Source organism: Oryza sativa, chromosome 2 (assembly GCF_034140825.1).
Source record: "Oryza sativa Japonica Group chromosome 2, ASM3414082v1".
NCBI lineage: Eukaryota > Viridiplantae > Streptophyta > Magnoliopsida > Poales > Poaceae > Oryza > Oryza sativa.
Genome location: NC_089036.1, coordinates 30,296,273 through 30,418,149, shown reverse-complemented (window position 1 = coordinate 30,418,149; position 121,877 = coordinate 30,296,273). Strand labels below are relative to the sequence as shown.

Sequence of the window (121,877 nt, the reverse complement as noted above, 5' to 3'; positions counted from 1 at the left end):
AAAAGAAAAAAGGCAAGGAACCTGCTATTGGCAAGGAGCCAGTAATGTTCTTCCAAGGAGACTCTGATACTGAGGACCTATATGGTACTAGCCAGATAGATGCAGAGGTTAACCAAGCAGAACCACATCCGGGAAAAACTACACAGGAAAAAGAACTAGTAGGGAAAAAAACTAACAAGAGAAAAGTGAAGGATATAGGCCAATCAGCTGAGGTGGATTATTTGTCAGATGAGCCCAATGATGACACAATAGATTTCAATGACGAAGCACCTATCTATGTGCACAGATCAAGAGGAATTGAAGATATCATTTTTTATGAGTCCACCCTACGGCGTCCACACATGCAAGTTGGCATGTTGTTCAGTAATGTTGATCTTTTCAGAGCTGCTTTGAAGAATATGATCATCAACGAGGGGAGGGAGGTGTTCAAGGGCAAGAATGATAGGAATCAAGTTTCTGTCAAGTGTAAGGCAGATAATTGTCCTTGGTACATATATGCTTCAAAATTGCCTGGTGAAGACACCTTTAAAATAAAAAAGTATGTTTCAAAACATAACTGTGGGAAATCACACAATATAGCACAGCTTTACTGGAGATGGCTTACTAATGAATACATGGAATTCTTTAGATCTGACAAGAAATGGGATGCACATGCCTTTCAAGATTGTGTCAGGCGAGATACCAATGTAGAAGTCAGCATAAGTAAGGCATATAGGGCAAGGAGGGAGGCCTACAAGAAAGTTATGGGCGATCATGATTTGCAGTTTAAAAGAATTCAAGATTATGCTCATGCTGTGCTATCTGCTAATCCGGGAAGTAAAGTTTTTGTTAAGTGCGAAGTATCACCTGAGCCAGAAATAAGGCCTAGGTTTCAAAGGCTGTTCTTGTCATTTCATGCTTAAATTACTGGCTTCTTAGGTGGTTGTAGACCCTTCATCGGTATAGATGGATGTCACATCAAACCCAACAATGGTTCTCAAATACTAACAGCACAAGGCAGGGATGCCAACAATAATCTTTTCCCTATTGCCTTTGCAGTAGTGGAGTCTGAGTGCACAGAATCTTGGACATGGTTCTTACTATGTTTGGAGAAGGCCATTGGAAAAGGAGAAGAGTTTGGGGGCTGGGTATTCATGTCAGATAGACAAAAGGTAATGGCTATCATATATGTCTACTTTGCATTAATACATGTCAACTGTTTTTTTAACATTTTGCTGCCATATATAGGGACTACTCAAGGCAGTGGCTGAAGTTTTCCCAGGAGCTGAGCACCGTTACTGCCTTAGGCACCTACATGCCAATTTTTCCCAAGCAGGATTTAGAGGGGAATATCTGAAGGGTTTGATGGAACGAGCAGCATATGCATATAGACAATCTGAGTTCAATGCTGCTATGCAAGAACTAAAGGTTAACAATTTGAGTGCATGGGAGTGGCTAAGCAAGGTTCCAACCAAGCATTGGTGTAGATATATGTTCAGTTCTAGAGCAAAGACAGATCTTCTTCTTAACAACATAAGTGAAACATACAATTCAAAGATACTGGGAGCTAGAGATGAACCCATAATTACCATGGTTGAGCACATAAGGATAAAAATGATGGGTGATTTCAATAATAAGAGGGAAGGTGCAAAAAGGGACAATTGGCAAATCCCACCAAATATATTAAAGAAGCTTGAGGCAGAGAAGAGCGAGGCAAGATATTGCAAATCTGTGTGTGCTGGTAGGGGCATTTGGCAAGTGTCCGCATTTGGTAATCAATATGTAGTGGATTTGAACAAGCACACTTGTGGGTGTAGAAAATGGGATTTAACTGGAATCCCATGTTTGCATGCTGTTTCAGCTATTCAAGGTTTCAAGCAAAGGCCAGAGAGCTATGTTGATGACATATTGACAAAGGATGCATATGCGAGGACATATTGTGGGATGATTTATCCCGTTCCTGATGAGACACAATGGGAAAAAACTCCATTTCCAGATGTAGACCCACCTGTGGCTAGGACACAACCAGGGAGGCCAAAAACAAAGAGAACTAGAGCATCTGATGAACCTAGGGTTCAAGGAAGGTCGGTTGCAAAGACAACAATTAGATGTAGCGTCTGCAAAGAGTTTGGTCATAACAGCAGAAAGCATGGAAAAGACAACCATAGTTCTTCATCTCAAAATGTGAGTACACTACTAATTTATCATATAAAGACATTGTACTTTGCTACTTCTCACAATTTGTTGTCTGTTTCTCTCGGTGTAAAACACAAATAACTAGGAGGAAGAAGAGGAGCAATTCCCAGCCTATTAGTTCTAGTTCAAGAGATGATATTCCAACAACATCCACACAGCCACCAGTATATATGGACAATGCATTTGGTGTTGGTCTCTACCATCATGTGCCAGATGGGGCTTATATCGGTCCTACTGGAAGAAAGCTGCAAATTAGAAGAAAATGATCTCCTATTTTTATGCAGTGGTATTATTTACATCAAAATTCTTAGCTACAATTAGTGGGGGATGTTGATCCCTTCTTAATCTCAGTACTATCTTTTTTACGACAAATAATTTTCTGTACTTCTAACTATCAGATTTGAATTGTGATTTTTAAGGGGATTCTACTTCAATAAGCATGTCTTAAATATTCTGGAATGTGTTTTTGACTTGGTGTTTCCATTCTTCATATTGATGTGGAATCACGAATCATGAGGCAGACACTGTTGTTTTGCACTGGTGGACTAGAAATTGTTTTCCTGTTTTATATTAGCGTCATGTCGTCCTACCCGTATGGCTCGCGGAATTAAGAGTGGATGGAGATGCGCGCGGTTTTGCCGCCAAGGTGGCACAAGGAAACTTCGCTCATGGGCTGAGCTAAAGGCCCACGATAACGAGAAATTGAGCGCATCAGAGAAAGCGTGAAAACCGAATAGGGTGGGAAATTGGAAGAGAAATTAACTTATGTGTAGTGTTTTGAACAATATTGAGTTGTAGGGGGGAGAGTAGAAAGAGCAGTGACTTGTAGGGGGGTATTTGGATTTTCCCCTTGATTCATCGATGACCCTGGCTGCTGGCTGCTTTGCCTCTTTTCTAGTCTCCTTCTCCCTAGCCGAATGGGCCCAAAGCTAGCCCACTTGTCTAGCCTTCTGGAAGGACATCACAGCAGCCCATGTACATGACATCCACCCAGGACCAGGTGCGTGCATGCCCAGCCCAATATATGCCTCGAGCCACACAAGTCTATCGTACCAGCCTTCCTATTTATCTTGCACGAGGCGGCAGGGAGGTTAGGGCTTTTTCTACTTCTATACATGACAGTGATCATCGACGAGCCGCCGCCGGCCCCGGCGCCGCCGCAGCCGAAGCAATCCACCACGGCGCGCAGATGGTGGATGAAGGCGGATCCACGGAAGGCCGCGCAGCGCCGTATCTCCCGCGAGCTGGAGGATCTCTGGCTCGACCCGCCGGCGTACTGCCGCCCCGGCCCTGAACCCGTGACGGACCTCTTGCACTGGGAGGTGATCATCGACGGCCCGCCCGGCACCCCCTACGCCGGCGGCACGTTCCCCGTCGACGTCTGGTACCCCAACGAGTACCCCTTCCAACCCCCGAAGCTCACCTTCAAGACCAAGGTAAAATCACTCGCCCAATCTCTGAGTAGATCACTAGCTTGTGTTCATCGCCAGATATCCCAATTGATGCTTCAATCTCGTACGTACGAATGCAATTCGATCGCTGCAGGTGTACCATCCGAACATAGACGACGAGGGGCAGATGGTGGTGGACGTGCTTCACGGCTCCTGGGCTTCGTCTCCATCCTCTACGACCCGCTGCTCGACTACCCGATCAACGACGACATCGCGGAGCAGTACGAGAACGAGTACGAGCTGTACGAGAAGGAGGCGAGGGAATGGACGCGCAGGTACTCCTCCACGCCCATCGCCTCGCACTGGCTACCCAAGGCTATGAGGACGCCGCCGGCCGTTCCTCACATTCCGGCAACCGCAGAGAGAAGAGAAGAAAGCAGGTCGCTGCATCTAAGGCTTCTTCTTCTTCGCTAAATCAACTGCGGCGGCGGAAGAAGAAATCCATCGAGGATGAGAGTTTGTGGAAGAGGATGGTAGGGAGGATAGTAGGGTTTCTTCAGGGCTGGTGGTCTCCTAATTACCGTCTACTGTGTTGGTGATAGTACAAGTATTGGGAGGCATGTAAACTAGTAGTGTCAATTATGAGTTACTTCATCCGTTTCATAATTTAAGTTTTTCTAGCATTTCTCATATTCATATATATGTTAATAAATCTAGATATATATGTGTCTATAGATTCATTAACATCTATATAAATATAAGCAATGATAGAAAGTCTTACATTGTGAAACGGATGTATATATACCTCGAATGTGCTGGTATATACGCAAGTTACCTCACCTAGCTAGACGGCTCGTCGATTAGATTCATGGTTATATATAGCTGATTCCATTAATTGTTCGGGTGTGTCACTTACAGATAAGTGTTAGTGTGTGTGACATTATGTTGAAATCATTCAGCATGACGCCTTCGATCATCATGGCATTGCAGTCATTTTTTTTAAATAATTAATATACAATATTTTTAGTAGAAATTTAAATAGCACCCCAACCAGCAATCTAAAGACTACCTTCGTTTTTTTATTAAATGACGCATTTCACTTTTTCATAATGTTGGGTCATTCACTCTACTTAAAAAAATAGTGTAAATATGCTAAAATATATATCATACTTAAAATTTATTTAATAGTAAAACATGTACAACAAAATAAATGATATTTGCATAATTTTTTAATAGGACAAATGGTTAAACGTCATGTTAAAAATCAATGACATCATCTACTAAAAACATAGTTGTATTGTTGACAAAATATTGCCCACAGGATGCAATTGTCACAACCAATTGAAATCCGATAATACATTTTTAGTGTTCTATTAAATAACATTATTTCTTCCCCAAAAAAATAACATTATTTCAAATAATTTTGTTGCAATCAACATATCAAAAATTCAAAACTACATATTCAGCCCTAATTAAGCTCCCAACCTATGAAAATGAGTTAACAATAATATAAATATTACAATCATGCATAGAATGGTATTATTTTATTCTGTAAATAACTATGAGATGGGCATTGGGGTTGATTTTTGCGGGTAATGTTTTTTTCGCGGGTAATATTTGACTCGCTCTTTTTCTTAGATAATAGAAATGTATTATACCCTCGGTTTCTATTATATAGCACACAGCTAGCTAACAAGCTTTTTAACTCATGAACTGAATAAAAAAAACAAATAGATGATAAAACAAATCCCTAATTACCATAAAAAGATAACCTTGATAGACTTAAGGTAAATTTTGCTATATGACATCGCGACTTCGTGGTTTTAATACCATATAGATTACAACAAGTAAGCCTATATATATCATATCACTCATAGTGGAATAAGATATACTCCCTCCGTCCTAAAATATAAATATTTTTAGCATAGTGACAAGTCAAACATTTTCAATTTTGACTATATATTAATAGCAAAAAAATAAAAAAGATCACTCATGTAAAATTGATGTTACTAGATATATCATTAAACAAACTATCATAATATATAACCATTTTTATTTAAAACATATTACTTTTATAGCTATTGTTGGTCAAAGTAGCATATCAGAGACGGTACCATAATCTAAAAATGTTTATATTTTAGTACTATGGGAGTTTTTGGTTATCAACTTTACAAGTGTAGCATCATTACACAATAATATTAATTGAACTAACACGGGTCAACGATTACGAGAGAAGTCCACTCATGTTCATCCCTAAAGAATAGCCAATATAAGTGACCTGGCGCCGTGTGGTCTACTGCTTTATTGACGTGCTGCATTTTCCATTTTAACAAGATCGGCGGCCGTTACACGGAGCCAAAATTGTTCATGGGGAGCATAGAAACGAAGTGATGCAAAACACACCGCTAAGCCCAACAATAAACCGGAATATCCGCTCCAAACTCTCCTAAACCTCCCCGCGGTACTTATCAACCCCAAGATCGCCTCTCTCTCTCTCTCTCTCTCTCTCTCTCTCTCTCTCACCACACCGAGTTTCCATCCTGCCCGTCAGGCGCTAGGCCGCTAGGGCCGGCGTGCAATACATACGTGGTAGTAGTAGTAACAATGGGCAGCGAGCTGCCGGCCGCGGCGCCGCCGCAGCCGAAGCGATCCACCGCGGCGGCGGCGGTCGCGCGCAGACGGATAGGGCGCGAGCTGTGGCAGTTCTGGCTCGATCCGCCGCCGTACTGCCGGCCCGGGCCATCCCCCGTGAAGGACCACTTCCACTGGGAGGTGGTCATCGATGGCCCCGCCGCCACCCCCTACGCCGGCGGCGTGTTCCCCGTCGACGTCTGGTTCCCCTACGATTACCCCTTCCGTCCCCCCAAGCTCTTCTTCAAGACCAAGGTAATCGCTTGCGTAATCTACGCGTTCCTCGATCTGTCGCGTGATCCAAGATTGCTCATGTTCATCGCCAGTTCTCGCTAATTTGTTTTGCTACCTTTCAATCTCATGAACAGGTGTACCATCCGAACATTGACGGGAAGGGGAGGATGGCGCTGGACATCTTCCAGGACAACTGGTCACCGGCCTTGACGATCAACAAACTCCTCTTGTGCTTCGTCTCCGTCCTCTTCGACCCCCTGCTCGACCGCCCGACCAACCGCTGCATCGCCAAGCAGTACAAGCACGAGTACGAGGCGTACGAGGAGAAGGCCAGGGCTTGGACGCAGAAGCACTCCTCGACGCCGATCGTCTCGCACTACCCACCGTACGCTGTCATCGGCAGCACGCCGCCGGCTGTTCCTCACTTCCCAGCGACTGCAGCCAGGAGAAAGGCTGCTGCATCTTCAGCTTCAGGTTCAGTAAGCAGCAGCCGCATTCCGTTGCTTATGAAGGATGAGAGTATCTGGAGAAGGACAATGAAGTTTTTTCAGGGTTAGTCTTCTTAATTATCGTCTACGTACTGCACAGACACTGAAAACAGATAAGGGAAATTAGAGTTCTTTCTTCCTCACAGATGAAATATGTTATATCTAGAATTTTATTTTACTGTATTGTGAATTGTTGAGAGGTATGCATACTTGTATCAAATCTTCAGGTTATGATCTGTCACCACACGGTAATGACATGGAGCTGCTGACTATGAGGAGTGATAAACAAAGTCCTTATTTATCTTTTTAGTCTGATGTGCAGCACTTAACTTTCCACTCTGTTTCTGATGTGCAATCTTTTTGCTTGTTCGCGAAACTTTTCATTCTGTTTTGTAAATAAGTGTTGATATATATGTGAGCACTGGAGCCAGTGTGATCTGTGAGACTGTGACGCATTATGTCGAAACCATTCAGTATGCCGTTGTTTTGGTGGTGCGCCTCGAGCCATATATATCCCACAAGGAATGAATCAAAATTTTAGAAAATATGTTAGTTCCAGGAAAAGCTTTGCTTTGCTTTTGAGATAACCAAGTGAAATGGCTATCCAAATTACTTCAGTAATGTGTACATTGTACTGTTGGAGGTTACCTCATCAGCCATTTAGATGCTATCAGCTTTCCGACTTTAGATGACCATGTGTACGAGCACTTCCTAAACTAAGAGAGATTGAGCCGACAATAATTAAGTTAATTGTCAGCATGAGTTGGTGGTGACTAAGTTATGAGAAGAAAGTTATAAAAGGGACGAGGAAAGATACAAAACGTCAAGCGAACTACTAGATATAGTCATATCAATCTACGAGATATACAGTCATATACCAGCTCAATTACTAGGAATCTAATGGCGCAGCATCACAAACAAACAATCCTGAAAAGTATCGTGAACCACTTTGGGATCCACTAGCGGACCGAGAGACACCGAGTGTTTTTGGCACGCTTCTTCATGCTAGCATACACTTATCGAGCTGTTGCTAAACTTTTCTTGCTCGGAGTGGTAGCAATGTATTGTAGCATAACACTAACACGTGTTGTAGACATCTGTTTGTACCGTGTTTTCTTATTTAAAAAAAGTTGCAGCGCGTAGTGTATGTTAGTATGTACTACATCCGTCCCAAAATAAGTGTAGCCGTGGGAATCCGTGTCTAACGTTTGACTGTCCGTCTTATTTAAAAAAGTTATAAAAAAATTTAAAAAAAGTTAGTCGCGCATAAAGTTCTATTTATGTTTTATTATCTAATAATAATAAAAATATTAATTATTAAAAATTTTCAAATAAGACGAACGATCAAATATTGAACGTGAATAGTGTAAAACTTATTTTGGGATGGAGAGAGCAGTGCTATGAGTTCATGCAAAGGCGCAGCACGGGCGCACGGCCCTGTACTCCAGGCCTCCGGGGCATGGCAGCCGGGGTAACCGGCCCACCTGCGGTTGCAACGTCAAACGGCCCACGCGACGCGAGCGATGCGCCGCACCCACCGCCGCGACACAAACACTCGTGGGCTACGCACGCGTGGCCGCGCGAGCGAAAGAGCTATATAGCCCACGGGCTCTACGCCCGCGCAGCCACCCACCCGGCCGAGGCCGTCGTTGGCTCGTTGCCGCGTAGCGAGCGGCAGCGACGCCGTGAGACCCGTAGTCCCCACCACACAGCCCCAATCCGGCGAGGAAAGGAAAACCACATGTGTGTCGTGCCACCGCGCCAAGCAAAACGGTAAGCGCGCGGTCCGATTCGGGCGCGCGTATGTCGCCCACGCGTGTGCTCCTGTGCTACTGCAAGCAAAACCGCCAAATAAATGCATGCCCATGTAAACGAAACGTACAAACAGTCACGCGAAGGAAATTGACACACACATACGCACACCTCACACGTCCATGTCGAGGAAACGTGTCACGCCAGAACACGTCGACGTCGATACGCTATAGCGCAGAGGGCACAGTGCGCACATCACCCGACCGGGCCCCCAAAATCACATCAAAGCCCAATCCTCCGAAAGTCTAACCTCCACACGCAACAATGAAGCTTCTTGTCAACAAGCGCGTCCGCGTCTGCGTCTCCCTCTTTGGCGCTTCGATAGGACACGCAGCACGGCGCACCCCCACCCTCCTTGTACGCGCGATCGAATTCGATTGGCGCCTCTCGGCTTTTTTTTTCCCAGATAGCCCGCACACACACACACCTGGTTGGATGGAGGCTGGCACGACGGCCACTCGCACCGGAAAATGTATGCATATGCATGCGTGCCATGGCGTGCCGCGTCGGGTGGATGGCGACGTGTTACCGGTGGACGACGACGACGACTCGGGTGATGGATACGTAGCCGGAAAAGGATCAGATTATCAATCGATCCAACATGCTCGGATCGATGCAGAGTACCAGCCGGTGTACGTGCTTTAATGAAGTCCAAGTTATTAGCCGTCGCCCGGCCGGCGGTCGATCAGCACCAGGTTTGTTTCTTTTAGCCAACGTTCAAAAACTGTTGCTGAGTAACTGACCATTAGAGCAGATACAATAGCAGACTATAAGCCAGTTATAAATATATTTTAAAGAGATAAAAGAAAAGAGAGAATAGCAGCAGGCTATAGATTTGTAGCCAGCTGCAGCATGGACTTCAAGATATAACGTGTGTATGATAAGTGGGACCAGATATTAATAGTGTAGTAAACAACTATTATATGAATTGGCTATTACATTGGTTATACATAATTTAAAGTTAGTAGTTGGCTATACTATTAAAGTTGCTCTTACAACTCCGAGTATACCGATGAATGTCTTGCAGTACTTGCCTGCTTTCAGAACGTGTCAAAATACTCCATTTGGCATCCATTCGTGTTCGTCAAAAAGTAGAAATTAATGTAGAGAGAATCAGACCAGCTAGGGAGGAGTAGAACCATGCTTCGACGTAAGAACAAAATGGTTTGCATTGGCATGCATGCCTCGCCATCGTCGCCGGGCGTCTTAGCCCATCCCGTATCTTTTCGCCCATCGTCATAACGCGCGGTATACGTACTTGACTATACTTGTGCCGTTGTGCGGTTGCGCTTTCTGTGTTGCCATTATTGAAGACTGAAGAGAGTGCAACACTCCAGCGACTAAAGCCTCTCTCACTCTCTTTATTCTCGTCGTAACAACCAGTGCAACTTGTTCGGCTTATGGATGTCCAATCATACATTTGCAAAAGTATCTGAAAATTCAGATAGCAGGAATATATATATTTCTTTGGAGTATATAAACCAACTTGATTTCATTGTCCAAAGTACTCACACACGAATACAGGCTTACAGTTTTGGAGCTCTTGTACTTACTAAAGAAGAAGCTACAAACGCAGCACACACACACCCATTAATTTACATTTACAGAGTAAACATTTCGGCCAGTACTTGCCAAAGAATTACTACATGACAAGCTATATATGTCACCTCTACTGGATTTGTGTAGTGTATCATATTTGGAGTTCTGCTGTTCCACTTTCAAATACTCTGTACCCCCTGGCCTCGACAACATAAATTAATTAACATTACGCTAATATTGTTTTTGAGTTGTGTTTTCTTATCTAAGCGCTAGAGCAAACACCTTTACCAATTCGTTTTTATCTACCTTGTGATATGTTCATCCCCATGCTTATGTAACAGCTTGTGTGGTTGAATTGATGAATGGCGTGCTAGCTAGTATAGCCAATAGCAAATGGATTGCCCATTAATTTACCCAAGTATCCATGCGGACCATGCCTGGGTGCGCGTTCGGCGGCGCTCTCGGCGTTCTCAGCTGCAGCCGCCGGCGGCGAACCCGATCCTGCTGCTCTTGACGTCGTAGACGACGCTGAACGTCTGCTGCTGCGTGTTCCCGATGATGGCGGCGCTCCTGGCCGGCGCGAACGCCAGGCACGTGGTGGAGTCGTCGACGTCGACGAGGAGGTTCTGCGCCGACAGCTTGAGCGCCGCGCCGCCGGCGAAGGACATGGTGACCGCCGGCGCGCTCACCCGCGAGGCCTGGCCCTTGAAGCACGTGTCGAGGATGGAGTACGCCGACGCGCGGGACGTCCCCTTCATGGCCGCCGCCACCGCCTTGCTCAGCGCCGAGTACACGCTCGTCGGCAGGCGCGTGATCACCGTGCCGGAGTCGATGATCGTCGGCAGGCTGGAGTACGCCGACGACGACACGGACAGCGGATTCCCGGCGACCGTCATCCCGGACAGCTTGATGAAGTAGAGCGAGTCGTCGAGCGAGCTGGACACCATCGGCGTGTACGAGTATTGCCCCGGGTTGTACGACCCGAGCGACAGGTACCCCGATGACGACGACGACGGGAGGCAGTAGGTGAAGGAGTAGCCAAGGCTTGGCGCGAGCTGGTACAGGAGCGAGAGCTTGTTGCGGGCGAGGCCGATGAGCCCGGCGGATCGGCCGAACAACCCCTCGTTGTCCTGGCCACAGCCGTAGTAGAAGTTTGGCAGCGACGTCGAGCCGAACGAGACGGTGTCCTTGCTGAGGTAGCCGACGGAGAAGGAGCTGTCGCCGTAGCTGGCCTGGTAGATGCAGACGTTGGAGGAGGAGCAAGCCGACGGGTTGAGCGTGGCGGAGGGGAGGTCGCTGCACTGCTGCGCGGAGCACCCCACGGAGGCGTAGGTGCTCGACGACTTGGGGTTGAACACCGGGCCGGACTGCCGGTGGCACGACACGAGGCACGGCGAGCACTGCAGCCAGGTGAGCGAGGAGCCCGTGTCCACGACCATCACGTACTGCGTCGCCGGCGTGCCGAGGCCCATGCGCGTCACGTAGTTGCCCACGCCCACGGACGCGCCGGGGCTGAGCGGCACGGACGCGAGGGAGCCGGCGAGGCCGGCGTCGGCGTCGGCGTCCAGGGAGGTGGCGCGCGCCGACGGCGTCTTGGCGAGGCGCGCCGCCAGCGACGAGATGCGCGCATCGTCGTGGGTGAGCACCGCCGTGAACGGGAGGTCGGCCGGGACCGGCGCCGGCGAGCAGGGGCTCCGCGGGTGGTGCAGCTCAAGGTGCAGGCCCGTGCTGTTCAGGTACTGGAAATCTGCACAAAATTCACCGGCACGTCCTTAATTCGCCCGCGTCAATTCATCCAATTTTTACCGCAACCATGACAAAAAAAAACTACTTTAAAATTAGAGATTCTAAACAAATTCTGCCGCGGCTATAAGGCCATTTGCAATTAATGGGAGGTGTCATTTTTATGTTTTCAAATAAGCCACATAAACAACAATGCATTTAATTGATGATTGAAAATACACTATACTCCCTCCGGTTTCATTTTATTTGACGGTTTGGACAATGACACGGTTTACAAAATATATATTTGACCTTATATTTTCTATTATAATATACACAATAAATAAATGCATGTTTACTTTTATTATAGTGTTTTGAAAGACAAATCTACGTATGTTCTTTAAACTAAATATTTTTAAAGTTGTTGATAGTCAAAGTTATAAAAGTTTGACATCAATCTTATCCAAAACATTAATTATTATATAGAACCGGAGGGAGTAGCTCGTTAAACATGGCCATCAGTTCCGTTGCGCCATCTTGTCGTCAATTTTTTACAGTAGTAGCCGTCTTGTGACTGGACAGTGACGTATAACGAGACGTACGGACATTATACAACTAGGGAGAAGTACTGGGCATCAGATTGTATAAATGTCCCAGCTCATATGATTTCCGTTCCCAATCGAGTGTGGATATGTCATCACATGATCCAATTGTCCAAACAATCATGCAACAATAATTCATTTATTTATGTTACAGATAAGGAGTGTCGATCATATATATGACTTGCAGCTGTGTTGCGTGCTACTGGGGAATATATAAATGTACGAACAGCGTACAACCCGGGCACGTACCCAAGATTGCGGTCACGTATCGATCAAGCATTCAAGCTCTTATTGATGGTAGGATTTGCAGTTGGCATTATCTGGTCATAACCATATTAAATCCCAAGACAACGCTGGATCGCTGTAGGTGGTAGATAGGCTAGCTAGTTAACCAGCATAGTCATTGTGAAATTGAGTGAAATATTCTCGGTAGAAGGCCCACGCATGGAATAGTAGTCTCAGTTAATTTCCAGTGTTTGTGAACTAGTGCAAAATGGAAGATTCTACTTTGGCATTGCTTAGACAATCTAAGAGCTTGGACGTGCTAACATTAGTCCAACAAGAGAGGAAACACGTCAAAAAGGGACTGAAGTTGATGCATTTGGTTGGTAGTTAACATGATACACAAGATAATGGAGTGATTGTCTGATGTCTATAACGAGGACCACAAATTAACACAACACCCAGTCTTGGTGCCTAAGTACAGAACACCTACAAAGCATATGGTACCTTGCCTTCCCCCCTCTATTATGACGAGCAACCAAAGATATTTTTTCTCAAGTGGGAACAACCAGGATTGTACTGCTGCTTTGGATGACTGGAGAACTAACCACTTCTGAAGAAGCCAGGGGGCGTTGGACTGGACCATCACGTACAACAGTAGTACTACTTCCATATCAAAATATAGCAATGTAACGTATCCTAGTGTCTCATCATATATTAAGCTGTTATACTTATTTTGATACGGTGAGAGTACAATCCAGAGGTGGCCCAGCTAACTAGGCAAACTATTTACAGCAGCACCGAGTTTCTGTTGAGCGTGCCTACATGCAGCCGTAATATCATCGATCGGTGCTGGATGATTCAAGTCATGGCAAAAGAAAAAGTTGCCAAAAAGGAAGCCATTTGCAATGGCATTGAAAAACCCCACGTATCGGTGACGTTTTCTAGCCGATCGATCCGGTGCCCATCTCGGCGGCCATCCTGTCCGGCGCATTTGTGGTCGCGCGCGGCGCATGATAGGCTGATAGATATGGTGGTTTGGCATCGGTGGTTTCACGGGGGAGAGGCGAAGTATGGCTACCGTTAGAGCTTCACATCATGGCCTTCCATGACAGCAGTCAATCGAACCACTAACCGGCCATCAATTTCGACTGAGACCATATATAAATTGCGATGGCTCAGTGAACAGTGTACCGTGTACGGCCTTCGATTGAAGGCTGGCTTTGGTCGTATTGGAAAGAGACAAGTCTCTCCAAAGTATTGTTCTCTGGTATTGGTCATCACTGACATATAAACTCGCTGAATGTGAAGTCCACATATTATATCTACTTAAAGTCAGAACAGGATGCTATCGAGAGGACTCAATAGGAAGAGTTTTTTTTTTCTTAGGAAAATATGCCATCTTGGACGGAGTTTTTGCCGCTAATAATGGATTTGTACAAAAAAAATTGTCGGTCAGGACAAAGCATTGGAAAAACGCTTGTGTGGTGATAAGATCGATCGCTGCACCTGCGTGCCGCCCGGCAACAATTAGCCGTCGACAAAAGTGTGTACCTAACAAAACTCTTTTCTTCTGGTGGCGACGGATCATTGACTGTCCTGTATATTTTAATTCAAGGCGGCGAAAAGAGTTGGAAAAGAAGAGAAATGATCGAGCCGAAAAGATTCGATTTTGGTTGTCATTTGGCTCCCACCCTCGCTGTCATTTCTTCATTTTTTTCTTAAGTTAGTTATAGTATCGACAAAGAAAATTCAGACTTCCCCTGAAAATGTTTTCAGGGGAAGGATACTACATGACCAATACAAATTTGTGGTTACACTACCACCATATTTACGTCCATTCACCATGTTGATTCTAGTTGTACTAGTTTAACCGAGGTGCTAAAACAAGCAAAGACTCCAGGCTAGAAAAAAGGAAGTGGTGCCTCAAGCTGATGTGATGCTATTTTGACTGCAAACTGAAATTGGTTCTTCAAATCCTACTTATAGGTGCTTTAATTGGTACTCTTGCTCTTTCAGTCTTTCTACTCAATTGGCTAGCGCTATGTAAACTCAGTAGTAAGCTGTACTGTTATGGATATGTCAACAAAGCACATATCTTTCATCTACTTGCAGAAACCAGACATAATTAACAGCATGAATCAAGAGAAAGCTAACTAATTAAGACAAGGAGGATTATTGATACCCTTGATCTGTGACGAGCACACATCGGTGATGTCCCTGATAGGGGTCGCCACTGCGAAGAGCAGGGAGAAGGCAAGCAGGTGAAGAAGATGCAGCGCCATCTTATCTCTAAACTCTGAAACCACCTCCGTCTTGCAGGTGGTTCAGTGGTGCGTATGAGTTTATGACTACAAGCTCAGCCTTTTTATAGAGATTCCGAGTGAGCTATAGCGCGCGCTAGCTCTTCGGGCTTCGTGGGAATCTCACGAGTAGCTTTCAGTTCAGTTGCTGAAGTAATCTTTTTATCCATGGCGTTCCAAGCTAGCTTCCAACCACCTGGTTACTGAAATAACTAACGTACGTTTCAGTACTACGACTAGTACCTCCGTGATCAAAATCATCAAAGATCTTTTTTGACGTGGATGATCACCGTAGATATATATATATATATATATATATATATATATATATTTCAATTGAAAGTCCTCGTTATCGACATAATTATGATGGCATAAATCAACAGTTCAAGTAGTATAGTCTTTCTCAGTTTATTTCCTGTTTCATATTTTTGCCTTCTTTTGGTTCTAATTCGGAAGCTTCTGATGTCGCTTGTGCTGCTACTGTATCGTTGCCCTCAATAACAAGAATCTTTAGTTAATCATGCTGTAATGGGACGGTGATGCAAAAGCTGCTTAGCTGCTTTTGTTCCTACGGCTCAAAGTAAGTAAGGTTAGGTGCACACAATTATGGATTCGGCTAATCAGGCTCAATTAAGCTGGCAGTTAAGCGCACCTATCTAGCAAAAATGCAGTATGAGCCCTCTACTGATGAACACATCTGTCCATCAAGCAACATCGATCAGTATTAGCGTCGACACTAAGGTAGTTTTCAGGGCACCACATTGACTCCGGTATTAGACACAACTACAAAAGTGTGAGAAAGATGACGAGCTTTTAAAGGCTGCATGCCATATTCTTGAGACAGGTTATCCAACTTTTTGTCAATTTTGGACAGAGGTTCACAAACAGAATTCAATAATTTTGTACTCTTTATCTTAGGTTAGCAGTCTTTAGTTTGTTTGTTTTTGATGATTGGTTTCGTCTTTTTAAGTTTCTTTGAACTTCACTCATTTTGAGTGTGAGGTTATAATAATTGGCTGTAGCTCTTTGAGCAAAGGCTGGGATGCTCTATTCCATTATCTAAAAAAAATTAGCATCCACACCTATAGACATAGTAGCTAGTGCCTGGCTTTTTCATCTAAGTCCTTTTAAAAAACTTATTTATTTTATAAATAAATCCAAAAAAATAGACCTTTTTCTTGGCGCCAGTAATCCTACACCGAGGTCCAACATCTCTGTTAACGACCAAATTTGGTAATATCAGCATCGGAAAAGGAGATTAGATCAAGGTGGAGTTGAAGGCGGAGATTGATCCGAGAACAGAGCAAGAATCGGCTGAAGTCCAGATCGGCTACGATTAGGATCAGCTGGGTCTGAGTCGGACAAGGTGAGCCGATGCAGCCGATTTTAACATTATAATTTGGTGTGTGATATCGGGTTGAATTGAGGTGCTTCAAGATTATTGCCGCACATGGATAGAGTCCTGAGAAGACAATTGTATCTATTAATTAGGATTTTTTATGTAACTTTATTAGAGATATGTTTGGGCAAAAGTCTGCCGCAAAGACTTATGGTATCTTAGAGTTTGTTAGAGATAGTGGTCGTGTCCGGTATGGACATATCTTGTAATTCTCGGGTATAAATAGACCCCGAGCCCTATGTAATTTTTAACACACACGTTCAATACAATTTCGGCGCATCGCCACCTTTTTGCTTTAGTTTTGTTTCGACGAGTTCTTGCTTTCGGGTTGAGCTGCATCGGTTTCAATCTTCAACAAGAGGTAAAACTTGTTATGACGACTTGTGTTCTCGAGATTAGTGCTTCCATCTTTATGACACTCTAATCTTGTCTATATAATTCGTCGAGTTATCATATATCTTACATAATCTTTGGCAATATCGTCATCTAACCTACAATCGGCTAACATCTGTTAATAGAAGGCAGCCGATTAGGTTAAATAGCGACGTTGTCCTAGATTATGTAAGATATCTACCACTTTATGAAACACCCAGCGGCTTGATTGTCTAGATATTGTTCTTCTTTTCATACTTAATGCTACATCAGTTGAGTTTGATCTATTAAGTCGTGCTTAGAATATCAATCTCTAGCATGTCCTCTGGTTGCCGATTAGGGTAGTATCGGAGTTTCAACCGATCTTATATGATTTAACCATATTCGATCTATATGCTTCAATGACATGTTAAATCCGCCCTTTATGTCAGGATCTTATTGCATTTAAGTATATTAAGCTTTTGTTTGGTATATTATATTTGTTTTGATATCTTTATATAAAGTAGTATCAGAGTATTAGCCGATACATGTTAGATCTATCTGATCGGCTATGCTATAAACATATATAATCCTGTTATTAATATATATTTCGATCTAAGTGATTTATACTGTCTCGGCATGGTGACCGATCTATCCCAATCACTTGATTTAAGTATATATTAATATAAGAACTATATATCGTTAATATCTACAGCCGATCGAATAGATTTAGTTCCTCACTATCTATTTATAACCGCCAATCGATTCATATATGACATCGGCTCAAAGATAAATGATATGTCATCGGCACCTAGCCGATCGGCTATCATTTATAGATTTAACCACGAATTCTTTGTCTCTATTTCTTGTTGATTACAGGATCAAATCAATTGGCACGCTCATACATTCGAAGACGAGCTTTGGACCTGCATTGGAGCTTTGGACAAAGGTGCTACCGACGGTTCTCTAGGAAGTCAAGGTTACAACTCTCAAGGGGTCCATGGAGTTCAAGGCGATGGAGCGCATGGAGTTCAAGGTGATGGTGCTCAGGAGTTGCAAGGGGGAAATCTTAATCAGAATAGTGATGCGGCACAAGATTTTAGCCGATTGTAGGTTAGATGACGATATTACCAAAGATTATGTAAGATATATGATAACTCGACGAATTATATAGACAAGATTAGAGTGTCATAAAGATGGAAGCACTAATCTCGAGAACACAAGTCGTCATAACAAGTTTTACCTCTTGTTGAAGATCAAAACCGATGCAGCTCAACCCGAAAGCAAGAACTCGTCGAAACAAAATTAAAACAAAAAGGTGGCGATACGCCGAAATTGTATTGAACGTGTGTGTTCAAAATTACATAGGGCTCGGGGTCTATTTATACCCGAGAATTACAAGATATGTCCATACCGGACACGATCACTATCTCTAACAAACTCTAAGATACCATAAGTCTTTGCGGCAGACTTTTGCCCAAACATAACTCTAAGGAAGTTACATAAAACATCCTAATTAATAGATACAATTGCCTTCTCAGGACTCTATCCATGTGCGGCAATCATCTTGAAGCACCTCAATTCAACCCGATGTCATACGACAAATTATACTGTCAGAATCGGCTGCATCGGCTCACCTAGTCCGACTCAGATCCAGCCGATCCTAATCGTAGCCGATCTGGACTTCAGCCGATTCTTGCTCTGTTCTCGGATCAATCTCCGCCTTCGACTCCACCTTGATCTAATCTCCTTTTCCAATGCTGATATTACCAAATTTGGTCGTTAACAATCTCGACACCAATGATATTAGTGCCAACACCCTTACACCCCTATGGAAGCTAACTCACTAATATGAAGGGGAATGACGCAAATGACATTGGCATTGAGGACCTATCTACACTACTTAAAATGACATCAAGACCTATTTATAAGAAAAAAAATATTTACATTGTATCCCTTTCCAATAAAAGAAAAAACAACAGGTCCTTGGTGTTGTCATTGTCGTCGTCCCCCTTCGTATTGGTGACTTAGCTTCGACGGGGTGAAGCGTCAATGCTAACGTTGGCACCACCGAGATGTTGGACCTCGGTGCCAACAACCATGGCACCGAGAAAAGGATCCGTTTTGAAAATAAGTTTTTTTACGGGTCTATTTATAAAATAAGCTTTTAAAAATGACTAAAAGTTGAAAAATAGTAGTACCGCTTTCACAATCTGTAGACTGCAGTGGTTAGTGACTGCTAATAGTAAGCTAGCTTGAGCAACCATCCAAAATAATCAAGTTAGAACAGGCCCGACCAAAATAACAGAATTTTTAATCTGAACTAGTACGTACTAACTACTACTCATACATAGTCTCAGTCCAAATCATAGAGAAAGAAGAAAGGGAACCTACCCATCGATATAGTACTCATCAAGGAAAGCATAATGCTATCATGTTCGTTGGTGGAAATTCAGTTATCAGAGAGAGTGATTGATCAGATTGAGAGAGAGAAAGAGATTCCCATGCGTGATTTAGTCGATCGATCGATGAATATACCATCTTTTTCTCCGAAGCTTCAGCACTAAGCCTCCTCCGGCGATGGGGGCAAATTATAAAGACAATGGCCTTATGCACATATCCTAGCTGAAAACCATGAGAGACTGTCTAAGAATATAATCTCTCGTCGATCAGGCTCGTAGTACCAACCGGCGAGACGACCGTCACCAGCAAAGGAAATGACCATCTTACCAACCACGTGAGATGTCCCGAAGCTAAAGCGCGCTCGGGCACCAAGAAATCATGCCCACATTATCGAAGTAGTTAGTTAGTTACCACCAGAAAGAATCATCCATGGCGTCCATTGGCAGCAGGTACGTATACTCGTACAAGTAGTATAGTATTAGGTGTAGCTGGTATAGTGCGTGTATACGCCGCTAATATGATGGCGCGGCTACTTATTGTGTTAGGGTCTGTTCACTTTGATGCCATTTTCAACCATACTAAATTTTAGTAAAGTTGTCAGAAAAAAATGGCTATATTTAGTTTACTGTCAAAATTTGGTAACTATAAAAGAAATTTGGTAAGGTTTTTTTTTCATCAAAGTGAACAGTCCTAATTAACCCCTTGTCGCGAGTTGAGAGCTTGACATAGCTTAGGCTTCGTCCCGCAACGGGCGGCGGCACGCCACCACATGCAGCGTCTTTGCGTTGGTTTGGTGCCGCGAAGAGGAGGAGGAGGAGGAGGAGACGACGGGGCGACGTCAGAAAATTATTAGATGGGCTACAATGCATATCCGGCTAGCCCACAGGTTTATAGCCCATTAGTTGCACTTAAAGAGACACAATTGTTTGTTGGGCTGTTTCCCTTGCCAGTTGCCTAAATGCAAGCATATCAGAGCCCAAGTTTATCTGGTCCAAGGCTTGTATAGTATTTCCCTCTACTTCTATAACTAATATAAATATTCGTATTTTTCCGGTCGTCACATCTAATTTTCGTCCGTTTTTCGTCCATACACAATCCGATTCAGTTAGCAATAGCCATGAAAAAAATTGTAAAAAAAAAAAATCGGCGGCTGCCGACGCCACCACCGCCACCGGAGGGAGAAGAGAGGCGGCGGAGGGAGCTACCAAGCTATATATCCCACCAAAGCAAGGCTGCTCGTTCAGGAGCTTGATGATGGATATCCAATTTAACTCTCCTAGATGGATAAGGATTTTCTAGCCAAAGTAGACTAGTTTGATAAGCAAAGCTAATTTTAAAAGTAATTTACCAAATACCTAACCTAGCTTAACAAGGAAAGAATGTTGCTAGTCTAGGATCCAAACACACCCATATCTCTTTGATTAACTTTAAGCTTAGCAACGATGATTTGTGTCTAAGAGTAGGCAGAAAAAGACCGAACTAAAAGACCGAGACCGAGACCGAGAAATTCGTTCCTAGGCAGTGAAAGACCGAATTTTGTTCGGTCAATTCGGTTAGTTTCCTCGGTTAACCGAATAGACCGAAAAGACTGAATTAACAAAAAAAAAGTCTAAATATAACCTACAATTTACTAAATTCAATAGAATTAAACTATAGTTTTCACATCCCTACTTTTTCTAGGCATGCAACCTAATAAGAGACGTGCTTACGGAATTTTTTTTTGTGATTTTTGTGTTGAAAATTTCTATTATTTCTTTGCATATATAAAAATGTTGTTGAATTTCGGTCAGGACCGAGACCAAGTCCGAATTTGTCAGTCCTGATATTTTTGCGTTGAAATTCGGTCTTCACTTTTCAAAAACCGAAATGACCGAAAACCGAGACCGAAATTTTCGGTCAGACCGAATGCCCACCCCTACTTCTGACTGCTCTCTTTAGTTATAGGTCATTAGGTTATGTTGTACTACTCCGTCCCAGAGAAAAACGAATTTCTAGCTACGAAACAGACATATATGTGTCCAAGTTCGTATGTAGGATTGGTCTTTTTTTTTTTTTAGGATGGAGGGGGTATTGTCTAATGCAATTTTTGTTGTGTTCTCTATGGAGGCGTTTTAGTCAATTTTGCTCCAATTAATTATGCAGTTATAAAGTTCTAGGGATTTTTAATAAACAAGTTAACTCTTTTCTTTTATAATGAAAAGAAAAATCCATCTCTTTTCAGAGGTTTTCTTTGGGGAAAAATATCTATGAGGATTTGAATTTAAACACTAAAGGGACCTGCACTCCTGGTTCGATTACTGGGTCGAACAAAAGTTTAGTTTGTTAGCTGCAACATTTGAAATCGATCATGAGACCCACTTAGAAAATGAATCTCTAATCAGATGCATCCATCGTCCCTTGCACCGTCAGTCACAACGGCTGCATACCACCTTTTTCGTCGCTGAGTTCTATTCTTTCTTTGTGATCGATTTTTATCTGACGAGTAACAATCGGTTGTTACAGTGTGGTTTTCTCCATTTTTTTTTCATGTATACTCCCTCCGTCTAAAAAAAGACAAACTCTGAGTTTCCGTGTCCAACTTTGATTGTCCGTCTTATATGAAATTTTTTTATAATTTATATTTTCATTATTGTTAGATGATAAAACATGATTAATATTTTATGTGTGACTTGTCTTTTTAATTTTTTTTCATAATTTTTTTAAATAAGACGGATGGTTAGACGTTGGACACGAAAACCAATATTTGTCTTTTTTTTTGGGATGAAGGGAGTAATTAGTTCTATTTTACTCCTACACACAGGAGATGCTCTAATGGGTGAAGTCATGGTCCCTTCCGTTTTAAGAACACAATAGCTGGCTTGTTAGCATGTGGCACCGGCACGTGCACTACTCGCCCCCAGGCCCCAGGGCGGAAGATCCGGGTCTCACTGCACGAATCTGGCACCACCACCACCGGCACCGCCACGCACCGCACAAGATTCACCCAGCCGTTTGCACTGCTTTGCTCGCCATCGATCTCGCGCGGCCGCGACGACTGTCTCGCACTGTCGGCTCTCTCGTCTCTCCCCCTTCCTCCTCTTCCTCTCGGTCCCGCGCGCGTCAACTTCTCCGCTTTGCCGCATTCCTCCGCGCCCCTCAGATCTCCGCTGACTCCGCCGCCGCCCGCCGACATGTCGTCCCGCGGCGGCGAGGACGACGACCACGCCTCGCTCCTCAGATCCCACCCCGCGGCCGGCGCCGGCGCCGGGTCCGGCTCATCGTCGCCGTGCCCATCTCCGCGGGCTGTCGGTGGCCACCACCACAACCAGCACGCGGACGTCGAGGCGGTGGGGGAGGCCACCGTCACCGCCTCCCCGAGGCGGAGCGGCGGCGTGCGTGGCCTCCTGCGGCACCTCGACCGCCGCCTCTCCGCGCGCGGATCCGGGGGGCGTCGAAGCCAGCAGCCGCCGCAGCAGCTCGATCGCCCCGAGCCGTCCCCGACGTCGTCGCCGCAGCAGAGGGAGAGGGTCGGGGAGGAGCTCGGGGATGGGGCGCCGCCGGAGTGGGCGCTGCTGCTCATCGGCTGCCTCCTCGGGCTCGCCACCGGCATTTGCGTCGCCGCGTTTAACCGTGGGGTGAGCATTTCACTGGTTCTGCTCACAGACTGGAAACTTGACTATCCTCTGCAAGTAGAAAGCACCGGAGTGAGGCTCATCATTTATAGGATCTAAACGTAGTTCATGGATGCTAGCAAATGTGAACCCAAGGGACTTTGCAAATGTGATTTTGATCCGTTTATTTGTGCAAACTAAACTAGTGCAAATAAATTCACCCAAATGATGCAAAATCAGTTTCATTTAAGTGCGCAAATTCAAAGCAACTTAACAGAGCACTGAAAGCAGTAAATGAAAAGCCTTATGTCACATCATATCTGCGGTTGCCCAAAACGCGATAAATTTTGTTAAAATTTAAAACCTTCCAAGTGATTCCAATGTAAGTTAAGGTTGAGATTTTTCAGTTCTGCCTTGCATGACTGATTCTATAGACAGCTCCTGTTATGGTATTTTTAGGTTCATGTCATCCATGAATGGGCTTGGGCAGGTACCCCAAATGAAGGTGCAGCTTGGCTCCGCCTTCAGAGGCTAGCTGATACTTGGCACAGAATACTGCTGATCCCTGTGACAGGAGGCGTTGTTGTAGGAATGATGCATGGGTTGCTTGAGATATTTGATCAGCTCAAACTCGTGAAACCGCCTCAGAAACAAGGAATCAATTTCCTTGCGGCAATCTTTCCAACTGTAAATGCTGTCCAGGCTGCTGTAACTCTAGGTACTGGTTGCTCACTGGGGCCTGAAGGTCCTAGTGTGGATATTGGCAAATCATGTGCAAATGGGTGCTCGGAAATGATGGAGAATAACAGGGAGAGGCGGATTGCTCTTGTAGCTGCTGGTGCTGCTGCTGGAATTGCTTCAGGTATGTCATTGATGATTACGTACCTGTTTCCTTAGTAGAATATCATGACTTCGATAGCTAGCACCTTACAATTATTATTTAAGGATGTATTACGTAATGGCAATTCCATGTAAATTGGATAGCATTTATAGTTAACATGTATTGTTTCGGATATCTTTGTAAAATAACTTGAAATATTGTATTTCACGACTCCCATGTAACTCTAAAATTTAACATTTTGATTTTGTTCCTACCCTTTTGGCCTTTTTGTTGTTAGCGCTTGCTAATATACTGTTTCTTGTGTTGTGTGTTTTCAGGCTTCAATGCAGCAGTTGCTGGGTGTTTCTTTGCCATTGAAACTGTACTGAGGCCACTGAAAGCAGAAAATTCACCTCCTTTTACAACTGCAATGATAATATTGGCTTCTGTTATATCATCTACTGTGTCAAATGTTCTGCTTGGAGAAAGGCCAGCTTTTATAGTGCCAGCGTATGAGCTAAAATCTGCTGCCGGTATCTCCCCTGATTCTTTTTACCTTTATCTTTAAGATTGAAGATTCATCTATTAACTACAGTAACAAACACTACCAATTTTTATCATGTTATGATACACCACTTGCACCACTACCAATTCTTGGTTCATCAAGCCCTAATATGCTATCTCCATTTTGTTGAGGCCTATAGTAATATGTTTCAGAGATGATGTTATCATAAAGTTTAGCAGCACTTGCCCTACTTTTATAAGTTATTCACACAAACCCAACTTTTCTATTATCTTGACATGGCTTCTTGGTTGAATAATTCTCTCCTTTTGTATTGTTGTATATGAACAGCATAGGTTCTAAAGGATATTCTGTCGTCTCATTTTCTGTTCTGCAGAGCTACCTTTATATCTCATCTTAGGAATGCTTTGTGGAGCGGTCAGTGTGGTATTTGGCCGGTTGGTTGTATGGTTTTCGAATTTTTTTGGATACTTAAAAGAAAGATACGATTTTCCTATTGTAGTATACCCTGCTTTGGGTGGACTGGGAGCTGGCCTCATAGCTCTCAAATATCCTGGCATTCTATACTGGGGTTTCACAAATGTTGAAGAAATACTACATACTGGGAAAAGTGCTTCTGCTCCTGGTATATGGTTGTTAACTCAGCTTGCAGCTGCAAAGGTAGTTGCAACTGCCCTTTGCAAGGGATCTGGCCTTGTGGGTGGGCTATATGCACCAAGCCTAATGATTGGGGCTGCTGTTGGAGCTGTTTTTGGAGGGTCAGCTGGATATTTGATAAATTCTGCTGTACCTGGTAATGCTGCTGTTGCACAGCCACAAGCTTATGCTCTAGTAAGTTGCTCTGTTTTCCTTTTTTTTTTTCATATTGCTTGAAGCAATACTGTTATTTCTACATCCTTGTATATACAAAAACTAATTGTCAGAACTCCAGGTTGGAATGGCTGCTACACTAGCTTCAGTCTGTTCAGTCCCACTGACCTCAGTGCTGCTTCTCTTTGAACTGACAAAGGACTACAGGATTTTGCTTCCTCTCATGGTAAGTATGACTGTTTATGTAGTGTGCCCATTGTTTTGTTTTGATATAGTCTTTCTCTTTTGTCACATCATGATGTCTAGAAGAGGACATAAATGTTGTGATTTTATGTTTCACTATTGCATTATCAAAACTAATGCACTTATTTTTTATTGTCCAACAGGGAGCAGTTGGGTTAGCAATCTGGGTTCCTTCTGTAGTAAACCAATCAAAGGATGGTGAACCATCTAGGTTTAGAACACCCAGGCGTGGTTATTCTTCACTTTCTTCAGAAGATAGAAATAGTAAAAGCTGGAGGCGAGGTGACAGTGTAAATGATCTTGAGCTCACTAGCTTACGGACTGATAACTATGACACCTATAATGAGGAAATGCTTCTAGATGATTTGAAGGTTTGTAGGCCTCTAATTCTTATTGTTAACGGTCTAGCTGATGCAATGGTGCGTTCAATTTTCAATAGAAGTACATGTTATTATGTTAATTCTATCCTAATTTGTCATTTGAACTCTTTTACCAGGTCTCCCAGGCCATGTCAAAGAGCTATGTTAAAATTCCAACATCTGCCATGGTGACAGAAGCTCTCAAGCTTTTGCATGATAAGCAGCAAAATTGCGGCCTTGTTGTGGATTGTGAAGATTTTCTCGAAGGAATTGTTACATTAGGGGATATTCGCCGTATGGGATTTGAATTACATGGGGACAGTTTCACAAGTGGAGACCAGCTCAAGCCCGCTGTACGTTTGAATGGTGAAAATATGTATTTCCATTAGAATAGTTCTACGTAAATAAGTAATGAATTGGTGTGCATCATTTCACTTGGTCTGGTCTAGGCTGGACACTGATTTTGTTTAAACCATTGCCATTTAATGCGATAGCTTAAAATGAATTCTAAATTGAATGTACATGCTTTCTATCTCTGAAAGGTAAAAACAAAACAATTTACACAGGCTGGCAAGGAATGTGTACTAATTAATGGAGATGTTGCAGGAAAATTCTTCAACCATATCATTGTGTCTTACTCGAGGATTCCAGTACGAGGGGAATGAACGTGGATTGCTAACCTGCTTTCCTGATACTGATTTGACCACTGCAAAAAACCTTATGGAGGCCAGAGGAATAAAGCAGCTGCCTGTCGTGAAGCGTGGTGTCGGCCATAGAACTGAAGGAAAACGCAAGCTTATTGCTCTTCTACATTATGATTCTATTGGTCACTGCTTACGGTTAGTCATAAGCTTATATGTGTTCTTTCAAACTTTATATTTTTTTGGGTTTATTCAGCTTTAACTCAAGATAATTGAATTTTTTTTCCGCTTGTTTAATTCATTTGAATTATACTGAAATGTCAATTCATTTGGTTATGAAGGGAGGAAATTGAGAACTGGAAGGCCATATATCAAATAAAAGAGGACTTCCATCTCATAGCAAATGGGCATTGAACAGCATTACATTGACCAATATTACACCACATCAATCGCATGCAATTTGATATCCTTAAGGCATTTTTGCCAAATGGGGATACAGGAGGTATACACGAAGTTCAACTTGTACAGATTTGAGGCTCCTCTACAAAGAATTAAATTGCCATCTGAGGAAATTATTCAGGCTAGCTAGCCAATTTTGCAATAGAGGTTATGGTCCATTCTTGTTGCGAAGCAACTTCTACTTCACACGGGAGGAGATGGGTATGTATGAATTCAGTTATTCAGAATTGGAAAGTGGCATTGTAATGTATATCTTGTACCTGTACTATTTGTAACTGTGTAACATCCTGTTGCTGGGAAGCATCATATGCGCCAGCTTGTAGAGGTGCAGTCACACGAGAAACTAGTGTAATAAAGTGTGCAGCAGAAAATTTTGTCAAGAAGCCGATGTTGTAGGTTGTAGCGTCACATTGTATGTAACACTTTATATCAGCACTTGAACTGAATTTCTCCCTTTCCGTGCAGTTACATAAAGCTTGCAGAGCAAAGTTGCTTTATCACCATCGCTGTCCTGAGTCGGAGTCATGTTTACAGCGACCGCCGTCGTGGCATGTTTTTTTTACGGAGGCTGCTTTCTCTTCCTGTAAACTTTTCAATAGAATTTTTTTTTAAAAAAAATCACACTGGTTAGCAATTTAAAAAATATGCGCTCGGAAAATAAGGGTATAAGTTAATAAGGATAGAAGTTGGGAAAAGGAAAGAACACATCATCCTTATATGTTACTCCTGCCGTCTTAAATACAGCTTAGCACTAAATTATACACAACTTAATTATACAATATAGGTAGAAGTCCATTTCCACTTAAATCCGTAATAGTTTGCTACTACCTTCGTTTTCAAAGTACTCCGTATAAGTTATTTTGATATGATGTTATACATTTCAATACTATGAACAGATTTTCTGTTCAAATTTATAATCCTAAAATATATTATATCCGATCAAAATTAAGATAGTATATGTATATTTTAAGATGAAGACAGTAGCGATGAACAACATGCTCATGACTCAGGAGTCAGGAGTCAGGACAGGAGTCGCAGCTTCTTCCGGGGTGCCCCGAAACGGAGTAACCTGGGCACTCTTTTCCTCATCTTCTCTACAGCAACCGCACCGTGCCACGTAAATCTATCGGTGACCGTCTCGACCTCCATGGACCGCACTGGTCGGTCGGGAATGGCACGGCCCCAAGCTAGCCTCAGGCCTCAGCCGTGCTCCGGCAAGGCGGCACCCGGCACCGGTCTAGCATACTAGTCTGTCCCAAAAAAAGCTAAACCCTGGCTATGAACGTGGACACGCATGTGTCCAGATTCGTAGGTAGAATTGGACTTTTTTTTTAGGATGGAGGGTACGTCTTTTGACGATGCGCTGAAACACTGCAGTTCTCTGAGCCAAGCCACACGTAGCCTATTGCGCATGCATGCTATGCAGACGACCTTACAAAATTTCTACTCCTCTCCGCCCAAAAAAAAAATAAAAAGTTTTATCCCTTCAATACTTTTTACCTGCCTATCACTATCACTATTTTTTTAAATGATTAAGGTTATTATAGTCACTCTCTATTTCCTCTATTTTTATCTTGAGATGTTAGAATTGTTTTTTTTTTTTTTTATGGAGGGAGTAAGGTCCAAGGCTAGCATCTCATCTCACGCAACGTCACAGTCTTCGCAGAAACGCCGCAAGCGACAACGCGATACGCTGCTGCGTAGAAGCATCCGGCTTTGGCCTTTCACATCAGGCAACAGCATCGCTATTGTATGGTACTGTACTGTGTCACATACCGGTGGTCCATCTCACTAGCTACCGTTGTCCCCGCCCAGCCCGGGTGCAAAAGACCAAACTATCGAACCGAACACCTCAAGCCAAGGAGCCAGACGGAGCCGGGCAAGGTGAAAGCTCAGTCAGTGCACGTGTATTTTACTACTCCCAACTTTTCCACGGATTAGCAACGCGTTTTCTCGAACCGAACAGGGGACAGGGGATGCAAAAAGAGACTACCTGCGAATCTACTTATATGTCAAATAAGTAATAATCTATGGATTTCTACGTTGTGGCTCGATTTAATTACCGTAACTAAAAAATGCAAGTGGGTTGATTAATAAATCTATTTATATATCAAATTTAGTAAGTAACCCGCAAGTTAATCTACGAGTTATTAGATTATCCATTAATTTTGTATATAAATAAGTTCGCGGGTTTGTCGGTTACATCCCCCAGGCAGGAGGAATCCCGAACGAACCCGTTTCATGCCACTGTGCGTAGCAACAGAACGGCGCGGCGCGCTGATTCGTTGACGAGTGGGAGATAATTAAGCCGGGGTTTTGTATCCGCGCCTGCTCCCCTTTGGCGGCTTCTGCGACGGGGAAGGTGTCGCCGAGCGCACAACAGACGGGGCTAGTGGCACAAAACGGCAAAACTAGAAAAAAGAATTGGATTTTTCTTTTCCATTTACGTGCGTATATATTATGCCTTGTCATTGGCTCGTCGCTGTCAAATATTTACTATCTTTTTTTTTTACTGTCAAATGTATATAGATTAGTGCGCATATTAAAAATTCAAGCCGAACAAGACATGTTCATTATTGCCCAAAAATTAAAGCACTTTCGATGTTTTGCACATGCATGTACTCATCATTATTACTTCCTCTATCTTCAAATATATGGTCTTTTGTCGGATGTGACACATCTTAATAGTATATTTACGAATCTAGATAAGATGTGTCACATCCAATCAAAGTACCCTATATTTGGAATAGATGTAGTAATATATATTCAAAATGCATTCTCAACTGTGTGTCTATATATATATATATATATATATATATAAATTCATAACTAGCATTAGATAAATAGCTATAGTACATTTTAGGATGGAGGAGGACTGTATTAGAAAGAGATAACTATCGGGATCATGTCATCTAGTCTCTCTTTTTCTAAAACAACCTCGTTCTTTTTAAGCTAACGAAGGTATGAACTATCCGTGTGACGCTTAATAAAGTACAATTTCTTTAAAAACATGTTGTCTAGTAGATATATATTTTCTTTTGTCTAAACTAGTACAGTATTTATTAACTTTAGAATCTACAATGATTAATTTAATTAATTTATCGGCTAATGACCTGGAACCGGGCTGTCAGCTACAGCTGTGGTCTTCGGATGTGGTTGTTGCGTCAGCGTGGAGGTTACTTGGGGTCTTCAGAGACTTGCAATGGGCTATATAATGTACGTACGGCATTCTAGCTACTATGGCATATTGGCAGTTGATGTGATGTTTGGCCAAACATCTACAGTACAGCCTGCATGCCATTCCACGAAGTGCGACTAGAAGTAAACGGCGCCAGTATGCCATGCCACAAATTGGGCAGAGAGAAAAATGTGCCATATGGTCCGTGGTCTTCCATCAACAAAATATTGGTCGTAGCTACACTAACTGACGAACTTGAATTCACGATCGAGCCGTCCATGCGCATGCACGCAAATGTGAACGTACCTTGATTATTCTCACTGATTAGTTATCAGAAATTTAGTCCTGCAGAGAGATGATCATAAGCTGCCAGCCCTGAGACTGTCGATCGTATCATGATTCACAAGTGGCATACTGGCATTTTCTGCGGTGATCACGGATTAACGGCAGCAACACCACATCTGAAAATGACGGGATACCATATTAAAAAATATATATGCATGGTCATAGTTTTAAGATGCTGAATTTCACTTGAGCAGTACGTTCAATTCTCTCGTACGAACTTGAAAATTCTCTGTTTCAGTTAAGCCCTATGTTTACGCGGACAACTACGACCGCACGTTATACCGTCATAGAGCGGTATACCGTCATAGGCCTCGTTACTGGGTGAGCTATGGTCCACTGGACTGGAAGGCAAATCGAGGAAGGAAAGTGCTAGCTACTCCGTATATGATACCTCGGCAATATTATGATCGAGATCCCCCGAGATATTAGGATTTATTAATCCTAAGGTGTTATGAAACTTTGAAAAGAATCAATATTGTCATAACAATACTAGCATATTGTAGTTTCTTGAAACTCCATAAACATCATTATCATTGAATATCACTATCATGGAGGATGGGCAAAGGATTTTTAGAGGATTAAATTTCCTAAGGAATTTTTATTATTGAAGCCTTTTTCGCGAACACATTATTGAAGCCTTTCATTCATATGAAAAGATAGGAAATATCCATATGAATACATTCTTACGGTCCAGTCCAATCAATACCATAGGAAATTAAAGCAAGAAGTTAGAGTTATTTAAATTTTTTATTTAACTAGAAAAGATGTCTGTACGTTGCAGTGGGTGAATGCTATTTTAATCTTGTTATTGTTATACGGTTTGGCTAGGGTGAAATTCGCTATGAGAATTCGCTTGGATATTTTTTTTCTAGAAAATCTTGAGCTGCAATTAAGAGTCTGAAATTCATAAGTTAGCATGCAAGTGTTTTTAAAGAGATTTCTTATACGACTCCTTTTGTATTTTCAAAAGCAAACGAACTTAAAATCTGACTTAAACACGGATCTGTATTTTTAAAAGTGAATGAACTTAAAAACCGACTCAAACGCGGATGACGTACCAAAATACCGGTAAAAACATCTTCAATTTTTATAATAGTAAAGATTTGTTCAATTTTTCCTGTGATGTAATGAAATGGCTTGTCTTCTAGTTTCTTATGCTTTCAATTCAGATAGAATTTGTAAAAACATACCACTTCAAATTTTTGTTCTTTTTCTTGTTTCTGTATTTTTCTTATCATGCGTTCTAAAGGGGGTCTTATTATGTATCAATTAGCATCGGTTAGTATCAAGTATCAAAAAGTGTGGTTTCATCATGTAAGGGATATCCCCTCGTTTCTTGCAGTTTTATAATAATGAAAATGATTTATATTTCTGGCTTCTGTGCTAAGGCACACAAATAAAAAAGAGACGATAGGTGATGGGACAAACCCTCAAGGGCCTCAACTCCACATTATTATTAACTAGCGTTATATCAAATAGATTCCGCCAACAATTCTAATAGAAACTATTTAGATGATATGTAAAAAAGTGAGAATATATTCTCAAGGATGAGAATCCATCTTCTCAAGCAATTCAGATCTACTGTAGTAGTATTGCAGATACATTACTACTCACTGACATTTGGGCTGTATGTCCAGTGCTACAGAGGACCTCACTCCTTCTCAAGTATCATCATGTATCAAAGAGTATTTCAACGAATATCATTGCGTATCAACGAGTACCATCGAATATCAAACTATTCGTCGTGGTGTATCAACAAGTATCATCTAAGCTTTGTTTACTGAGTCAACTGCGAGTCTCCGTCAATTAGTAGGTAGTAACATGGTTTGCGTGCTATGGCATTTCGTGCGTTTGCATGCACGCATGAAAGTCTATCCTCTCTCTATATATAAGTTGATAGGAATTTAAAGCTGCAATTATCTAGCTGATCAGCTTGCCTAGGAAGCAAGGAATTAGCCATGGCTTCTGTTTCGCCGCTACTGCTTCTCCTCTTGTGCAGCTACCACTCTGTAGTTGCTCATGCAGGAGATGGACAGAGTTACAAGGTTCTTGAGCTGAATTCTGAGGCCGTCTGCTCCGAGCGAAATGGTGACTGTCCATGCAAGCGCATAGTTTTTCTGCAATTTTCGTGTGGTTTTTCAGTGAAATTGTAATCGTTTTGGTGCGTCAAATTTTGCAGCGATTTCGTCGTCGTTGAGTGGAACCACGGTGGCGTTGAACCACCGGCACGGGCCATGCTCGCCGGTGCCGTCGTCCAAGAAGAGGCCGACCGAAGAGGAGCTGCTCAAACGCGACCAGCTCCGAGCCGAGCACATCCAGCGGAAGTTCGCCATGAACGCCGCCGTCGATGGCGCCGGCGATCTCCAGCAGTCGAAGGTGTCGTCGTCCGTGCCGACCAAGCTGGGCTCCTCCCTGGACACGCTGGAGTACGTCATCTCCGTCGGGCTCGGCACGCCGGCCGTGACGCAGACGGTGACCATCGACACCGGCAGCGACGTGTCGTGGGTGCAGTGCAACCCGTGCCCCAACCCGCCGTGCTACGCGCAGACGGGCGCGCTGTTCGACCCCGCCAAGTCGAGCACCTACAGGGCGGTCTCCTGCGCCGCCGCCGAGTGCGCGCAGCTCGAGCAGCAAGGCAACGGCTGCGGCGCCACCAACTACGAGTGCCAGTACGGCGTCCAGTACGGCGACGGCTCGACCACCAACGGCACGTACAGCCGCGACACGCTGACGCTGTCCGGCGCCTCCGACGCCGTGAAGGGATTCCAGTTCGGGTGCAGCCACGTCGAGTCGGGATTCAGCGACCAGACCGACGGGCTCATGGGCCTCGGCGGCGGCGCGCAGTCGCTCGTGTCGCAGACGGCGGCGGCGTACGGGAATTCCTTCTCGTACTGCCTCCCGCCGACATCGGGCTCGTCCGGGTTCCTCACGCTCGGCGGCGGCGGCGGCGTGTCGGGGTTCGTGACGACGCGGATGCTCAGGAGCAGGCAAATCCCGACGTTCTACGGCGCGAGGCTGCAGGACATCGCCGTGGGCGGGAAGCAGCTCGGGCTGTCGCCGTCGGTGTTCGCCGCCGGGTCCGTGGTGGACTCCGGCACGATCATCACGCGGCTGCCGCCGACGGCGTACTCGGCGCTGTCGTCGGCGTTCAAGGCCGGCATGAAGCAGTACCGGTCGGCGCCGGCCAGGAGCATCCTCGACACGTGCTTCGACTTCGCCGGCCAGACCCAGATCTCCATACCGACCGTCGCGCTGGTGTTCTCCGGCGGCGCCGCCATCGACCTCGACCCGAACGGGATCATGTACGGCAACTGCCTCGCGTTCGCCGCCACCGGCGACGACGGGACCACCGGCATCATCGGGAACGTGCAGCAGCGGACGTTCGAGGTCCTGTACGACGTCGGCAGCAGCACGCTCGGCTTCCGGTCCGGCGCGTGTTGACCGGGGCGGGCGGCGCGACGCCGGCGCCTGGCGGGCCGGGCAACACGACACACGTAGAGGCCAAGAGGGTAGCAGTAGGTTGCTCTCATGTGGTCGTCTACTTGTTTGTGGTTGCGAGGTAAGAGTCGTGACGTGTGATGATGACAAGATATAATGATATATATTGCAATTGTAATCCAACAACCAAAATATTATATTAGTCCCTAGCTCTAAAAAAATATTATATTAGGAGTGAACTTTTCATGATTTTTTATGAATAATAAAGACTTTATACTGATTAATTCGATCGTTTGATTCCCAATCGACGGATGCATCATTAGTGATCCAAGTGTCTGGCCAATAATTAGTGTGTGAGAATGGTCTTGGTGATTCCCAATGGACTACAGTTTGCCCTACTGATTTACCAACAGAATGTTAGATTGCACGTAACTGCGTATGGTGGCACTTGTGCAATTTTTATTTTGTTTTTCTGTACTATTCTTTGTTTTGGTTTGATTCTTTCGAATGGATTTAAGAGAACTGATCCATATGCTCCTCCGTTTTTTTTGAGATGCTACCATTCATCATATTCAAAAAATTAATATAAATATTATTTTATTTTGTTATGGCATGTTTTATTATTAAAGGAATTTTAAGTATGACTTATACTTTACATATTTACACTAATTTTTTAAGGAGATAAATGATCAAACATTATTAAAAAAAATTAACGGCATTATCTATTAAAAGGGATGTACTATATTAATTTTGTGGTGGAGATTTCGATATCGTCCACTCTGTTCACCAGAACATATGTACCCCATCTCTCTATTTCTTACTCTTGAGGGCCAATAGTCTTGGATAATAATGGGATTTTGGTATGAAACATCAATTCTATTTTCTTTTCCTTTGGAGCACCGGAAAGCAGCTGTCAAACTGATACAGAATTGTGCCACCAAAGAATCCCTAGTAGAGTACACATGGCATTTCAAAGAGAAAATCATGTTATTCTCCTAGAAAACATCTAATGGATTCTTCTTCTGCTATCTCATAGTCTACTTGTTGCCTTATAGGTTAATGTTTTGTTCTTATTTTTTTATGTCTACAAAACGAAAATGTTAATTCAAAAGTTAATTTTGAGGTTTTAATTTTTTTAAGCATTGACTTTAAACCGTTACAACACATGCATGAAAGTATTTCTTTTTTTTTGTAAAATTTATTTTATCATGGCTTGTCAGCCGTATATCAAACAGAGTTTATAGGCTGGTCCACGTGTATCCCTACTAATTTTTTTTTGTGTATTTGCTATGACCCTAGTATTCTTGTGCTTTATCATCATGTGAGTTCATAATTTGTGATGTTTTGTTCTTAGTTTTTTATGCCTGCATATATTAAGAGTTATGCATTCCAAAGAGGAATATCTTCGGTATAAACATATTTGAAATTGTATATGCTCTAAATTGTTCAAACTATAACTCTATGGCCCTTGACTTTCACACAAATATCAGGTGAATGTTCGGCTAACAACCATCAACAATACAGATCCAGCATTATCTACGAGATTAAAAAAAAAGATAACGTTTTCTCTCTGGGCCTTGGGCCACAGCAGCCACAATGCACAACAGAACGAGGTGGCCCCACAGTCCCACACGTCCCCCTAACTGTCCACTAGTTTTAGACTTTTAGTCGTAGCACATCAGTTGAGCACCGTGCCACTGACCACGACGCACCAAATCAAACCAAGCGTGTCAAGCGCCTAACACGTGCACATGGTTAGCCCGTTTAACTAATTTATTATTATTACTCTCAAAAATCGTATATCCACTAACGAAAGTACTATGCCTTACAACCTTTGTGTATTTGTGTACTATGTACTCTCCTACTACTAGTGTTATGTTATGTATATGCGCCTATCATCCTCGTGTACGTACGTACATTGTACGCGTATATCTATACACCTATACGCCATGTACGTACTAAAGAAGAATACTGTCGTGGGTGAGTTGTTAGGATGGATCGATCAGCAGGAGGCGGGCATGAAGCCGACGGTGCTGCCGTCGAAGCGCACCTCGAACGAGCGCTGCTGCACGTTCCCGAGGATGGACGCCTGGCTGTCGCCGCCGGTGGGCGCGAACGCCAGGCACCCGCTGGTGAGGATCCCCGACGTGCCGAGGTCCATGGCCGCGCCGCCGCCGAACGCGATCGAGATCGTCGGCAGCGTCACGGTGCCGTACCGGGTGAAGTCGTAGCAGGTGTCCAGGATCCCCGTCGCCGGCGCCGACGGGTAGCCGTAGGGGGCCATGGCGGCGCGGAACGCGGACCGCAGCGCCGAGTACGCCGTGGGCGGCAGCCGCGTGACCACCGTGCCCGTGTCGACCACCGCGCCCGACGCGAACACGGACGCGTCGATGCTCAGCGGCTGCCCGCCGACGCTGATGCCGGCGAGCATCACGATGTAGTATGTCGGGTCGTTCGACGCCGTCAGCAGCGGCGTCGTGGAGAAGCCGGCGGTGCTGCTCGGCCCGCCCAGCGATATGTAACCCACGGAGTTCTGCGTCGGCGGTAGGCAGTAGGAGAAGACGCCGCCGTAGGTGCTCGACGCCTGCGACACCAGGGACTGGCCCTGCCGGCCGAGGCCGAGGAGCCCGTCGACGCCGGCGAAGAGGCCCTGCTGCGCGTGGCCGCAGCCGAAGAGGAACCCCTTGAGCGCGTTCGACCCGGTCAGCGTCAGCGTGTCGGAGCTGTACACGCCGGTGGTCGTGGACCCGTCGCCGTAGCTGACCACGTAGCCGCACTGCCCGCCGGAGCAGCCGTTGGAGTACAACGCCAGCTGCGAGCACGACGCCGCGGCGCACGGCACGGCGGAGTAGGACGACGACCGCGTCGGGTCGAAGAGCGGGTCCCTCTGGCTGTAGCACGGCGGCGAGGGGCACGGCTTGCACTGCACCCACGACACGTCGCTGCCGGTGTCCACCTCCAACGTCTGCGCCACCGCCGGCGTGCCGAGGCTCACCGTCACCACGTACTGCAGCGTGCCGATGGAGAACCCCAGGTTAGCCGGCACCGTCGCCGCCTTGGATCCCGCCAGCTGCATCCCCGGCGCGGCGGCGGCGGCCCCCGACACCCTCCTCTGTATGTACTCCGCCCGCCGCTGGTCCGCGCGCAGCGTGTCGAGGAACGACGGCGGCGATCCCAGCGCCGACGCCTTCCCCGCCGGGGCGCACGGCCCGTGCCGGTGCGTCAGCCGCAGCACCGCCGACGTGCCGTTCCGCGGCGAGGCAGCTGAAACTCGCAACGAATCCCAATCTTTCATCACAATCCGGCCCCAAAAACCAGAAGCAACAGTTCGATCTCCCCGCTCGCTCGCTGTCTACTACTACTAACTACGTACCTCGTCCAGGGAGTTCGTCGGCGCAGGTGGAGCTCACCGCGAAGCTGGATGTGGAGACGGTGACGTAGCCCCTCGCGGCGTCGGCATGGCGGGGCAAGAATCCGAGGCCGGAGAGGAGGATCAGCGTCAAGAGGAGAGCCATATGCTTCGCTTCGCTTCGCCGCGCGCGCGCGCGTTGGCACCGAGCGGGAAGGGGACGGTGTGGCTAAATAAGGCGTGGTAGCACCACCAGTTGGCGCGTCGGCGGCGGCGGCGGCGGTGCGGTGCGAGCCCAACCCATGACGATGACCATATGATGCGGTTGCGCTGTGCGATTGGAATTCTTCGTTCGTGTTGGGTTGGGGGGGGGGGGGGGTCCCGTCTCCCACCGAACCGAAGCGAAGCGAAACGCGACGCGACGCGATGCGACTTTGCGAGTCTCGTTTTGGTGCGGCGCCAACGAAGGTGGGCTTTCTGCGCGCGTCAGATGCGAACGTATTATTGCGTTGATGGACGATGGATGATTGGAGAATGGCACGTCTTTTTTGTAGTCGTACGGTTTAGCGTATCGGCGCCGGCAAGCTTGAGGCTCAAGCTTAGTATAGTTCTGGTACTAGGAACTAATCCCAATCCTAAAACTTTTTTTTCCTGATGATATAATTCTCATAACCTGTCAAATTGGTGTCTGAAATTTGAAATCTGAAAATGAACTCTACTAAAGTTTGCATATGGTTCTTTCAGTGCCTTTACAGTTTCTCAATCGATTCCTTTTAGAAGTAGTACCTTTTACATGAAATGAAAAGGATGCTCAAAGTCCCAAAGTTGTGTCACACAACTGTTACGCTAACTGTTCGTCTCCCTGACGGAGACCTTTATCTACCGCTATTTTCATCGGTGGCGTAAGGGATCTATGGCCGTGAGCGCGACACGACTGATGTGCCAGCAAAATACCCAAGTTTTCTTCTCCCGTCCCTGCCACTGTTTGCACCCTGCGTCTCCCCAAAATTCTCTTCTCCTTCGCCGACATGCTGCGAGCCTGCACACTGATGCTGGTGTATCGCAAGGCTGACGACTTCGCGTTGCTTATCGCAGCGTGGCTCTCTTGAGATTACTGGTCTAACCGCCCGGATTATCCGCCGGGTCAGTCCTGTCCTGCAATTCGTGTACAGTGGATGGCCGGTCTGCATATGTATATGTAGTGGTGCATTGCCGAACATTGGACGAGTGGTTTGACATGGATTGGGTGGGTCCTGAACGATGAGCAACTGAGCATGCATACTTAGGTAGTTGGTACTCCTACTTGGTAGTGCCTTGGTCACATGCAGAGCACTTCTCTTCATTCTGGTCTACTGGGAATTTGGATAGATAATGTTGGTTCGTAGTGGAGCAGGCAATACCCGGGTTTGGTGCTTCTTGAGTCCCTGATGACTGAAAAATCACAGGAGTCGCACTGCATGACTAACCGGCAGTTTCATGGTCGACCGGTAAAACAGGCTTTCAGGCGGAAGTGCGTGTGCCAGAATTTGAGTGGTACAGTCTTTTTCACAAGTGAGGAGTAGCAACACGCTTTCACAGGAGGTTGGCAGCCATGCATCACGATCCAGTGCAGTTGCAAGCATGAGCCTGTTTGGTATAGCTTCAGCTTCAGTTCCAGCTCTCCCTTGAAATTGGAACTTAGCCAAATAGTTCTAGCTCCACGTAAAATAGGAGCGGAGTTGAATGAAGCTTTTTCACAAAATGAACTGGAGAGGTGGAGCTAGATTTAGGCAGCTCCACAACTCCACTCTATATCTAACTCCTGAAGTTAAAACTCTACCAGACAGACCCTATAATTGCAACTTAAGCAGTTGTTCGGGAGTTCTTAAAAAAAAAGCCAGTTGCTTCGGCGGCACATGATAGAGAAGTTAAAACTCTACCAGACAGACCCTATAATTGCAACTTAAGCAGTTGTTCGGGAGTTCTTAAAAAAAAAGCCAGTTGCTTCGGCGGCACATGATAGAGAAAGTAAGGGCCTGGATCATTGTGTGACTGTAGCAAAAATATATATTTTATACATTTTGTAGCAATGAATGTGAATCGTTAAATCAAAATATGAACGGTTGATTACTTACAGTCCTTTTTAGTACCAACTGTATTTGATCTCAATCCGGTAGGCATAGGTATCTGAATTTACAATTTTCAGATAACCCACTCTTGTTTTATCCGCCAAATAAGCCATCCAAAATATACAAATTGTACAGACACTAAAAAAAAAACTCACTACAGAAAGCAAAGAAGAGTGACGGTTCACAGTGATGATTGTGATGCAACCACTCTGCATCACAACTCACAACTCATAACCCTCTGAAAAATGGTACCAATCTCTCCTTTCCGATGGCCATCTCCCTGCGCCCAATCTCCATTCCGCAACGCTTCCGGCCGCCGGACGGCGCCGTCCTAGCTCCCTCCGGCGGTGCCGCCGCCGCCACTCGCTCGTACGGTGCGGACCACTTGGCCTGCACGTACCGCGCCCGCCTCCACGGCGGCAGGTGCATGCCCGCGCCGCGGATGGACTCCGCCGCCGCGGCGCACATTGCCGCGGCGACCCCCCTGAAGGCCTCGGGAGTCGCGACGAGCACCGGCGGGAGCGAGAGGAGGAGGTCCTGGTACTCGGCGCTCGGCCTCGCGATCTCGAACTCGCCGGCGACGTTGACCTCGACGATGTAGCGAGCGCGACGCCCCGTCGCCGACGCCGCCGCCGTCACGTCCACGTACTCGTGGCTGCCCGCCGGCACGCTGCCGGTTCTTTCCCACGACGACCTGCACACGCCGGCGTCGAACCCTCGGGCGCGGAGCCGCTCGACGACTCGCTTCCGGATCACGTCGCCGCCGTTGCGAACGGCATCCCGGACGGCGCGCTCGGCCTCGGCGCGGATGCGGGCGGCCGCCGCGTCGGACGTCGCGTCCGCTAGCGCCTCGCGCAGCGCGTCCTTCCACTCGGTAGGCTCCGGCTCCGGCGACGACGACACGCCGCCCCTCGCCGTGGCGTCCGCGCCGCGCTCGCCGTCGTCGTAGAACTCGTGCACCAGATCCACCAGGAGGTCGTCGTCGTCGTCGTCTTGATCACGCCGGAGGGACGCGGCACCGCTGGCGAACGGGCCACGCAGCCGTGCCCTGGCCGCCTCGTCCAGCACCGCCGTCGCCTTCTTGTACGCCATCGGCGACGGCCGCGTCGCTCCCATCCAACACGCCAATCGGGCGGCGCGCGATCGCCGGGTTGCCTCGATCGAAACGAGCACTGCACGCGGCGGCGCGAACAAGATTTGTTGCCGTGTGCCGGCAAAGCCGTTTCCTTTTCCGTTGCAGGTTCGGGTGGATTGGCGTCTTGTACGATACGAGGCGGTTTTATATATGTTTCGGTGTGTGGACGCCGGGGCGTTTGCGCGGCTAGGTTCGTTGGTTTTTACAACGTCCAGGTGCAATGAACCTTGTACGTCCAGGTGCAATGAACCTTTGTACGTTCTGTATGTCCAGATGCATCTCGCTATAAGGTTTCAGAATCAGAATTGGTTGAGGCGTACGGAAGCATGTGAGAAACTAAGGCCCCGTTGGTTTTTCAGTTGGACGGATATTTTCATAGAACGCGAAACGAGAATACATATACTAGCATATGATTAACTCCCTCTAGGTTTTTTATATGACATTGGCTAGTTTAACATACATATATATATGGAGGTAACTAACTATCAAAATTAATAAATAATTTTACTTGGTTTTTTAAACAACTTCTACATAAAATCTTTTTATATGAAAAGCATGTGCTAACGAAAAACGATAAAGTTAAAGTTTAGAGTTGAGAAAAAGAACTAGCCTAAGAATAAACTATTGGTCATATCTTTTCGCTTATGCTTAGCAACCAAAATTTAAATTTGTAATCTTAAATTTAAAACTGATTTTGAGGTTTTTTTTTCATCAAAGTTTATATTAAACATTTGCTTTTATATCGTTAAGAACGAGTACATATAAATTATATTCACAAATTACTTTATGTTTGCAAATATAAGAGTTTCATTAATAAGCCAAACGATGGGCCGATGCTGGTGTTAACACTATGGTTTGTTTGAAGGTGCCCTGATGTTAACGCTATTGGCCGATGCTGCGTCCAGATACACTATGCATGACATGCGTACGTAATAGAAGTTTCAAGGTTATTCATGGGACTGAAAAAGCGTGCCATCATGATTAACTTAGTCTATTGCATATAAACCCACAGGTCCATTTGCCATGATTGGCAGTCAGTGCATATAACCCTGATCAATTGCCATCATTTGCCAGAACCATTCATCAATTCTAGAGACCATCTAAATAACATCCCATTTTGCATATCAGATATGCCTGGCAGTAATATCCATTCACTAATCACTACAGAGGAGATTGAACATGTCAGGTCCTCTTATGAGTTATGACTTGTTATGAGCTGTCCATCGGGTTATCACCTGAAGTTGGTGCGGGCGCGCCATTGTCGTCCATAGGAGTGTTGGCCTCCATTGCTCCAAAAGTAAAATTACTAGGAATATTACTTGGGTTGACTCGCTCGAAGATGGACGGCACGGGCTGCTGGTTGAATACGGGCGCTTGGATGTCACCTGCCGGTTTTGGGAAACCAAATCCAAGAGGACGAAATGATTCAGTTGGAACCGACGATTGAGCAGGTGCGCCAACATTGGGTCCGAAAAGCTTCTGTTCATACTCAACGAGCTGATTCTGTGAAGCTGTATATATAACAAATAGGTTACTGTTAGCTCATGATCAAACATTTGGATTAACCATCAATTCATAATGTTACTTGAAAAACAAAAGGCGAAATCTATAAGAACAAAAAAGCTTGAGTAGTAGCTATGCATAAGTACTAGGGCGCTACTATGCTAGGTAAATGAGCCACAGAAGCTTTCAAAGCTTATCTATGTAAATTTAAGAGCCTGTATAAGGTCCCCGTCAAGCACTGATGCTACATCCTATTTTGCAAAGAACATCTCGCCAAGCACCTATATTAATTTGAATAGGGGTTGGCAAAGATTTTTCAGGCATGAAAGAAGAAATAAATTATTTGGTATGGGATCATACCATCTGTCAGTTGCACCTGTGGTCGCCGGTCTTTCACCCATTGGTAAGACTGTGAAAGTCTCCATCCCCTAGATTTCATCAAGTAGCCTATTACAATAGCTGCAGACCTGGAAATTTTGTACCAGAGAAGTATTAATCGATCATTCACAACAATGCTAACAACATGAATGCTCACAACACTGCTATCACACCTGTTTTTTCCAGACATGCAATGGACAAGAACACGTGATGTCTCCCTTTCACACTGTTCTGCAATGGCAGATAACGAAACAAATGATAAAAACAAAAACATCCACCATTTGTTTCTAGTTTAGCACTGCCCAAGCAAACTACAGCATAATTCCTACTACAGGAATGCATTTCCATTGGTTCAAATGTCAAAACAAGCACAGAGACTATCTACTGGAGTACGAATTCAAGAAAAACTTGAAATTTCACAGGGAAAAAATAGAGATTTCATTCCATTCCAAACAAAAATGCTCAAAGAATAGAATGGATTTTACCTAAAAACCTGTTTGCACCATCAAAATCCAAGCTCCTCTCATCCTGAATGCAGTGATAAGTGAAAGAATTCCGGTAGAGATTCTGACAATCTGGCACAGTCTGCGATATATGAGAAAAATGCTTACATGATTAACTAACTAATAGAGGACCAGTATAATACTAAGATATCAGTTTATCACAATAATGTATTAAAAATGAAGAGGGCTATGGTACCAACATTTCTAAGCTACAAAATGTCCCCAACTTTTCTTTACTCCGCATTTTGTCAAATCTCTTTGTTTCTCTTGTAGGATAAATCATGTTTAGTGAAAAGACATATGTAAAGTTCATAAAATACAAACATGGCACCACAGCGGCACGGTCATCCCTGATAAAAAGAAATATGCAGCAGAACTACAACTTTTAGGCCTATAGGGTGTAAGGAGAAATTACTCAACCAACAAGAAAGAATACATTATGAGCATACGATGCATATCATCCAAAAGTAGGAAGATAATTAGAATATGAGCGAATTAATTACAAAGGAGTAGAATCTACTTCAATCTAACATGACCCAATTATCAATCTACCCAGTTGTGATTGTGTGTTTATCTTTACACTTTCTTTCGATCAAGTCCCCTACCCCAATTTGTCTCAGATATCTAGTTTGAAGAAACTCTTTACACTAATTGTTTTCCTTGTTTCTAAAAGGCTAATCATTCATTAAAAAAGGCCAACCACTCAGGGGGAAAAATATGCTTGATACATTTGGTACTGAAAAGGCAGGTCATAAGTAAGGCTCCGTCTGATTCAATTGTTTGGAGGGATATTTTCAGCGTACGCAAAACAAGAAAACTCATTAGCACATGCTTAATTAAGTATTAACTATTATAAAATTGAAAAATATTTTTTTAACAACTTCTATATAGAAACTTTTTGCCAAACGCACCATTTAATAGTCTAAAAAGCGTGCTAACGGATAACAAGGAAGTTGAAGTTTGGAGTTGAGAAAAAGAACTGGCTATGAGGGCATGATATACCATCAAACAAATGTACAGGAATCTGTGACAATGCAATCAACACATCCCATCCTTCTTCCTTGTTGCAACTTTTCTACCAGCGATAGGAGCGACCACATTGTATTGACCAATGGATGATAACCCTTTCCCTGTCAACATCAAACCTTACCAACACTCTACAACTTCTTCGAGACAACAAGATAAACTTACAACCAATAGTCCCCAAACCCTAGAGATACTTCACAAAAAAAAAATATTCTCACCCGCAGAAGGGGAGATCATGACATCGCGCCTCAACTCCATCACGCAGAAAAACAAGTCAAAATAGGAGCGATTGGGATCATGAGAAAGGGGGGCAACACATTACGCACGTTGAGGATGTGGGTGATGCTGAGCGTCTTGAGGACCTCGGAGCGGGAGGCGTTGTTGTAGCTGCCGAGGAAGAGGAAGTCCTTGAGGACCTCGGTGGGGAAGGCCGGGTCCAGCGTCGCCGGGGGCTCCCCGGCCATCGGCCCCGACCGGTGGCCGCAGACCCCGCACCGCTCCCCTTCCTCGCTGTTGTGGTAGTGCCCGCAGATCTCGCAGGGGTTCTCCCTCTCCCGCTTCCTCATCTCGCCTCCTCCGCCGGCCTCGCCGCAGCCGCCGCCGCGCTCGATCGGCCGGTGGTGGTGGTGCGGTAGTCCAGTGGCGGCGCGCGCGCTTGGAGCAAAAGAAAGGGTTCGGAGTTGGGTTTTTCTTTTTTTTTTTCTTTTTCTTTCTAACGCAAAGCTTTTCGGCTTTCTGGGAATTTTTTTTTAAAAAAAACTTCGGCATTTGGTTGGGTAAAAGGAAGACTGAGCCGTCGATGTGGATTTGGACGGCTGGGATCGTCTCGGCAGTTATGGCGGTGTCGTACTCGTACAAGGTTGGTGAGATTGCGTATGGGCTGATGACTCTTAAGCTAATCATTTTGATGAAGTATAGTGCTAGTACTCCGTACTGGTTATTTTTCATTGCTATGGGATAATACACAAGTTTTAGATAAAACAATATACACTGTGTTATTTTAGTTTTAGGTGTTGGGCGATTAAGAATTTTTTTCAAGAAATATCAATTTAAGATTTCTGCATTGGGAAAGGGTTGAATTAGTGCCCGCCTGCCAGGTTAAATAAGGGTCCTGTTTGGAAGATTAGCCCAGGGCTAATTTTGAGAGCTAATATTTAGTCATGAATTGGTAGACTAAACATTAGTCTAGGGTGGCATGTGCATGTTTGGATCCATGGGCTAATTCAAGGCTAAAAGGTGGAGAGAGTAGAAAGAGAGGAGAGGAGAGAGAGAGAGAGAACAGGGCCAAGGTCATACCAAACCGGACCCAATGTTGCACTGAACAGACATGTTGTAAAACCAATAAAACTTACGAGAGGCTAATTTTACTTCTGACGGCAAGATTAGAGCTAAACAGCTAATATAAACCGCCCATATGTTTGAACACCACTCAGGCACTAACCACCAGTCAACAGAAAGAAACGACAGGTCTAAAACCTAACAACAAGATACTACAACGAACACAATAAAGGGTGTCAAAAAAGACAGAAATCACCATTCATCTGTACCACATCGAGATCATGTCGAGCCAGGAACCGGATCAGCGTCGAAGTTTTCGGTGGATGAGTCTGCAGCTTCCTTGTCTGCAGGAGCTGCTTCGTTCAGTGAAGTTGCCGTGTTCTTCGACGCGCCTTTCTTGTCATCCTTACCAGCAGACCGGCCAGTACTCTTGCTCTCGTTCAGCTGATTGCCGGTTGATAGCCTTCTACTCGGTGTCCCGTTTGATGCGCCACCGTTTGGCTTTGTGCCAGCCACCTTCTTTGCACTGGTCACTCTGTAGGGATTGACCCGTGTTCCGAATGGCCCCTCACGGTCGATGTTTAGTAGCTGTTCCGTCTGGCGTTTTTGTTCCTGGAATGTGAAAGAAATAGAACAGATGATTTTGATGCCAATTGCAACATCTGACTCATCATTTGATTGATCGAAGCGTGGATAAGTAGCACCACCATAGAATCCTTGTTGACAAGGGCATTTGGATGCAATATCCAGTCGATACTAAGGAGCTTCTGATAGTATAAGAAAGGAAGTGTCACTAACCCGCATTCTTTTCTTCTCTTCTTCCCTCTCTTGCCTAAGAATGACATACTCATCCAGCATTGCTAGCAGAGAAACACCGTCATACATAAATGGCAGCCCGTGATTTTCTTCCCAAGCTCTCGTCTTAGCCACCAGAGTTTCAACAAGGGCTAAAAAAAATTGCTGTCATTAGCAACGAACAGGAAAAACAATATTTACAGGAGAAAAGATATAGCCTATCCTGCATTATGCCCAAATGCAGAGCTTCTTGAGTTGGATTGTGTAAAGCTTAGAATTATCATTTACTGCCAAAACTATTTACTTATGCATCACAGTAGGCACCTGGAATCTTGCTGACTAGAATACGGGCCTTTTCTGCACGTTTGAGATTCAGGTGAGCACCTCGGCCTGAGTTATACCTGTTGTCATCCTGCAAAAGGAATTTCATGCTCAGTACTTCATAGCTTCAGAATATAGGTGGGATAACACGTTTCACTAGTAGTCAGAACAACCATACTCTGCTATAGTCTTCAAGCCAGCTTTCCTCCTCGCATGAGGATATCCATCTCTCAACTTTATCTAATATTTCTTTTCTGCTCAGAGCTTCCTCCTTTGCTTTCAGTATCTGACTATCCATGTCAGCAATCAGTTCTGAAGGTTCCATGTTCCCTGACTCAATCAGTGCCTGTATTTTCTCATGGGCAACTGCTGTGTCTAATACAACATGAGTGCTAGCATAAATATCTTCCAGTATGGCTTGCTTCTTAAAAGCTATTTCTTTCATCTTGCTGTATTTTAGCTGATCCAACCTTTCAACCTCAGTCTGTGCCTGAAATATTGGGTAATGAAGATCAAAATCAAACGAGAAGTAAAAAATATATATGAAGGGATGCTGAAGGTGGTCCAATAAAAGACCAATTAGTATATTGTGTGACTCACTTGATCAATCACATCAACAGCAAGTGCACCAGGAACCATGACCTCCTCAACAGTTGCTGTTCTATTGCACGAAACATGATCAAACAAGCTCCTTTCTTCCACCGGGGTGTCCATAAGATCCCATAGATCATAGAGTTGAGTGGCAAGCTCTTGAAGCTGAATAAACAGTATAAATCATACATGAGATCCAGGATAAGAATGGCTCTTGGTTGCTAAGTATAAAACTGAAAGAAAGAAAATATGAGTTACCTTCTCAAGTCTCAACCTTTTGTCCTCATTAAGAGTACCAATGGTCCTATCAAGTTTTGACAGGGTTTCATTGCTTATGTTCTTGTGTTCGTTACCAATAGAGTCATCTAGACTGCTATGGACTTGAGTTATTGTTCTAAAAAAATCCATCCCAAGCACATTGCATAGATCATGTACCATACCAACATGCTCAAGAACCTTTTCCAGCCTACGACTCTGTGATATTCATGGAAACATATATTATAGTCTCTATGAAACCAAAAACACAGAGATCACCAAGCAATATAAATTACTTATGAAAACCAAATGAAACAGACAAAGTTTGTACCTTCTCTTTCTCAAGCTCTTGAAGCTGTAACTGGAACTCTCGAAGCTTCCGAACTGTCAAATCATCCTCATTAATCTGTGGTAGTGCCACTTGCTGTCCCATCTCCAGAGTACCAGCAATCTCACCACGTATTTGCTCAATTCTTGACTGTATATTAGCTAATTCCTTTATTCTCTCCTTTTTCTTCTTGCCCAATTGTTCAAGTGTTGGAGCTATAGCAGTTAGTTGTTCCTTGATAGTCCGTGCTGTTTTCTCAGGCTGTACAGATAAAAAATTGTCACTTTTGCATCCACTAATATTTAAGCATAATAATTTAGCAAACATGTGAAGTGCCATCTGACTTCTGAACTACAATGCCAGATCCTATTAACCATAATCATCAGTTTCAAGAGGACTTGCACACCGTTACTAAAAAACCAACTGCATTTTTACTGAACTTCTATGCAAGTACTAATAGTGCCAGCAATCAACACCAAACATACTCTAGCATGGCAGAACTGGTAAGTCAAGATGCAAGAAACACAATGACACAGAACAACACGAAAGTGGATCAGTAGTCAGTATTTCAACAACTCATATTTGAATACTGAAAATTTTAGTGAATCGTGCCTGCCTCATTCTTTCCAGTATTAATTCAGACTGAAATTAGCCTATGCGTACTGGAAGAAGACGCGCATATTTACTTACACTTATATCTATGGATTTTTCACCAAGGGCAGAAGCAAGCCTAGCAAGCTCTGTCTTTGAGTAATCCAGTGCCTGGAGAAGAAGATCCCTTGATTTGGTTGCCTGATCAACTTTCCGCTTGTAGACATCCAAACACTCCTGGTCCAGCTGAAATAGAACCTTGTCGCGGTCCTCCTCGCTTTCACCAACTTCATCCCATACCGACTGATAATTCAAAAATAGAAAAGAAGAACCTCTACTTGAACACAAATACACAAGCAAAAAAAAAAATCTCTAATGAGTTATGACATGAACAAGTATGGAGCAGTTCACACGCATACCTGCAGTTTTTGCAGCAATGATCCACACGAAGTTTCACGGAGCAAAGCAGACATTCTGGAATAGGTGAATCCTTTTGTCGGAGCTGTATGGCTCTATAAACTCTTGCTCAAGACAAAAGCAACGGTGAAATGCACTTCAAAACTTGCAAAGGCCAATGCTTAGTCGATCCCGATCTGCCAGGCTGAGCATTTGAATTGGTCAGATATGATTATAAGAGACACATATAACTACTAGCATTTTAAATCGTTCTAGCATCACATCTCCCCCACCAATTGACAGAAATACTATTAAATGCCAATCGCAGAAACAGCTGATGGCCCAAGGGAAAAAACATTAATTACTGCCGCACACAACAACAACAACAAAACAGCTCAATACCTGGGAGTTTCAACAGGCCAACAACATTTATCTCAAACCTAAACAAATCCATCCGTGAAACGCAACCAAAATCGATAATTCATATGGAGATAGCTCTGCATCGAGATCATCTCCACCGAGCACGCAACTGGACCAAATCTAGAACTACAAACAACGCCATTGGTCGACAACTGGATGAAGTTCTTCGGAAATTCCTAAGAACAAAACCACCGGAACCATCGAGACTAACCAAATCAGGGGTCGAGAGACAGACAAGCGCATTCCGCCGCCGCGACGCGCCAATCCCACCACCCAAGCCAAGGCCATCTCTTAGACTCCACTAATCCACGAAACTCTCAGCTCATCCACACACATCAAGCACCAAAATAACCAGATCTCCGTTGCCACGAGCGGCGACGGCTTACCGGATCACGCGAAGACGAAGGAGTGCGACGCCGAATGTGGAGGCCCGGTGGCAGGAGAGCCGGAGGCGGCGAGAGAGCTCACCCGCCTCGCCGTCGCCGTCCGGTGGAGTGGCAGAGAGGTCACCGGCGCCAGGAGTGAGTAGCAGAGCGAGAGTAGCATTCACTGCTGCTGCTGCTGCTGCTGCTGCTGCTGCGGTGGAGTCCACGAGTCCGGAGTGGCCAGCGTGGTGACAAGCGCGACGTGGCGGCTTCGTGACCGTCCGATGGGACGACGCGATCATCCGATGGCCTTGTTGGCAGTCCGACGTTGACCAAACTTGACTCGTCCAGAAGCGGGGATGCATTCCCAATGACCTTTCTGGTTCGTTCTATAATGGCTTGTTTGAAGTTGAACAACATAGCGCGGCATGGCATCTCTCCCAAGCATTTTTTCCCCTGTATTCCTCTCTGAGACTTCAATACTCAAGAGTACTAGTACTCGTGTTCTTTTTCAGGTGTTTGTCTGCTAGTTCATGTAGCGTTGTGAGCATCGAACAAATTGGAATTCGCTGGTTAGTCAAATACTGCACATTAGCTGCATAGCAAATCAAGCGCCTTGCATCACTGGGAGAAAGGAGAAAGCAGGAGATGGCCATTACCAGAACAGAACAGCAGGTTTTAACCTAACATTCTCTCCGTCTTTTTTATGGATTTTGAACCTACCATTCTCGTGATCGAGAGGAGAGAGGACTGGTTGGTTCGAGACATTTGATCCAATCTAAAGCAGCGATGCGTGTGACGACCGTGTGTCATCATCCATCGACCATACCGCGCGTCCGCTCCTCCCTCCTGCGCCACTCGGTCGTGCCGCGCGCGTACGATTCGTTCGACGACATGGCCATCGTCTCCGTCACGACTGCCACCGCCGCAGCTGGCGTTCTCATTCTGGTTGTCGCCGCTGGAGCAGCAGCGGCCGCCGGAGCACGTCGTCACCACGTCGTCGGAGGTGACCCGGGGTGGGCGGTGGCCTCCGACGTCCTCGCCTGGTCCGCGGACAGGCTCTTCACCGTCGGAGACACCCTCTGTAAGTCCATGACGAATGCATGCGTCGATCTCTGTTCAGTATTCAGTTTCAGAGAACTTGCTGTTGTTGTCAGGGTTCGCGTACTCGGCGGAGGACGGCGGCGTCGCGGAGGTCGGCGGCGAGGAGGAGTTCGAGTCGTGCGACGCCGGGAGCCCCGTCAGGATGTACACGGAGGGGCTCAGCCGCGTCGACCTCGGCGGCGAAGGGTCGAGGTACTTCGTCAGCGCCGACCCGGACAAGTGCGGCGGCGGGCTGAAGCTGCGCGTCGACGTGCGGGCTCCGGTGGCTGGTACGACGCCACCGCCAGGGTCGTCGAGGAAGGGCGACCGAGCTGCCGCTCCGGCGCCCGCGCCGTTGGCGTCCAGCGGCGGCCGCGGAGTCGCCACGTCGCGGACGTGCGTTATGCTGTGCTGCCTCCTGTTCCTGGCCATATGAACATGGAGCAGTGGAGCACGGTGTGTTTCGTCTGATCTGTCAATTGTGGTGTTGTATTCTACCATGTATATCTTCGCCTAGCCTACTTTCGAGAATAAATTTACCGACTTTCTGATCTTACTAGTTCGTAGGCTCGTAGCGAGACAGTCAGGCTGGCCGTAACAACGGTAGTTACCTTGGCCATCCTATGGGTGATATCTTAGGCTCGTAGCGAGACAGTCAGACCGGCCGTAACAACGTTAGTTACCTTGGCTATCCTATGGGTGATGTCTCATATGGCGACATATATGGTGTAATATTGATGATATAATATTTGCAATTGCACAACATAAGTCTCGGAAGAGTAGAAATGCAAATAAGATAGATGTGTAATTGCAGCTATCTTGTGACACTAACCTGGCACGTTGCGCGTCGCAACTCGCAACCAGTTTACATCACAACTCCCAAGTGAACGTGTCCCCGTCCTTCTCAGGTCGCTCGTTTCAGGTAAACTTCAGAACCGGCCAAAAACTGGAATACTTGAGAAATCTGGGCGAAACACTCGGTTGTAAGACAGCTCAGAGATTCACGGGTATATCAAACAATCGAGAACACCAGTGCACCTTGCACTGGCCCCGATGGTGATGAACTTTACGGTAAAAAATCATATCATTACGACAGAACCTATGAGTCACTCAACCAAATCCTATGTAATTACAGCCTTTATAAGATCAGCGCAGAGGAAGACAAGACAGGTAAAGAAACTAAATATAGCTAGGAGTGATAGCCGAAGGAACTACGGTAAGGTAACAACATCCTTCATGCGCGCTACATTGATTCCAGCAAGTCCAGTAGGAAGTAGGCACTGCACGAGTTAAAAGAAACCACATGTCAACAGAAATGCAAAAAAAGATAAGTTGGTTGAAGTGATTAAATTGTGGGCTTTGTCTGGTGAGCATAGTTTCTATTATGAGACCAGCTGCCCATTTAATTTTGAATGAAAGGTTTTAAGAGATGTAGAGGCGTAGCACAAACCTCATGGGAAATGGCCGGCAGCACATGATGAACTTATGGTGACTGGTCCAAAAGAATGTTGACAGCATGGTTAATCACTGAAGCTACGCTAGGCACTAACCGAACTACAGGTGGCTTCATCACGATCGCGTCTGTAAAAATAATTGAATATAGGGTCAGGTACAAATTGTTGAATTTCTGATATGCCTGTCAAAGGTTTTAACTCTTAGAATTTGAGCAAAAACTAGCAGCACTGCATAATGGTTAGATAACTCAAGGTCTCGAGCACAATATTCGCTAACAGGTGACAGGTCCACTAGGCAGTAAATATGTTACGGATGACATCGTTGAAACGCATAAAACAGCATTCAAATGTGGAGTATCGCTTTAAAGATAGCATCGACCCTAAGTCAAATAAACAGGGAACAACCAATATAAGGCTATTTTGGAATCGAGGAATTCATAGTGAAGTACTCCTTCCATCCCAGAATCCTGTGTTTCAAAGAAGCCTTTACTAATACTGGAAAAAGAATTATTAATACAGCTAGCAATCTAGCACCATAAAGTATAACTGGTTAGATTAGAACACACCTGCAAATGGAATTGGATGCAATCTACTATATCTGAATCTAATTGTTTTCCTCTGTTGCTGCTGCACTGATGTCCACAATTTCACCTTCATGGCCACATGCAGCTTCATCTTTTGAATGCATAACTCCATTTGATGTTATCTGTGGGGCTGTAGACATATCAGGCATCGTACTATGGTCAGATTTGTGTTTATCTGTTTCTCCCAGGGGATGTTCTTTTCTGCCATTTTCAGCCAATCCATTTACTTCCTGTCTTTGATTTGTTGGTATTCCAGTATCAGTAGTCATGTCAGCATCCTCAGTTGCAGAAATTGATTCAGGCAAAGGAATTTCTTCTGTAGCAACATTGGTGTTTTGATCTAAAGTGGCATCAGTAGTCATTTCCGTATCTTTGGTTGTACATACCTCGGAAATTACAGTAGACTTGGGCTTTTCTTCAATGGCAACGTTGTTGCTTGGACATATTGGTGTTCCAGCATTGGTAGCCATTGCCACATCATTGATCATGTGTGGAACAGAAGTTACTTCAGTGTGGAGATTCTCTTCAGTGCCAGCACTGTCACCCTGGCTTATTTGTATTCCAGTATTGGCGCTCACCTCCACAACTTCCATTTTATGTGCTTCAGAGGTTTCTTGAGTACTGGGTTTGTCCTCAGTGGCAATGTTGTTGGTTTGATCCTTTGGTGGTATATCATTATCAACCATTTCCACATCTCTGCCCGAAATGAGCTCAGAGTCTGCTTTTGACTTGATATTTGCTTCAGAAGCAACAATAGAAGAGTTGTCTGAGCATTTTTCCCCAGAAATTTCATGAGATTTCTGCTCATGCAAGGTATCATTTGTTGAATCCGCACTGCCTGAAACTAATACACTGGACACTTCTTCATTAGGAGATTTCCCTGATTGGGTTCCAGTCTTACTGTTAGCAGGCAGTCCACTGCTCTGTAGTTCATCAGGGGGCTTTTCATTACGATGTGCAATGCTACTGCAAGGACCCACATTCCCCGTCTTTTCACTAGATAAGGCTGCATCATTATTTAAATTTCCTTCTGGAAGTCTGGATATAGAAAGCGGCTGTGATTGTGCAACAGCAGCAGTAACACCTAGAGCCAAAACAGTACTGCTCTGAGCAACACTGCCAGCTTGCGTGGAGTTTTGATTCAGAAGATTACCATTTACAGCCACTTTTTGGTGATTTTCCTTTACAGCAATATTTTCTGCCGCTCCTTGCGAAGAAACCTGCGTTCCAGCTGGTGGTGGAGTAGCCTTTGGTTCGACAGCAGTTCTTGTAACCTTGCCATATTTTGGTGGCAAAGGCTTGCCCTTACTCTTTGTCAGGCATGTTGGACAATGCCACTCAGCTTTAGGAACACCTTTATTACCATAATGCTGAAGGCATTTCAAGTGTGCTCCCTTCTCACAAGCATCACAAACAAGCAAACTTTCCATATCCATGATAGCTACTTTGCATATTTGACAGTCCAAACGAGAACGCATGTACTCAGTTGATGGCGGAATCCAGCTAGGATGATTAGCTGGTTGGTGCAGAACACGTTGAACACTTTTTGCTATTTCACTGTGGTTAGCAAAAGTAGGTTTTGGAGGAACAGGTGCCACGCTTGGTGTAGCATGATGACCTGTAAGAGGGTTTCCTGCTGTAGCATCAATTGATGCTGTCTTTGTGTCCTGATTTTTCGCCACCGGATTGGAACTCTGTACAGCGTTCAGATTGGACCTAGCACATGTATCATGAAATGATTTGTTCAAGTTGCCATAGGTTGCTGCAGGGGGAAATACACCTAATTAGTTTCTGAGCTAGGAGAATCAAAGTGAATCTCTTTTTCATAATCAGAATTATAAATGTAAAGTACTTTTGAGACACAAGAAAGAAATTCTTCTAGGCAAGAGTGTTTAAGAAAGATATAAATGATACATAAAGAAGAGCTTAATAGTTTCTATGTCCAAAGTTGAAATCATAAAAACTGTTGAATTTCAGGTTTGTTTCTGCGCTTCTGAATAATCAACTCCAGGTCCAGGAAAAGGGATACTTCTCTTGGTCTGGAATCTGAAGGGAATGGTAGTAGAACATTTACATATGAGGCTTTACCCAAAAGCTCTAAACAATATTCCAGAAGACCAAGACCAAAGCAAGCATCTTACTTAGAATTAGATGGAATGAGGAATTAATAAAAAAAAGAGTAAATTTCACAAAACTACATGTTTTATGGTTCAAGTTGCAGAAAACCACACATATTTTGACACTTGACACTTAAGTACATATATTTTGGTAGTTTAGTTTCACAAAACCACACTATCGATGAATGGATTCACCCGTGAGATGACGTGGTTGCTCCATCTAGGATGATGACGTGGTATATCCTATTAATTTCGTGAGATGGCTGGTAATAGGATGTCATGTCCTCGTCCTATGTGAAAGAGCCACATCATCTCGCGGGTGAATCCATTCATTGATAGTGTGGTTTTGTGAAACTACACTACCAAAATATATGTACTTAAGTGCCAAGTGTCAAAGTGTATGTGGTTTTCTGCAACTTGGACCATAAAATACGTAGTTTTGTGAAATTTACTCTAAAAAAAAGTGAATGCTCAAAAAATAAATGCATAACTGATGGTGTAGATAAGGTGGAGCAGTACCTCCGGTGCGTACTAGATTAGGAGGACCATTAACTCCTTTATCCGATTTAAGATGCGATGGAGCCATATGGGGCATTGTAACAACTGAAGGGTTGTTAACTGATTTTACAGGAGATGATCCAGGTGGTTTCAAGGTAACCAGGGAAGCAGAAGTCACTGGGGCAGTAGCAGGCAAGGCAGCAACAGCTGGTAGATTCCTAGGAACTCCGACAGCAAACTTGGGAGCTCCATGAAAACCTTGGAAATCAGCTGTGCCACTTGAAGTGATTGTTTGAGCTGTACTAGTCGTTGGCTGTACTGGAGATTCCTTGACTTCTTCCATCTGGAATTAGGGTAAAAGAAGAAAAGAAATTGATAACTTGGCAGATGTACAAATAAAATGCATAGACCAGGCAATGAGGGTGAACTCACCAGACTACAACAAAATTATTTTTGCATAATTAATAATAGTATAATAGTTAACTAACGATGATAAATTGGCAACTAGACTCAATTCAGAAAAAAAAGAGTATAATTCATAACTGAAAGGCTAAGTGAAACCACTCAATGCTGAGAAGTACGATCACATCAATCCAATAATAAAGTGAATTCGAAGAAACCCATACAAAGAAACAGTAAGCGTAACCAAAACAAACCTATGATGACACTAAGTTCAAATTCATGTTGCTCCTACAATTATGAAAATAGAAAGGCATCACTTAGAGAAAATTCTTAATCTGGCAATCAAGTTCACTAGTTCCCTTATATGGCACTTGAAAATTGTCATACCAGATTCACTTATATGCCATCAAGTGGAAATTCATAGATCAACCACATCAAGTGAGTGGCAAATTATCAATTAGATCTAGAAGAGTGGGAAATCCTAGAATGAGAAACTAAAGAGTGGCATATGATATTTTTTGCCTTCAGAATAATGGCAAAACTACAATTTGTCTTCATCCCCTCCTTTCTTCTCTTCTTCTCAATCCACTTTCGCATGGGCCCCCATCGGCACAGGCCAGCACCACTCTGCTCTTCCACAACATGCCATGCATGCATTAACTCATCACCAGGCCAATCAAAGCTCATAGTGAGAAGCAGCATACTTGCAACACATGCTTCCCATCTGCATGGCTGCAAGATCGCCGATGAAGAAGCCCTCCTGCCAGAGAGGGAGCCAGAGAGTGCTATGTACTGTAGAGCTGCCCCTCAAAAGGCTGGCAGTCAATCACAGCTTCCCCACCACCCACCATGTGTTGTGTGCTCCACAGTCCTGCTCTCTCATAGTATCGTAGAGGCCAAGAAAAAAGGCAAGAGAGCAAGCAGACTCAAATGAAGTGCTGGGATTGGGCAAAGGGGTTGTCAGAGGGAAGGACCAATATATATGAAACTGACAAAGGGACAAGAGGGGCGCCAGGCCTAGTGCTTGTCTGCTCAATTGTGGATTGTACCCAGACTTCCAAACATAGTTACTTCCTCCGTTTCATAATGTAAGACTTTCTAGCATTGCCCACATTCATATAGATGTTAATGAATCTAGACACACATTTATATAGATGTTAATGAATCTAGACACACGTGTCTAGATTCACTAACATCTATATGAATGTGGGCAATGCTAGAAAGTCTTACATTGTAAAACGGAGGGAGTAGATTGATTAAGATCCAACCACGCAGTCACTTGTAATATCAGCAAGCTCTGACATGACTACATCTCGCTGGACAGCTGTAGCAGCCACAGGAAATTGACGCTATCCTTCGCAACATCTCGCTGATGGATGACCCCACCATGCAATCAACTCCCATGAGGTTGAAGAAGGAAAGGAGGGGGAACATGGGTAATTTCATAGCAAATTTACAGTGGCATATAAGGAAAGAATTGGTTTCGCGGCATCAGAAGAACCTGACTTCAGAAATAGTATATCGCTGAAAATTAGTGGTGCACTTTAATACCATCCAAAGTTTGTGTTGTTTAGTTTTTTTACCATTTCTTGAGTTGGAGGCACTTTACCGTAATCTGTGGCAAAACTACCCTCGCTCTCTCTCCCCTTCACTTCTCACTAAGCTTCGCATAAGGATTTAGGGATGGGTGTGGGTTGACCCATGGGTATTCTTTGGCCCATTCTAGTCCTACTAAATGAACTAAATTTCACTTTAGACTCTCTAAAAGTGAAACTTAGTTCATTTTAGTTGAACTAAAGTGGGTCAAGAAATACCCGCGGCGGCCACCCCTAGGAGGATTCTTCTGCATATTGGTGTGCTGGACAGCAGCCCCGATGGCTAGCAGTAGAAGGGACAACACCGGCCACCAGGAATACTGGAATGTGGCTGTAGAAGCACGCGCATGCTCTCCCCTGGCACGGGCACACAGTGTTGCAGTCGGTCTGCCCCTGCTACCACCCCTCCAGCATGCTGCAGAGGCGAACGCAAGTACGGTGGATGCCAGGCCAGTGGGCTGCTTCACTATGTAGTGTCAATCCAGCACAGGATAGACATATCCATTGTAAGGACAAAACCATCTTTTTCGTCGGATTATTGACAGAAGAAAAATCATTAAACGGAAAAGAGGCAACAGAGTGGTATATGCCCAACCATGGAAAACTTTGGATAGTATTGAAGTGTACCGATGAATTTATATGGTATATTTGTGAACTCAGGATCTTCCGGTGTTATGGAACCGATTTTCCCATAAGGAAACTCATGAATTTTGATTGGCATATAAAGGATTTCCTCCATCACTTAACACGAATATATACTCAAAACACGGGGAAGCAAAGTAAATTATCTTAGTGGGCAACAAGCCAGCAACACTAGGAAGGCAAACAAACCATATCAGACCAAAGTTAAACAGGAGTAACAGAAGCTTACCAGTACATGAGCTGTTTTCTAGAAAATCAATCAATATAAACCATCAAGAGAGTAGCATTCACATGATATAGCTAAGCTAACAATTCAATAATATCACGAGCATTCTCCCCAACGCAGCATAGAGTATAGACCAAATCGTTCCAGTTTTCGTCAATGGTGCTAGTTCATCGTAAAGCTATAAAGCTGAATGAAGCGAAAAAAGAATGAGAGTTACCAAACCTTGCGCTTAGTGAGCATCAGCCTGTCGGCGATGGAAGCCTTGGGCGGGCGGAACCCCATGGCGGCGGGATCCCTGGCCCTGTTGAGGCCGAGATCCTCGACGAGGGCGCGCACGGCCTCCCCGGGGAACAGATCCTTGGGCCGCACCGCCCCCTCCGTGACGACCGCAGCCAGCCTCTCCCTCGCCTCCGCGGCGAGCGCCCGCTCCGCGGCCGTCGGCTCCCTCCCACCCCTCACCTCCCCAGCGGCGGCCAGCACCATCACGATCTCCGCCACCCGCCGCAGCCCCTCGCCGTCCCCTCCGCCCGCTCCTCCCCTGCGCCGCCGCTTCCCCAGGGAAGCCGGGGGCGACGCCGCCGCGGCGTCCCCCATGGCCGCCGCCCCCGCCGCGCGACCAGGAGGGGGAAAACCCTAGGAGAGAGAGCGGGAGGCAGAGCCGCGACCGCGCGAGGCCGGGGGAGCCTCGAGAAGGTTCTAGAAGGTCCTGGAAGCCGAGGGAGACGCCCAATTCAAACGCGTCCACGTTTTCGCGCTCAATTAGAGTTGAGTTTGGAGACGAGAAAGGAGGGAGCCGATAGATGGTGGCGGTGAGATGGGCGAGGCCGCGGAAGGGTGGAGTTTTTGGGGGAAGACTAGCGAGAAGAGAGAGAGAGAGAGAGAGAGAGAGAGATAGGGGTAGGCTAGTAGTAGAACGCAGCCGAGCACGGGAGTTTTTTTTTTTCTCCTTTTCTTTTCTTTTCTTTTTTTTTCGGGGGTGGGGGGATTTTCGGTTGGTGGGTGGCGGAGTTGGGTTGGTGGGTCCGGGGGTGGAGTAGTGGAGACCGGATGGACGGCGTGGATGCGGGCTGCGGGTTAGGAGGCGGTATGGATACCGTTGGATGGTTGGATGGGCTTCTGTGTGGGCCATTGGGAGATAGGAGTGCAGGATGGGCTAGTGGGCTTTTGGAGGCTGGGCTGAATTTCCTTTTCGCTTCAAATCGCCTTGTGTACTCATTTCGCCATGATTTGTGAAAGAATTGTACTTAGATTTAAATCGTTTTCGGCATGAATTCTTTAAAATATCTACGTTCCAGTTTCAAAGGAGCCATCACTTTCCTTTCTTGCCTGGGTTGTGCTTCTCTGCTTGCACAGTATCACAATTCACAAGACAGGGAAGAAGGATCAGAAAGCAGGCACATAACAAGATTTTTGGTTTGTAGACAGGAAGGTGGAACCCTGTTTGGAGTCTCAGTTCACACAGGATAAAACATAGAGTTAACAAGTCTCCTAAAACATAGAGGATTAAAATGTTTAAAACTGTACAGTTTGACCGGTACCACTCTCTTTTTACACCAAATCAAATGCGACCAATTATCAACTCCCGACATCTATCTGTACAGAGGGGGTTGAAACTTGAAAGGAAGACATGGAGAGAGAGACCTAGCAGACTCCCAACTCTCAACTCCAAGTCACTTTTTTGTTCTTCAGGGGGCGACATCGTTTGCCACAAAAAAAACTAGTAGATGCGCCATGCCACACCACAAACTTTCGCAGCTAACCAATCTTTCTCACTTCTATACACTTTGGGAAGGAAAACTCTTCTCTAGGCAGTTAAGATTTATCGGCGACTCCAAAGCAATGGTCATAACTCTTCTCCTGCTGTCCTCTCGTTCTGATTGTTGTCCTCTTCATTTCCAAAGGGATCCCCTGTTGCAATTGCTCCATCTTCCAGTGGCATATGGATACATATGCCGTTGATGGGAAATGGTTCCTGGTATTCATGCATGGTGTTAGAAACACGCTTATAACCTAAGATGCAGTTTGCTAGTTAAATCACCATTACCTTGTTCGATATACTGTTTGAACATAAGAACAAGCGGACAAATGTGTGTCGACATTTTAAACAAGCTTACCTGATTTCCAGCATCTGGCCCATTAGAATGAAAAAGAATGGGGCGGCATCTCTTATCCTCGTTCATTAAACTTGAATTCTGGAAATGTGAAATGAGTGCAGTCCTTCCCTGGATCCTAGCGTAGGCCAAGGAGGCTACTTTCTCACTGTTGAATTTTTCCCATTTCTTGCCATTGAACGCCTGCAAATTACAGCACATATTCAGAAACAGATCATTACAAATTGTTCCGAATAAGTCTACCAGTAATCTTAGGTTGTTGTGCAACTCAGCTAGACATATTTAGGAGAAACTTACATAAACATAAACCACGAACTTCATGTTGATGGATATCAATTAAAGAACTGTGTAGCATGCAAGAGTCAATAAAAGAAATGGACATACCTGGTAGAACGATACAATGTGCACAGGTGATATCATGTTAATGAACGCGTAGCCAACATTGCATTTGTTCTGCGTGGGGAAAATATAATTAAATTCTGCTGGGCATCAAAACAAGTCACTGCAAACAGCAGTACAATACAATACAAATCTAGTACCTTGAAATCAATTGGCAGGTAGAAAAAGTCATAGGTTCCTTTATGAAACTCATCAATTGCAGCCAGCAGCATCTTAGAAGTGTACCTAACAATTTAGGAGCTGAGCAACTATGTAGTAATGTAAGATCAGAAAAGAAAATGCAATATCAAGCCACATACATACTTGTTCGGAATATTTTTAATCATCAATGTAGTTCGAGTATCATCGCCTTTACGGATCTTCTCCAAATCAAGCTGGTATTGCTTCTTGCTATCAGCTTGAAACACACTGCTGTCAACTCGGCGGTTACGACCACGTTCGATGGAATTGTCAAGTCCAAAAGAACCAGGCCCTTGATATGTGGGATTCCCGTAAAATGATTGTCCCAATCTAGGTGATAGTATTGGTCTAAAGCTACTAGAGTTATTGTCTGACATGTTTCCACTCAAAGCAGAAACAGGGTTTACAGAAGCACGAGCAGCCATGTTCAGCATGAGGCCAGTTCCGTTTCGGCCACTACCAATATTCCCAATGTTCCCAAACCTGACTTGATTCATATAAGACGTCTCTGGTGATTCAGGTAAAAATCCAAAGTGGCTCTCAAATGGAGCACCTGAAGGGGCAGAGCCAACATGATGATGATGAAGCTGATCTTGAGACCCAAAAAGTGAAGCCTGACGGCCACCATACAATAATCCCTGCCCCTGAGAACGGGTATTAGATGGTATTGCATGACCAATTGCTGGTGGACGCCAAATAGGGGATTGAGCATGTTCAGAATAAGGCTTTGGACTACCCCATAGAAACTCAGGCCCTGTTAAAGTCCCAGGACTTGAACTCATATGTTCACTTTTGTGATCTTGGTATGAATGGGAATGCTGAAATGCAGCACCGTGGGGCTGGTTGTTGTTTGAGAATACTTTGTCATATTTAGACCAGTTGCTATCCTTCCCGATTGGAGCAATCTTCACAGCATTCGATATCAAGGAAGGAGGCATCCCAATAGGACTCATGCCATTTCCAGTTGGTGACGCATTGAATGCTTGCAACAAATTGTTATCAGTTGGACTACTGTATTGAGCCCATGCCCCTGACAGGAGATGATTTAACATTCATAAGTTGTAAACAAATAGACAGAAGCATATTAAATGTCCCTAAAGTAGATCCAGTCCGAGTACCTGGAGGAGAGCTGGCAATAGGTGAACCAACATGAGGAATCCTGTAGCTTCTGGGTTCATCCTGGTCTATATCATGACCAAGCTGCTGCATCAAGCTAAACCAGAAGAAAATGAGAATAAATCAGATCAGTGTTAACAAAGTGAAACATTCTGTCAATGATAATTGGTTTGCACGATAACTGAAAAAACATGCCTTCCAAAACTCAAACAGTAGGAAAGATTGGTTCCATGGCATAAACAATTCTCAAGTTCAAATTTGTACCACTAAAGCTCATAATAAACTTTAATAGCGCTGAAAATTTGCAATGTACCATTTGATCATTTATTATACCATTTTTGTCCTCCATTTGCCTTTTTTCTGTTTTTTTCCGTTTTTGTTTATTTTCCTAGCAGGAGAGGCAATTGAAAATGACGATGCTAGATCAAATGCAAGAGACGGAAAGCAGAGCAGCTCTAGCCACGAAAGAGACAAGACCTGTCCGCTCAACCTGTCTGTTTGTCCATCCACTCCCTTGGCGATGAGCGTGATTTGTTTTGCGCGGCATATACAGCACCCTGGGTGACCTCCTAACCACTGAACCCACACTTGCCTGCCGCACCACTATCTACAATCATTTCATCGCCAATGGCCACCACCATGTGCCCTGCCTCTCCCTCTCCCTCTCTCATGAAATCGTGATCACTACTACTATGCATGTGTCTGAGTGAATCTCTGAATTGGTGGCCCACTGTGGGAATCAGATGATGGGAAACGGTGTCCAATGACAACAATCAGTGGTGCAGTTGGAGCTTTCTCCATGGTTGAGGTGAGTGTGGTTCACAAGGGTTATTTTTAGTCTGAGTTAATGGAAACATTAGTTAAGTAGACGGAAATGGTATTAAAAAGAAACGGTGCAAACTCTCAATGGTATTACGTGTGAACTTTCAATGTCATTAAGCATTTTTCTTAAATTAATCCTAGGACTAAATGAGCATATCCACAAGCTTGAAAATATACCTTCAGGAAATAGTGCACTGCCCATTAAATAAATCAGGGAGACAGGGTGTACAACAAGCTAATTACTTTCAAAACTGCAAGTATTTCGTTGAAATAAATGAAAGCCAATCAACTGAGGATGAATCTGAGGTATTCTACTGCTGATGAAATGATAAAACTGGATTAAAACAATCAGATTGCTAATAGCATCACGAGGATGTAACGAAAAGCCTTAACAGGCATGCCTTGGTCAGTTAAATAGTGCAATTTGATACATTAAAATATTTGCATACAGCAGATAAATCAACATAACTGCAGCATCAATAGATCATCCCAAAATTGGTGTATAAATTCAGTAGGGTTCTACTGCAAAGTGCAAACAACAACTCAAGACTATGACAGATAAATGGATAGGGAAAGAAAACGCATAATCATACTTTCTGCGCGTTCCACCAGGACGACTTGGTTCCAACTTTATGCGTTTTCCAGCTATCTCGCTTTTATTCAGTGACCGAAGAGCAGCTTCTGCTGCTCTTACATCATAGAACTCAATAAACTTATGATGCTTTTTATTTGGTGTCTCTCTTATCTGTGGATAGAAACTAACACCATCAGATTGAATTCCAAAAAACAGAAACAAAGTATACGAAGAACGTAAGAACATGCAATTTTCAAGCAAAAACATATTTCAAAGGGAAAAATTGGAAGTAACATCCTAACCTCCTTTACTTCCCCATATGTTCCAAAAATCTGGCGAACTTCTTCATTGGAAACTGAGGGATCCAAGTTAAAAATAACCAGAGTTCCCTGGTTTAAATCTTTATCTGATGGATTCTCCTACAAAATCAACATGGCAAACTGCTAAGTACTTTATGGTAAAGGGACTAAGCATTTGAAAGTGAACCATAACATAATAAACCTTCGGGATGGAGAAATGAATGTCCAACTTTCTCCTCCTCAGAGGCTTGTTCTGCAATCCACGCATCGCACCACGTGCAGCTCGGATATCAAAATAAGATATCATCACAAAACCTCTATGTTTCGTTGCAGTATAAAGTGTTCGGATATCCCCATATTGCTGAAATACAATAATGGATATTGTAAAGATCAACTGAGATACATTATAAGAGAAGTGCAGACATAACACTGACTATGAGTTGATTAGACAGCACATAAAGTTGTTCAGTTGCAAGGTATACCTACTGATAAGTAACACTAACAAATCAATCTCAGATGGCAATAATTATATAAAGCTAACAAACATTGCAGTTATTACCTCAAAAAGTGAGCGCAATTCTGTGTCGTCAACATTGCTATTGATGTTCCTCACAAACAATGTTCTAGAAGGGTGCTCCCCGTATGGATGCTCCCCGGCCACAGTGCTGGCACTATTTGACGGACCAAAATGGTTGACCCCATTGCCTCTAAGCCCATCAGCTATACTTGTATTCCCCAAACCAGCTGTGATGCTCTCCACAGGGTCTGTGTCCAGCTCCATGCCCCCTCCACTGCCAAATACATCAAATTCCTCCAGTTCTTCCATAGAATTTGTCTGCCCAGCAGGCTCAATCTCATTTGTGATACCCGCGAAAAGATCATCTTCATTAGGCAATAAATCATCGATTTGGCGGAGATCAAAGTCAAACTTGTAGTCCTTCCCTTCAGGGTCATCATCGAGCTCTTTTAGTTTTGCAGAAGCATCATCCATCAATGGGGTGCCACGTGCAGAATCAAGAAAGTTGACTGAAAGAGGGAAACACACATTATCAGGAATATCAATACAAACTAGGGAAATTCCCTACACAATTTTGCACGGGGTAGTTAAATTGGATTTGCTATAGAGCTCTTAGCTCCTATTTTCATGTATGTAATTATACTTTATATACAGCAGATATTAAAAGTAGGTCTGGATTCAATATACAACTCTTTTCTTCGGATTCTATATATACACAATGGTACTTTTTATACGACTATTGCTATCAATCTACATGGTTATAATTTGGTCCCACAATGATCTAACGGCTTAGATTTTTTTCTCATATTAATGTAGTAATTTCTAGGCCTCCAAAGCAAAGGTGGTGCCCCCTTTTCAAGCTATATTCATAATAATATATGGATATGAGCCAGTGCTACATTACATTACAGAAGAAAAGGTTGGATTCATGTGATTTTTGGCATGTTAAAGATGGGAATTTTTTACAATAAATGGTGGTGTGAAACCACATATTTGGCATTTGGACACAACTAATTCCATTTGCAGCCTTCCCTCGTATCTCGGTCCCTAGTGTCATTCCCTCTTCCAACTTTGCTTTGCACACATCACAATTAAAATCCCTCAGTCATACCTATGTAACTACAGTACTATAGCCAAAAAATAAAAAATAAACACCCTACTGCACCAATGAGCACATCAGTTGTTTGGACAGCAAGCTATTTCCAGCATGACATGCACAGACTAGAGCATGACATGTCTTATGAGTGAAAGTGGCATACTTTTTTCATGAGGAAGGACTGGCAAAGAGGTGGAGAAGAGGCTGGCATTTGCCAGCCCATTGCGCGCATTCATCGGTGGTGGCAGAGGGTCTATCCATGGACTGTTGTTTCCAGCCATGTTCCTCATCTTGACTGCAGGGGGAACTGCAATCCCTGGAACAAGACAAATGCATATAGGGACAGCGATTAAGATCCAGTTTACCAGAGCAAAACACCGTTTACCTGGAAGGTGGAGTACATGTCATGATACCTCGTGAGTTGAAAGGATCTTGTGGTCGGTCCATCACCACATTTGCCGAAGGGATGCCTGCATATCAGAGGGTATCATGAGCTAATTTTAGCATTAGGATTATCCCTACCTATAACAGATTGAAATAAACAAATGGGGAAAACTGAATCTTTTTACTTTGTTACGTTTGCAATGCACGAATTAAACAAGATTGGCAGAACTGATAGAGCATTTTTACATTTGAAGAGTTGAAGTACAAACAACACATGGCACATATGGTTAATGTGCCTGAGAGCAAAAAGGAAGCAAAATTTTATCTTAACTTGAGGGGCAAAAAAAGAAACGAAGAAGGGAATAGATTTCATCATGAAGCGAGAAGCGCTGCAGTTGACAAGTGAAAGCTGTGAACTTTGATTCAAAAGAGGGCAAGCAAAAGAGAAAGAAAGATTTCAATTGCCTCTCCTCTAGTTTCTTTCCCCTTCCTCCTCTTTGTTCACCTTGTTGGCTTCCCTCCCTCACATATCACTCTCAACCACCAATAGTCTAGAGGAGAAAGTGAATAGAAATCAATACTTAGCGCTTCCACTATTGCTGGTTGACTGCTCATTCCTTCTCTACCCCTGCGGTTGTTTTCCTCTTCTGGGGCTTTTGTGACCATTTATTAAGGTTCAATATGCAGTTGATTGATTGATTGCCTATTTTTCCTCAACTAATTCATCCAAGCACTTTAACTTCTCCACTTGGTTAGTCGTCATCTTCGTCGTCGTCTTGGGATATTACCAGGTTTGTTAACATGCTTACATTTGCAGACTTGTAGATTGATCAATCGTGTCACGGATACCTTCCATGGGGGGTAATGTTTGTTGCTTTCACTTGTCAGTTGTTATAGCAATTCTCATCACCCCAAGAGAAATATATGCCTTCTTTTTTTCTTTTCTTCCCCCAAGTTGATATCAAAACTGTTCCACTCCCAGCCACATTGACCATACCATGGCAACCATAGTTTGTATTGCAACTATTCAAATCTAATCACACGCTATCAGTACCGCCAATAAAAGATTCAATTCCCCAATTCATTTAAATCCGTTGCCACATCGTTGCATCGCCTCACCTCCACCCCTTTTCCCCAACAGCCAAGTCTTGCCCATAGTTCTTGCAACTATTCAAATCTAATCACACGCTATCAGTACCACCAATAAAAGATTCAATTCCCCCATTCATTTAAATCTGTTGCCATATCGTTGCATCGCCTCACCTCCACCCCTTCTCCCCAACAGCCAGTCTTGCCCACAGTTCTCTAACGCGTAGCATCGTTTCAACAGCCCACTTCCCCGGCAATCCCTAGTAAGCGCCAAGCCCATAACCGCGTTTGGAGGCAGAGAACGAGGACAAGGATTTGACCTTTTCCCTGTTTGGTATTCGCACAATCTTTTGAAGTCCCAACTAGATTTCTAACCTAAAGCTTCATTATTCCATTCAGAATTCTCGCTATGCAGTGAAGCATCACTAGCGTCTAGCGAAGACTAGCAAAGAATTGGGAAGTGCCAAAAATGGAAACCACACATGTCTCCTGCCCTGCCTCCGGCGAGGTTAGGATTAGGGTTTCGGGGTGGGGTCGGGGGAGATCGGGGTTTAGAGGATCGCCGTGGCGGCGAGGCGGTGCTGGTGCCGCCGGCCACGGGTCGGAAGACGGCCGGCGACCGGGTGCAACGGGAAGAAAAGTTACGGTGAGGGGAGCGGCTACGAGAAAGAGCGCGGCGGCGGCGGCGGCGGCTTCCGGTGGTGGACTCGGGTCGGCGGCCCCGCGCCGATGGTGGCCCCGACGGCCACGGAGGTTGGGGAAACCATATGAATATGAGATTAGATGAGACTGAGGAGGAGCAGGGAGCTCACCGGAGTTGGTCGCCGGACCACGCCGGTGGTCGTCGGAGCGGCGGCGATCGTAGCCGGGGGAGGCGGCCGCCGATCGACGGGGATACCTAGGGGAGGGAGGGCGCCGGAGCTCGCTGCAGACTGCGGCCACGGTCGTAGGGTCGAGCCGTCGGGGTGGTGGTGGTGGTGGGGATCGGTGGTGAATGGGGATAGAAATGGGTGGGGAGGAGTGTTAATTGGATAGGGTGTCCAACCCGTTAAGAAGACACGGTTGTTGATTGACCCGTTAGACCTTAACCAAGCGAAAACCGCGGTTTCGGGGGAAAAAAGCATATATGTTGCACAAGTGGGCCCATTTGTCAATATAATACTGCAAATTATGTATTGTTAGGTATTTAAATTGATGAACATGAGAAAACTAAACTGCATTGATAATGTTTTTTTAGATTGAAATCTTCCGGTAGCCTTAACCTGCTATATTTAGGCTGTGTTCTTTTCTTCTCTTTCTCAACCCTTTCAGTTGTTTAACCTATTAAACGGTGTACTTTTTTAAAAGTTTTATATCTGAAAGTTGCTTTAAAAATTATATTAATCTATTTTTCAATTTAAAAATCATATTAATTGTTTGCGTTACTTAATTAATCTTACTATAATCACGTGTTTTATTTTCCGTGTTTAAGTAGGCTTCATTAGTAACGCAAACAATTTTTCGTTTGCAACCAATGTGATGCAACATATCCAATAGAAGCCTGGAATCTTGAGTTTTTTTTTTCTTATCATGAATAAGATGAAAGTTGCTAAGTAAAACCCTCCCCTAAAATTAATTTTAAAATCATATTCTAAAACTCAATATGAATTATAGTGTTTTAGAAAAAGTACGAATGGACAAATTGTTTTATACTCCTAAGTTGTTAAGAAAAGCAAATAAATTTCTTTAGTACTTCAAAACTACTTCCTCCGTTTCACAATGTAAGTCATTCTAATATTTTCTACGTTCATATTAATATGAATGTGGGATCCTATATGTCTAGATTTATTAACAATCAATGTGAATGTGGGAAATGATAGAATGACTTACATTATGAAATTGATAGAGTACTTCATATTACTCCTAAATAATATTAAATTGTTAGAATCATGTTTTGTAGTCTAAACTTAATTAGCACCGTAGAAAAAGGACGGGCAGAGAGCTCAACATGGTCTACGGCCGAGAAAACGATGACAGTTGATGGGATCAATCTAGTGGATAAGGATAAAAATAACTGGAGTGCTAAATGAGTTGGGTTTTCAGTTTTTCACCCGATATCTATAAAAGGACAAACGGGCGAAGGCTGCACCCGCTAGGCTTTCCCCGATATGGGACGATTTTTTAGGATTTTGCAGTAGTGGTAGAAAGAAAGCGACAGCTATGATGATTGGCTCCATCGTTTTGCTACCTGCCTTTTATCCTCAGAACCTCGATGACATGTGGGCCCGGTTCTCGGGGCCCACCTGGCACTGCAGTTGGAGGCACTTCTATAGGGTGGATTGGAATGGCGGCTGGCGTCCGCGGCCGCTTTCCTTTTCCTTTCCTTGTAAAGCTATCCTGCTTTCCTTGCTCCCTCTGGTTGTCACGTTGTGTCATTGTGTGTTCCATTGTCTCCCCTAAAATGCGATTATATATACAGTACAATGTAAAATACTGCGTATGTAATACTTTATCAATTACACGAGGGACGTGTATGTTACTACCCATATACAAGTAACAAAACACACGCCTAATTAAGTTGTAATTCTACATTGATTTTTTGTTAGCATGTTTTTCAAACTACAAACTTTCTAAGTCCCATTAGTTGCTCAGAGCCAAAATTTAAATTTAAATTTAATTTTTTTAAAAAAAAATTGAAGTTGATTTTAAATACATTTAACGTAGTTCTTTTTTTATATTGACTTTTAAGTCACTAAGAACACATATATAAATTTTAACCATAAATTAATTTTATTCCTTAATAAACAGTTTTAGTTTGTTAGAAAAATATAGTCAATCAATAAGGACCTCTATATAGAAGTTGTTCTAAAATAGCAAATAAATTTATATTCAAATTCATAATAATTAAAACTCAATTAATCATAGTCTATTTCCGTATCGTTACTTAGGTTGTGTTTAGATGGAGGGGTGTAAAGTTTTAGCGTGTCACATCGGATATACACATTTGAAGTATTAAACGTAGTCTAATAACAAAATAAATTACAGAATTCGCCTGTAAAACCACGAGATGAATTTATTAAGCCTAATTAATCCGTCATTAGGAAATGGTTACTGTAGCGCTACATTGTCAAATCATGGCGCGGTTAGGCTTAAAAGATCCGTCTCGCAATTTATGCACAATCTGTGTAATTATTATTTTTTCGTTTATATTTAATACTCTATTCATGCGTCCCAACATTCGATGTGGCAGAGCGTAAAATTTTGCCAAGAGATCTAAACAGGCCCTTAATCTTAATTGTTTATCAATCTCGAACGTAGACAATTTCTCAAAGATGCGGATAGCCGGATACCAGCAACAAATTTAGCAGGATAACGTATTTACTTGTATGCGCATGAGCTCATCATTCTGACCGGCCGGGCCATGTTGATCATCGATTTCATGCATTATATTGGCTGATGACCTCCCTTATCCAATCAACACGTTACACATGCATCATCAATCTCCTGCTAATTATATTTAACTACGTACAGTACATCTATGTGATGATTGATGTCCTAGTAGAGGGAGTCCTGGATCAGTTGGCAGAGGAGCTAGCATAATTAAGCCATGCATAGATGCAAGGTTGCTTCGCTGACTGACTAATCCTGTGCTTATCAGTTGATGATACGAAACTACTACGACTTGGAGGGCCAACTGTACCGTGTCAACTCCGGTTACTTCTCTAAGCACTCCTTAAAAATTTTCTTTTATTTAGCTTGCTCTGCCGTGCTGTTTGGTTTGTTTGACCCTAGGCATTAAACTGATGCCTAGCCTAACCAGAGATGTTTGATTCCCTTCATCTATCTACTCTACTGATTTCATTCCATGATGATTACCCTGATGAGTTACTGACTGACATGGATGAAAATTTTATAGGCCAACTTGTCTCGAATGCCTCCACTAATCGCCAATTAGCAGGGCAGATAATCTCCCCAACAACGAACACAATCATGATGCACTGATGCACGGTCTGAAGCTGCATGGACTGGACCACTCTTGTGCGTATGTTCAGTTCTGCGCTTCTGCTATCGCATCTGAATCTGAATCTGAATCTGCCTACAGTGTGCAGCTGCTCTACCTCACGTCCTCACCCGGCAGCATCGGCAGCAGGCCCCTGCATTTGTATGTGAATCCAGGACAAGCTTCCAAGCGTTTGCTTATCAAAGAAGCTGCAATCTATCCATCCATACATATGCAGTTGAACGTCGCATTCCTCCTGTGCTTTCTTCGAAAAGGCGATAAGTCGCGCTCCGTTGCGTCACCGATGCCTCGCGGCTCCATTGCTGCGCCACAGGCTTGATTCTCCCTCTAGCTTCCGGTACATCTTTACGCTAGTGTCATCGTCTCAAAAGGCAAAGGACCACACGATCTGAAACGTAAGAACACATCGGACCACAAACACTAGTACTACTCTTCAATTTTCTCTCTTGTTATATAGTACTGTACAGCACTGATGCTCAGTGCAAGATGATGTATAATTGGTACTCCATTTACCTACGCTGGATCAACAGTTCTTGATTCGATAGAAAAAGAAAGGAAAGCAATTGCACTGAATATGCTTTCTCAATGATGATGAATTTTTTTCCGAATATACTTTCTCAATGATGATGAATTTTCCTTTTGGGAAGTACATTAACAACTACTCCATCCGTTGCACAATGTAAATCATTCTACCATTTCTCATATTTATATTGATGTTAATGAATCTAGACATATATATCTATCTAAATTTATTTACATCAATATGAATATGGAAAATGCTAGAATGACTTACATTGTAAAACGGAGAAAGTCCGTAGAAACAGAGATGGCACAACACAAGTGGACTGGTGGAACACTGGAAATGATGCGGATCAAAACAACTTCAGGGAACGAGAGAAAACATACCCAAGATTACTTTGGTGGTAGCTGGTTGCCTGGATGGGTATAGTGACAGGGAAAAAGGAATGTACTGGGTGGTTGTTGATGAACGTGAGACAATTCCAGGATATATGGATTAACTGAAGAACGGAGAAATTACCCGTTGAACTGGCCAATTGGGTAGTTGTCTCTTCCAGCTAGCTATAGAACAAAGGGAATCAGCTCGGTTTATTTCTCGCTGGTTTGTAGTTCTGACAAAATCTGTTGGACATCAATCCACTCTAATCGTACATTTCATTGAGGCACATAAAGATGAGTTGGGTACTTGGGTTAGACTTAGAGAGAGAACTGGAAAAGGAGTTCAGGGACTTTACTTGGGCTCGCTCCTCGCGGACGGTAGTTGTGAGGTGTGGGCCGAGATTAAGGCCCATCCTCGAAAATGGACTCGTCCCTACCTCCTGACTACCATTCAAATACGGTACACTACTGACTGGACAATTTTTTTGAGAACTTTGAACTTCGCCAGAACATCAACGAAATGTACGATGAGAGTGGAATAATATCCAACAATTTTTGTCAGAAATACAGAACCAGCACTCAGCAGGGAGGATAAGGGTGTGTTTAGTTCACATCAAAGTTGGAAATTTGGATAAAATTATAACGATGTGACACGAAGTTGGAAATTTGTGTGTGGGAAAGTTTTGATGTGATGGAAAATTTGAAAGTTTGAATAAAAAGTTTGAAACTAAACTCGGCCCTAGCTGATTCCCTTTTTCTTCCAGAGCTGAAGAGAAGAGTTCAGATTGCAAATGTGTCAGAACTACAGACTGGACAAATAAACCTACCCAATTAGCCAGTTCTTCTGGATAGAAGTAGATTGCAAATGTTCAGATATGTAAGATTCAAAACAAGCATGTTGTTAATCCGTTATTTACTATGTTACGTGATTGTTCATAGCATTATACTACACCACTTTAATACTTTATAGGTACACACCAACATATTTCCGGCATATTTCCCAACAAATTCGGTTGCATACACTTTTGACAGTTTACACCACTTGCTACACTCCCCCGAAAAATCTCCTCCAGCACGGACTCCTCACCACCTCCTCCTCCACCTCCACCGCCGCTGGCGGCGGCGGCGGCGGCGGCGGTGGCGGCGCAGCCGGCGACTCTCCCCAGATCCCCTCGAGGACCTGATCCAGGCTGGCGGGGACCCCGCACGTGTCGGCGGCGTCGGGCGCGGCGAGCACGGCGTCGAACACCTCCTGCAGCCCCACCACGCGGCGGGTCACGGCGCGGCGCGCCTCCCGCACGGCCGGGTAGTACCCCGGGACGGCGTCGAGGCGGAGCAGCACGGCCATGAGCGCCTCCGAGAACCGCGCCCGCTCGCGCTCGTCGCCGCGGACGGCGTCCACTGTCTCCTGCCTCCGGAGCAGCCGCTCCAGCCGCGTCGCCTCGTCGTCGGCGCCGCGGACGGCCGCGGCGTGCCTCCTCACCAGGTGCCCCCGGAACGCGGCCTGGATCCTGGCCGCCGCCGCGTCGTCCGGCGGCCGCTCCGGGCCCGGGGTGGTAACCGGGATCCGCACGGTGGTGGGCCTGTGGGTGTCGGTGCTACCAGTACCCTTGTAGCTGGAGTACTCCCCCTCGCCGCCGCCGGCGAAGAAGAAGTGGGAGGTGGAGGTGTAGTGGTAGGAGCCCATGGCGCCCCAAACCTGTGCTTTGCCAATAGTACTATCTGGAATCTGGATGCTGCGCAGCGGCGAGCTCGCGTCTTTGGGAAAAGACGGGGGCGTGTGCTTTCATTGCTTCGCGTACAGGTACAGCGGCTTCACCACATGACTTTGCTTTTTTTGTGCGATTTGGAACGGATGGATGGTTTCGTAGATCAGGGCGTGTTGGGCGTGTTTAGTTAACGTTAAAATTAAAAGTTTGATTGGAATTAAAACAATGTGATGGAAAAGTTAAAAATTTATATGTATAGAAAAGTTTTAACGTGATAGAAAAGTTAAAGTTGAAAGTTAAAAAAAAAAGTTTAGAACTGAATTCGGCCTGAGTTGGAGGAGTGCGCTTATTAGCCAAAGCAGTGCGGCCGTGACGCCGAGTCGCCGACACAATTCACCAACAGTCGAATCCACCGAAAGAGACCCTGGAGCTCTCCAGAAACGTGATCTAGACGAGCCCCCACCGAATGCGACGGAATCAACCGCGCGCGGGCGCACGCGCGATGCATCATTTAGATCATTGCATCTGGATACCTGCTGATCTGCGCACCACCATGGCCGAAGTTTCAGGAGCCGATAAATGTTTTGTCCTCGCCGCGTTGTTGTTGACTCGAGCCACCACTGGTAGTTTTTGTTTGCTGCAACAACGGTGAGTGACTGACTAACACATGGTTTCTAACGTTTTCTCCATGCATTTGTTTTCGAACTCTCACTAATAAACCATTAATATATCTAATAAATAACGTTAAAACACAGCATCAATTTTTGGGAAAGTAATGCACCATCAACATTCAAGCCCACGGCTCCAGGGCTCACCGGCGCAGGCTTCCATCTAAGGATCTGGCAGCCCTCAAATTTCTTCACTGGTTTTTACTTTCGAATAAGTTCACTTTAGATCCCTCAATTTATCATCCAGGTTATAATTTGTCTCTAAACCGAAATACCAAGTATAACTCATCCCTCAACTCATAATACCGTGTCAACTTTAGTCCTTCGATGGTATAGTGGCCGGTTTTTGCTAACATGACGAGTGGAGCCTACATGTTAGCAGCGAACTCTTCATTCTCCTCTCCCTACATGTCAGCGGTCAAACTTAAAGAAGTTTGACTAGAAAAAAAAACAAACGATTTATAATATAAGACGGAGAGAGTACAAAGTATAAAGTTAACATATAGCTTGGAAAAAAAATCCAAGTGATTGATAAGTAAAATTTTAGAGAAATCATACTTTTCAATCAAGATAGAAATAATTAGATTAATTTTCTACCCATATAAACACAACTTAAGATACATGCCCGCGTATTCGCGTGGGCTAGTTCATTTTACTTTTACTGACTCACGCACACGTCGCATTTAACTTACAACGACAAACGACTCAAAGCTAGACAAAGGCTATGGCAGACCCAATTTGCAGAGCAGCTGGGTGATCAATCGGTCCCCAACAACACACACTGGCACGCTACTTATAAAATGCAACATCGTGTACCACGAGCCGACGAACGGATAGGTTCAGCGTCTTGCCTTCAAGGAGAGCACAATGACAGGGTACTTGGTCTTCACCTGCTCGAGGTGCTGTGCTACGTTCCGCGCGTACATGTCGAACAGGTCGTCCACTATGCACCTCCCGAAATGACGAGCGATGAGGGGCTCGAGCACGGCCCTGATGCACCTGGCGACGTTGACGCCGCTCCGAACGCTGTCCAGCGTCGCCACGTCGTCGTCGTCACTGTCGTCCTGTGGATCCCAGTTGGATTCGAAGAGCTGGATGTGGCTTATGTCGAACAGCCCGCTCTGCCTGATCACTGCCTTCACTTCGTCCACCGATGGCGAGTAGAACGGCAGGTTGAAGCTGTCCAGCTTCTCCTCCTCCACACGTCCCTGCATATTAGCAACAAGATCAATCAAATGTGTTCGTCTCAGTACTACATAGAGTGACTGGTTCAATGTGTTTGTATATATACCTCTTGGACTAGGGACTGGAGAGCTTGGGCAAGAAGCCCATACATGTAGCTCACTTCGCCGCGGAGCACGTCCCTGTTCTTCCTGCCCAGGAACGTCAGCACCATCTGGCCGCCGGAGACGAGCTCGTCGTGGCGTAGCGCCAGGAACTGCGAGAAGTCCTCCTGGAACTGCCTCTGGTACAGCTTGACCACCGACGGCGGCGTGGTCTCCCAGATGTACATGTTGCCCGCGTTCAGCACCTCACCGCTCGCTAGCTTGTCAGGCACCTGGATGTATGTTCTCATGTCAGTAAGAATCGAACGCAGGAGTTTCTCTCAACTCGTTACGGGAAATGAGTTACGTATAGCTAGCTCGATCATCATTTTCTTTTCCTAATTTTTGCACTGTGTTTAATTACCTTGGAGCGCCACATGAGGCAGTAGGAGGAGTGGAAGAGGTGGACGGAGCGGTCGGGGAAGAGCCTGGTGTAGAAAGAGCCCGGCAAGCCGGCAATGTAGTAGGGAGGCAGAGCCTTCCCAAACTCCATCTCGGCGAGCTTCTTGAACAGCTCGAGGGACTGGAACACGAGGTTGAAGTCGTTGCCGGGGAGGTCGTTGAGGAAGAACTGGACGTCCGCCACCAGCGAGGACTTGTGGTCGCATGATGAGCGGTTGGCCACCGCGCTGAGCACCTCGGAGACGACGAGGAGAGTGTTGGGCCCCGACGAGCAGCCGAGGTCGGCCACCACCATCTTGCCGCCTGCAGGCGCGCGGGAGAGGCCGGAGAGCGACGCGTGAGCTTCCTCGACGGCCTTGTGAAGCAGCGGCCTCGTCTTCAGGATGGCCTTCTCCTGAACAACATGTCAAGCAAAATCAAGCATGCATTAGCTTCATTCGGTATACCAGACGTGTGCAACATTAGTTGTGTTGGTTACTTCCTTTATTTCATAATGTAAGACTTTCTAGTATTATTTACATTCATATAAATGTTAATAAATCTAGACATACATATATATCTAGATTCATTAAAATCTATATGAATGTGAGCAATGCTATAAAGTCTTACACTGTGAAACGGAGGAAGTAATTGCATGCATGTGATTTGTTTGATCACACGGATTTCACAGTAGAAAGGGACTGCATACTTGAAGCCTTGAGTTGGCGGCGTAGCTGGTCTCGCCGTCGCCCCGGCTCATGTGGAGGTCCTGCTCTACCTTCATGGCTAACTACTAGCTAGAGCTAGCTGATCAAGACTAACGGGTAGCTTGCTCTGGAGAGACCAGGTTAACTAGCTAGGTAGTAATTCGTTACAATATATGGCTTTTGTTCGCTGTGGCTCTTTGCAGCTGAAGAGCACGAGTACTTGTCAATTTATAGGGCCAGCAGGTTGTGTTGGCGGTTAATAAGTCCATTACAAGTACGTACAATTTCTGTGACTTGTTTCTCTCAGCCTTGGTCGGGGCCGGGTGGTCTCGTCGACGCGCGTCGTCTTGTTTCACGCTAGCTCATGCATAACATGTGCTTCATCAGTCGACAGTCATCACTGCTCATCAATGTGTAACGCACTAACGCTCACTATGAACAAAAGAAAAAAGATAAATCCAACTTATGAACAGCACTAATACTATATTAACGCTCACATTTATCTCTTTTCCCCCTCAATGTGTAAAAAACCTGAAAAATATATACTCTACACTGTCACATTTATTCATAATTTGAATGTGTAGAGTATGGAGCTAGAGAGGAAGAAAGAGATGAGTATTTTATTAAGTTACCACGTCATTCGCCACGGGGAAGTGCGATGTTGGATAGCCAAACCAGAACCACATGAATTGGAGTTTCAAAAAAAAAAAGAACCACATGAATTGGGGAGCGGGGGGGTATAAATGTACGGATTGAATGGAAGGTGAGGTGTGTAATTTACCTAATTTTCGTAGTTGTTGGATATTACAACGTACTTTTACAATAATTGCGAAGGTAAATGAGATTAAACTCTACTTATTTATTCCGAACTTGTTTATAAACTATAGGGAATTACATAGAAATTAAGATGAGTTGTTGCAGAAAGTGCTTCCTGAGTCCATACTTCAACGTCTCACATTAAGATCTACATGGGTTCTCTCCATCACTCCAATCACCCTCCTTCTTTGCCTCCATCATCCTCACCAGATGCGATGAGGGAGGGGATCCGTCTCTCGTCTAATTTTAATAAGCTCTTAAGGTTTGTGTTGAATAAAGTCTTTAGCAATTAGATCTATTAAGTCATTTAAGGGTTTGTCTACCATGATTTTTCATGGAGTTAGGGTTGGTCATAGTCTTTTTTTTTTGTTAAAACAACCCGCACAAGATAGTGCAACGTTTGTATTGATATAGTAGAAATAAAATACAAGTCTATAGTCCTAGAAGACTATAGTCAAGAAAAAGAAAAATACAACCAAACCACGCGTCTACGTCTGATCGATCTTGCTGCTAAAAAAATAAAACACGCACACAACACCCCTAAGGAATGGATCTTCTAACGACGCCTCCAAGAAGGAAACGGCGCCAAGAATGCCGCCGCTGCCCATCCTAGAGAATCAGGATATGGTTTTCACCTAAAAAAACCACTGGGAGAGGAAAAAAAACGCAACAAGGACCCAAGGAGAACGCGGCGCCCGCAGGCGTCGCCATAGCCATCCTGAAGGCTAGATCTTCGCCCATATTTTCCCTACTCTCCCAGGTTATTGAGTGCCTGTTAGTTTTGACAATCACCACTAGCTAATCCTCTTCAACGCACAGCCACCACGCCGACGCCTTGTCGCCGGCCGGCTATCAAAGTAGGATCTCGACCTCCGGTGCGCTCCAGATCCATCCACATGGGTGGGTTGGAGAAGAAGATGGTGAGAGAGAAGAATGGATCCCCTCTCCCCTGTACTAGCCCGTCCAACGTGGCCATCTTGCGACGGCAAGCCGCCACTGCAAGGGTACTAACGCTTGGAAAGGAGCTCGCCGTAGCCTTCAAGGACCACTTCATCCTCGACCAAGCTACCCATGTCTCTCCAACGAGTCGCCTGATCGCATCGTTGTTGCGTCTGTCCTCATACCGCAGTAGCCTCGCCGCCGCATCACCCTAGGCCTGGCATGCTCCCACCCCGACAGGCTCGCCGCCACACCGCTCCAGCCTCCGCGTCAGCCTCACCGCCTCCGCAGCGCACTCTCCTCGTGCCTTGCTGGCCTCTCGCTGCCGGTCGTGCTCCTCCGTGCCACGACAACTTCCCCTCGGGAGCTCCACCACAAGCCTCTGTGCCATGCTCTGCATGCGCCTCGTTGGCCACCCACCGCCGGCCATGCGCCTCGTACTAAGCCAGTCTTCCTTTGGGAGCCCCACACCCAGCAGTCGCTGCCTGCTTCTCCCCATCCCCGTTGTCGTCTCCACCTTCCTCCAAACATTGGCAATTGCCCTTCGTCGATGCAGCGTTACCGCGCTGAGACATTGCATCGCTGCCGAAATTGGATATGGGAGCACCAGATCTGGCACCATTACCACCACCTTCGCTTCCGCGGCCGCCCTCCACAGTCGTCCATGCATCTGCCTTGAGGGGCATCAGATCCGACTTGCCCTTTCCGTGTCTGGCCGCCAGGGTCCGGCTACCGCCGTGCACCACTTCATCCTCCCACGCCGAGGACGGGCCTCGTCAGGTCTTCTTGTCTCTGCAGCCGCCTTCTCAGCTGGCTGCTCCGCCTTCCCAGCTGGTCGCTCGACTTTCCGACGGCGAACTCCGACGGAGGCGAGGTGTCAAGGTTGGGTGGGAGGTGGCGGCACGGGCGGCTAGGGTTTCGCTCCCGAGCCACTCGCACAAGAGTGATGCGAAGGCTTCAGTTCTATCTATGCGACTCTTTTTTGTCATAGTCTTTTGTTTTATTTTCTATTTCTATGTTGTTGTCTACTTTGTTTGCAAGAATCTAACCAGAGACATAGGAATATTTGTTTATCGGGTTGCTGATTACATAACATGTATTGCTTCATTACTAATTTTAAATTTTATAATTTTCAAATGTTGGAAAAAACCAAAAAAGAAAGAGTATATGACATTTCCAATTACATGTTTTATTTAATATGACATACTTCGTAGAATATAAGCTCGATCAATCCAATCAACAATGATCTTTCTGGTTAATATGGAAGCTATGATTTATAATCTTGATTGGTTAGCGAATTTCGAGCTGTATCGATACGTTGATTTTCACAGTTTCCAAATGAATTTTAAAAAGTCAAAACAAAACCCCCATTCGATATCTAAGCATGCTCGAGATGTTCAAAATTCACAAAAATCGTTTGGAATTAATAAAGATTGTGAACACTGGTGCAAGCTCCCGCAAAGTGCTACTCCAATTTAGTAGCATTGGTATGGATGCAGGTCCTCTGCAGTACTGCATGTGCAGTACATGCAGTACTGCTCACTGACATGTGGGCCCCACAGCCCCTCGGGCCCAGATGTCAGTAAGCAGTACTGCACATGCAGTACCACAGAGGATCTCAATTGCATGGGTATAGATGTGGGAGAAAAATAGACGTAAGCAGATAGGTCACCTAGTAAGATATTACTTAGTTCCTTGTCTCTATACTGTGCGAGAGTCACAGATTTGTTCGTCTTTTGGTCTTTTGGTCTATTTGGTTCAGCTTTCTTTGAGCTTGTGAAAGAAAAACGTGAGCACACGAGTCACATCACACGCCCCCATCTTTCAGTCCTTTCATGTCCTTGGCTCCCCGCATCTTTCAGCCATTTCCTTTCGTCCTAGCCTCCTGGCATATCGTCCTAGGCTGACTTGCTCGGCCGCCGCCCGTACAGCCCAAATACTCGGCCAGTCGGCCTGGCAAATGAAATATGCTTGCTTGTTGAATTGAAATTGCGCTTGAGTTGTATGCGTGGTGAAAAATTCTCTCACTATGCTTACGCCTATCTTGTCAGGAGGCAGGCACGTAACTTTGCTTAGTTTCGCTTGTCGCAGTCTGCTTATTAGTGTCATACTCGCTCCATTCCTAATCGATCTTCATATATGATTTGTGCATCAATACCAAGACAATCATGTGGAGCACTTAATCAGCATCAAAAACATACATTAGCGTTTCGTATCCGTGAATGTAACGCCATCAATTTTACATGCCGTGTGGCTGGCCAATCAGTTGTGAGCGTATTAAATCGATGCATGCAGCGGCTCCTAATCAGTTCTACATGCCGTATAGCCTAACCAATCAGATGCATGTAGTGTTCGTTAGGAAGTGTCATTAACGTCCTTCCCGGGATTTTCATCTCCTCCCCACCGTAATGCGACAATCAAAATGGAATTATTATTTTTTTTGCAATACGATGATCAAAAGGGAACGGAGGGAGTACTTGCTTATTAGTGTCATACTGTACATGACCTCCTATCCCCAACAACCGTCTCCGCGTATTACCGTTGTATGCTACTCTTTTCTAATATATTGACGTGCAAAATTTCTGCACATTCGTGGAAAAAAAACACACGTCCTTGATGATAAGAGCAAGTTCAATAGTATAGCCAACTACTGGCTCCAATTCATCTATAGCCAATCTAATACATATTCATACAATAGTTACATACTACACTATCAATAACTGGTCCCACCTGTCATACACACATTATGTATTGGAGTCCGTATTACAGCTGGCTATAAATCTGTAGCCCGCTACACTTCTCTCTCCTCATTTATCTTCTTAAAATATATTTGTAGCTAGCTTATAGCCTGCTATTGTATCTGCTCTAACAGAGGCCAGAATGTTCGGGCCTGATCCCCACGAGGCCAATGTGTGTCAACATGCTGTAGCTGAAAGCCTGAAATCAACAATGCCTTGCACGCGTTGTTGACCAACCTGGACGCGTGCGCCGCTTGTGCAACAGTGCAAGTCAGTTTCGGACTCACCGCGCGCCATGCGGTTGTTGACTGTTGTGAATGGGGGTAGAAATCGCCCGCGTAGCAGCCGCGCGAAGCCACGGCGAGCTAGCGCGCGCGGCCGCGGCCGCGGAACCCGCCGTGCGTGTGCGCTTCGCCGGATGGTAGCGTTCATGCGCGTGAAACCGCTGACCTTGGGTTCCATCACCCACGCGACCTTGGCCGGCCGTACACTGGCTGCGCACGCATCACTTCCCGTCCGCGATTGGAAAAAGTACGCACCAAAGGTCCCTCAACTTGTCAACGAGTTATAAAATTGTGTCCTAACCACAAAACTAGATATACGACATCCCTTAACTTACAAAACCGTCAACTTTAGATCCTTCTATGGGTTTGATCCCGGTTTTATCCGATATGGTAGCTGAGCCAGCATGGAACCCACGTGGACCCCACATGTCGGTGTGTCCATGTCAGCACCTACTCTCTTTCCCCTCTTCACTTTCTATGTTTCTCCTTCCTTCCTCCCTCTCGCTCTCTGCTTTCACACAGGCATGGCACTAGGGTTGGCGCCCACGGTGGCGCGCGCGGCTAAAGGGTGGTGCGGCTGGCGACGGTGGCTCCCGGGGATCTTAGCTTCCCCAGGTGGCGACACACGGGCTCAGAGCGGCACGAGCTCGCCGGCCTCCCCGCACCCCTCGTGTGGGTCAGCTGGAGGGGCGAGGCAGGAAAGGGCGGCCGGCGACGGGTTGGGCGCAGGCGGGCGCCGCAGTGATGGGCACAGAGGTGGAAACAGGCACCGTGGTAGCCGTTGGTGAGCTTCTTAGAGGCAACAGACAAGCAATGGAGGAGCTGGAGGACCTCGACGGTCGAACCCGAAGCCATGAAAGGCCTGCACCAAGATCGATTCAACGGCGCCGCCATCAAGTTGCTGTCGTCGGTGATGGCGGTGCACGGCTACGGCGGCGGGGGAGGCGGAGGAGACGACACCGCCGCACGCGTCTGCACCGTGTGCCTGCTCGAGTTTGCCGACGGCGACGAGCTCCGCACGCTACCGCTCTGCGCGCACTCGTTCCACATGGACTGCGTAGATGTTTGGCTCCGTGCGCACGCCTCATGCTCGCTCTACCGCAACGCCATCGCACTCCCATCCCCGGTGTGCGCCGCCTGCGCGTGTGCTAGAGCCTCGATGACCTCCTCTTCTTCCACCCCGTCCCGCAACCACTCCACCTCCATGCCCACCGCCGCGGCGCCTGCCTGCTCCCGACCCGCCGTCGCCGCCGCGTTGCCCCTTCTCTAGTGTTGCCGATGTCGCGCCACCGCACCGCCCGTCGCCAGCTGCCCTTTCCCACATCACCCCACCGCCTGGCCCGTATGAGGAGAAAACTGGGAAAGAGAGAGAGAGAAGGAAGGGAGAGAAGAGAGGAAAGAGATGATGATGACGTGGTCACCCTGACGTATGGGGCCCACATGGGTACTATACTAAGTCAGCTGTCACGTCAGACAAAACTAGAGTCAAAACTATCGAGGGTTCTAGTTTGCACTGGTTTTATAAGTTGAGGGATGCGTTGTATCCGATTTTACGGTTGGAGGACGATTTTGTAACTCGATGACAAATTGAGGGAACTTCGGTGCACTTTTTTCGTCCGCGATTCGCAATCTCCCATGGGCCAAAGGTAGTGGGTCGTGATGGGAGCGTTGGGCTATAATCCCTACCTGGCTGTTCTCTCGTGTGGGCTTACCATCGCATAAGGCCGGCTTGTTTCCTTTGGTTTGCGTTGTCAATGGTAGCCGGCCCAGTTATTGCCCGGTTGGCCGGTTATCGACGACGACGAATAGCGTAAAAGTCAAGCCATAATTCGATAGATTTTGATGAAATTTCTGTGAAATTTGTTGATAACCAATCCGTTATCGTGATAAGTGTGGTGTTATCGCGGTAGTAGCAACATAATTCCTTCTCTCTTTTCGCGTGCTCACCGTTCCTCGGTGGGATAGCCCCTGAAGTCATGAACACGTCGGCGCAGCCCAGCAGCAGAAAGTTCATCTAAGTGGACTCTGGTTACTATTGAAATCTTTTTTTCTTATAAAAAAAACTACAAATACAGACGCTTATAAGTTATAACACGTTCACACTCACCTCATGATGACACATACGTACACCCGCATCTCAGGCATAGCTTGAGATTAACGAAATCAGCACGAACATCTCACTATCGATGGTATGTCACTTACCACTAAAATAATAATTAGTCGTAAATGCGAGTACTTATATTTTCATCACAAAGAAATATATTTAGTTAAGTTATGTTTACTTCGCGCTACTGAAATCTCATCTAGATATTTTTACGAGCATCGTATCGTAGTAACGGAGTGGAGCACTCAACGTTTGGCTCAGGGCCGTGCACAGGGGTGTGCGGCCCGTGCGACCGTACAGGGCCTGCAAATTTCTAGGGCCTCAAAAAATCAGCCCAACCAAAGAAGGCACATGTATTTGTATGAGGCTAGAGCGCCAGAACCCCGTTCGAGTCCGCGCGTATCTCCGCGTGGCGACTTCGCGTGCGTGGCGCTTCGTATTCTCAACTTCGAGCCCCGAGGCCCCACAACGTTTTGTATTCTCTTTCGTTTTCGTATCTGTGACTTATTCAATTTGTCTCGAGTCTCGACGTCTCGTCTCCTCCGAGCACCAGGCCGCCAGCCGGCTCATCCAATTTCACATTTTCATTCAACTAGCGAATAGCAACTTAGCAAGCAACCAACAAGCAAGGCACTAGGCAGCAAGCCAGCAACATCAACAAACATTCTCCGTTTTCAGTTTGACAGTTTCTAATTATACAAAACAAGAGTTAAAAAATATACTATTCTTGATATATCACATTTGTTTTGCAGTATATATATTATTTTAGCTATATTTGGTACTTGATTTAGGCCTCACTTAGAGCCTTGTACAGGGTCTACAAATTTGACAGCACGGCCCTGGTTCGGCTGGATCATGACTCATGAGAACTCCGGCTCACCTATTTCAAAACCAGAAAAACAAACCGGCGGTCCGCGTTTGATCTAGGCTGTGTTTAGATCCAAAGTTTGTATCCAAACTTCCAACTTTTTTCATCACATCAACCTATCATAAACACACAAACTTTCAATCACATCGTTTCAATTTTCAACCAAACTTCCAACTTCACAGTGAACTAAACACAGCCATAATCGCATTCCACCATTCCTATTCGCGACCAGACCACCTGGACCATGCGTAGCGTAGCTCCCTGCCATCCTGCCACTGTTGAGTACCTTGCAGCAGGCAAGCAGCCAATCTGGCAATGCCTCTGTCTGAGCACATCCATCCGATTCAACCTCGACTACTTGTTTCGCATGGATCCAGATTTTTACTTGTTTGGCATGGATGGATCCAGAATTTTTACTTCTAGCCGACGACGACGAGACGGGTCGAGATCGATCTCGTGGTACTACAGTAATTTTGAGGCCGGGAGGCGCTGTGCTGCCGATCAAACCAAAAAAAAGAAAAAAAAACGGAGTCAAACCAGGCAACCAACCCGGCAAGCGCGGCGTCTCTCGCCCGTGTGTGCGTGTCTCGGGCGTGATGCGAGCCGCGTTGTGATGCGGGTGGTTGGCGAGATCCCAAACAAGGGAACGCACGACGCGGTCGCTGCGCGCGGCTGCGCCTGCGTGCCGAGGCGACAGACCGACCGACCGACCGATCGATCGAGGCAAGCACGCACGCACGCACGCGAGCAAAACGACAGGCGGGCGTGCGAGCGAGCGGAGCGCCAGCGACGACGACGACGACGACAACCCCTACCGCGATCACTCGTATCGGCCGCCATTGGGTACCATCTCCGCTCTCAGCCTCAACTACTCAAAAGGCATCATCCAATGTACAGTCCTGTGCCTACTGCTAGTCTGAACTCTGAACCATGAGCGTTCGTGAATCCGTTTTGAAGGGGAAAAAACAAGGAGAGCACAAACTCGAGCACCAATGGGGAGCTTTTGAAAAGCTAAAGAACATGGGCAGGGTGCTAAACTCTAAGCTCTAGCCTTGCATAGTTGCATTGTTTTAGGCCAGCATGTGTCCGCGCATCCAAAATTAAGGAACTAGTGGTAGCAATTTACTGGGTAGGGATGGCAATTCTAGTCCGATACCCACGGGTATCCCACCCGATGAGCGTAGGTTTATTTTGTTACCCGTGGACATGTTTGATCCGATATCCAAAATTCTTTTGAGCGCATATGGGTTTTATATTATGCCAGTGAGTAACCCATGTCAGACCTGATATATGTGTCTATTGCTGATTTTGACGCATTCCTATTTCATTTGGTCTCTAATCTCAACATGTACTTATATATACTCAACATATATAGAACTAATCTAAACACAAATGCGTCTTATATATAGAAAATTTTCCGAACCACTTTAAAACAAATGTGTCTGGATATAAAAAAATACTCAAACCGTTTTCACCCCTAGACAAGGGATATCAAGTCTTAGGCCGGACGTGTTAATGTTCCGTCTATTGTCTGATCCGACCCATTGCCACCTCTACTCTTACGGAGTACTACTCTACCCTAAAAAAGATGAACTGTAGCTATAAATTTGAACACACAGCCACATATCCAAATTTATAACTAGAACTTTTTACGGAGGAGCACTCCTTAGGTACAGTATATTACTCTCCTACTCACCACATCATCCATCAGTAGTCACCACAGTACTAGTCAGAAGGGAGGCAGCACTGTGGCGTGGCACGCCAGACAAATGGGCCGGGCCCCACGCGTCAGCCGGCAGACTGCAGCTCGTAGGTTGTGCTCGTCTAGTAAGCCCGTGTGGTCATCTCCTAATGCTGCTGCAGCGTCTGCATGCGGTGGTGGGCTGGCTGGACTCGAGGAGGACTGGGCAGCAGCGCAGCCGCAGTGCAAGGCAATGGCAATGGCAATGCAGATTGCAGAGAGAGCGAGGCAAATGAGGCTGGTCCCTGCCCTGTCTGCGCAAGTACTAATAATCCGACCACAATTTATGGGAAAATCAGACAGCGACGACTGCATGTGCGGATCGTGCGCTAAGTTTTTTTGGTTTTGGTAGGACTCCCATCCACCGTAGTATCAAACTATCAAACAGCCCAAGTACTAGTAGAATATATTGTGCATGTATGTGTAGGACGCGTAGTACCGGTGAGAAAAATGCTCTTGCAGGCAGCAGCGAGGCTGGGGGAGTGATCGCTCTCGCACAGTGACAGTGCCACAGTGGCACGCACACACAGACGCTGACACGCAGCTAGGCAGGCCATTAACGCCTTTGAGAGTTCTCCAGGCGATGGCAGTAAATGGCTAAATGCATGCTGCTGTGTGATGAGCTAGCTAGCGCGCGGGGCTTCAAGGACGAACAGGGGAAGAATTAAATGAACAGATGATGATCGCAAGTGGCAGTGTGATTCCTCCTGGTGTGGTAGCATTGTGGCATGCATGTAGGATGAATATGCAATTCCAGTGAAGGAATATGAAAGTGTTGAAGATGCAGGGATATGGCACAACTAGTTAGGAATGAAAGAGGCATTTCTTGCCCCTTGGGCAAAGGACAGCATCCGGAATGCATGGTTAGAGTAGCAGATATATATGCCGCAGCAGAGACAAGATATTCCCAACCCATGCTACAAGAATTTGATCGTAGATTTTGGTATCATGCAGAGTCAGAGATGCTGTGTTCTTTGTTCTTACTATGTCACCACACAGTTTAAAACTTTTTGTTCTTTCGAAAGGAGCTCGAAAAGCTCTTGTGTAAATATGTTGTCCTGCTATGCTACCCAAATGCCAAAGGGCAAACTGTACCCGCCTTGACTCGTGGTACTTGCCGAGAGCCTGTACGCGATGCTGCGTACTGTTTCAGCAGCATGCGAACGAGACGGGCATTAGGATTTCAGTTAGCTACTGTGCACCACTGACCACACTCCTGTCATGGAATATTTACAGCTATAACTAAGCAAGAAGATCGAGTAATTGGCGCACGAAAAAAGAAACATAGAAATCATCACGCTGTTCTAGCTTTTGCAGATCACCAACCTCAATTCTCACCACAGGAAAAACGATACAGAGATCAATCGACCAACGCGAGCGACGACTCATCATCCAAAACGCGAGAGGTTATTCACATTTCACAGCGCCCTCTGCAACAATGTCGCCGCAAAGGAAAAAAAAGAAAAAGCTAAGGCAGCAAAAGAAATCAAGAAAGCTTAAGCTAACACCAAAACGATCGAGAAGTGAACTAATAGCTAGCTAGGAAATGATAATATGTAGTAGTAGCAGTAGTAGACTAGTAGTAGTAATGTAGGTAGGAAATCAGATGCCTGGCCTGCCCTTGTATGCCGCGGAATGGATACGTTTTAGGCCGGTTTAATCCCTCGACCGCCGCCGCATTGCCGTGTCAGGTGTCACCACCACCACCAGCAGCTGCTGCTCATCATCTCCGTTCTGCGAGATGGATCGGAGTAGGAAGGCGGCCATGGCGAAGGCGAGGAGCTCCTCGATGAAGCGTCGGTTTGCATGGAGAAGAAGAAAGGAGGAGATGTGTGGTGGTGTTAGAGAGAGAGAGAGAGAGAGAGAGATAGAGGGAGGGAGCTGTGGGCGATGGTGTCCAGGCACCGGCAGCAAGGCAGCTGCGTCGTCTTAAGAAAGAGCAGAAATGGCATGGAGCCCTCCAAAGCATCTGATGGCTGGCCCTGTATGCGTATTTATTTATGTAGGGGCTAAAGGCATCTTTTCGCAAGACGTACACTGCACACTGCTCTCATTTTTTGCAAGACGTACGCTGCACACTGCTCTTATTTGAGAGAGAGATAAGAGATAGAGAGAGCAGCAACAGCAGCAGCAATTTTTTCTTTAAAAAAAATAATCGAAAACGCAGCAAATTCTACCACTCCCTCAGTTCTCAGATGCATAAGGTTCACAAAACCGTTTGCTGACCGAAAATCGCTCAGTGTTGGTTTTGTCAGTTTTGGCGAAAATTGTTTGAAAAGAGATGGAATTCAGATAAATTGTCAAAATTTTAAGATTCAAATTGATACTCCAACAGTCAACAGAGTGGTTTGTCAACTCAAGCCAGCTCAAAACCACGAAATGTCGTGAAAACCAAGTGGTTTTCGTCGGTTCTATGAACCTCAAACGTGGAACTGGTGCTCTTCGTTGCATGATGAGGCAGCATCGCCAATGTGAAAAGAGAACTGAAATATTCATGGTTGATCACTTTCAGCATTCTCCAACGGAACAAAGGCATTGTTTAGTTCCAAATTTTTTCTTCAAACTTCAAAACTTTTCCATCACATCAAAACTTTTCTACCCACATAAACTTTTAACTTTTCCATCACATCTTCCAATTTCAACTAAACTTCCAATTTTGGCGTCAACTAAACACACCCAAAGACTGATTAAAACAGGTGTCATACCCGAACTGTGTTTAGTTCACGCTAAAATTGAAAGTTTGGTTCAAATTGGAACAATGTGACGGAAAAGTTGGAAGTTTATGTGTGTAGGAAAGTTTTGATGTGATTAAAACAGGTGTCATACCCGAACTGTGTTTAGTTCACGCTAAAATTGAAAGTTTTGTTCAAATTGGAACAATGTGACGGAAAAGTTGGAAGTTTATGTATGTAGGAAAGTTTTGATGTGATGAAAAAGTTGGTAGTTTGAAGAAAAACTTTGGATCTAAACACGGCCCAAATCTGCTAGTAGAGCATAGAGATAGATTGGTGAAAAGAGTACTGTAAACAATGAACAGGGATTCTTGGGAAACCAGATCTCTCCACAATATTATGTTATATACAGCTCATGAATGGTCCAGAGCAGCAGCAGATTACAAACGATGCCAGTACATTTTGACAGGTCCGGGAAACAAAGTGAAGACATTGAAATCAAAGTATACTAAGAGTACAAGAAATGCCCAACTAGTGACCTATGTATAGTTTTTTCCCTGTCGTATGTATAGAGCAAAATTAAATGAACAAACGGCAACTCTATCTATCTGTATCTGTATCTATCATGCTACCTCAAAAGTAGGCTTGGAACAGAAGCAGGAAAAAAATCACTTCTGGCAGCAAACGTTGGACACCATGACGGTACTAGTTCCACCATAATAAAACCGCTATCAGGACAGAAGAACAGCCCGTGTAATCATCATCATCCTGCCACACCATTTCCATTTTCTGCTGGCGGGGCATTTGAAATAGCATCATATGTGGTCAAATTGGACATACTATCAGATAGCGAATTCACCTCTTCTCCCTCAGATGCAGCTGTTATTGAAGCAGCGTCCTCCGAAGCAATATCAGAAGCTGCATCCGAAGCCATACTAGATGGCTCTGATTGTTCTGACGTTTCAGATTGTGACTGTGGTTGCTTCTGTAGACTCCAATACATGATGCTAGCCGTAAGCGTTAGGATCATCTTCTGATTTACCTGAAACAGAAACATAAGAGTACGATTAGTCAACAGATAATAACCATCATTTTTCAAGATAAAAGAGAAGAGGATCACAGACAACAAATAATGTAGACAGTAAAGCATTTAGCCCAGATGCTAGATAAATTGCTGAAGGTAAAGCATTTAATTCCATCTGTGATGGTAAAAGTTGCACGCTCAATTTCATGCTTATTAGCATCCCTTACCTCAATGATGTCCTCTGGCAGCAGAAACACGGAACATCCGATTTTCCTTGCAACACTAATGGTATATGTAGCATTTAGCTTCTTTTCCTCATCTGCAGAATTGAAAGGAAATAGTGAATCAGCCAATGCTACGGTTTTCCAAAAGGATACATATATAAACAGTCAGAAATTATCATCAAATAGTAATTCAAACGTGCATATGAACAGACCATCTTCCCCCTTTGTAACAACTTTCCAGTTGACAACCCTCGGTTGTACTGCACTAAGAAGTTCAAGGAAAAACCGTCCATTTGATAAGCTCTTGTCCTGAGAGAAGATAAGAAAATTTATTAACTGGAGTTATCTAACAACAAATTAAAACTAATTAAACAGAAATTAATAACACCTTGAAGCTTTCCATTTGAGATGTTCTTCCTGATGCTTTCACTTTGCTGTTTGCCCATTTTAGTATATCAGCATCAGTAATTTCTTTTCCTTGGGATCCTTGGGAGTGGGATCTCAGTCTATTCAACAATTGAAGCATATTAAATCTCATCAATTGCCACAGAAGTGCTGAAAAACAACAGATATGGCTTCAATTGTGTGCTAAACAGATAACATCAATCAGAAACCACTAAAAAGACTTGATTCAGTCACACTCACCAACAATCAATTTCTTGTTACCCTGAACAATATCATTCCCAGCTAAATTTACTAAGGAAAACTTTAACTCCTTTCCGATTTTTACCACTTGATTGCAATTCTCCAATTTCCTGAATGGTAGTTTAATTGGAGGTTTCGAGGCCAGCTTCCAATTGACAGATCCTGGAGAAACTTTGTCCAGTACTTCAAGAAGTACCCATCTGCATGAGAAAGGATGTAAGTGCCCAATTCATTTGGAGACAGACACAAATGCTCATTCAAATAATCTCATACCCATGGCGAACATCTTCAAAAACATTGTTCACGTAAGAGTCAACCCCAAGACTGTTGATCCACATCCGAAAGGACCTTTCTTCTCTCGATAATAGAACATCATCACGTGATGCAGTCTGATTGAGAGTAACTTGTCTGGTGTCACTAGTTAGACCATTCCTGTGCATCATGGAACAATAGCATTCAAGTGATAAGCAGATGACCAATTCATTGGCAGCTAGCTAAGAAACTTTTAAAGTGAATATACTGCAACATGGGGAAAATACCTTAGCTAGCTTTATGATAAAAAAAAGAAAAGTTAATGCCTTTGGAGAAACAAGAAACATACTACTTACCGATGCTGGAATATTTGTGCCACAAATGCAAGATTCAAATTGGCAGAACCCTCAGTGATATCCTTAGGAGTCAAGTATCTTTTGCAATCCAACTTCTCTGCTTGTTCAAGTACCAATTTAGCCCTCTCACTAGGATCCTTTGTCTCTAATGTGGTTTCAGGGGAATGCTCTGGAGCAAGAGCTTTTAGAAGGTAAGCATATGCTTCACCATCCTGTACAGAACTAACGTATGTGAACATTGGAGATTGAAGTAATATTAATTAAATGAATGTAGTTTGATTCACTTTTCCCACATACGCATTTAGAAAGGGGATTTACAGCATAAGAGTGAGTCATAAATAATTTTCAAAGCCATCTGTTGCTTAGTCAATGAAACCCAAATGCAAAGATGTTGCAAGCCAAACAGTGGATTAGCACAAGGGCAGCTTCTTTTATCAAACTGCACATAATCAATTAATTATAATGTCACTTTGTTCTATGTCATATGCACCTTCACATCTGTAGAGAAATTGCTGACGGTTTTCTTGTAGCCAGCTTTTTTCAGATGATGGTTCATCCACCGAAGTAGCATCTTTTCTGGTGACAAGCTCAACACTTCATCTATATCCTGCATAATAATCAGTAAAATGAATTTTGTTCTAAGAACATGTGAATTAAATTAATAGAAGGACAGAATGTTTATTTACCTTGCTGTCATCAAACAATTCCACCAGCTGGGGTGTCTTCTTGAGATTCAGATCAGCCAAAAGTTGAATCTGATGATAAGTGCAAAAAGATCTTTATATGATGAGGCAGGAGTTTAACCATAGTATGTCAAACATCAAAATGCAAAACTCAGTGCAACATTTACCTTTATGATTTGAGATATCAATCCAAGAATTAAATGAGGCTGCAAAAAAGAAGCATGTTAACCACAACTTAACTTTTAGTGAATTTCTTGAATTAAATAGAAGAAGTCACAAAGGGAAGGCGGCTGAAAACATCTGACACATGGACAAGCATATCAAAGAATAACACATACAGCAAATGAGCAAGGAAATATGAGGTGGAACCAATTAGCAGGTTATACAGCGAAGGATAAAATGGTATGCAGCAAATTAGTGGTGACAATGACTAATTGACAGCATACTTTGTACCCAAACTACCTAGCACCTACAGGGCATTAAAGTATTTCAATGTAGTCCTGAATGAAAATTAGTGGTAAAAATAATTTGCATAGACTACAATGCACCATGAATTACTAAAAAGAATTTAAAGTAGGGAATGCGTTGCATACCCTTCCCTCCACCAAATCTTGTGTACCAATGTTTACAACTGTACATCCAATGGCCTTGGCAGAGTTGAGGCACAGGGTGTGATTTTCATTCCTCTCCCATGGGTTAAGAACTCTTTTCTTATTTATTGCTCTCTCATCAATGGTCCCAGGTACAGCTAAATTGATCAATTTACTGAGCAAATGATCCATAAATGAGCAAATATCAGCTATGACTCAAGGGCAGTTTCTGTTCAACGAGTAAATGGATATGCACCCTTTGGTTAGCTGTAAAGACCATCTCTCACCATAGCAGAACACCGTCCCTGACAAGATCGAACAGCTGGTTGTCGGTAGGCTCGATTGGTAAATACTTCTTCAGAAACGGGTCTTCACGAAGGTAGGTGTTGATGTGCGCCACATAAGACGACTTCTCCGCCTGGTTGAGATTGTGCAGCAATGTAGTGGTACTGGACTTGAGGAAAGATGACGCGGTCTTGCCACCGCCGCCACCACCACCTCCGCCTTCTTTGGCGCTCACCCTTGACTGCAGATTCAGGTATTCCTACAAACACACCACACATAATCCCATTCCAATCAAATCAACAATGCAATGACGCTCTATTCCTCTCGTCAGTACCAACAGGAATTCAGAAAATAACCGAGTTGTACCCGTAGGAATGACTCGAACTCAATCTCCTGGTCGGCGTCAGGGTAAGACTGGGACAAGTGGGCGGCGATCTCCTCCTCGGAGATCACCTCATTGAGCCCCCTCAGCTTCTTCATCAGTCCCGGGAGGTTCTTCGTCGTGGCATGTCCTCCGGAGTCTCTCTTCAGAGATAGAAACTGCCACCCCGACAAAAAAAAAAAACCCATCAATTCCACCCCGAATGAGAGGCGAACTGCGGCTTCCTATACAACGAACTGAAGAAACCGGGGATAATTTTAGGTCACCTTGGCCTTGAGCGATCGGAGCTCCACCTGCGTGAACTGGCCCTGCAGCGACGGGTCGGAGACCACGACGCCGACGAACCCCGACATCTCCCCCCTCCTCCCCGACCTCCCCTATCGACTGCAACAAGATCTCAGATCAAAACGGCCGCAACCAAACCCCCCTCGAAAAACAAAGAAAAAAAAAACAGGAACGTGGAGATCGTCCGCGCCCTCGCGCACGCCGCGTGGATGGGCGCGTGGCGGCGCGGCGAGGCGACGGGGGGAAGGGGGGGGGGACGAGGGTAGGGGTACCTTCCGAATTTCTCGCGACGATTCGTCGTCGTCGACGCTCGCCGGAAGTGCTTTCCTTGCGGTGGGGGGAAAAGAGAAGAAGGGTTGGCAATGGCGTCGTGGCTCCTCCCAGATTTCGTGGGGGCGGGAGAGGGGAGGGGAAGTGGTGGAGACGAGGACAGGAGGTCAGGTGGGTCGGTTTCGTTTGTTTGTTTTGTTTGTTTATTCGCTGGTATGTCTCCGATTTTAGGTTTCCTCAGGGTTAAGAATTAGCACATTCGTTGTTTTTTTTTCAAAGAAAAAGAAAAGGAAAAGGAAATAGCACCTGGGCTCTACGAGGGGCTATAATGAAAGAAATAACACAGATATGGAGTTTTTTTTTTAAAAAAAACATTTTATTGTTTGTTTTCTTTGGGCTTACCACATCTTAAACGATTGGAACCAAGGTCTAACTTATTTGGACTTTAAAGGGTTGTGCAAAATAGATGATACGTAATAGAAGACATTGAATGCTTTACATTGGAAGAGGTTTCGATTGCGAGACTTTAACAATATGAGTGTCCGTTTTACATATTATCGGTGTATTTTTCTTTTCTCAAAATTGAACAAAAATGCACATAGGTCGAGTTCCTAAATAGGAGGATTTTTTTAAAAACTTTTTACATATATAGTTATCATTATAAGATGCTATTTCAAATCCATTCTTTTTAATCTTGTAATAATAGTTAAATTATTGTTTGTATGTTCCATTACATTGAACTCAAAAGAACACACCTATCTCCCTAGAAAGTAGGAGCAATGGAGCACCAGCTATATGAATACAAATTAAAGATCCTTTTGTGAATACATTATCTAAAAATACAATTAAAGATCCTCCAACTTTTCCTCGAGAAGAAACTCTCTCGTGTAATTTTCTTATTCGAGTCAACCAGCTTTCGTGTGCTCATGTTCTCAAAAAGCAACCAAGAAAACCAAAATTTGTCCGGCACCTGTTTACCCGGAGCTCGAGCGGATCTTGCTGCTCATGCCGACAAATCTTGTTGCCCTTGCCATAATTTTTCGTGGGGTTTTTATCCCCTGCCGAAAGCGTCGTCGCCACGGGCCTCTTCTTTGGCGTGTTCCGACGTGCCACTGTTCACAGCCAGAACAAACCAAACACCTCTTACCTGTACAACACATACCCCCCCCCCCCCCCCCCCCAATCCGTGCTCCCGCCGAACGTGAACCCGTCACGCAGACACGCGTGCGCGTACCTTGGGCACACGTACTGCACACAGCGCGCATTTATCCGCAAAGCTATCGAAATATTCAGGTCTCCAGGATGATTCAATGCAGAGAAGAGCTCATTCTCTAAACCGAAGTACTAGTAATCCAGTATTGAATTAATCAGGTTGTGTTTAGATTGGCCCAAAGTTTAGAGTTTGGTTGAAATTGGAGACGATGTGACTGAAAAGTTATAAAAAGTTACGTGTGTATGAAAGGTTTGATGTGATGAAAAGTTAGAAGTTTTAAAAAAAACTTTGAAACTAAACACATCCGAAGTATGGCATTTTCTGGCCGAACGGTTCGACAACGTGATGCATCGAATCGAAGACCCTGGGAAGCATCGACGAGTTCGTACGGAGCCGAGCTGACACCGGAGCTCCTCCACTGTCCTGCACTGTCGTTCCAGCTTCCTGGTTAATGCCGTTTTCCGAAAGCGCCAGATCGCCAGGCTTGCAGCGCGCCAACACACAATAACTCAACAAGGACGGCTAAATTCCACGCACGTTATTTCCATCGGCATCCAAAGCGATAGCACGACAAACACAGCGCGCCGCGGGGGGAAAGCTGGACGAATCCTTCGCCAGTGCGCACATCGGTTGCTTGTTATTTGGCGCGGATCCGATCGCCGGCGATGTGACGGCGTACGGGGGAAAAAAAAAAGGAAAACACGGAGTTGAGACCGATCACGCATGCCCAGGAAAACGGCGAAATCCACCGCTGTTGATAGAGAGACGTCCCCGATGGTTTTGCTTGCGAATTCTCTCGTCTCTCGCCCCGGTCACATGCGACCGACGAGACGACGGGGTCTGAACGTGCTCACCGCTTTCCAAGCGTGAAAGTTTTACTCTGGTCACGTGATGACGTGAAGCCGCCAGATCCTGTTGCTTTTGCTTGCCTCGGGCTCCTCTCGGACGTGGTCGCCGAGGAGCAGGGCCGACTATATCTTCTGAATTTGACCCACCAGCTTGGGCCGCGAAGTCTACCTATCCAAAACATGGGCCACGCGCGCTGCGCGAAAAGGGGGGAAGGTGACGGGCCAATCCAGCATTGCCGGCTGGATCGTCCTCTGCGCGGGCCGGAAAAGTGGCCCACACGAACGGTAGGTTTGGTTGGAACGTTGGGTGGGCTGCCTGAAATCACCGCTCCAGCCTGCTTTCTGGCCCGCTTACTCGAGTTGCTAACTTGTGTTGCTATTAATTCCTCTTTAATCAGGTGAACGGAAGGAACCCACATGTTTGCAACTTTGCATCCCTTAGCCAATCGCTGCAACTATATGTAAGTAAAGCTTTGACCACATGCATCTTGCGTGATGAATCCGCCGAGGAGTTGGAGTGGGGACCCATGATAAATAGTCCAGCTACTGCTTGCTTGCTTGCACCCTAAATTATACGGGAATCCTCAGACCTCTGATCCGCGAAGTTACCCACTCTAATATACAAGGCATAACACTGGTAAAACAAGTTTAGACAATTATACATGGAGAGGAAGTATCGGTGATGTTCGTGGTGGAGGGTGCATGACTACCACCCACTATTTAAGTCTTGGTCTCTGGTTGCCACGAATATTATATACTCACAGCTATGTTTTTAATGGGATTTTAGTATAGGAATTCTCATTGGTTTCTGTCTTTGAGTATGTATTAGGGAGTATATTTATTGATTTGTGTATGTATAGTGATGTCTATGGCCTATGGGTATATGTCTTTCGTGTAATTGCAGAGAGAAGCACACAGAATGGGAAATTTGTAAGGGAAGCGTCAGATACAGTCCCAGTGTTTACAAGAAATGCAGCTGCGTTGCTCTGAACTCAAACAGGCAGTTCGATCGAAACAGGACCCTGACAGAGTGACAGAAGCTCAAACACGCACACTGACATAACACATAGCATAACATCAACTTGAACTGACAAAGCGTACGTCTAACACGGCGTTAACACAGCAAACAACCGGGACAGACAGGGCAACAATATACAAAAGAACCCTAGGGTGAATCAAACCAAAAAAAAAAATGAGTGGATAAGACGCAAACGAGACGAAAAAAAAAATGTCCACTTCTGCTCCCAACGGTGACGACAGTAACACACAGCATGAATGCCGGCCGGCCGGCGCCTCACCCTTCTACTCGGCGACCACCACCGGAAAAACGGCTCAGCTGATCATTAGCTCAACGCCGGCCACTCTCGGCGTATGTCGAAGGTGTAGTTGATCTCCAGGTAACATTTCCGGTCGTCGTCGAGGAACTGCAAGAATAAATTAACAACACATTGCTGAGCGACTGAACCTTGCAGGTTTCCTGAAGCAGCTGATATCTGACAAAGAAAATTCGCGTCATGCGTACCTTCGTCCTGGCCGAGTAGGATCCCCTCGCAAACATGCCGGACGGCGTGGTCTCCTCCGGCGTCACGTACGTGTACGGCTCCGGCTGGGGGCTGAACGTGCCGAGCATCTCCTTGTGGCTGTCAACTGCACGCCCCAACGGGAGGAACCAAAACCATGAGTGCGTTTGCACAAATTCAAACGCGCTAAATCCATCGGATTTTATAAAATTTTAGTAGTAATTAATTGTTCATCTATTGGAGACCTAATTAAATGTTTTTCGTGTTTGGGTATACCTTTGATGCCGGTCTTCCAGACGGCATTGGTGTAGCGGAGGCCGGAGACGATGTTGTTGCTGACGGAGAAGGTGAACTTGAGCTTGTAGAGGGAGCCCTCCTTGAGGGTGAACCAGACGCCCTTGGCGTTGGGCTCCACCGGCAGCGGCAGGAAGATGTCCGGCCGGCCGGGCGAGAGGATGGCCAGGCTCATGATCTTCACGTCAGGCTCCAACGTCTCTGCACCGATAAAATCAAGCGTGACAGGTTCAGACTTCAGACCTCATTATTGGGTCAGTTCTTTTTGGGACATTATTGCATCCTAATGGCCAGGACGTGTAGGCCAAATGATTGGCCGTAGTTTTGAGTTTAAAATTCTAATGGAAGACAAGCAGATGCCGAATGAATGATCATCCTAAAACCGACCGTGAAGCAGCTAGCCATCATCCTCGGATTATTTGGTTAAACAACCACAACCATATGAATCATGGTTTATTCAACACTAGTCTAAAAAGCATAGACAAAAAGCCAAGGTTCGCTAGAATTATGCGATGCAAAAATGTGTCTTTTTAGGCCACTATTCAAAATCCATTTGATCTTAAAAGCACCAACACCCTAGCATATAAACTAACAACAGAAATGCACTGTTCCCCAGTATTAAGATCAGAAGGCATTGTCAATGTCATGATCAGATGAAAGCATTAGTTCAAGCTTCAATTAGGAGCCCGGACCAGATTCATTATCAGACAAGCCGAACATGCACGGCAAAGTACAGGAGTTATTAACAGGACCATCTAACCGGTGCATTGAAAACGCCGGACCCGTCCAGCCAAGCCCAACATATTTCACTTTTTCTTTTGCTGTTCTACCGTATTTTCTACGTACAAATCACAAATGTACGGAGTAGAATGCAACACGGAGCTCACGGGGGCGGTGCATGCATGGATGAATACTATAGACGATGGATGAATCTAGTCGTGGCCCATAGAACGGGGGCTAAGCACGGACAGGTACACAGGTGCATTATCACGGGACCATCTTTGACAAGGGCACAAGGCGGTGCTCAGGCTCACATGCAACGCTGTTGCATGTGCCGGCCGGCGCCATTAAACGAGATCGCGAGGACGACGAGACGACGCAGCTAAAAACGTTTAGTAGAAATGGATTTGGTTCGAGGAATTTTTACCTCCTACGGAGTTCAAATCCACGCTGCCGAGCAGCTGCTCCTTCCACCGCCTCAGGCTCTCGTCGTCCTGCAATTAAGCAAGAACACGCAGAAACGCATGAAGAATTGGATGCGTTGTATAAAATGGCGGGTGCTTGCAAGAATTCGAGCAATGGCGGGAATGAGTAGTGGTACCTTGTCTTTCTCGAGCTGGTCCTTGATGCTGACACGCGGGCCGAGGTCGATGGCCTTGGGGGCCTTCTCCTCGTCATCCTCCTCCTCCTCGTTGCTCTCCTTGCGGCAATGCGGCGCCTCGCCGCACTGCTTCCCGTTCATCGTCGCGGCGTCGCCGCCGTGCTCCACGCCGCCGTTCTTGCCCACCACCGCCACCCGCTCCTTCGTCGCCTCCTCCGTCGGCGGGGCCGCGATGCCCTTGGAACAGGAGATGGCATCCACCGCCGACGACATCGCCTCCGCACGCACGCACGCACGCACGCAGCCCGCGTCAACCCAAGAACAGAATGAGCCGAACCACGGGAGGAGACAATGAGGAGGAGGAAGGAGCGTGGCAAGGCAAAGCAAACGGGAGCACAGATACCAAAGAAGCAAAGCAAGGACGCTCGCCGAGGCGGATTCCGGGTTCGGGACAAGGGGAAAGTAGCGGGGCGCAAGGCTCCAAAACGAGGGCGCGGCGCGACGCGCGCGCACGCACGCGAGACGGCTAGCGCGAGACGAGGCGTGGCGGGGGCAGATGGTTGGATCCAGCAATGGCAGCCCGGGGGCAGAGAGAGGATAAGGGGGTTTTAATTCCCTCAGCTCGGCTCTGTCCGCTCTCATCACCAGAGGCGAGATGCGAAGCGAGGGAGTGGACTAGTGGCGACGACGTGAGCGTCACGACCTGCGCGCAGCGGCAGTGGTACAACTGTAGCGCGTTAGTTAAGGCGATGCCAGTATGCCACCACCAATTTCTCTTCTTTTCTTTGCATATATGCTTTGCACAGATGATGTCTGGATGATCATTGGGGTTGGTCCAGTAATTAATCCATTTTTTTAAAAAGTGGTATTAACTATCCTGTCTGGCTGTCTGTCTCAATTCTTCAGTGGCAAACTGGCAAAGCAGCTAGCGTTCGAAGTCAAAATGGAGATCCACATCTACTGAGCCATGGATGTGAGAATGGTCTGGGTTTACTACCTGCTTCTGCTTTCTGTGTGTTACTGATCGGGTAGGTGAAGATCTGAGTGGGTACCTGCCCAGCCAGTCCGTTTTTGTCCCAGGTGATGTCGGCTTGTCCCGTTGAATCGGGCCCGTCCATCACGGCCCAATCATAGATCTGCGCGCAGGGCAACTCCATTCATTTCCACATTTCAATGCGGCGAGGCGCAGTGATGTAGTGATGCCAACTCATTTTCAGTACCATATGGCTGGAGTCATTGCAATTTGCACACACCGTCCACCAGGCAAACTTTGCCAATTTGCCGGTATTTCAGCCATCTAACCAGCCCAGATAAACAGGGCCCTGTCGGGGGCCTAAACTACTCGTCAGGCTTTTCGTCACCTGAAGAAACGTCGCAATGGAGGTGTGATCACAGCATTTGTTTATTTTAACCTATAAGTGGATTCGCGGGTAACCCACTTGCACTCTTGGCTCTTGCAGACCTCAAGTTGCTAGTTTCGTTTATGTGCAGAGTATCTCAATTGCTCTAAGCATACTGAAGTGGCTACAGTGGTGAACATTTGTTCGTAGCAGAAAGAAAGCTGGATTCTGTTACTGAATTCCTTCATAGGCGAGTAACAATCTCCCCGTTACATATGGACCTGAGTTAGGGAGGTGGATCTCCCTGAAAGAGCAGATAGCTGAGAGCTAACTGGAGAAGAAGTATAGTGTTACAAATCATGACAAACTGAGGAAAGAGAACTTCTGGCTGGCCTATCTCTAGCTCACAACACCAGTTTGTCTGCCATTTTGTTCACCGATCACGGTATCCACCTAATTTGGACTCCTGTCCCTGCAAAACTTGCTGAAAATGGTAGAGTGGCCGGAGGCTCCAGTGTCCTCGATTGCTTGCATGATATCCTTCCTCTCCTGCAAAACCTTGACAACAGTAGTGTAATCTGACAAGTAAATGGCATTGTTCAATTGCAAGTTGCAAAGTGCTGCATATAACATGTCCAAAGATGAGAGCCATAAGCTCTGCTGTGAAAGAAGAATCTGACTGCGAACTGTCCTTCGATAACTAAAGTAGAGTGAGGTATAGAGTTGTCTATGAAGACCCCAGTCCGCATCAACATAACTAACATCTTGTTCCTGCAGGAATGGAATATTGGAATATGTTTGACAGATTTCAAAATTCATCTTATTATATTTTTATTGAACCTTGAATACATAAGAAATTAACAAAAAAATTATATGTTCCTGCAATTCATAAATTTTATGTGACCTCAAGCAGCAATTTAGTGCATGGAAGTATATTATGTGAAATCTCAAAAACAGCCAAGGACAGAAATAGAGTTCAATGATTCAGTTGCTGAAATACGACTGGTAATTTAGTTTGATGGACCTGATATTCAGGGGTGCTGGATTGAACTTCGTTAGTAACAACCACTATAGTCAATGAGCGGCACCTCAGCACAAAATCATCTTGGATTCCAGTTCAGAAAAAAAAAACATTGTTACACTATTGCAACTGCAAATGTGGAACAAAGTTGTTGCCAAGAAGGTAAAAAAATATCTACCACACAATTAATTAAATAACAAAACATTTACTAGCATAATTAGAACAAAAGACAAGAACAGGAATTTGTTGAATGAAATGGAGGTTCCCTAACGAATCTGGTCTACTGTGCACACCCCAAAAAACCATGGACCAGATGCAAAAAGAACAAGGCCGAACGCGCCGCGGTGCGTGGGAGCCTTCGTCAGGAGGTGCAGTGGAAAGGGTATCTTAGACGCTGCAGCGGTGGAAAGAGAGCTAGTGTGTCCTCTGCATCTTGCCTATGTTCGGATCGGTATATACGTTCTCGGCAGTTCAGCTCAACTGGCACCTAGATGTAATTCAATCTATTCATGAAGATGGAATTCAATCACGCAAATGAATCTTCGTACTTCACATTAACAGACAAAAAGTTTCACATGAACAGAGACAAACATGAAATGCTCCTGTATAGTATGTGAAATTCATAGAGCAATAAATTGCATGCATGTAGAGAAACGCAATGCAAAATGCTATCAGGAATATAACAGGATGAAACAGTAGAAATAATGAAGCATTGCAAAATAGTAACACCAACAAAAGACAGCAACTCAATAATCTTTCGATATTTCACCGAGGGTAATGTATGGTAGGAAAATCGCCAGACATAACAGAGCCGGCCAGACTCAACTCAAACTCAACCCTATGATGGTAAACTGTTTGCGATTAACGCCTCCGCCTATGACAATGTTTGGAGATAAACGCTTCCACCAAAAAACGAATGTCGGGGAGTGTTCTCCCCTACAAGAATTATTATTGTTTTCAATGTTAAAAAGGCAAAATTCACCAGATCCCGTTAGTGCAGGACCAGGAATAAACACTTGTTCGTCATCATTTTCTGCCAGTTTAGGCACCGCCCGAGCCGTACTTCTTTCCAAAGAAGAGGATCTGCAGCTGGTCATAGCCTGAGAGCACACCAGCACCAGCAATGGCACGTAGGATGTTGGCACCAGCACCCTTGAACAGTGACTTGGCACCCTCGTTCTTCAGGATCTGGGAGAAAGCATCCATGGAGCTCTTGTACTTGACAGCCTCTCCAGAGGTCATCATCATCCTTCTGCGGACGGTATCAATGGGGTAAGAGGCAAGACCTGCACCGTTGGTGATCAGCCACCCAAGGGCAAAGCTTGCAAAGAAATTGTCCTGCAAACCAATGAAGATGTTAAAGAATAGTTCCATAGATGGGCAAAAAACAACTAATATTGAGACAGAAATAAGAACAAACCTGGAGAGACCCAGTGAGTACAACTGGCTTCAGAGAATCATACATTCCAAAGTACAGACCACGGTAGACAATGATTCCAACACATGAGATGTTAAATCCACGGTACAACCCAGCAATGCCATCTGACTTGAGAGTCTTGCGGTAAACATCCACAAGGCCATTGAACTGCCTTTCACCTCCTCCCTTGGCAGCCTTCGCATCATTGGCCAACCTTGTCCTAGCATAGTCAAGGGAGTACACAAAAAACAGAGATGAAGCACCAGCAGCACCACCAGAGGCAAGGTTGCCACCAAACCACTTCCAGTAACCATCCTTGTCTTTCTTGAAGTTGAACAGCCTCTTGAAGTAATCCTTGAAAGCAAAGTTCAAAGCCTAGGAGACAAAATCAAAAGTCATCAGAATAAGAAAAGAACTATAGTGCAATAGCAACAAAGCAAACAGAATGTAAACACACCTGAACTCTTCTTTCTTAATAAATTTTGATTGATTCAAACTTCTTAATAAGTGATAAACATGTAAGGTAAATAGAATCACTACACAGGCTACTGAACATCAAAACGTAGTGCTTTGTTCAGGTGTTTTACATAGATGTTCCAAAGTGTAATATACAAAACATAAATTTGGCTACCATCATGAAAATTGCAGGTTACCTGGGTGGGGAAGTAACGGATCACATTGGCAGTGTTTCCTCTCCACAATGAAGCAAAACCCTCATCCTTGATAGTGCGTCCGAAGCAGTCCCCAATACCCTTGTATGGCTCTGAGAGCCTACCAGCCTTGATCATTTCATCCTGGTTCTGGATAAGCAGCTTCACACGCTCAATCGGAGCAGCAGCAGTCTTTGAAACTGCGGCTGACACTCCACCCATGAGGAAATCAATCATGAAGTTTTTGCCACCTTTCTCAGCTGGAGCATTAGCAAAAATTGGAGAGGACGACATCATTGGGACGTTGATGCCACCATTGACAAGGCCCTGGGTCATGTAGCTCCTTGTGGTAAAGCGCCTGTCATAGGATGAGACAGATGGGCAGATGTTGCGAGCCCGTACACCTTCAGAAAAGCTGGAGCCAAGGTGGAACTGGCCACCGAACTTCTGAAGGACAGTCGGTTGATTAGCCTGCTCAGCCATCACCAACTAGCAACAATGTCCTGCATCATAAAAGGCAACAGTACTGGTTTAGAAATCCAGGATCACAGGCAAAATATTTCACTCAAAATATTTGTAGTTCAGATATTTCACTCAAAAGAAATCATAGCATACGAACAGACAGTGCAGAAGAAAGATTTATTGTTGAGATATTTCATTCATTAGAAGAAATCATGGTGTACAAACAGAGGTAGTGCTTAAGAAACTAAACGGAAAGAGCTAATAAACTGATATTTACCAAGAACAAAAGCCCAAAAAACTATATATAAGCATGTAATTACACAATTGTACAGTCTCTACAAAAATGCATCCAGAATGTATTAAAAATTGCAGTGGAACTCCTGATGACAAACAGTATAAGGTGTTCTACACAGTAGTGCACATCACCATCACGACGCACCATGAGAACTTTAAATAGGTCGCAGAAAAGGATGGTCCCTGTCCAAGCAGGGCCGTTCCTTTTTGTGCAGAGCAAAAGGAATCGCAATTCCAGAGCACATTATTAAATTCTACCAACAGGTAATGAGAAGTATAAAACTAGCATGCATGAAACACAGGATTATACTAGTAAATCTGTACAAGTTTATAAACAAGGATGGATCGTTACTGTAATACGGTCACGGTCAGATCAAATCGAGAAACAGAGTCATGTTTGGAGGGGTTGTGTGCGTTCAGATCACGCATCTGAGGCACATGAGACGACCAGATCTAGTCGACGTCAGTGAAAATAAAGAAAACCAGTAAAAAAACGCAACCCTTTTGGCTGCCCCACCATCCCCACCTGACCAATGACCTTCCGATCTACAGATTCGGAGCCAACCCGAACATCCAAAGATTCTACGAACGAAACGAAACCCAAACCCACATGATCCGCGCACAGGGGAGCCATAACCCTACAAACCACACAATACATGCACAAAATAAAGCAGAAATAGAACAGATCTAAGCAACCGACCACCCAGTCAACAGATGAACAGGAGATCCTCCCATACCAGAGGAAGGAGGCGTCGATCTGAACCTGGAAAAGCCCAAGGGCTCCTACCACTCGAACACCAACAGGCGTAACAAGTCTACTTGGAAGAAACAAGCAGATCTGCGCGAGCCACAGCCAGATCCACGGATCTATATATACATCACCGTCTCCACCGAGCACAACCCAAAAAAGGAGGAGAGGAGGGAGGAGGAGAGGCAAACGACGGGAGCAGCTCACCCTTCGGAGGCGGAGGCGGGGGCCGATGGCTTGCTTTCTCCTTCCTTCCCCAAGCGCGGCGGCGGAAGAGGGAGAGAGAGGAGAGAGCGAGCGTCGTGGGGGCGAGGGTTTCTTGGAGCGGCTGCGTGCCTTTTTATCTCCGCCTCCCGTGGAGAGAGAGAGAGGGAGGAAATGCCGTGCTGCTATTCCACGCTGGAATTTTGCGGCTCCAACCCTCGCGTACGCGTGCAGCGGCGTGGGTAAGCGATCTGGGCCGTCGGTGCGGGTCGGGGTTGGTGGATCGGCGGCTTGGCTGCGCCCGCGCGCGGGGCCGCGGGGGTGGGGCCATGTGGGTGGTGGGCTGGTGGTGGAGTGGCTGGTTCGTTCCATGCCGGGTTCCCCGCGATATCCTCCCGATCCGCTGCGTGGAGACGCGCACCGAACGGCGCCGGGTGGGCTCACCCGGGCGGTGAGCCGCTGACGCGTCGTGGGCTTGTTTGGTGCGTTAGTTTTCTCGGCCATGCGTATCAGCGTGTGGCGTGTTGGTGGCTGCACGGCGGATGGGCGCGCCTCGTTTGTGAACATGCCACCGTGCGTTGCATGCGTGGATCGGTCAGATCGGCGAGCGCTACGCGAAGGGGCTTGGGGGCGTTGGAGCGAGGGTGTGAATGGTGGACACGGAACATGGGATGGTGCGGTGCGGAACGTGCAAGTTGGTTGCAATGTGCGGGTCGCCTTTCTGGATGGTCAGCTAGGCTGTTGCGATTTGTTGCCCAATAATGCTAGTTTGTTTATGCACGGAAGGAGGAATAATTTTCTTTCGATTTCGAGTTCCGGCCGTCCATTCTTCGATTCAAAGGGCAATTAACATGTGCATGAACGGTGATTGTTATATGATAATCAAGTGTTGGCTAATGCTAGGTTGAGAACATCAACTTTGATGATCCATCGGGAGATTGGAAAATGGATTGAGTAGTAATTGAATGGATGTATAAGTTGAGAATGGTCTTCAAAATAATTTAATTTCGTGCCACTGAGTTAACTCTGTCTTAACAAATTACCGCCGACTTTATCTCCCTTTATAATATACCACTAACTTTGCTATTTTTTTAATAAGATGTCATTGGGTCGATACTTCTAAACAATTTATTAAGGGCATGTTTGGTAAAGCTCCAACTCTCAGATCCTAACTCCAAACTCTAACTCCAGCTGGAGCTACCTCTTGTAAGAGCCGAAGATGATGTAAAAGTGTTTGCCTCATTTGGTCAGCTCCTAAAATTCTGAAAGAGAGGATAGGGAGGAGATGGACAATACCACCCTTGTGATTCTTGCCGTTTACTTCATGAAGGATTAATATGCTGTTTTTCCTTAGTAATATAAATGTTTAACAACTTGTAGCATCATTATCATCAAAAGATAGAGCAAAAGACCACAAAATAACATATAGTAATATGGTCTATCATCGTGCAGTATGACCAGCTAGATCATCATGAATGCTTTATGTTATCTCATCCTGAAAGTATTGGCCTCTCTCTTGCAAGATATCAAACCAAATCGCAATATGTGCAGCTGCCACATGCAGAATCACAACACAGATAATCACTTGGAAAACATGACTGATGAACTGAATTTACAACAATTTTTGATAAAGGTTCAGACAATTTTCAATAAAGGTCCAGACAATTTTCAATGACTTTCCAAGAGATTCATAGTAATCTATTCACAAACCAGCAGAATACACAGAGCAGAAAAAACACAAAGGTGCACTAGCTGTCATTAGCTAACAGATAAAACTGAAGGCAGGCGTGAAATCTTGATAGATTGCAGTTCACCAGCTGCTAACCTGCAAAATGAAATGCTATAACCTGTCGTTGCAGTGCAGATACCTTCCACACAGATCTGGAAACCTTGCACACCACCGTCGTTGCCGTGCTCTGACCCCGCCGCTGTCGCCGTGCTGCGTATACAAGGTAAAATGCATCCATCGATGAATAAGTTCAAGGCCTTGCTTGCAAGCAAGGGTCCAGGTCAGCTCCAAGCAAAAAAACCAACAATAGTATTAGTCTCTCAGTCATACCGACATCTCATAACCCACTGAAGTTTTGTGCTGCTACTTTACATCCAACTGAACCTTTGCGAAACATCTCGGTATCACATATCTGAAAAACTAACAAGTGAAAGCAAGGACAACAGTGATGACGGCAAAAAAAAAGGGACTTCTGGTAGTTCAATCTTGAATCCTTCGTAGGGGTGCCCTCTAACCAAATCTTGATTTGAAAATCTCACTTGTGACTTGTCTTTCCATTGAGGTCAGCAAAACACCCCATGAATCAATTAAGGACAATCTATAAAAAGATATTGTATAGCTTCAAATCTATCACAGAATTGAAAGTCATAGCTTCCTTTCCTCCAACCCCATTTTTTGGACCATCTTTTGTTAGTATGCTGTGTTTTTAATAGCCACATGGACACTTCCACTTTCAGGGGTGCCTTAGGGCCTCTAGATTCTTTTGTGTGGGAAGTTCAGGCCCTGTTTAGATCCTTCAAAATGGCAAAAGTTTTGCCATTTTGTAGCACTTTTTGCCAATTTGGATCTAAACACTAGTAGCAAAAGTTGGCAATTTGGCATTTAGCATTTGCTAGTCCATAGTAGCAAATTGTGCCAAAAAGTGCTTTGGGACCACTCCCTCTCTCTTTCTCTCTCTCACTTTAGTGCTAGAAATGGCAAAACTTTAACATGCATCTAAACACCAACTAGTACTTTTGCAATGCCAAAACTTTTGTCATCAAAACTTTTGCAAATTGCCATTCCAAATGGATCTAAACAGGCCCTCAGTCCATGTATTCTCATGGCATCATAGAAAGATTTCATAGTGAATTCCCTATTCTTTTTCTCCCAATTGCTCAGCCAGGGGTATGCCCCCAATCCAATTATCCTCCTATAAAAGGACATTCTTTCCACTGCTAGGTTTTATACTAAAGAATTATAAACCAAGTGTGTATATAACCATTTGCTGATTTGCTCAATTCCAACCAAGTGTGTATATAATTGTAAACACAAGGTACAACACTAAACAAAAAAAAAGTTACTATATAGTTCATCACTGCTCTGAAATTTCACACATCCCAATCGCTCATTGCATTTTTACCATTCATCACTAGACAAGTCTTCAGATCTGAAACTTCCCCATTTGCTCATTGCATGATAACAACTACTCAACCAAATCTGAAGGGAAGAGGTGAGGGAAATTTCTAGGGTTTGGGAGAAAATACCGTGCCGCTATTTGGGGTCGTCGTGCGCCGTCTCCATCCACCTTGTGCTACCGTGCTTGCCCTCAGCCACCGTGCGCCCCCGTGTTCCCCATTAGCCGCCATGCGCCGCCGTGCTCGCCCTCAGCCGTTGTGCGCCGGGATGGGAAGGAGGGGAGCGACAGTGAAAGGGGAAGCCCATGCGCCGGCTATTTCCAGCCGGTGCGTCGTTACCGCCGGCCGCTTCCTCCTCCACCGTGCGCCGTCTGCTGCTTCGCCTCCTCGCTCCCGCGAGCTGGAGGTCGGGGAAGACGGGGTGAAGCGGTACGGGAGAGAGGGATGGGGGGTAGGGCGATGGCATTTGCGGGTAATTTCATCGAAAATATATGGGCAATTCTATAACGCGGTTGGAGTTGGAGTTCAGGAGCGACCAAAATGCCGCTCCAACCCGCCAGTTCAATTTCTCAGAGCGATTCCATGCGCTCCGCTCCAGCTTTGAACATATTTGGACCGTTTGGTTGGACTCCAGCTCCAGGTAAGTTGAATCTGGGAGCTGAGCCCTGCCAAACAGGCCCTAAATGCCCTTCGAGATGTAGAAGGGTTGATAGTTGATTGATCGACTAGAAGATCGATAAAATATGAAAGCTTTCACATGCCTTTCTAATAAAATATAGAAGTGTGTTGCACATTTCAAGGTTTTCAATTTACACTGACATTTTTCGAAAATATTGTTTATGTTTTATGCTAATATAAGTATCTTTTGTTGATGTTCTTTTATGTAAACCATCTTTCACGTGCTATGCAATACACAATTATTTTTCATATGCATCTATCTTTGGTTCCTACATATATTGTATAAAAAGGCTATGTAAAAACTTTCGCATTTTTTGGAACTTATAGTGGGTTTATAAATTGTCAACCCTTCTATGATTTGAAGGATATTTGAAGTTTTTTTTTAAGTATTCACCCCCAATGCATATTGTAGAAAAAACTGACAGAGTCATGGTATATAATAGAGAGAGGCAAAATCGATGACAAATCATTGAATTAGAGTAAACTCGATGATATAGAATAGGCTCTCTTATGATCTTTGGCCAGACAAGTTGTAGGTTTTCCATGACTAATGGCATCACAGCTCTTAATCTAGATAAGTTATTTCTATTCAATAAAGTATAGACTGGACGTCATGCTTGTCATAGATTTAGAAAAATCGTAACACCATACAGGTTGAACTTTGTTGTTGAGTTTTACCTGTCCCATGCATGATCCCTAAATTATTCTGATGCCCAAATAATATTCAGCGACCGTCGCCCTCCGGCTCCAAGTCTCCCAACACAAGCAAATGTGATTACAGGATGAAGGAAGACATTATTTGCATGAAACGTTAGCCGCGATGACTAGGAAGGATGGGCCTTATTTAGATGAGCTGCAATCTTTCACGTCTGAAGGATTGGATTCCGGCCTATCCCAATTTGGCCCAACAAAATTGGATATTTTTGTTAGGAATAAGTTCACCGGAAGTCCCTCAACTTAACATCGAGATTTATTTGACGTCCCTTAACCACAAAACTAGAAATTCTCCACCCCTAAACTATACGGAACCATTCACTTAAGGTCCCTAGGCAGTATGTGGGGCCCACATGACATCCTAGTCAGCAAAAAAAATAATAAAAAAAGTACGTGGGGCCCACATGTCAGCTGCACATTCCTTCCCTTCTCTTTTCTTCTCCTCCTCCTCCTCCTTTCTCTTCTCTTCTCTTCTCTTCTTCCGTGAGGGAGGCCGACGGTTGGCAAGCGGAGCGGCGATGGGAGGGTGGCAGGCGAGCGCGGCGATGGGTGGCGGCGGGCCCGTGTGGCCGCGAAGCGGCGGCAGGATGCGGGCGGAGCGGCGGCGGGCGGAGAGGCGCCGCCCTCCGCCCGCTCACTGCTCCCGCCGTCCCGGGCGCCTGCCACCGTGCCCGCCTCCTTTCCCCCTCTCCATGCCGCCCGCCTCCTCTCCCCCTCTCCACGCCGCCCGCCGCCGCACCGGCCCCCTCTCCCGCTTCTTCCCCACGCACCGCCGCGCCCGCATCTGCCACCCGCATCCGTCGGGGAAATCGCTACGAAGGACAAAGGCGACGCCGATGACGCACGGGAACAGGAGCAAGGTCGCCGTCCGCCTCACTCGCCTTCTCCGCCATTCTCCTCACCGCCCCGGCGCACTCGCCCGCCGCGGGCCCGCCACCGCTCCGCGCGCCGGCCGCCGGCCTCCCTCACTGAAGAAGAAGAGAGGAGAGGAGAGGAGAGAAAAGAGGCGACGTCGGGGCGGGCGCCCGTGAAGGTGGAGAAGAGGGAGAGGGCCTCCCAGGGGCGGCCGTGGCAAGAGTGCGCGGAGAGGATGGCAGTGTAGGACGAGTAGGCAAGGGAGGGAGAGAGGGTCGACAGGGAGAGTGCGCCGCTCGCCGGCGGCGGGGCCCGAGGTCGAGCACCCGGCGCGTTCGAACATCTCCGCCGCCGAGCTCGCCATCGTGTCGACCGCCACCTCTCCTCCTCTCCCGCCGCCATCGCGGACCGCCTCTCTCTCCCTCTCCCGCTGCCGTCGTCCCCGCTCCGCCGCTGGCCACCTCTCTCTCCCCCTATGTCGCCGCGCCCGCTCGAGAGAACCCGGAGAGAAGATAAGAGAAAAAGGAAAAAAAAAAAAGAGAAATGTGGGACCCACACCATTGTCTCACTTACATGTAGGCCCCACATATTAATATTAATTATTTTTGCTGACTAGGATGCCACGTCAGCGAAACCACCCATGTATACTGCCTAGGGACTTTGAGTGAATGGTTTTTTGTGGTTAATGGATCCAAAAAAATCTTATTGTTAAGTTGAGGGACCTCCGGTGAACTTATTCCTTTTCGTCAACTGTTTTCATGATTTCGATCTCTCGCTTGATTTCCACCCGTCTCCTACCTGCTGCCGTAGATTGTATCGCGGAGATAACGTTCTGTTTGTATTGAACCTTTCCTTTTTCAAGCGAGTTATTAGAAACTTCATTAAAAACTTTTAACTGTATCCGCATGTCCTTCGCAGATTGCATCTGAAACAAATCCATATCAGGGTCCTTTTTTACTCTATACAGGCACACCAAGGTCCTTGTAACTTCATTTTAGCAGTGGTTTTTACTATTTCGCTTGTCTTTGTAACATTGCAATCTGCAAAAGCAACCTCCTGTTAAGCCGGATGATCGTCATAATGAGTATTATGCAGAGGAGGAATAACTGGGAACTAATTTGGGTCAAGTGGGCGTGTGTGCGTGTCTTCTGAGTTGTACGCGTTCAACAAGATTAATTTGGAGACAAGATATGAGAGGTGATTAAATCCATTTCACTAGTGTGCAATGAGCACCCTCTTCTCTTTATAAATTCTGTAACGGTTGATTTTAACAATAAAATAAACTTCTACGGTTCTACATCTGCTTTCACTGCAAACATCTAGTCATACAAAGGAATATTTTGAGCCGCAATATTAAAAAAATAGGGATAAATATAACAAAACACAAAATTCTGACATGAATATAAATGTAAAATAAATGATTGCAAAATATTAAAAAAACACATGAATGAATGTTTAATTGAACCGTAGAAAAACACATGAATCTAAAAATTTCCCACAAGATTAGAGCTCTTACTAAGTTTTCTTCAAAAAATATATAAAATGAACCATTCCATATAAATTCTATAGTATCTGAAAAGTTTCAATCAGTGAATCAAATAGGCACATAAAAAAAAGTCCTATATGATTTTAATGCTATGAAATTCATGCATAGAATCCTTTAATTAGCCCTTATACATCAGTACTTACAACCTTGTCATCATGATGTACTTCCTCCGTCCCAAAAAAAAAACTTAACCTATTAAGGGATGTAAGTTTTTTTTGGATGGAGAGAGTAACTCGCAACTCTCTTGCCTTGTGGAGTACTCCCTCCGTCCCATAATATAAGGGATTTTGAATTTTTGCTTGCAACGTTTGATCACTCGTCTTATTCAAAAAATTTTGAAATTATTATTTATTTTATTTGTGACTTACTTTATTATCCACAGTACTTTAAGCACAACTTTTCGTTTTTTATATTTGCAAAAAAAATTTGAATAAGACGAGTGGTCAAACGTTGCAAGTAAAAATTCAAAATCCCTTATATTGTGGGACGGAGGGAGTAGTACCTAAGACCAAATACAAACATATTACTCATAATACAAGGTTAGTATAACCGTTCGCAACTCTCTCGTCTTGCAGTATATATGCTCCCTCTAGTCATATAGTAGTAATACTTTAGACTATGTTCGGTTAGTCCCGAGAGAAAGATTAAAAGGGATTTATTTCACACCTATTATGGTGTGGAATTACTCCCCCTCAAACCCCTCCAATCCGCTTTAACCCCCTCCAAACCAAACAAGGCCTTATGTTTTGAAAATAAAATAATCAAACTTTATAACTTTTGTTTCTAAAATACGAAGACCATACGTAAAATTAGTTTTGTATAAATTAGTTTTAAGAAGTACTTCAACATCCATAAAATCATATATCTATTGTTATTTTTATTTATACTATAGTAGAAAATAAAGGCTATTGATTTTTTATATTTATACTGTAGTAGAAAATAAAAAGTTACAGTTGTTCTTTTAAGGCCGTTTCGTTATCAACCGGAGGGAGTAGCACACATCCAAGCCCACCGAAAAACGCCCCACGCAGAAACCGGGCCCTATAAGGTTATTGCAGGCTTGCAGTTATGACAATTGACAAGAACGATCACTAAATCCTGGGCTACAAGAGCCTTCGGTGTGCGCTGAAAAGGTCAGATTAACACTGAAGCTTCGCCCAGGTTAATCGTGCTCGAAGTTGCACAATGACGAGGTGAAAGGGGCCAAAACTTCTTTTCCCGGTTCGCTGGTTTTTTAAGTGCCGGCGGGCGATGGGAGGTGGACGACTGTGCTGTGTGCAGAGTAGTATAGAGAAAATTGATTAGCGTACAAAATTGACCCATTGCATAGTTGTACAAAATCATAAAAGAGAACAGGGTCGATGTTGCAGGAAAGATCTGAAATGTAAATGAACAGAGATAGAGGAAATTAGTGACGAATGAGACGAAGACACATCATCCATCTTTATTCATAGAATCCACAGCAACAAGAGAGATACAAACACACACAGACCAATGTATGATACAAATGAATAAGAAATAAACACAACATGCCTCACTCGGAAACGCACCCAACCCAACCACTGCTACTAGTACTACTCTATAGCCGGAAACGACTCGAAACGAGCCGTGTCCAAATCGGAGATCATCAACGAACCAATTCCATCCATCACCACCTCGCGCGCCTGCCTAGTGCATGATCCCACCCGCGACGAGGATGGACAGCACGGCAGAGCACGCCACGGCCAGCGCCGCCGACGCCGCGCCCCCCGCGGCCGCGCCCGTGACCGGCGCCGGCGCCGGTGGCACGCCCCCGTCCACCTGCGCCGACGCCACCGACGCGAACATCACGGCCACCGCCGCGGCCACGGCGACCAACACGGCGCCTCTAGATGCCATCGCAGGAATGACCGAGCACGGCAAGCGACGCAGAAGCACCTGGCAGGGAGAGAGAGAGAGATAGAGAGAGCGGTGAAACGGTAGCGGCATGGGTAGTGGGGTATATATCGAGGTGGCGCGCGATGACGCGATCGGAGGCTGCCGCCCCGGGCGCGCGGGGCGCTTGGCGCCGTAGGCGCGACGCGTGGTGGGCCTCTCCGCGACACGTTGGGCTCGAGGGTGGCGCAGGTGGCGCGACGCGAGGCGGTCTCGGCGCGGGCACGCGACTCCCCACCCCACCACTCGTCGGGTCTGACGACTGACGCCCACAACCCAACCGACCGGAGGCCCTCTGATTGGCGAGGCCCCAACCGCAACGAGTCCCCTGCACGACTCGACGACCCCGGCTAAAACCGACACCATACCATTCATCAGCCGCCATGCTACGCCAAGCACAAACACGTATTAATCCCGGCTAAAATTTACAGCAATACTAGTCGACGAACGATACGTTTGTAGTACTATATACCACTTGTAATTTGCGATGACTAGCAGTAGAATGGTAATTTAACGTCGAGTACGAGGCGTGTCTCCCACGCTTTTTTGCTCGGGGGTCAAGGGTCGTTGTCGTACATGTACACGTACGTTCGTGCGCCACGCAGTGACACACACCACACCATGACGCACACAAAAAAAAATTAAAAGCTGTGCACATGATGTGTAGGGAGACGTACAAGCCCGGCTACGGGCGATGCACAGGGCCACCTGCCGTATCGATCGATCGATCGATCGCACGGTGTCTACCTCCAAAGTCGTCGCGCGCGGATGCGTACGCTGACGCTTTACTGCCACGATTCCTCTCGTTGGCTCGTAGCGCGTGCGTCCGCAACGAACGTTCCAACGAGCAGCCGAGCCGACTAGTAAAAAACGTAGCGTAGTGTGTGTTGGGGTCAATCACGGTACATGCGCCCCTGTCCCGCAGAAGATGTCACGTATTTTTTTCGCGATAGAGACAGGAGGCGATCGACCGGACGTGTGAGGTTGTGACCGTGAAATGTGCCTAGCACCTGCATCCATTTCATCGGTCCTTCCTTCGCAAGAGCTGTACGCTACATTGGCTACAAAGAGAAGATAAAAAAAAAAGTGTTGGTACACCTAAAAGTCCATTCAGTTTCGTGCTGAGTTTTCTGAACTGGGTCTGAATAATGCAAGAGCCGCAAAAAAGAAAAAAAAACTCGAAGTGTCTGAACTGAACGTGCGGCGGAAGCCGGTCGGCGCCGTCGTCGAATCGATCGATCGGTCGCACGGCGGAAGTTGCCAGGGCGAAAGGGAGGGCTCAGCTGCAGGTAGAGAGCACGTCCGTCTCAGTAGTCGGCTCGCGATTCTCAGCTTGTGGCCGTGGATGCGCTCCATCGATTCGATCTTGTAACACGATGGCATGTCTCGATCGACAATACTGGAACGATCTTTAGGGGATTTTTATCACTCGGGTATATATGCATATCATCGCCAAGCCGGCCGGTAGATCAGGAGTTAGTAATTGGACTTAAGACATTCTGAATCTGTTCTGTCCCTCGTTTTGCCGTGATCGCCAGCGTCGATGGATGGGTCGTTGATTTTTGCGTACACTTGTCGGTAGCACAAGACTTCAGCCGAGGTAAACAGTTAAGATCGTCTACAGAATTACAGATAACTTGTCGCCATTGCAAGTTAGCTTGAAAAGTAGTTGATTCGTACAAATACACACCAAACCAGCAAGACGACAGTGCGAATAACCAGGACAATACACGAGTTTCTGGTACTGCCCTTGTTACACGAAAAATATTATTTCTGGTAGTGTACTTATAATGTTTCACTATATATAGATCTAATGTTGCAATGAATTAAAATATTATTTTTTAACAAATCACCCATATATTTTGGAAACCCTCTATTAAGATAATTTGGTTTATTTTTTGTTCCACAAAAAATGTTTCACCTAGTGTACTCACAATATTTCTCTATGTATAAATCTAATATTGCAGTAAACTAAAATATTCTATTGCAACAAAAAAAAAACTCACATATTTTGGAAACTCCCTATTAAGAGAATTCGTTTCATTTTTTGTTCCACCAAAAAATGTTTCACCTAGTGTACTTATAATGTTTCACTATATATGGATCAAATGTTGCAGTGAACTGAAACATTCTTTAGCTATTTGCTGAAACATTGTTTTATATAAGGTGAAACAATACCCGATTTAAGCAAGTGAAACATTTTCGATCTACTTAGTGAAACAATTCCGATATACCTGGTGGAATATCGTGCAATATTTAAAAATAATTCAATAATAAGCTAATTTTTTTCATCGGAATATATCCATGTGTAGTCTTATTTTGAAGATTTAATTGCAACAAATTTAATGGTGTAATCGGATCATGATTTGGATAAGTAATTTAAGAGAAAAATCAATTTAAAATAGTTTTACACGTAAATCGGATAATGACGTTAGCACCGATTTTAACCTCCTCCCATCATGCGCCCGAGCCGGAGTCACGTCCTACTCCTACTTCAGTGTGATTGTGTGAACAATAGTGATAGGGAGGCAAATCTGACGGGCAAGTTATTATTATCTAACAGAAGTTAGGTTTTCTGTCATAAAATTTCTTCCGGCTATACTACTCATTCTAAATACTTTAGCATATATTAAGTTTTTTTTAAAAAAAAACTATAATACTAATGATAGTATATTGTTAGGAGGGTACAAGGACACATACAAAGGTTTCTATTTGCTATCTCTCAGTTACCAGCAAAACAAAATCGTTGACGTGGAAAAGAGAGGAGAGGAGATAGATGTAGTTGTTTTCCATGACATCGGCCAAACAACAACTTTGGCGAGCAAAAACAACGAAAAATCAAGTGTTCTACATCGTGGTATTTAACAAGAGGCGGCCTTGGATCCCATGGGTGATTGGATTTTTGGCAAGGAATGGATTGGTGTCGCATAAAATCGACATCGATGCAAGCTACCATTTAGGAGTTGCACATATTTGGGGAAAGAGGGAGGAGTAAATCCACTATTTATTTATTTATTTATTTATTGGGGGGAGAGGGATTTGAATGGAAGGTGATAGATGAGTGATAAGTATTTTGAGAGACACTTTAAATGAGAAAATGGGCATTTGGTCACGTTCCAAAAATGGTTTCGATGGAATGCCATCCCGAAAACACGTTTCGCTAAAATGCCAATATGGAGCGCGTGATCACAGCCACTTTGTTATTTTCTCCATTTTTGTCATTTTCAATTCCATTTTCGTTGGAATATGGCTTGATGAGACCAAATTGCCCCCTGCTCACCGAGACCAGCGGTCCTTTCCTCTAGGTCATCCACCCAGGCCTCGTCGCCGGCGGCGGCGGCGACCACGCCGTCCTCAATGCGCAGGAGCAGGTCTTGCTCCATGTCGTCCAACCTCTTGACATCGTCCATGTCCTCGACGAGCAGGAGTAGGTGCTCCGGCACCGCGTTTTCAAGAGTCTGGACCTCCTTGACGCCGCGTTCCTCTCCAGCCTCTACGGAGACGCGACCGGGAGCGTGTCGGTCCTCGTCCCCACCACGGCCAGCCTCATGGAGGCGCTGGGGAGCGCGTCCAGCAGGCGCATGCGTACTCTGCCTTATCTCGGACATCATCGGCCTACGCGAGCCGCCGCTCGTGCCGGATTCCTTGCTGGGCTAGAGGCGACTGGGTGGATCACCGTGCGCGCGCCGGCATACGTCACGTGCTGGGCAGGGCCGCGCTACACGGAGGCGTTGGTGGCCTCCCCGGACGCCGCCGCGCTCGACACCGTTGTGTTCACCTCCACCGCCGAGGTGGAAGTCCTGCTCAGGGGGCTAGACGCTGCGTGGTTCTTGACGCTCTCGCCTCGATGAGGAGCTCCGCCGCGAGCAAGTCGCCGCTCATGTCGATCCCCTTTCAGCCGGTGAGCGGCAATTTGGTCTCATCAAGCTGCATTCCAGCAAAAAAAATGGAATTGAAAATGACCAAAAAGGAGAAAATGGCAAAGTGGTTGTGGTCAGGCGTTCCATGTTGGCATTTTAGCGAAACGCGTTTTCGGAATGGCATTCCAACGAAACCGTTTTTTGAACGTGGCCAAATGTCCATTTTTCTCATTTTAAATACTAGAAAAATAACTATTTTTAAGAGGAAGGTACTCCATCCGTTTCACAATGTAAGTCATTCTAGCATTTCCCACATTCATATTAATGTTAATGAATCTAGACATATATATCTATTTAGATTCATTAATATTAATATGAATATGAAAAATATTAGAATGACTTACATTTTGGAAAGGAGCAAGTAGTACATAACTAATACAAGATTAGTAGATTACACCTCAATTTGCTAGTTTGCTCACGAGAGGTCCTGTCTTCCCGACTGAACTGTGAACTCCCAGCACTTCGAAATTAACAATAGACTTGATTTCAAATCTGAACAAACGATGATTAGTGACCGGGAGGCAGCTGTTGGCCGCTGTCCCGGTGTCCCCTACATTCATTCACGCGCGGCCGTGCGGCACCATGAATGCATGAGACCATATGGGCGGAGAGTCGGGTTGATCGAGCTCCGCCCCAGGGATCCTCGCGGATGATTGATGATTCTTCCACCGCCGCCGAAGGGTCACAGGACTCACAGGTGCTGTCGACTGTCGTGCTGATCCGACGGCTTCCAGTAGGATTACCCATACAGAGGACCACATGAATATGAATTCGTGCAAACGAATCCCTAATTCGAATCGCTATCAATCGTACGCAAATAGAACCCCTAGGATCGGGTAATTCGGTACAAGCGGGAGCGGTCCTAACTTATGCATTTAAATCTCCGATATTTATGCAAATCAGTCTCTTCCATACCGATTCGTCGCCCTTCTTAGACAGACCCTAACGTTTCGGTCGGCAGCATCTCGCCGCCACGCATGGATCGAGCTGCTTCAACCTGACTGTGGCGGTGTGCCCCGCCGATCGACCAATAACCGCAACCATTACCTTTCTGTGTTAAAATAATCTACAACTAAATTAGATATAACTTGATACTACGAACCATACCGATATTCGTAATAATTGATTATGTCTAAGTTGTTACTCCATTTATTTTTAGACAAAATAAGAGCATCTCCAACAGAAATTTGACCAACACAGAGAAAAAATGAGCTCCAACAGATTCTTCATTCGGATGACCAAATTGCTCCTCCGACAGACCAAATGTAGCCAGCCTCCTCCACTGGCCAAAGGTAGGTCCCACCACCACTCCTAGTCTGATCCTTCCTCTCTTTCTGTCTACCCACCAGCAAGGCAGCAACTTGAGCGCATCGGCCGGGGCCGAACCGGAGGACACGCCGGCCACGAGCGTGCCGCCGGCGTCTGGGCCACCATCCGCCGCGACTATCGTCGTCTGGGCCACCGTTCGCCGCGGCAGTCATTGTCATTGTCGCTGCGCCACGGTCACGTAGAGCCGTCGCCACCGCAAAAGGCGAAACCACGACACGCACAGTGAGGAAAACGAATCGCAAGTCCCAATCAATTCCTGCCATGCCGGTGGCGGTGGTGATGGCGAGGAGGATGAACCCTTGTTCACGGACCTCCAGAAGCTCCCGCCGGACGTCGCCTGCGACGTGGAGGCTGTTGTTGGCGCGGCCAAGGGGTTCCACGCAGGCGCCACATGGGCCAGGGGCCTCCTAGAGCGGTGCGGCGCCATCTGCATCACCGCCCCTGCCGCCGCCAAGCATCGCCGCGAGCCCTCTTGCCTCGAGCAGCAGCAGCCGCTGTGCCATCACCTGCGCATCCACCGGCGGGAGGGTGGGGAAAGGGAATGACGTGAAGAGAAATGAAGAATGGTAGAGATTGACATGTGGGACCCACTATTAAAATTGGAGAAGGTAATAGAGAGATCGTTGGAGTGAAATGCAAATTTGACTCTCCAACTCTTTGGCAAACTGGCCAAATAGGTATTTAGAAAGTTGTATTTAGAGATGTTGTTGGATATGCTCTTATTAATTCTTATCTACCCTAGGCCTCAACTCCTCCTGGCTGAGCCGCCTCACATTCGATGCCTGCAGCTTGGCACGAGGCAAGGCCCCCGACCCACCAAGGATGTGTTCGGAGGAGGGGGTTAGGAACCCCTCCTCTCTGGCACGCAAAACGAAGTTCGTTTTATCGCATGATTAATTAAGTATTTATTATTATTTTTTTAAAAAAATTAATATGATTTTTTAAAATAACTTAGATATAGAAAATTTTTGCATAAATTATACCGTTTAACGGTTTGAAAAGCGTGCGCGTGGAAAACGAGATAGTTGCGTTGGGAAAATGGGGGGAAGAACACAACCCAAGGAGGCATGGACTACAGGGCTAGCCGTGTTGATTGGAAAATTAGGGCTTCCATAGGATGGCCTATTCAGTCAAAGAAAAAGCCAATGTTTGAATTTTCAAACACAATTTTTATATTGATTTGAGATATTTTCAACATAGTTTCTTTTTCAGCATTGGCTTTTAAGTCACCGAGAACACATATATAAAATTTTACCTATAAATACATTTTTATTCTCTAATAAGCCGTTTTGGCTTGTTACGAAAAAAGCCAAACGATGAGACCCTGGGCCGTTGGTTTGTGCCCCGGAGCCCTGATCACGCGAAAGTGGTGGATGGCCGGATCGAAAAGTTTTGGGGGATTTTTATCCCGTTACTCTGCACTTCTGCAGATCATCAGAAGCGCCCGGAGAGCTGGGTCCTGTGCTCTGAATTATCCAAGGGGCAAAAAAAAAAAGGCAAAACGAATGAAAAGAAAATGATTCAGATACTCAAGGGGACAGGATTTTTGTTCCACGTTAGATTAAAATCGCAAAATCATTGGCGAGAACGTGTTGCTGGACCCATCAAGATGGAACATTGTTGATTGGCGAGCTGGCACGCATGCTAGGTAGATAGCTAGTTCATGGGTCCCATGACACCGTTGATGCGCCATGGGCTTGAACTGGCTTTTGTGTATTTTGCAAGGCTTGCACAGCGCCAAACCAAGCTTCCTCCTATCATAGCATCAAGTTGAACAAAGTTGTTCCTCGCAAAAAAAAAAGTTGAACAAAGTTGTTAAAGATCTTTTTGCCAGCTTCAAGCCTTCAAACATGGGGTTTGCTACAGTGTAAATATCACTTTTAAATCCTAAAGACTAAAGAGGATCACATGAAGTGGACCGATGAATTTTCAAACACACTTCGACAGCCTGCAATTTACCAGCCTTTTAACACTTCATTTCTCTAATCTAATAAAAATCTCCGCAACACCTCCTGATAACGAACGAACTCGCTATCGCTTTTAGTTTGAGTAGGGGCCGGAAAACACAAAGGAAACGGTGAATAGTGCACTGCAAATCACGCCCAAATTGCCCAAGTTATTGGTCGCCGAAGACTCGGCCAAGTGAATGACTCGTGGAAAAAATCTCGTTCTAGAACAACACATGCGCGCGTTAGCTGCAAAGCCTGCAACTTAATCAACCGTGACCAGTTCAAAGTTCAGAGATGAGAGGTAAACCAAACCAAAGCACACACACAACGTGGACGCCTCTGGCTGCACGAAACGGGAGAGATCACCGCGCGAAGCCGCCCGTTCACCATGCACACATGCAGGCACGTACGCGAGCCTCCACATGGCGGCCACTCGCATCCCCGAATTAGCCCCCCACTAATCCCGCTATAAATTGTCCCCGTCCCCGCGGCTCATCTCCCTCCTCAGGCAAAGCGCAGCAGCAGCAGCAGCAGCAGTAGCCATCTCTTCTTCCTCTCGCCTCCGTTTCCGCCGTCGCCTGCTCGGTTCCAGCTGAGACCGTGCGCGCGCGCGAGGGAGCAACCTCGAGAGGAAGGGGATGGAGATGAAGAAGATCGCCTGCGCCGTCCTCGTCGTCGCCGCCTCGGCCGCCACCGTGGCGTTCGCCGCCGAGGCCCCGGCTCCTGCGCCCACCAGCGCCGCTCCCGCGGCCGTCGCGCCGGCCATCGGCGCGGCGCTCGGCGCCACCGTGGTCTCGTTCTTCGCCTACTACCTGCAGTGAGCCCAGCCGGAGGAGGAAGAGAGGAAGAGGAGGAGATGGATGCATGGCCATGGCTACTAAACCGATCCAAACACGCGCGATAATGTGGGTGCTTTGATTTGTGCCAACTTTGATGCCTCGTCTTCTTTCTTCTCTTTTTATAATGGGTTGTATTTTTGATGCACCGGTTTGATTTCGGTGCTTTGATTTCTCATATTTCGTCCACCCTATTTGAAGGGAATGGATATTGTACTATTATTCACCATTTGTTTGGATTAAATTAAGATATTGGAATTACTGGCTACGCATTTTCGTTTGATTTCACCATCATTCGGTTACACACGTTCTGACGTTCATCTTCTAGGAGACGCGCATCAATCATGACTGGCATGTTAATTTGGCAATGGCATTGCCGTATTGGCATTCGTATTATTGCCTGTATCTGAATAAAATCGAGTTCATTTCGTACTTCAGTAATTGGATTACTGAAAGGTATATATAACTGCTAAATTTCTTTTCAGTTTTTCCATAACGCAGTAGATTAATTATTGCCATAACACTCAGAAACAAACAATTAAGCAGGACCAAATGGAACAGCCTGGAAGGGAATGATTTTCAGAAGGCCAGTGACATCAAATTGCGCTGTAATCATGCCAATATA

The 121,877-nt window shown here is 45.3% G+C and overlaps 16 protein-coding genes and 1 pseudogene across 21 annotated transcripts; 5 read left to right on the top strand and 12 right to left on the bottom strand.

The window, feature by feature from the left end:
• The first annotated feature begins 3,274 nt into the window (after positions 1–3,274).
• Positions 3,275–4,189, top strand: LOC4330557 (ubiquitin-conjugating enzyme E2 11-like; annotated as a pseudogene).
• A 1,822-nt stretch (positions 4,190–6,011) lies between these two features.
• On the top strand, positions 6,012–7,228 carry LOC4330556 (ubiquitin-conjugating enzyme E2 11). Its single transcript, XM_015769325.3, has 2 exons — positions 6,012–6,452; positions 6,566–7,228. Exons 1-2 carry the CDS (start codon positions 6,171–6,173, stop codon positions 6,986–6,988), a joined length of 705 nt encoding a protein of 234 aa, XP_015624811.1. The 5' UTR covers positions 6,012–6,170; the 3' UTR covers positions 6,989–7,228.
• Positions 7,229–10,193: 2,965 nt separating this feature from the next.
• On the bottom strand, positions 10,194–15,157 carry LOC4330554 (aspartyl protease family protein At5g10770). The gene is made up of 2 exons (XM_015770643.3): positions 15,002–15,157; positions 10,194–12,017 (listed from the first exon to the last, which is right to left on the bottom strand). Exons 1-2 carry the CDS (start codon positions 15,099–15,101, stop codon positions 10,741–10,743), a joined length of 1,377 nt encoding a protein of 458 aa, XP_015626129.1. The 5' UTR covers positions 15,102–15,157; the 3' UTR covers positions 10,194–10,740.
• A 6,985-nt stretch (positions 15,158–22,142) lies between these two features.
• On the top strand, positions 22,143–27,217 carry LOC4330553 (chloride channel protein CLC-f). Of its 3 annotated transcripts, none has more exons than XM_015767280.3 (9): positions 22,143–22,886; positions 23,322–23,724; positions 24,021–24,215; positions 24,582–25,036; positions 25,137–25,241; positions 25,402–25,629; positions 25,755–25,970; positions 26,224–26,456; positions 26,600–27,217. In XM_015767280.3, the coding sequence occupies exons 1-9, from the start codon at positions 22,443–22,445 to the stop codon at positions 26,670–26,672; spliced, it is 2,352 nt and encodes a 783-aa protein (XP_015622766.1). In that variant the 5' UTR covers positions 22,143–22,442; the 3' UTR covers positions 26,673–27,217. The 3 variants fall into 3 exon arrangements, 2 of the variants coding, with proteins under 2 accessions (XP_015622766.1, XP_015622767.1); XR_001542780.3 differs by having other exon boundaries at positions 22,192–22,886; positions 25,755–25,983; XM_015767281.3 differs by having other exon boundaries at positions 22,739–22,886; positions 23,353–23,724.
• Positions 27,218–31,953: 4,736 nt separating this feature from the next.
• LOC4330552 (aspartyl protease family protein At5g10770) lies at positions 31,954–33,965 on the top strand. The gene is made up of 2 exons (XM_015770523.3): positions 31,954–32,328; positions 32,420–33,965. Exons 1-2 carry the CDS (start codon positions 32,199–32,201, stop codon positions 33,679–33,681), a joined length of 1,392 nt encoding a protein of 463 aa, XP_015626009.1. The 5' UTR covers positions 31,954–32,198; the 3' UTR covers positions 33,682–33,965.
• Positions 33,966–35,433: 1,468 nt separating this feature from the next.
• LOC4330551 (aspartyl protease family protein At5g10770) lies at positions 35,434–37,231 on the bottom strand. The gene is made up of 2 exons (XM_015770522.3): positions 37,052–37,231; positions 35,434–36,942 (listed from the first exon to the last, which is right to left on the bottom strand). The coding sequence occupies exons 1-2, from the start codon at positions 37,191–37,193 to the stop codon at positions 35,681–35,683; spliced, it is 1,404 nt and encodes a 467-aa protein (XP_015626008.1). The 5' UTR covers positions 37,194–37,231; the 3' UTR covers positions 35,434–35,680.
• A 1,902-nt stretch (positions 37,232–39,133) lies between these two features.
• LOC4330550 (uncharacterized) lies at positions 39,134–40,391 on the bottom strand. Its single transcript, XM_015769375.3, has one exon. The coding sequence runs from the start codon at positions 40,249–40,251 to the stop codon at positions 39,364–39,366; it is 888 nt and encodes a 295-aa protein (XP_015624861.1). The 5' UTR covers positions 40,252–40,391; the 3' UTR covers positions 39,134–39,363.
• An 857-nt stretch (positions 40,392–41,248) lies between these two features.
• LOC4330549 (protein-tyrosine-phosphatase IBR5) lies at positions 41,249–44,362 on the bottom strand. The gene is made up of 5 exons (XM_015769494.3): positions 44,007–44,362; positions 42,637–42,736; positions 42,325–42,382; positions 42,134–42,240; positions 41,249–41,781 (listed from the first exon to the last, which is right to left on the bottom strand). The coding sequence occupies exons 1-5, from the start codon at positions 44,244–44,246 to the stop codon at positions 41,480–41,482; spliced, it is 807 nt and encodes a 268-aa protein (XP_015624980.1). The 5' UTR covers positions 44,247–44,362; the 3' UTR covers positions 41,249–41,479.
• Positions 44,363–45,013: 651 nt separating this feature from the next.
• LOC4330548 (65-kDa microtubule-associated protein 1) lies at positions 45,014–49,215 on the bottom strand. Its single transcript, XM_015769492.3, has 10 exons — positions 49,042–49,215; positions 48,259–48,440; positions 47,939–48,142; positions 47,252–47,509; positions 46,924–47,139; positions 46,675–46,830; positions 46,253–46,564; positions 46,078–46,165; positions 45,757–45,905; positions 45,014–45,570 (listed from the first exon to the last, which is right to left on the bottom strand). The coding sequence occupies exons 2-10, from the start codon at positions 48,310–48,312 to the stop codon at positions 45,238–45,240; spliced, it is 1,770 nt and encodes a 589-aa protein (XP_015624978.1). The 5' UTR covers positions 48,313–48,440; positions 49,042–49,215; the 3' UTR covers positions 45,014–45,237.
• Positions 49,216–49,685: 470 nt separating this feature from the next.
• On the top strand, positions 49,686–50,659 carry LOC4330547 (cucumber peeling cupredoxin). The gene is made up of 2 exons (XM_015769495.3): positions 49,686–50,104; positions 50,178–50,659. The coding sequence occupies exons 1-2, from the start codon at positions 49,810–49,812 to the stop codon at positions 50,537–50,539; spliced, it is 657 nt and encodes a 218-aa protein (XP_015624981.1). The 5' UTR covers positions 49,686–49,809; the 3' UTR covers positions 50,540–50,659.
• A 454-nt stretch (positions 50,660–51,113) lies between these two features.
• LOC4330546 (PHD finger protein At3g20280) lies at positions 51,114–58,480 on the bottom strand. 2 transcript variants are annotated; one of them, XM_015769491.3, is made up of 6 exons: positions 57,844–58,480; positions 54,778–55,099; positions 52,124–53,903; positions 51,963–52,024; positions 51,554–51,684; positions 51,114–51,383 (listed from the first exon to the last, which is right to left on the bottom strand). In XM_015769491.3, the coding sequence occupies exons 1-3, from the start codon at positions 58,213–58,215 to the stop codon at positions 52,162–52,164; spliced, it is 2,436 nt and encodes an 811-aa protein (XP_015624977.1). In that variant the 5' UTR covers positions 58,216–58,480; the 3' UTR covers positions 51,114–51,383; positions 51,554–51,684; positions 51,963–52,024; positions 52,124–52,161. The 2 variants fall into 2 exon arrangements, with proteins under 2 accessions (XP_015624977.1, XP_015624976.1); XM_015769490.3 differs by lacking the exon at positions 51,963–52,024.
• Positions 58,481–59,013: 533 nt separating this feature from the next.
• Positions 59,014–67,230, bottom strand: LOC4330544 (protein MEI2-like 2). Of its 2 annotated transcripts, none has more exons than NM_001401959.1 (13): positions 67,021–67,230; positions 65,121–65,205; positions 64,899–65,051; positions 63,682–64,148; positions 63,325–63,483; positions 63,126–63,242; positions 62,843–62,994; positions 61,430–61,524; positions 60,435–61,341; positions 60,272–60,356; positions 60,117–60,185; positions 59,736–59,915; positions 59,014–59,593 (listed from the first exon to the last, which is right to left on the bottom strand). In NM_001401959.1, exons 3-13 carry the CDS (start codon positions 65,023–65,025, stop codon positions 59,465–59,467), a joined length of 2,487 nt encoding a protein of 828 aa, NP_001388888.1. In that variant the 5' UTR covers positions 65,026–65,051; positions 65,121–65,205; positions 67,021–67,230; the 3' UTR covers positions 59,014–59,464. The 2 variants fall into 2 exon arrangements, with proteins under 2 accessions (NP_001388888.1, NP_001388887.1); NM_001401958.1 differs by having other exon boundaries at positions 65,149–65,205; positions 67,021–67,178.
• Positions 67,231–71,983: 4,753 nt separating this feature from the next.
• On the bottom strand, positions 71,984–72,861 carry LOC4330543 (BAG family molecular chaperone regulator 5, mitochondrial). The gene has a single exon (XM_015769499.3). The coding sequence runs from the start codon at positions 72,790–72,792 to the stop codon at positions 72,151–72,153; it is 642 nt and encodes a 213-aa protein (XP_015624985.1). The 5' UTR covers positions 72,793–72,861; the 3' UTR covers positions 71,984–72,150.
• A 1,162-nt stretch (positions 72,862–74,023) lies between these two features.
• Positions 74,024–76,110, bottom strand: LOC4330542 (anthranilate O-methyltransferase 1). Its single transcript, XM_015769493.3, has 4 exons — positions 75,898–76,110; positions 75,172–75,603; positions 74,774–75,040; positions 74,024–74,690 (listed from the first exon to the last, which is right to left on the bottom strand). Exons 1-4 carry the CDS (start codon positions 75,970–75,972, stop codon positions 74,322–74,324), a joined length of 1,143 nt encoding a protein of 380 aa, XP_015624979.1. The 5' UTR covers positions 75,973–76,110; the 3' UTR covers positions 74,024–74,321.
• Positions 76,111–88,425: 12,315 nt separating this feature from the next.
• Positions 88,426–93,208, bottom strand: LOC4330541 (fimbrin-4). The gene is made up of 15 exons (XM_015767133.3): positions 93,056–93,208; positions 92,765–92,882; positions 92,483–92,656; positions 92,119–92,375; positions 91,835–92,006; positions 91,409–91,447; positions 91,245–91,313; positions 91,049–91,165; positions 90,559–90,770; positions 90,224–90,382; positions 89,951–90,150; positions 89,694–89,860; positions 89,518–89,614; positions 89,309–89,400; positions 88,426–89,099 (listed from the first exon to the last, which is right to left on the bottom strand). The coding sequence occupies exons 2-15, from the start codon at positions 92,849–92,851 to the stop codon at positions 88,821–88,823; spliced, it is 2,121 nt and encodes a 706-aa protein (XP_015622619.1). The 5' UTR covers positions 92,852–92,882; positions 93,056–93,208; the 3' UTR covers positions 88,426–88,820.
• Positions 93,209–96,034: 2,826 nt separating this feature from the next.
• LOC4330540 (rho GDP-dissociation inhibitor 1) lies at positions 96,035–98,602 on the bottom strand. Its single transcript, XM_015768544.3, has 5 exons — positions 98,250–98,602; positions 98,076–98,142; positions 96,911–97,129; positions 96,637–96,761; positions 96,035–96,538 (listed from the first exon to the last, which is right to left on the bottom strand). The coding sequence occupies exons 1-5, from the start codon at positions 98,520–98,522 to the stop codon at positions 96,458–96,460; spliced, it is 765 nt and encodes a 254-aa protein (XP_015624030.2). The 5' UTR covers positions 98,523–98,602; the 3' UTR covers positions 96,035–96,457.
• A 2,529-nt stretch (positions 98,603–101,131) lies between these two features.
• LOC4330539 (ADP,ATP carrier protein, mitochondrial-like) lies at positions 101,132–104,532 on the bottom strand. Of its 2 annotated transcripts, none has more exons than NM_001401952.1 (4): positions 104,389–104,532; positions 102,681–103,180; positions 102,031–102,402; positions 101,132–101,948 (listed from the first exon to the last, which is right to left on the bottom strand). In NM_001401952.1, the coding sequence occupies exons 2-4, from the start codon at positions 103,158–103,160 to the stop codon at positions 101,652–101,654; spliced, it is 1,149 nt and encodes a 382-aa protein (NP_001388881.1). In that variant the 5' UTR covers positions 103,161–103,180; positions 104,389–104,532; the 3' UTR covers positions 101,132–101,651. The 2 variants fall into 2 exon arrangements, with proteins under 2 accessions (NP_001388881.1, NP_001388882.1); NM_001401953.1 differs by lacking the exon at positions 104,389–104,532 and adding an exon at positions 104,171–104,265.
• Between the last annotated feature and the right edge of the window lie 17,345 nt (positions 104,533–121,877).

Excerpts from the sequence above, each read along its gene's own strand:
- LOC4330556 (XM_015769325.3), top strand. The coding sequence starts at position 6,171 with ATGGGCAGCGAGCTGCCGGCCGCGGCGCCGCCGCAGCCGAAGCGATCC. Across the intron at positions 6,453-6,565 it reads AGCTCTTCTTCAAGACCAAG|GTGTACCATCCGAACATTGA; the intron begins GTAATCGCTTGC and ends TCTCATGAACAG.
- LOC4330554 (XM_015770643.3), bottom strand. The coding sequence starts at position 15,101 with ATGGCGCTGCATCTTCTTCACCTGCTTGCCTTCTCCCTGCTCTTCGCA. Across the intron at positions 12,018-15,001 it reads GTGCTCGTCACAGATCAAGG|ATTTCCAGTACCTGAACAGC; the intron begins GTATCAATAATC and ends AATTTTGTGCAG.
- LOC4330553 (XM_015767280.3), top strand. The coding sequence starts at position 22,443 with ATGTCGTCCCGCGGCGGCGAGGACGACGACCACGCCTCGCTCCTCAGA. Across the intron at positions 25,242-25,401 it reads GGATTTTGCTTCCTCTCATG|GGAGCAGTTGGGTTAGCAAT; the intron begins GTAAGTATGACT and ends ATTGTCCAACAG. Across the intron at positions 25,630-25,754 it reads TGCTTCTAGATGATTTGAAG|GTCTCCCAGGCCATGTCAAA; the intron begins GTTTGTAGGCCT and ends CTCTTTTACCAG.
- LOC4330552 (XM_015770523.3), top strand. The coding sequence starts at position 32,199 with ATGGCTTCTGTTTCGCCGCTACTGCTTCTCCTCTTGTGCAGCTACCAC. Across the intron at positions 32,329-32,419 it reads CGTCTGCTCCGAGCGAAATG|CGATTTCGTCGTCGTTGAGT; the intron begins GTGACTGTCCAT and ends CAAATTTTGCAG.
- LOC4330551 (XM_015770522.3), bottom strand. The coding sequence starts at position 37,193 with ATGGCTCTCCTCTTGACGCTGATCCTCCTCTCCGGCCTCGGATTCTTG. Across the intron at positions 36,943-37,051 it reads CGACGAACTCCCTGGACGAG|CTGCCTCGCCGCGGAACGGC; the intron begins GTACGTAGTTAG and ends TGCGAGTTTCAG.
- LOC4330550 (XM_015769375.3), bottom strand. The coding sequence starts at position 40,251 with ATGGGAGCGACGCGGCCGTCGCCGATGGCGTACAAGAAGGCGACGGCG.
- LOC4330549 (XM_015769494.3), bottom strand. The coding sequence starts at position 44,246 with ATGAGGAAGCGGGAGAGGGAGAACCCCTGCGAGATCTGCGGGCACTAC. Across the intron at positions 42,737-44,006 it reads GCATCACCCACATCCTCAAC|ACTGTGCCAGATTGTCAGAA; the intron begins GTGCGTAATGTG and ends CATATATCGCAG. Across the intron at positions 41,782-42,133 it reads ACAGGTGCAACTGACAGATG|CTTCACAGAATCAGCTCGTT; the intron begins GTATGATCCCAT and ends TTATATATACAG.
- LOC4330548 (XM_015769492.3), bottom strand. The coding sequence starts at position 48,312 with ATGTCTGCTTTGCTCCGTGAAACTTCGTGTGGATCATTGCTGCAAAAA. Across the intron at positions 48,143-48,258 it reads CATTGCTGCAAAAACTGCAG|TCGGTATGGGATGAAGTTGG; the intron begins GTATGCGTGTGA and ends TTGAATTATCAG. Across the intron at positions 45,571-45,756 it reads AAGAGAAGAAAAGAATGCGG|GAACAAAAACGCCAGACGGA; the intron begins GTTAGTGACACT and ends TTCACATTCCAG.
- LOC4330547 (XM_015769495.3), top strand. The coding sequence starts at position 49,810 with ATGCGTGTGACGACCGTGTGTCATCATCCATCGACCATACCGCGCGTC. Across the intron at positions 50,105-50,177 it reads CACCGTCGGAGACACCCTCT|GGTTCGCGTACTCGGCGGAG; the intron begins GTAAGTCCATGA and ends TGTTGTTGTCAG.
- LOC4330546 (XM_015769491.3), bottom strand. The coding sequence starts at position 58,215 with ATGGGGGACGCCGCGGCGGCGTCGCCCCCGGCTTCCCTGGGGAAGCGG. Across the intron at positions 55,100-57,843 it reads TGATGCTCACTAAGCGCAAG|ATGGAAGAAGTCAAGGAATC; the intron begins GTTTGGTAACTC and ends CCCTAATTCCAG. Across the intron at positions 53,904-54,777 it reads TAATCTAGTACGCACCGGAG|CAACCTATGGCAACTTGAAC; the intron begins GTACTGCTCCAC and ends TTCCCCCTGCAG.
- LOC4330544 (NM_001401958.1), bottom strand. The coding sequence starts at position 65,182 with ATGGACCGACCACAAGATCCTTTCAACTCACGAG. Across the intron at positions 60,186-60,271 it reads ACCTGCCAATTGATTTCAAG|AACAAATGCAATGTTGGCTA; the intron begins GTACTAGATTTG and ends TTCCCCACGCAG. Across the intron at positions 59,916-60,116 it reads ACATTGTATCGTTCTACCAG|GCGTTCAATGGCAAGAAATG; the intron begins GTATGTCCATTT and ends TGTAATTTGCAG.
- LOC4330543 (XM_015769499.3), bottom strand. The coding sequence starts at position 72,792 with ATGGGCTCCTACCACTACACCTCCACCTCCCACTTCTTCTTCGCCGGC.
- LOC4330542 (XM_015769493.3), bottom strand. The coding sequence starts at position 75,972 with ATGAAGGTAGAGCAGGACCTCCACATGAGCCGGGGCGACGGCGAGACC. Across the intron at positions 75,041-75,171 it reads GCCTCATGTGGCGCTCCAAG|GTGCCTGACAAGCTAGCGAG; the intron begins GTAATTAAACAC and ends ACATACATCCAG. Across the intron at positions 74,691-74,773 it reads TCCAGTCCCTAGTCCAAGAG|GGACGTGTGGAGGAGGAGAA; the intron begins GTATATATACAA and ends GCTAATATGCAG.
- LOC4330541 (XM_015767133.3), bottom strand. The coding sequence starts at position 92,851 with ATGTCGGGGTTCGTCGGCGTCGTGGTCTCCGACCCGTCGCTGCAGGGC. Across the intron at positions 90,151-90,223 it reads TTTGAAGATGTTCGCCATGG|ATGGGTACTTCTTGAAGTAC; the intron begins GTATGAGATTAT and ends TTTCTCATGCAG. Across the intron at positions 89,615-89,693 it reads CTCAAATGGAAAGCTTCAAG|GACAAGAGCTTATCAAATGG; the intron begins GTGTTATTAATT and ends ATCTTCTCTCAG.
- LOC4330540 (XM_015768544.3), bottom strand. The coding sequence starts at position 98,522 with ATGTCGTCGGCGGTGGATGCCATCTCCTGTTCCAAGGGCATCGCGGCC. Across the intron at positions 98,143-98,249 it reads ACCAGCTCGAGAAAGACAAG|GACGACGAGAGCCTGAGGCG; the intron begins GTACCACTACTC and ends GCTTAATTGCAG. Across the intron at positions 96,762-96,910 it reads CTGGAAGACCGGCATCAAAG|TTGACAGCCACAAGGAGATG; the intron begins GTATACCCAAAC and ends TGGGGCGTGCAG.
- LOC4330539 (NM_001401952.1), bottom strand. The coding sequence starts at position 103,160 with ATGGCTGAGCAGGCTAATCAACCGACTGTCCTTCAGAAGTTCGGTGGC. Across the intron at positions 102,403-102,680 it reads TCCGTTACTTCCCCACCCAG|GCTTTGAACTTTGCTTTCAA; the intron begins GTAACCTGCAAT and ends TTTGTCTCCTAG. Across the intron at positions 101,949-102,030 it reads TACTCACTGGGTCTCTCCAG|GACAATTTCTTTGCAAGCTT; the intron begins GTTTGTTCTTAT and ends ATTGGTTTGCAG.